Source organism: Nerophis lumbriciformis, linkage group LG02, assembly GCF_033978685.3.
Source record: "Nerophis lumbriciformis linkage group LG02, RoL_Nlum_v2.1, whole genome shotgun sequence".
NCBI lineage: Eukaryota > Metazoa > Chordata > Actinopteri > Syngnathiformes > Syngnathidae > Nerophis > Nerophis lumbriciformis.
This window is the reverse complement of record NC_084549.2, coordinates 36,866,674-37,010,852: the sequence shown is the minus strand read 5'-3', so window position 1 is coordinate 37,010,852 and position 144,179 is coordinate 36,866,674. Positions and strand designations below refer to the sequence as shown.

The 144,179-nt window shown below is 39.3% G+C and overlaps 4 protein-coding genes across 7 annotated transcripts in view; 1 reads left to right on the top strand and 3 right to left on the bottom strand.

Moving 5' to 3' along the window:
- The window catches only part of ret (ret proto-oncogene receptor tyrosine kinase), a 68,801-nt gene extending 62,411 nt beyond the window's left edge, over positions 1 to 6,390 (bottom strand). The window contains exon 1 of the mRNA XM_061961995.1: positions 6,222 to 6,390. Coding sequence (XP_061817979.1) covers positions 6,222 to 6,291 — 70 coding nt within the window. The 5' untranslated portion in view covers positions 6,292 to 6,390. The remainder of the gene's footprint in view (positions 1 to 6,221) is intronic.
- Positions 6,391 to 24,115: 17,725 nt separating this feature from the next.
- LOC133607413 (heparan-alpha-glucosaminide N-acetyltransferase) lies at positions 24,116 to 101,009 on the bottom strand. Of its 4 annotated transcripts, none has more exons than XM_061962035.1 (19): positions 100,791 to 101,009; positions 97,741 to 97,864; positions 96,374 to 96,468; positions 84,780 to 84,901; positions 83,048 to 83,166; positions 79,048 to 79,117; positions 78,929 to 78,989; positions 70,207 to 70,289; positions 63,423 to 63,499; positions 60,121 to 60,151; positions 59,890 to 60,050; positions 54,020 to 54,132; positions 50,823 to 50,944; positions 50,230 to 50,353; positions 50,066 to 50,152; positions 43,452 to 43,529; positions 31,829 to 31,899; positions 25,542 to 25,654; positions 24,116 to 25,449 (listed from the first exon to the last, which is right to left on the bottom strand). In XM_061962035.1, exons 2-19 carry the CDS (start codon positions 97,820 to 97,822, stop codon positions 25,268 to 25,270), a joined length of 1,791 nt encoding a protein of 596 aa, XP_061818019.1. In that variant the 5' UTR covers positions 97,823 to 97,864; positions 100,791 to 101,009; the 3' UTR covers positions 24,116 to 25,267. The 4 variants fall into 4 exon arrangements, with proteins under 4 accessions (XP_061818019.1, XP_061818012.1, XP_061817993.1 ...); XM_061962028.1 differs by lacking the exon at positions 100,791 to 101,009 and adding an exon at positions 100,272 to 100,293; XM_061962009.1 differs by lacking the exon at positions 97,741 to 97,864.
- Positions 100,428 to 106,403, top strand: pcbd1 (pterin-4 alpha-carbinolamine dehydratase/dimerization cofactor of hepatocyte nuclear factor 1 alpha). Its single transcript, XM_061962061.1, has 4 exons — positions 100,428 to 100,574; positions 101,151 to 101,282; positions 101,361 to 101,441; positions 105,609 to 106,403. The coding sequence occupies exons 1-4, from the start codon at positions 100,572 to 100,574 to the stop codon at positions 105,699 to 105,701; spliced, it is 309 nt and encodes a 102-aa protein (XP_061818045.1). The 5' UTR covers positions 100,428 to 100,571; the 3' UTR covers positions 105,702 to 106,403.
- sgpl1 (sphingosine-1-phosphate lyase 1) lies at positions 106,404 to 141,904 on the bottom strand. The gene is made up of 14 exons (XM_061962049.1): positions 141,741 to 141,904; positions 127,665 to 127,830; positions 121,110 to 121,177; positions 120,701 to 120,848; positions 120,548 to 120,627; positions 116,655 to 116,783; positions 116,502 to 116,590; positions 116,060 to 116,168; positions 114,916 to 115,014; positions 114,691 to 114,837; positions 112,160 to 112,398; positions 111,939 to 112,085; positions 111,740 to 111,860; positions 106,404 to 108,086 (listed from the first exon to the last, which is right to left on the bottom strand). Exons 1-14 carry the CDS (start codon positions 141,750 to 141,752, stop codon positions 107,940 to 107,942), a joined length of 1,701 nt encoding a protein of 566 aa, XP_061818033.1. The 5' UTR covers positions 141,753 to 141,904; the 3' UTR covers positions 106,404 to 107,939.
- Between the last annotated feature and the right edge of the window lie 2,275 nt (positions 141,905 to 144,179).

The window sequence follows — 144,179 nt, the reverse complement described above, 5'->3', positions numbered from 1 at the left end:
GTTCAAGACTCAATTAAATTTGAAAATCGAGGTTCCACTGTAGTTACATATGCAGAAAACAATGTAGAATAAAATATCCTGAGACTCTTGAGGGAAGAAGGAGGGAAGGGGAGAGGCACCTTGAACTGTGCGACAAGTTATTTCTTGATTTCAATAGTGTTTCTCACCTTCTTTATCAAAGTGCTACCACTCGTAACTTTCTGTGGGCCCATAGTGGCATTTTTAAAAAAGCTCAACAAGTGAGCCACAAACATGTGGTTTCTGCTGTTTTTAGGCACTCGATTACTAACGGGCTAGTTCAGGGGTGTCCAAACTTTTTCCACTGAAAAATAAATGGATGCGGGGGCCATTATGACATTGAAATTTTTTTAAATATGTAGATTTTTTAAAGAAAAAACAATAGCCTGCATGTCAGCTTTGTAGTATTAGCGTCAACATTTCAATTTTGTCTTGTTACATTACAGCTGTTTGCGCTAATATACCACTTTTTATGTGTGTGGTTATTTTTAGTAATGGTCTTTTTAGAATGTGCTATGGGCCGCAAAATGACCCCTGGGTCGCATTTTGGACACTCCTGGACTAGTTTATTATGTGCATGTGAACATTTTAGTCAGAAACCCAGTGGGGCGTACAAAAACCGAAGTGCACTGTACCAAAAATATGATGCACCATTGCAAACAACACCCACAATAACAAAAGCATGTTGAAATGGTTTGAAACAGAATAAACTTTTAATATCATTTAAAGCAGGGATGTCAAACTCTTTTTCATTCTGCACTATCCTTGGAACAGCGGATAATATATACATTAGACTATGCGTTTCAATATAATATATATTTTTATGTACACTGTAAAAAAATATGTAGCTTTTACAGGAAAAAAACCTCAACTTAGTATATATAATTGTATACACAGTGTATTTTATTATTTTTTTTAAGTACAACATGCTGTATTACGGTGAATGGAAAAAAACGGGGTTTTTTTACGGTAAAAACTGTCAGATTAGTCGCCAGAATTTTACTGTAAAATTTATAGTGTGATTTTTTTTTTTTTTTTTACATCATATTACTGTCAATGGAAAACCAAAACCAGTCTTTTTTTTTTATTCCGGCAATTGAGCTGCCGGACTTGAAACAACACAAACAACAAAAAAATAACCATATATTTTACGGTAAAACTGGCAATTAAGTCGCCAGATGTTTACAGTAATAGAAAGTGGTACGATGCAGTAATATGCTGTATTAAAAACCACCATAAATTTTACCGAAACAATTATTGTAATTTTTACAGTGTACATGGCTAACTTGCTTTACAATCATAAGTCAAGCAGATATTTAAGTATTTGTTTCTTTTTTAAGAAAAATAAATGTTTAGAATGTATGATAACATAATATTTATTTCAATATTGGATACTATTGAAGTTTATATGCAATTTCATGCCGTGCATATATTTTTACTGCCAGAATGGGAAAAAAGTATACATTTAGTAAGAAAGTACTTTATTGAAACAATATTGCCAGGCTTTTGTGGGCCATATAAAATGATGTGGCAGGCCAGTTGTGGCCCCCGGGCCTTGAGTTTAACACAATAATATAAAGGCTGACAGCGCTTTCATAAACCCCCCAAACAACATTTAGGTATATGTGATATGTTGAGGCGCTCCATCAACCTCTTCTTCTCTGTCCTTGTCATTAAAAGGTTGAGCGGACACTAAATTCAATGTGATGTCCTTTTGGCAGCAGATAACAAACATGTGTGCGCTCGTATCGCACACAATATTTTCCTAAAGAAAACAAACAGCCGGTGTTTGTCCGGAGATGTGAGCAGCTGCTGCACACCTGCCCGACCTGCCGCTCGCCTCATCTCCCTCAGATTCCACCTCTTTTGTTGCCACATCAGCCAGGTGAGTGGCTCTCACAAGGAGTCCAGTGCAGCACGCATGGAGTGACGTTCACTTTATTAATCAAAGCAGAGCAACAGGAGCGTGCAGCCAATCAGGAACGTCATGGAGTGCTCTGATGCAAAGCTACATCAATCAGCCTTTGTTTGCCCTGTGAAATGCATAAAGCTGCTGATGTCGACATGACAAATATTCCGAGGACATTACATACGGTCATGTCACCTGGAAAATCATCATGAATCATATTAGCAGCCCTGCAAGAAGAAAAGAAAGCTCCCCTGGGTAGATTACGTCGGTCGGCAGTTTACTGCTCGTAAGTCGACTTTTGCAGAAATAAACGCACACGAGCATGAAGGCCGCGCATGAAGCGAAAGAGCAGCGATATCCAAACTTGGTCCATGGAGGGACGCATGCACCGAGGTTGAACCATGCGGAAGCCATTTTGAACATAAAGACGTTATAAGCCATCTGAACAAGACATCTTGTGCTGCAGGTGACAACGCTAATTGGAAAATTATCTAATAATATATCCCATTAATTATTTTTTCTTTTATATAAAAAAATGCACTTTGTGCACTCTAATGATTATATTCACTACTTTTACTTTATCTATGTCATATTACTTATCAGTGCAAAGTCGGCTAAAAGCAGAACATTTTACAACCTACTCAGTTTTTTGTGTTCTGTGCTGTTTTCTGTGCGAGGTCAGATGTCAAAATGCATGGTTAATTGCAAATGACTAAACTCTTCCACACCAAACTAATCCAAGCGTGCCTTTTTCGTAGCACACTTCATCAGTCATCTTTTCACAAACTGAAAAGATGACATTCAAGTGTTTTTCTGAAGGATAAAAATTGAAATATACATTACAAGCAAAGCATATCCACACTAACCCCTGATAGGATAGTGAGGACAAGGGTATTCAAAGTGTGAGCCAATGGCCATTTTTTTCATTGAAAATTTGATATATTAGACCAGTGGTTCTCTCTCTCTTTTCTTTTCTTTTTTTTTTTATCAAATACCACCTCAGAAAACACTTGGTTCACCAAGTACCACCATAATGACCAACATTAAAAAACAGCTGTGTTGTAGGCCTAAATATTCATTAAAAAACAAGACAGATGTTTTATTTAGCAAGAGTGATTAATATTTTAGGCACTGTAACATTACACACCGTTTGAACAGTAACACTGTGTTTGAATATTTAATTAGGTGATCCTTCAGCGCAGTGGTTCTCAACCTTTTTTCAGTGATGTACCCCTTGTGAACATTTTTTTAATTCAAGTACCCCCTAATCAGAGCAAAGCATTTTTGGTTGAAATAAAAGAGATAAAGAAGTAAAATACAGCACTATGTCATCAGTTTCTGGTTTATTAAATTACCGGTATATAACAGTGCAAAATATTGCTCATTTGTAGTGGTCTTTTTTGAACTATTTGGAAAATAGATATAAAGATATAAAAATAACTAAAAACTTGTTGAAAAATAAACAAGTGATTCAATTATAAATAAATATTTCTACACATAGAAGTAATCATCAACTTAAAGTGCCCTCTTTGGGGATTGTAATAGAGATCCATCTGGATTCATGAACTTAATTCTAAACATTTCTTCACAAAAAAAGAAATCTTTAACATCAATATTTATGGAACATGTCCACAAAAAACCTAGCTGTCAACACTGAATATTGCATTGTTGCATTTCTTTTCACAGTTCTTTTTGACAGACATTTTAGTAAGGGTCAAACCATCATGGCATGGGGGAAACTCTGGGTTTATGGTAATGAATGGAATAGCCTACTTGATTTGATGTTCAGTTTATGAACTTACATTCATATTTTGTTGAAGTATAATTCAATAAATATATTTATAAAGGATTTTTGAATTGTTGTTATTTTTAGAATATTTAAAAAAAAATCTCACGTACCCCTTGGCATACCTTCAAGTACCCCCAGGGGTACGCGTACCCCCATTTGAGAACCACTGCTTTAGCGTACCACTAGACATTGCTTCTCAAATATTTTCTGTTACACCCCCCGTGGGGGGAAAAATAATAATTGGCGACCCCCCCATTGTTCACCGTGACTACAAATAGTATAATTTGTCTATAATATAGTTTGAACTGTACTTCTGCACAGCATTGTAAGCTTATTAACATTAAAGGAAACAACATACCGGTCTGACCTCGTCTCCTACCGTGGTTACAGTGAAGCCAAGTGCTAAAAAAAAGCACTATTTGAGAAGGACTAATCACTCTATCACACATTATACTAATAATAATTATTTGCATCAATGTTTACTTTAAGTAGTTAAGCATATATTGACCTACTCTGGGCTGGTTTACACAAAAGGTGAAGAATATCAAGAAAAAGGTAAAAAGTCATAGTATATCTCACAGGTGTCCAAAGTGCGGCTTAGGGGCCATTTACGGACTGCAGCTGTTTTTTTAATTATACAGTCATAATAAACACGTCCCAGATTAGAGCAGAACACACACACACACACACACACACATACAAAAAATAGAACCGGCCTAAATCCCCCCCAAAATGGGAGCTGACATCCAGAATGGCCGACAACCCGTGCGTCTTACTGTGTATAGCATGGGTGTCAAACGTACGGCCCGTGGGCCGGATCAGGCTCGCGAACAGGTTTTATCCGGCCCGCGGGATGAGTTTGCTAAGTATAAAAATGAGCCGACATTTTTTAATGAAAGAAACAGCTGTTCTAAATGTGTCCACTAGATAGCAATTATTTGTATCATTGTAGATGATGCTACATATGTAAAAAAAATTAAAAAAATCACATGATGTTAGTGCACCAGTCGAGGAAAATGAGCAAACTACATAAATAACATCCTGTAATTTGATTTTGATATTATTTTTTTATCTTGATAGATTGAAATTGAACACCAATGAGTTGACTGATGAACATTATCACATCATTTATTCAGAAAGTGTAAAATAAAGATAGAATACTATGTAAGTGTAAAAAAAACCAATAACATTATGATTTGTACATTTTCAGAATTTGCTTCTTCTACTTTTAAACAAAGAAAACAATCTGAAGTTGTCTTTATTTTTAAGTTATCGTGCCGTGATTTTACCAGTCCGGCCAACTTGGGAGTAGATTTTTCTCCATGTGGCCCCTGATCTAGGATGAATTTGACACCCCTGGTGTATAGTCTATGATGGTTTCTTTGAATCCGGTCATGATGAACATGCTGATGTGATACGTTTGTTGTGCTGAAGCACTCAAAAAGTTATTTTAATTGGTGGGATAAAAATAATACTAGTAAGAAATAATAATAATAAAACTAAAAACAGATATCTCAAGGGGGTTAATTTAGGTATTACACTAATTATATTTGTTTCACTAAACACAAAGCTAAAATGTTTTGTTCAGATAGTTTAGCACAGGGGTAGGGAACCTATGGCTTTGGAGCCAGATGTGGCTCTTTTGATGACTGCATCTGGCTCTCAGATAAATCGTAGCTGACATTGCTTAACACGATAAGTAATGAATAATTCCGCTGGTAATTACAGTGTTAAAAAAACTTATCAACCAGACTACAAAGCCATCAGCAAAACCATGCAGCACCAGAAGTCACATTAATGGTAAGAAGTATTTTATTTATTATTGGCTAGCTTCACAATAACACTGTTATTAAAAATAATAAGAAATTTATTATATTCTAAAAATGTTGGTCTAACTTAAAAATGCACGTATTTTGTTGTATTCAGTGTTAACATTTTTTAAACGGCTCTTACGGAAAAACTTTTTAAAATATTTGGCTTTCATGGCTCTCGACCACTGGTTTAGCATGTAGAAAATGTGTCAAAGTGAACCCCACATCCTTAATTTTTTCTGTAAATCCTTATCTCACTACTTTTGACCTGTACGGAAAATACTTTGCCGCACACAATGATGCCCACGCTCATGAGCCGTGAGCACCACTTTTAAATATAGACTATACACTGTTAGTACAGTTGGGCTGTGGGAGTGTAAAATTATATTATTATGACATACGACCCTTGACACCATCGTGCCATAACAAATACACAAAGTCAGCATTGTTTGGGTTTAGGGGAAAAAAAACAAAATGTTATATTTTGATTTTAAATGATAAGTGCTGTAGTTTGTCCATTTAATGAGCTGTTTACATGATATTGTGTTCAGATGTGGAAGACACAATGAGACTGTATAGGCTATGACGTCACCCCCCCAACCAACAACTAATTCTTTCTTTTTTTTTGTCACAATTTTTTAAGTATTTTTTCCCCCCTCTATTGTTGCAAAGTGCAAGTGATGCTGACTCCTACCTGCCAGCAGCATCCACAGCAGCAGCAGCACGGCGGTGTTTCCCGGGGAGAAACCACAAGTTGCCCGCATCTTCGCCGACCATAAGTGAAAGTTTGCTGCATACAAATGCTCGTCACGCACTGGGACAACACATCCGAAGGCAAAACACAAAAAAAAATATTCTGGAAATCAAGCAGTGCGTGTTTTGTCCGTGGGATCCAGGCAGCGGTGGCCAAACTGGAACGATGCTTGTGCCTTGCTGCGCGGCGTGGAGGGGGCGGGGTGGGGATTGGGGGGTGGATGGTGGGGTGGGGTGTGGGGGTGGGGGGTGTTCACCGCCTCATTGCTTCCGCGACAGCAGGCGGGAAAAAAAGCATCTACAGGAAATTTAAGAGCATAATTTACCAGCAGGTCAGCCATCTCATTAACACTCTGCAGGGGGAATCATCAACTACAAGCTTTATACCTTGTATAGGTGCAGTCCACTTCTGCCAGGCGAGGAATTGATTTCCATCGCTTATTATTGTTATTTAACATCTTTGTGGTTAGGACTTCTCATCTCATTCAAGATTAAAACATGTAAAAAAAAAAAGAAAAAAAAAAGGCTGCGGCTCACCTATGACACGACGGACAAATTCCTTAGTAATTAGGTTGTTATGTGTTTCCAGAGTTGGGCAAAATTGTTAGCTACTAGTTACTAGGGTTGGGTAAATTACTTTTAAAAAGGTAATGTTTGTAGTTACTAGTGGTCAAATGTATTAGTTACTAGGGTTGGGCAAATTACATTTACCAAGTAATTAGTTATATGTGAGTGTGAATGTTGTCTGTCTATCTGTGTTGGCCCAGTGATGAGATGGCGACTTGTCCAGGGTGTACCCCGCCTTCCGCCCGACTGTAGCTGAGATAGGCTCCAGCACCCCCCGCCACCCCAAAAGGGACAAGCGGTAGAGAATGGATGGATGGATAGTTATAGTTACTCGATACCAATGTTGGGGAAACATTAGTTTCCAGTTACTAGTGTTGGCCACATTACTTTTTAAACGTGATTAGTTATAGTTACTAGTTACCAATGTTGGGAAAATGTAGTAGTTACTAGAGTTGGGTAAATTACATTTACCAAGTAATTAGTTATAGTTACTAGATACCAAAGTTGGGGAAACATGTGTTTCTAGTTACTAGTGTTGGCCACATTACTTTTTAGAAGTAATTAGTTACAATTACTAGTTACAAATGTTGGGCAAATGTATTAGTTACTGGAGTTGGGAAAATTACATTTACCAAGTAATTTGTTATAGTTACTCGATACCAATGTTGGAGAAACATTAGTTTCCAGTTACTGGTGTTGGACACATTACTTTTTAAAAGTAATTAGTTGTAGTTACTAGTTATCAATGATGGGCAAATGTATTAGTTACGAGGGTTGGGCAAATTACATTTACCAAGAAATTAGCTATAGTTACTCGATGCCGATGTTGGGGAAACATTAGTTTCAAGTTACTAGTGTTGGCCACATTACTTTTTAAAAGTGATTAGTTATAGTTACTAGTTACCAATGTTGGGCAAATTACATTTACCAAGTAATTAGTTATAGTTACTCGATGTTAAGGAAACATTCGTTTTTAGTTGCTAGTGTTGGCCACATTACTTTTTAAAAGTAACTAGTTATAGTTACTAGTTACCAATGTTGGGAAAATGTATTAGTTACTAGAGTTGGGCAAATTACATTTAGCAACTAATTAGTTATAGTTACTAGATACCAATGTTGGGGAAACATTTGTTTCTAGTTACTAGTGTTGGCCACATTACTTATTAAAATTAATTAGTTATAGTTACTAGTTACCAATGTTGGGAAAATGTATTAGTTACTAGAGTTGGGCAAATTACATTTAGCGACTAATTAGTTATAGTTACTAGATACCAATGTTGGGGAAACAGATTCGTTTATAGTTACTAGTGTTGCCACATTACCTTTTAAAAGTAATTCGTTATAGTTGGGCAAATTACATTTAGCAACTAATTAGTTATAGGCAAATTACATTTAGCAACTAATTAGTTATAGTTACTAGATACCAATGTTGGGGAAACATTTGTTTCTAGTTACTAGTGTTGCCACATTACTTTTTAAAAGTTATTCGTTATAGTTAATTGATACCAATGTTGGGGAAACATTAGTTTGTATTTACTAGTGTTGGCCACATTACTTCTTAAAAGTAATTAGTTGTAGTCACGAGTTTTCAATGATGGGCAAATGTGCTAGTTACTAGAGTTGGGCAAATTACATTTACCAAGTAATTAGTTATAGTTACTAGATACTAATGTTGGGGAAACACATTAGTTTCTAGTGACTCGTGTCGGCCATATTACTTTTTCAATCAATCAATCAATCAACGTTTATTTATATAGCTCTTAATCACAAATGTCTCAAAGGGCTGCACAAGCCACAACGGCTTAGATCCGACATCAGGGCAAGAAAAAACTCAACCCAATGGGTAACAATGAGAAATCAAATCAAATTAGTTTTAAGATGGGACTTAAATGCTTCTACAACTACTTTTTAAAAGTAGTTGTAGTTACTAGTTACCAATGTTGGTTAAATGTATTAGTTACTATAGTTGGGCAAAAGTACATTTAACAAGTAATTAGTTATAGTTACTAGATACCAATGTTGGGTAAGCGTATTGCTTAATAGGGTTGGGCAAATTACATTTACCAAGTAATTAGTTATAGTTACCAGATACCAATTTTGGGGAAACATATTGGTTTGTATTCATTCGTGTTGACCTTTTTACTTTTTAAAAGTAATTAGTTACAGTTACTATTGGGGAAACATATTTGTTTCCAGTTACTAGTGTTGGGCAAATTACTTTTAAAAGCAATTTATTATAGTTACTAGATACCAATGTTAGGGAAACACATTAGTTTCTACGGTATAGTGTTGGGAAAATGACTTTAAACATGTCATTTGCTAGTTACTATAGGTGCCAAAAATATTACTTACTAGTTTTGGGAAAATCCATCCATCCATTTTCTAACGCTTGTCCCTTTCGGGAAAATCACTAAGTAATTAGTGATTAGTAAGTAATTAGGTATTGCTAAAAGTTACCTGGCCAAACAATTTCATTGCTAACATAATTACTAGATAATGAATGTAATACCAGTACAAGTAATTATTGTAGTGAGTAGTGAGTTTTTATTAGATAAGTGTGCATAATGTATTATCTGTCAATTAGTGTGTGTGCCTTTAAAAAGCGGTGCCTTTTGAGTGGCGTGAACTGTCTTCTCTCAGTGTTAGCAATGTCACTGACTCATTTACTGAGCTACGCGTCCGTTTGCGCACGTGCATTTGCAAGACGCATGAGCAAACATAAAATGTTCCTGCCAAAATAACAATTTACGTGCATTCACAGTATTTGGAACAGAGCACATATGGAGCACAATACTAGAGTGAAATGCAAGTTTATTTACTTAAAGAAAATTTGTCAAAGCTAAAATGAAAAGGGCAACCTCAAATTTGAATAATGAACATCCATCCATCCATTTTCTACCGCTTGTCCCGTTCGTGGTCGCGGGGGGTGCTGGAGCCTATCTCAGCTGCATTCGGGCGGAAGGCGGGGTACACCCTGGACAATGTGGATAAATAAAAGTTATACAAAATGTTAAAGTGTAGTCGTCAATTATTGAGGGTTATCAGGAGATACTTTCACAAACCAGCGTTTTAAATAAATAGTAAAATGCCTATATATTCTTTTCAATCAGTCAAGTATAGGGCAGTAGTTGTACTTCCTCAGCCATGCAGTTGCCAGTATCAACAACACTAGATTAAAGTTAAAAAGTACCACTGAGAGTCACACACACACTAGGTGTGGTGAGATTATCCTCTGCATTTGACCATCCCCTTGTTCCAGGGGATTATTTTTGGTGATTTAACCCCCAATTCCAACCCTTGATGCTGAATGCCAAGCAGGGAGGTAATGGGTCCCATTTTTATAGTCTTTGGTATGACTCGGCTGGGGTTTGAACTCACGACCTACTGATCTCTAACCACTAGGCCACTAGATGTGGACCTTCTGCAAACTGGTAAAAGAGCATTTACTTTTTCTGGATGTCACTGTACTGTAAGTTGCTTAGATCAGGGGTGTGTCCAAGGCTTTGAGACTTTTGATAGCTTGCAGCGAGTTAGCCTTGCATACATGCCAGCAATAATTGTGTGAGCTTGAAAGAGGCCAGGGTTCATATGTTTTACATTTGGGAAGCCACCCTTTGTCAATGCACTTGATGGCCGAATCAGGTGGCCAAATATGGCCCGTGTGCGCCACTTTGGGTATTCCTGCCTTCGATGAGGTAAAAATATATATTATTTGTAGTTGATAAGTACAGTGAAACCTCGTTTTACGAACCCCTCTTTGCACGATTTTTTTTGCTTTACGAACCACAGACCTAATAAGAAAACGCTTTGATAAACAAGCCTTGTCTCAGTGTATCAATGTTTCATCCACCCATTGTGTGCCCGTCAGCACATCCGTTGTGTGCGGGCTGATCGATTTCTGGTGCTCATGCGTTCAGCACAGCATTGCGGTCGTGAGCTACTGTTCTAAATTCTACTTTGTGTACTTCTTAAGTGTTTTTTTAACCTTTTATAGCATTTTCTAGTTATGTTAGCTCAATATGGGTCCAAAAAAAGCAATGAACAAGTTTAAAACATTCAGGAGGTATCCACAGCGTTGTCGACACTGCCTCTTTCCACACTCCCTCTCCCTTCCGATGCACACAAAGAAGATTAACCAACAAGGTACAGTGGATTTGATGTTTTATTCCTAATCGTTGTTGCAACATGGCTGTTAAAGTTAAGGAGTTTTGTTACCTCAAACTGTGAGTGCACCACGGGGCTAGTGACAGTATGTGTGCGTGCCCAGACTGGCTCCGAATAAGGATAGTAGTGAAGTGAAGTGAAGTGAATTATATTTATATAGCGCTTTTCTCTAGTGACTCAAAGCGCTTTACATAGTGAAACCCAATATCTAAATTACATTTAAACCAGTGTGGGTGGCACTGGGAGCAGGTGGGTAAAGTGTCTTACCCAAGGACACAACGGCAGTGACTAGGATGGCGGAATCGGGGATCGAACCTGGAACCCTCAAGTTGCTGGCACGGCCACTCTACCAACTGAGCTATGCCGCCCCAGTAAAGCTAGTTGTTTTTGTTTTGGCGTTGTTATTAAACGCAAAGTTGATCCGTCACCCCCCGTGTTATGTTTTTTTGATATACAGTACTGTATATCAACGTTTACAACCCTTTACTAAAACATGGACTTTTCTCCACGCTGGAACCCATTATTCATATTTATATTGTTTTGGAAAAATGTGCTTCAATATACAAACTTTTCGACTTACACGAACCAATTAGGTTCGTAAACGGAGGTTCCACAGTACTAGTTTTTGGACAATTTAGGGAATTACTGGGATAATTTGCTGTGATACATTACAGTGGGGGCAGCACGGTGGAACAGGGGTTAGTGCGTCTGCCTCACAATACGAAGGTCCTGGGTTCGATCCTGCGCTCTGGATTTTTCTGTGTGGAGTTTGCATGTTCTCCCCCTGTGACTGCATGGGTTCCCTCCGGGTACTTCCTCCCACCTCCAAAGACATGCACCTGGGGATAGGTTGATTGGCAACACTAAATTGGCCATAGTGTGTGAATGTTGTCTGTCTATCTGTGTTGGCCCTGCGATGAGGTGGTGACTTATCCAGGGTGTACGCCGCCTACCGCCCGAATGCAGCTGAGATAGGCTCCAGCGACCCCCCACGACCCCGAAAGGGACAAGCGGTAGAAAATGGATGGATGGACATTACAGTGGTTGGGAGTCACACAGATCCAACAAGAACTGTATCAAAATTCTGCCTTTACAAATATTTTTGATTGACATTGACAGTTACATATTCATTTAACATGTTCTTACTATTTAGCGCCACAAGATGAAATTATAGAATACGAAACACACCAGAATACTTAATACTAAATGAATCTTGACCTTTGTGGCCATTTTAAACAATCTATTTATCCGATTAGCTCTCATTGAATAGCAGTAAGTGTATTTTTGTGGGGGAAGACAGCTTGTTAAATCCCACCTTTAGGCTGGGTTACAAACTGTGTGGAACATTTGTGTGTGTGTGTGTGTGTGTGTGAAGGCTCTGTTAAAGTGTGTGACTGGATAGTGTGGAGTGATGCATTGCTGCTGCCTCAGGGCAGGACACCAGTCACTCACACACCAATCGTTTTGCAATCAATGTCTACATGCGGCAAAAACACTGCCTAGATCTCACTTGACTGCATTGGAACTTCTCAGGAGCTTCAGTCGCGTTCACTAACTGTCTGGTTATGCTTTAGTAGAGAGACGTGCACCTGACACAATGGATACAATCCAAATATTTAGGTACATTTGTGCATCATTTCCTGTCGTTACTTCATGTGTGCTCTGTCGAGGGACTTAACAGATCATTATGTGATATAGGAGTCTAAGAAGGCAGCATTAGAACATTGGATCCAGGATAAAGTTTCCACATGACAGACTATAGGTATCTTGAGACGTAAGAAGAATCAATAGGAACAAGGCAGTGTGGCGGTTTGGACATGCTATATGTCAAACCACAATGGTATCAGAAAAGCATCAAATTCAGCATGTATGTAATCAATATTACCCGTAATGCTGCATTAAGAGTGATAAATGCTCAAAACACAAACATATCTCTCGATATTGACCTTGATTTTCTTCCCAGTCAGAACAATTGACATTATAATGCATTCCAAATGCTGGCAGAGTGGTTTTTGCAAGAAGGCTAATGGACCTGAGTCTTATTCAAGAACCTGGCAAGTGTCTACTGGGGATAGAACAACCGCCTCATCGCATTATTCAATGTTATTAAGCTTCTGTGTGTACAGTAATTGGGTTGCTGTGGAAAAAGAAAGGTGCACAGGCTGTGTCATTTTATTAACTAGACCAGTGGTTCTCCAACTTTTTCCACCAAGTACCATCTCAAAAAACACTTGGCTCTCCAAGTGCCACCATAATGACCAATATTGAAATACAGTAGCGTAGTAGGTCTAAGTCAGGGGTGTCCAAAGTGCGGCCCAGGGGCCATTTGCGGCCAGCAGCTAATTGTTTACCGGCCCGCCACACATTCTGCAAAAATTGCAAAATTGATAGTATTGCAAAAATTAAAAAAAACATTAAAAAAAGTGGAATTAGGTGAAATCTAACGAGAAAAAGTTGCAATGTTGACACAAAGCTGCCATGCAGGCTGTTTTTTTTTCTTTTTTCTTTTCTTTATTTTTCTTTTTTTTGCCATTGCTCCAAAAAAAAAAAAAGACAAAAAATCTATGTTATAATGAATTATTGACCTATTCATGACTCCAATTACTTCAAAAATGTCACTTTAAAATGTTTTATGTGGAAAAAATACTGCATATATTGTGTGGTTGCCATATAAAAACCACCAAAGTTTTCTTTGACAAAAGAGTATAAAACAAACAAAATAATAGTTCATACGTAAAATTGACAGATATATCTGAAGTATATCTCGTAACTTAAGTGTTGAAAGTAAAAAAAAAACTAATACTAATACTAATAGAACTGTGTATATGTATGTATATGTGTGTGTATGTATGTATGTATATATATGTGTATGTGTACATATGTGTATGTATATGTATATATGTGTATGTGTGGGTATGTATACATGTATGTGTGTATGTGTATGTATATATGTATGTATGTATGTATGTATATTTCTGGGGGTACGCTCTGGGCCTGCCTGTCAGACGGGGGTCGACGCCTCAGGCTACTGCATCCGAACTGCGTGTCTGGAGCTCCTGGGTCCCGCTGTCCATCCCTTCCGGGTGCCCGTCTTGGTTGGGGCCTGTTGGGCCTAGTCCCTGCGTCTATTGTGGTAGCTTGGTGCTGCAAGGTATTCCGAGGTGCTGCGAGTCGGCCAGTTGCTGGGGTAGTGACCTTGTTTGTCAGCATGTCTGTGATCTTCTTTTAATTCTTTTTTTTTTTTTTTTTTTAATTAATTAATTAATTAATTAATTTATTTATTTATTTTTTAATATATTTTATTAATATTTTTTTTTTTAATTTTTCCCCTCCCTCAGGGGGGGGGCTCGGCGGGGCGGTTGCTGGTTGTTCCATCTCCATCGTTGGGGTCCCTGCGGGTGGGGTGGGTGGTTCCCGTGACCCTGTGCCTGGGTGGTCCTGCGGCGGCCGATTTGGGTGGGGTGGCCGGGGGCTGGCCTCGCCGCGCTCTCCGGGGGTGGGGGGTGGGCTCGTGGGGGCCCGGTCGCCGGTGGGGCGGGGGCGGTCTTCCCGTCCGGTTGCGGGGAGTCTCTGGGTCCCTCGGGCGGGGCGTCTCGCCTTTCTGCCCGTGTGGGGTGTGGTCTCTCGCTGGCTTGGGGTCTGGCTGTCCCCTGCTTTTCTCGTGCCCTGTCCTCTGCCTGGTGCGTCTGTCTGCGGCCTGCTGCTGGCCCTTGTGGGCGGTACGGTGGGTCGGGCTCTGGGGTTCCTGTCGCTGGCCGGCTTGGCTGCGTGGGGGCGGTGGTCCCTGGTTCCCTGGGCACCACGCCTCCTGTTTGTGGGTTGGGCTCTCGGGGGTGATGGGGCCGTGCTCTGGCTCCCACGCACACTGGGAGTCGAATGTATTGTACATGCAAATTCACATATGCTCACATACGTACATAGGTACCTACGCTCCCACATACATACACAAATACAGTACATATTTACCTACCTAATGTTCGTACATCCACACGCACATTCAATATACAAACATACACATACACATACTGTACATATACATTCACTGTACAAACACATATACACATTCTGTACATATACATTCATTGTACAAACACATATACACATTCTGTACATATACAAGTACATATGCATACTTACACTCATGCACATAATCACGTTTCATCAAACATATATTAACGTTGTTGCCCTAGGGTAAACTGGGTGTAACACATGGCACACAAAGCTTAACCTATTGTGACTATAACAATCTACAAGGTTAATGTAGGTTGCTTCTCTTTCTCCCCCTCCATTTTTCTGCATTCTTTCGTATCTCAAGTTATCATAACGTATATGTATTGTTGCATTTAAACAACTGTATTGTTGATAATAAAGGTAAATTATTGGTATTGTTCATTATCAATAGCACTATTTCTATTGGTATTTGTATTGATCCATTTGTAGTGTAATAATGCTCATTGTCATTTCTGTATTATTTTTTATTTTTCGCTAACTGCTTATTTGCTATTACTTTTACCATCATATTTGTACATGTCATATTTGCTGATGTTGCTCTATTGTTGTTGTTGTTGTTGTTGTTTGCTGTTGTTGTTTTTGTCTCTCTGTCTAATCCCCCTCTTGTCCCCACAATTTCCCCCTCTGTCTTCTTTTTTTTTCTCTTTCTATCCCCTCCTGCTCCGGCCCGGCTGCACTAAATGATAATATAAATACATTTAATAAAGTCAAATACAAATAAGGCAACAAGAGAAGTATCCTACTCTTCTCTTTTGTAAAGTAAATCTGAACAGCCGACATGGGCATCTACATCAACTATATGATTTGCCTGAGAAGCTGGACAGGACACACACAAAAAAAAAAAAAAAAAAAAAAAAAAAAAAAACTAATAAAAATGTATCACTTTATGAATGGGGGACCTTTTGGATCCCAAACATATTTAGTGGGATTTTATTAATATTTTCACTGATTTCTCAAAAATATTAAATAATTAAAATCAATGGTGTCCTGCATTATTGATCTTTTAGAGCTCTAATTACTAAATACCGCATATTTCCAGTTTTGCTATAAAAAACAAAGTTGTCTTTGACAGAAAAGGCATAAAACCTTTTTTTTTTTCACTCTTTATCAACCTGAAGTTGATATAGAGATTTACTATAAGCGTTAAATAAAAAAAATAATAATAATAATTTGACTTATTTTTAAAGTTTTAATGACTGAGACCCTTTATGGTCCCCGGGAGCCCTAAATAAATAAATAAATAAATGGGTTGTACTTGTATAGCGCTTTTCTACCTTCAAGGTACTCAAAGCGCTTTGACACTACTTCCACATTTACCCATTCACACACACATTCACATACTGATGGAGGGAGCTGCCATGCAAGGCGCTAACCAGCACCCATCAGGAGCAAGGGTGAAGTGTCTTGCTCAGGACACAACGGACATGACGAGGTTGGTACTAGGTGGGGATTGAACCAGGGACCCTCGGGTCGCGCACGGCCATTCTCCCACTGCGCCACGCCGTCCCTAAAGGTTAAAAAAAAATCCATATATTTTGTTATGGTTTGAAAATGAAAAATATCAAAATGCCCCCCGCATGCTTAAATCTTTCCGTGTGCGGCCCTCAGTGGAAAAAGTTTGGACACCCCTGGCCTGAGTATTCATTAAAAACAATAATGTTTAATATTTTTGGCCACTGTAACATTTGACACACAGTTTGAACAGTAACACTGTGTTTGAATATAGAAAAATAAAACACTACTGAAATAATGAATCAAATCTTTGGCGTACCACTAGATTGGGGCACATACCACAGTTTTTGAGAATTAGGCAGTCATTTCACAAGGCACACACCTGCAGACATGATGCATGGGTTAATATGGAACTAGTGTCAAAGTGCTTTGAGTACCTTGAAGGTAGAAAAGCGCTATACAAGTATAACCCATTTTAACATTTTTTTTACTATTGGGTTGTTCTTTACAGAAACATTTTTTCAGAAAACCGGACGACAAGAAAACATGTGGTCCGGTTTTCTGAAAAAAATTTTCTGTAAAGAACAACCCAATAGTAAAAAAAATGCTAAAATGGGTTATACTTGTATAGCGCTTTTCTACCTTCAAGGTACTCAAAACGCTTTGACACTATTTCCATATTAACCCATTCACACTTGGTAGAAGGTGGGGATCGAACCAGGAACCCTCAGGTTCCCCAATAGTCTGTGTCATGGCCAGGTGCCTCAATACTTTTGTTCATTACATGCAATACAATACATGTCAGGCAGGTGAGTCAAACTCCTTTAATTTAGGGCCACGTCGCAGTTATGACCGCCCTCAGAGGGCTGCTAGTAACAGTAAATAATACATTAATATAAAGGTAGTATCCACCCCATGATATTATTACACAATTATCTATACATTTAATTGTACAATATGTATATATATATATATATATATATTTTTTTTTACATTCAGTGTAAAAAAAAACTGGCATCTCAGTCGACAAAATCTTTGCATGACTTGTACAGTATTTTTACAGTTTATTACTGTAAATCAAAAATCAACACCACTGTTTTTTTAAGGTAAAATTCTGGTGACTCAGCTGTCAGTTTTATTACGGTAAAATCTTCTGTAGTTTTTTACGGTGTATTAGTGTACATGGAAAAACGGCACCCCAGTTTTTTTTTTACGGTAAAAGTCTGGTGACTAATCTGCCAGTTTTCTTCTGTAAAATCTTGGTTGTTGTTTTTACAGTGTTTTACTTGAAATGGAAAAACGGTACCACAGGGTTTTTACGGTAAAATTCTGGTGCCAAACCTACCAGGTTTGTTTTTTCACCTTAAAATCTACGGTTGTTGTTTTTACGGTGTATTATCAGAAATGGAAAACGGTGCCAACAATTTTTTTTTCTTTACCTAAAATTCTGGCTAAAAAGTACCTTTTTTTTACCGTAAAATCTATTGTCATTTTTACAGTGTACAATTTGATACATAACTTGCTTTAACATTACAAGTCAAGGAGATATTTGAATATCATTTTTTATTTCAACAAAAATGTTTGAGTTAACTTTGTGTTTATTTCAAACATACATGCATACAACATGATACTTAGACTTAGACTTAGACAAACAAAGGGAAATTGTTCCACACAGTAGCTCAGTTACAAAGGATGGAAAGTGTAAGGATGGAAAAGATAATGCAGGTATAAAGTAGACTAAAAATGTACCGTAGTAGCAATAAAAATATAACATATATGTAATATTTACATATTATACATACAGTATATGATATATACTATCGAGAGGAGCCAGATGAGGTGGTTCGGGCATCTGGTCACCCGAACGCCTCCCTAGGGAGGTGTTTAGGGCACGTCCGACCAGTAGGAGGCCACGGGGAAGACCCAGGACACGTTGGGAAGACTATGTCTCCCAGCTGGCCTGGGAACGCCTCGGGATCCCCCGGGAAGAGCTGGACAAAGTGGCTGGGGAGAGGGAAGTCTGGGCTTCCCTGCTTAGGCTGCTGCCCCCGCGACCCGACCTCGGATAAGCGGAAGAAGATGGATGGATGGATGGATATATTATATTATTATATTATATTATAATTTTATATAATATAAAGAATATATTACAATTACCATGTACAACATTACAGTATATGTAAGAGCTGCAGCATAAAATAGACAAATAGCTCACATAGAAGCGGTCAGGTAATAGACAGATATCATCTATTGCTGTATGGCGAGTACTGTAATGTATGAAAATGTATACATCACATTTTCCAGTTTCTCTATTCAACATGTTCGAAAAGGAGTAGGGAGAAGCAGAGTTTATTTAATCTTACCCCTTTTCCTTTACATAGCAGTTGCTATAACTTTTGTTCACTTCCTGTTCTCAATTGATTCACAATATACTCCATAAGTAATAACAATAAAAATAAATAAATAATAATTAGTGAAGTAAGTTGTATTTCATATGGTGAGATAAGTAAGATTATCTAGAAAATTAATGTTTGGAATGTCAGATAATAAAATGTTTCTTGCATTATTAGATAATATTAAAGTTTAAAAGATATGCACTTGCATGCAGTATTCTGTCAAAATGCAGAAATGAATACATTTAGTCAAAATATCATTTTTAATATTTACATATTATTTTCAGGCTATATAAAATGATATGGCGGGTCAGATCTGGCCCCGGGCCCTGAATTGTAGGGCGCTCCTAAAGGGTTGCTTGACATTCTCTGATGTATTGGATTTAATTTCCTTGATTCTCCAACAGGATGAGTGCGAGAGGCGTCGCTCCCATTAATGTGAGTTGTGCATCTTGACCCCTGTTAAAGTACTGTCATTCACACAGCAGATGGCTGCCACACAAACACGCGCTAACACACAAAGAAAAAGAGGAGTGGTCATGGCAACAGACTTGTGACCTGGTGTGTTGCGCAATCACTCAATCTAATTTGTTAAGTACCAACTCACTATATTGGATTTAATCACTGTAATTAATTGCAGAAATTGGCATAAATGCCTTGCACATAACTGACGCTTTAATGTTAAATAATCTTTTGCTACTTGGCTATTTTCAGCCGCTTAAAAATAGGTGAAAATGGACCCTTTGCCCAGTGAGGGTTTTAGCTGCGGGGCACAAGGGCATTCTCTTGGGTGAGCGGGAAAAAAAGATTCATTTTTATTTGTGCCGAGCACTCATTGGCTCAGAATATGTGTCAGATGGGCGCCTACTATACCGACATACCTTCAATACTGCTCAGATGAAGTGGATAACACCAAACATCGTCTGAGACTGTTACGGCCGGGTCGCATGTTAATGCGCGGATCGTTTCCCCGGGATGCAGTACGGTAAAGGACAATGATTTATTTACCATAAATCAGTCAGGAAATACAAATCAACAGAAAAGCATGCCGATAGCGTGGGACGCTACGGCGAAGCTTAGTAGAAGAACAGGAATCAGAAAGGTATTCAACGTAACTTGTTGCATGAGCAAACAAGACAGCCAGACCGAGTGAGGCGAAAGGCACACTGCAAAAAGTCAGTGTTCAAAAACTAGAAAAAAACAAACTAAAAATAGGGGTATTTTATTTGAACTAAGCAAAATTATCTGCCAATAGAACAAGAAAATTTGGCTTTCCAAAACAAGTAAAATTAGCTAACCTCAATGAACCCAAAAATACCTTAAAATAAGTATATTCTCACTAATAACAAGTGTACTACTATATGAGTACGTATTTTGTATTGTTTCATTGAAAATAAAACAGCAAAGTCCATTTGGCTGTCATCTGTTTTAATATGAGACACAACTGTGTCAAAGTCAAGATTTTTTATTTCATGCTTGAAATAAATGATTACTTTAAAAATGTAGTTTTATACTTGCGAGTGTTGATGACACAGCTTTGCAACAGTTGATATTCTAGTTTCAAGCATGTTTTATTGAATATAGGTCATCAAATCTTAGCAACAAGCTGAAATATCTTACTGAGATCACTTAGGATCAAAACCCTTAAAACAAGTAAAACACTCTAATATAAAATCTGCTTAGTGAGAAGTAGGGATGTCCGATAATGGCTTTTTGCCGATATCCGATATTCCGATATTGTCCAACTCTTTAATTACCGATACCGATATCAACCGATATATACAGTCATGGAATTAACACATTATTATGCCTAATTTGGACAACCAGGTATAGTGAAGATAAGGTACTTTAAAAATAATAATAATAATAAAATAAAATAAGATAAATAAATTAAAAACATTTTCTTGAATAAAAAACAAAGTAAAACAATATAAAAACAGTTACATAGAAACTAGTAATGAATGAAAATTAGTAAAACTAACTGTTAAAGGTTAGTACTATTAGTGGACCAGCAGCACGCACAATCATGTGTGCTTACGGACTGTATCCCTTGCAGACTGTATTGATATATATTGATATATAATGTAGGAACCAGAATATTAATAACAGAAAGAAAGAACCCTTTTGTGTGAATGAGTGTGAATGAGTGTAAATGGGGGAGGGAGGTTTTTTGGGTTGTAAGTGTATCTTGTGTTTTTTATGTTGATTTAATAAAAAAACAAACAAAAACAAATTTAAAAACAAAACAAAACAAAACCTGATACCGATAATAAAAAAAACGATACCGATCATTTCCGATATTACATTTTAACGCATTTATCGGCCGATAATATCGGCAGGCCGATATTATCGGCAGGCCGATATTATCGGACATCTCTAGTGAGAAGAATTATCTTATCAGACAGAAAATAAGCAAATGTCACCCTTATTTGAGATATTTAATCTTACTTAGATTTCAGTTTTTGCAGTGCAGGAATAAATAGCTCTCTGATTAGTGCCCGGGAACAGGTGAGCGTCCCGAACACTAATCAGAGGCAGGTGAAAATAATCAGCCCCCATGGCAACTAAGAAACACAAACCCAGGTGTGCTGAAAACAGAACTAAGGGATTCAAACTAAAGTAAAACATGATATGTTTCTGTCATGATTCGTTGCCCGGAATCATGACAGAAACATATTGTGAAGAACTGGTGCAGCACAGGAAATGATCAGAGGCAATCGTCAACTTGCTTTAAAGGGGTGATTTTTTTTCTACATTTAAAACACTTCCTTGTGGTCTACATAACATTTAATGGTGGTCAAAATGTTGTATAAATTATGATTTACAGACCATCTCGTCACAATGCATCGTTTTGTGGGCGGGCTTATTTACGTGCCCCCACTTCGACTAGTCTTGAATCAACACCAGTAGTTAATGTTTGTTACAAAAGTAAATGTGGGATATAAATAATAATGGAAGTAAAAGTGTTTGTACATATATAGTATATTATTGCTACAAATGTTTAACCAACACGTGTACAGGGATGTTTCACAACTGTGTGTCTATATCTTTACTGTGTATATATTTGAACAGTGTTCATGTTGTGCACAAGGTGTATTTAAAATATGTTGTGTAAAGGAAATGTCATATTACTATTAAGCTCAAGATCAGAGGCCGATGTCTCCTGGTTTTACTACATCTTGTATTTGAGATTGTTTATAGGGTTAGCCGAAATAAGTGCTCAACTTCAGCCTAAACACTTTCGGTCTATAAAATTGTCAATTTCTCAATGTAAAACTGTTACTTTATTTTGTTGACCACTGACCGAAGAAATAATAAACTAACTAACTAACTACCTAACTAACTAGTCTTTAGCGCTTCCATAGCGAGTCTACTGACAGATATAAGTTAGCACTTTATGCTACTTTGTATTGGAATAGGCAACAGCGGAGGATGCATGTGCATGTACGAGCCATTCTGCCCCACAACAAGAGGATGGACAAACAAAAAGAACTTATTGACTACAGCCTCAAACTTCAATGTCAGACTTGCACAAAGATCTTTGGGTAAATCTCTACCATATATGGAGCTATCTGCAGATGTCACAGGATAGAACAAATTCCAAATGGCTCTTTTGGATGAAGTATGAAGGAAGGCAAGAATATTTGATAAATATCTCTACAAAGTCTCCACAGTTTGATTTAAAATATTCGGGTCTTATGGGGATCACAAATAAATGAAAGCAGGTACCATCAGGTAAGAATAGTTGGTTTTGGAATTGGCTCCCATTCCTGTATCCAGAGAATTTGTAAAAAATAACAAAAGCCACCCCAAAAATATTTTGTAATAATAAGAAAAATATTGATATAATCACTTTAGTATGGTTTATATACTGATAATAAACTAGGTATCCATAGTATCGACATCTGGATCGATCACTCCTACATTACATTAAAGCTTTAGCTGTTAGCTTCTTGTGTCCTCCTGCTTGGTGTGTGTGTTTGTAAAGTAGCACGTTTAGCCATTCCTTTACCTCTAGTCCCCCAGTGATAATAAAAATCAGAAGAAATGTAGTTTATTTTGGTGGTGGTGGGGATGAGTATTTTAGAAGCGGCTTCGATGCGTTCGTTCCAGTATGCTCTCAAATTCGAGCCAGTGTTCTGGCACGACACGCACCACCCTGGAATTTTACACAACCCCTGCATGTGTGCAACACGGAATGAGGAAATGTAATTGTGTCTCCCTGAATGTGCATCCCCTTTTGAAGGAATATTTAGCGTGAGTACAATCTCTAACCCAATGGTTCTTAACCTTGTTGGAGGTACCGAACCCCACCAGTTTCATATGCGCATTCACCGAACCCTTCTTTAGTGAAAAATAAAAACTTTTTTTTTTTCAAATTCAAGACAAAGTTATATGTTTTTGGTAACACTTTAGTATGGGGAACATATTCTAAGTAACAAAGACTTAATTTAGAGTTTTTTGGACACTAGGGGAACATATTCTAAGTAATAAAGACTTAATTTAGAGTTATTTGGTTAGGGTTAGGGTAAGAGGGTTAGGGCCAGGGTTAGAGGGTTGGGGTTATAATAAGGCCATGCCGAATAAGGCATTAATAGGTACTTAATAATGACTAGGTAAGAGCCAATATGTTACTAATTTGCATCTTAATAAGCAACTAATTAATGGTGAATATGTTCCCCATACTAAAGTGTTACCATGTTTTTTTTACTGGTGCACAGAATGAACCGTGCATGAACATCACCTTGTTCAAAGAACAAAACCAACACAGTGCATAAACTCACAACAAATTACACACCTGCAAATCAGTCTGACTTTTGCTGTTGCTGTATCCGTAATACGCAGATAGGGAGAAGTTTTTATTTACACGATGAGTCGGGTGTGTCTTGACCTCCGCCGAACCCCTGAGGCTGACTCACCGAACCCCTAAGGTTCGATCGAACCCAGGTTAAGAACCACTGCTCTAACCAATACAAACACTGACAACTAAAATTTTTAACATTGAAATATTTTACATTTTTTCACAAAACTACTTAATCAAATACGTATGTATAAATGCATGATGAAATCAACTGTAAAAAAAAAACACATTTTTAAGCAAAGTACAGATTGATATCATCAAACTTTATTTCGGACACATACATGTATCATTATAGTAAAAACAAAACAGTACAAACTATACACAAAAACAAAATAATCTAATTGCATATTTAATAAATACAAGTTAAAAATGTATTTGAACTTCTGTACTTTGATTCTAGTAAAATAGCATTTGTATAAAAAAAACAACAAACCTAAAATTAGACTTTAATATGAAATATGTTACAGTACATTAGAAATGGATTTGTTAATATTTATATGAGTGATTTTCCAAATTTTACTTTAGGTTTGTTATCTTTAAAAAACACACACTCAGTCCTGTTACCACAAGTCGCATCATTCAAAATCTCTGCAGACTACGGAAGGCCAGAAGTAAATTATGTCATGTATTTTTCTGTGTATTAGAGTCGATTCAATTTGCGGGGAAAAATCCATCCATCCATCCATCCATCCATCTTCTTCCGCTTATCCGAGGTCGGGTCGCGGGGGCAGCAGCCTAAGCAGGGAAGCCCAGACTTCCCTCTCCCCAGCCACTTCGTCCAGCTCCTCCCGGGGGATCCCGAGGCGTTCCCAGGCCAGCCGGGAGACATAGTCTTCCCAACGTGTCCTGGGTCTTCCCCGTGGCCTCCTACCGGTCGGACGTGCCCTAAACACCTCCCGAGGGAGGCGATCGGGTGGCATCCTGACCAGATGCCCGAACCACCTCATCTGGCTCCTCTCGATGTGGAGGAGCAGCGGCTTTACTTTGAGCTCCCCCCGGATGACAGAGCTTCTCACCCTATCTCTAAGGGAGAGCCCTGCCACCCGGCGGAGGAAACTCATTTCGGCCGCTTGTACCCGTGATCTTGTCCTTTCGGTCATAACCCAAAGCTCATGACCATAGGTGAGGATGGGAACGTAGATCGACCGGTAAATTGAGAGCTTTGCCTTCCGGCTCAGCTCCTTCTTCACCACAACGGATCGATACAGCGTCCGCATTACTGAAGATGCCGCACCGATTCGGCTGTCGATCTCACGATCCACTCTTCCCTCACTCGTGAACAAAAATCCTGTTACCTGAAAAAATCCTGTGATGTTATCAATTTTTGTATAAACTAGTGTGGCTATATTGCATGTATTTTCTAATTGTATGCCAAAAACTCACTCCTGTTACTTTTAGTCCTTTCAGTGCTGTTACTCAAATGAAATCATTTCCAAAAAAGACATTTGTAATAGTTCAAAATGTGTATTATGAGACAGTTATAGTTGAAACAAGCCTAGAATGGTATATAGAATGTAGGGACAGGTCCTGTACACTCGGTCAAATTTTGAGGAAAAACTTCTTCCTGTAGAGGAGGTAAGCAATAATTAGCCACAGTGCCGTTCCCCACAGGCTTTGAAAGAGCCACTCCCAGTGGCTTTCCTGGAAGCGCATCTCCCAGCTGAACGGAAAGTAAAAACCCAGGAGCGAGTGTCCAACATACACGAAGATGGAGTTCATCCCTGAGGACGAAAGCACAAATGGATGAACGGCCTGATTGTGGGATTTAAATGGAAATGTGTCTATTTTTAATGGGGCCATGATCGACCGGTACCTGGATATATGAATGGTTGGCCTCCCCACCATCCCTTTACGTCACTGATAAAGTACACGCCTCCCAGCAACAGGAAGGAGAAACAGCCCATACACGTCACATAGGACAATGACCTGGTGACAGACAAACATTTTACTCCAACAACAATGTACACTTTACATCCATCTATTCATTTTGCAAGCACAATATGGCGTGTTCTTTCATGTTTGTGGGGCCATTTGCATGTGGCCATGTTTAGTTTGGATTAGATTAGTTTAGTTCAAAGGGGACAATGCAATTTCATAAAACACATAGTTAAAAAAGCCAGAATTAGCCAGAAGGCTAGTTTTCATCTGTAGTCCCCTGGCCATGATGTAAAAAAGGCAGTAAAATTACAATTTAAAAGAAAAAGAAAAAAAAGAGAGAGAAAAAAAGAATAAAAGCACACAACACATACACAATATGATAAAAAATAAAATACAACATCACAACATAACATTTATCTTAGCATCAAAACAGGGTCATCTTTTACTGCTGGCAGCTGTAGGCCTTGATAAGCCACATTTTTCATTTTTTTGTGAAGGCCTTGTAAGTTGTGAACAGTTTAACCTCCTCAGGTACTGAGTTCCACACATTTGCGCTCCTTACTGACCAGGCCGACTTACTGAAAGTGCTCCTGCGCAGAGGAATATAACAGTCACCTCTGACAGAGCCTCGACTGACACGCTCACGGCTGTTTCTTTGGCTGATGAACAGAGGATCTGGAGCCAATTCATGCAGTACTTTATAGGTCACTTTTAAGTCTGCAAATGTGTGAAGACTGTCCCAGTTTAAAATATTGTATTTTTTTTAGAATTGCACAGTGAGGATAGTGCATAGGTTTTTTTTTATCCATAACTTTATTGCTTGTTTGTACAAGATTTCCAAAGTTTTTTTTTTAAACTCTGACCAGCCTGAGACCAGCTGGTAAGACAATAGTTGAAGTGGCTAAAAATCATCGAATGCAAATACAATTTTGCAGCTTCAGTTGACATTTGTGAAGTGAAGTGAATTACATTTATATAGCGCTTTTTCTCAAGTGACTCAAAGCGCTTTACATTGTGAAACCCAATATCTAAGTTACATTTAAACCAGTGTGTGTGGCACTGAGAGCAGGTGGGTAAAGTGTCTTGCCCAAGGACAAAACGGCAGTGACTAGGATGGTGGAAGTGGGGATCGAACCTGCAACCCTCAAGTTGCTGGCACGGCCGCTCTACTAACCGAGCTATACCGCCCCATTTCATTTCGAATTGCACGAAAATTTGCGAGATTAAACTTGATTATTTTACACAATTTGTCAATATGGGCTTTAAAGGAAAGCTCTGAATCTATTATTAACCCAAGATATTTATATTGAGTTTGTGTTTATTTCAAACATGCAAGCATACAACATGATACATCACAATTTCCAGTTTCTCTTTTCAACATGTTTGAAAAGGAGTAGGAAGAAGCAGATCTTATTTAATCCTAACCCTTTTCTTTTACATAACAGTTGCTAAAACTTTTGTTCACTTCCTGTTCTCAATTTATTCACAATATACACCATAAGTAATCACAATAAAAATAAATAAATAAAGAAAAAATATTCGGTGAAGTAAGTTATATTTCATATGATGAGATGAGTAAGATTTTTTTTTTAAATGAACGGATGGAAGGATGAAATAAATTCAGAATGTTTATCATGGTTCTTCTTCTTTGTACTTTGTAAACACTTTAAGTTTGAAGAGTTTATTGAAGTGGATCATATTAGTACATTGTTTGATTGCTTTGCTTAATCCATTCTATAATTTAATTCCACATACTGATATACTGAAGGTCTTAAGTGTTGTACGTGCATACACATGTTTTAAATTACATTTTTCTCTAAGATTATATTTCTCCTCTTTTTTTGAGAAGAATTGTTGTATATTCTTGGGTAGCATATTTTAGTTTTTTTGTGTATAATTTTAGCTGTTTGCAAATTCACTATGTCGTGAAATTTCAGTATTTTTGATTCAATAAATAAAGAGTTTGTATGTTCTCTATATTCAACATTATGTATTATTCTAACTGATCTATTTTGTAACACCGTTAAAGAATGAAGTGTACTTTTGCAGTTATTTCCCCATATTTCTGCACAATAACTCAGATATGGTAACACTAGTGAGCAGTAGAGAATATGAAGGGATTTTTGGTCTAGAACATGTTTTGCTTTATTCATTATTGACGTGGGCAGCATGGTGGTAGAGGGGTTAGTGCGTCTGCCTCACAATACGAAGGTCCTGAGTAGTCGTGAGTTCAATCCCGGCCTCGGGATCTTTCTGTGTGGAGTTTGCATGTCCTCCCCGTGACTGCGTGGATTCCCTCCGAGTGCTCCGGCTTCCTCCCACCTCCAAAAACATGCACCTGGGGATAGGTTGATTGGTAACACTAAATTGGCCCTAGTGTGTGAATGTGAGTGTGAATGTTGTCTGTCTATCTGTGTTGGCCCTGCGATGAGGTGGCGACTTGTCCAGGGTGTACCCCGCCTTCCGCCCGATTGTAGCTGAGATAGGCTCCAGCACCCCCCGCGACCCCGAAGGGAATAAGCGGTAGAAAATGGATGGATGGCATTATTGACGTGTTTCTTGTTACTTTATGTTGTACATTTTTTACATGAGATTTCCAGTTCAATTTAATATTGGCTGACAATTTGTATTCTTTCTCCATTAATATGTATGTCGGAGTCAGAGGATATGTTATTTTCTCGCATAAAAGTCCACAAAGCCAAGCCCATGTAAGCAGACTTGGAGGAGTGAGAAAGACCTTGAACTTAATGGGAGATGCTGAGCCTCGCACAGTCTTCCAGAAGAGTGGCGGCTGTTACATAAGCGGTTATTAATTGGCACTCCTTGTGGTCGTCGGGTCCAGTCGTCCCAATACTTTTGTGTGTGTAGTGTATAAAGCATCTGCAGTGAATCCTTGGCGTGTACCCCGTGGCCTCGTGCCATCCGGCCATGTCCCGTCTGTTCCTAAGTGCAAGAATGTTTGATGCAATATCATCTAATGCAAAGTGGCTGCCTCCTGGATGGCTTTTTTTTTCTTTTTATCTCAGCTGAAGTGGGGCCAAAAAGGACTCTTGGCTGGGAGTTAATTACTGCTCGACATCCAGGCAGGGACTCGTACTTAAGAGCTCAATAACCTGTGCATGATGAACTGCCTATAAAAGCCCAGCAGGTAATGGCGAGGGATGAGCGCCGCTTTAGTGAAGGGGGTGTGGTCTTGGGGAACATCATGAGGATATTTGCTTACACATCACAGATGAAATGGCATTCTTCCATTAGAAGATGCCCGTCATATTAAAGGCAATGTGGAGCAAACGCAGTCAGCGTCTGAGCGAGTGTACATTGGCACTACGAAGTGAGCACAGACCAGGTAAAATACCACAATAAAACATTTCAACACTTTTTCAATACATGACAGTCAACACTGAGCCATAGGATCATTTCAGAAAATGATTAAAAAAAATGTCTGCTTTGGCTTTCACTAAAAATCTAATTACAGTGGAACCTCAAATTAGGAACCCCTCATTGTACGAACTTGTCAATTTATATACCACAGATGGAATAAAACTATGATGTGTTGTACGAGACAGTTTGTGCTCCAGCTGGACTAATCACTCTTCGCTGCCTATAAAAACTATTTTTTATATTTTTATATATTTACACATTGTTTTCTTGCATGCACACATCGCACTGTATGGAATGGCCTCAATCTCATTACCCTGCGTAATGACAATAAAGCTGATTCTGATTCTGATTCTGATTCTGCCCATCCAGTCAACAGAACAGTGCTGTCATGAGCTTCTATGCTACTTTGTGAGCTCTTAAGTCTTTTTTGTGACTTTTACAGCATTTTTCTAGTTTTGCTAGCTCTTTATGAATCCAAAAAGAGCATTCAGTAAGTATCCACTGCATTGTCGACTCTATCCCCCGTCCTCTTCTCCTACTCCATTCCGCTTAAGAAGATTCACCAACAAGGTAAAGTGGATTTTATTTGTTAGTCCTAATGTGTCCTTTTTAATTTGTATTCATAATCATTTGAGTTTTAAAGATCATGGTTCCGATTTTGAGTCCTCATTTCGATTCTGATTCCTAACGATTCTGGATTCCGGTTCTTACATAATCAGGGTCATCATAAAAATTGGTAAAAATGAGCGAATGGCAGGGTACACACAGATAAACGGACAACATTCACACTCACATTCACACACTAGGGCCAATTTAGAGTTGCCAGTCAACCTATCCCCAGGTGCATGTCTTTGGAGGTGGAAGGAAGCCAAAATACCCGCAAGGAACCCACGAAGTCACGGGGAGAACATGCAAACTCCACATAGAAAGCCCCTGAGCCCTGGGATTGAACTCAGGACGTTCTTATTGTGAGGGAACAGCACTAAGCCCTGTTCCACCATGCTGCCATATATACAGTCACAATCAAAAGTTTACATACACTTGTAAAGAACATAATGTCATTGCTATCTTGAGTTTCCAATACTTCCTACAACTCTTATTTGTGATAGAGTGATTGGAGCACATACTTGTTGGTCACAAAAAACATTCATGAAGTTTGGTTCTTTTATGAATTTATTATGGGTCTACTGAAAATGTGACCAAATCTGCTGGGTCAAAAGTATAAATACAGCAATGTTAATATTTGGTTACACGTCCCTTAGCAAGTTGGTCAAAAATTCAACCAGAAGCTTGCCAGAAGCTTGTGGATGGCTACCAAAAGCGCCTTATTGCAGTGAAACTTGCCAAGGGACATGTAACAAATATTAACATTGCTGTATGTATACTTTTGACCCAGCAGATTTGGTCACATTTTCAGTAGACCCATAATAAATTCATAAAAGAACCAAATTTGTGCTCCAATCACTATTACAAAAAAAATAAGGGTTATAGAAAGTATTGGAAACTTAAGACAGCTATGACATTATGTTCTTTACAACTGTGTGTAAACTTTTGATTGCGACTGTATATATATGTGTGTGTGTGTGTGTGTATATATATATATATATATATATATATATACACATATAAATGTATATTTACATATATAAATCCTACATATATAAATACATACTGTATACATATATATATATATATATATATATATATATATATATATATATATATATATATATATATATATATATATATATATACCAAACTTTGTGAAATAGTAGTCTAAATTTTAGCTCTTGCTGGCAGCTTATTTAGTTGATCGTAACAAATATAGCTTACATATTCATCATATATACAGTGGTGAAATACCAGACAAATCCCCTTATTAATTAGGATAAAAAAACATGATTGTCTTAAACAGATTTTCTTTTTTGCTAACTGGATGGCTAACAGAATATAGCACAGATTAAAGTTATTAGTACAATAATGTAAAAAACAAATATACTATACTGAAAATAATCAAAATATTAATTATTAGAAACTATTATCAGTATTATTAATAAATATCTAAACTTGCGGATGTGTTGATTAACTAAAATGATATATCTTTTCTTAGCAGTCTAATATGATGATTGTATATCCAAATAACCATGACCTCAAAATCCTCTACTGACATAAATCTTCTTTAAGGAGCAAACTAGGCAAAAACAATTGCCTGATTAATCTGAATTCATACATGACTATTGCGATTTTTTGCATTCGTTATGGCGTTAACTTTGACAGTCGTAATTTAGACATAACCACAAATCTGCTTCATCATGTTAACAGCACTGCAACACGAGTCGACATAAACTGACCAATTTCTCATAGAAATTTTAGCGGTCAAGCTGGCACTTTTTAAAAACTAGAAGATCCCAAAGGACTAAAACTTGATGAATTGGGTTCCACTGTAAATATGTTGTCACAACTCCACAGACATTTAACAAGATGGTGTGCTTTTGTGTTTTTCCAAGAAGTCACATAAAGGTTTCGGAAAAGTCTGCGTTGGGGTTACGTTGATGCTTTTCCCAGATCTTTCTCCCATTCCATCACAGGGAAACTGTGGAGCGCCAAGGCTGCTGGGACCCCTATTTTGCAGCTCGTAAGGAAGAGTGATCATGTTGGAAGGATGGATATAACCACTCTTCCTCACACTTCTGACAACCTGAGTGATTATTTACAGTCCCAGTTGTCGTTAGAGGTAACTAAACGCGTGTTTTAGTAGCTGTGATTTCTGCCAGCCAGAGAAAGCCATCCTTTTCTTTTGTGAGGAAAGTAGCTGGATTTAGAGGGTCAGGAAGCACTTACCAAAGGTTTTTATTGACAGGTATAAATCCTTCGTCTCGCGTGCACTTAGAAAGGATGGCTGCCGAGATTCCCTAAGGGAAGAAATGAAACAGATTTCAAATCGATAAAGGTGAACAAAGCAAGGAGTATTGGGACACTAAAACAAAATCAAGCGAACGGGGCAGATTAGAGGATCAGGACCCATCAAGTCACACAGATCGAACCACGAACACTAATTTGATCACCACGCTGCAGATGTTTCTTCAAAGAGACAACAACAGTGATGGACAGGAGCAGACAACACAGTCGGAATATAGAATCAGATATGTCTGGCATGAATAAAAGTCTAAGCATGTTCAATCTGATCACATTTACATCTGATTTAGAAATGTGAAGAAAGATTTTGCACAAAGCCGGGGCAGAGATCAGAATCAGTGCTTGTTGTGTGGATATCCATCATCCGTGTATAGATGACAGAATCGATGGTGTGGAAATGGCCTAGTCGGGGCTGAATTCAGCCCCCAGGCTCTCCAGGCTACAGGATGTGGGATGAGGCTGGTATGTGGGCCAGTCGTTCAATTTCAATCTCTCACATCTGAGGTCTGATCATTGGGCTTTAATTATTACAGCTTGATTTTTTTTAGCGCTGCTGTCCCCAAGTAATGATCTGCCGTTAAAATCACACCAAGCTGGCCGTGATGGAAAAGCGGTTTGGGATTTTGAGGTTTTGTGGGGAAGTTGCTGTGGTTTGTGTCCTGTAAGACCTGCTAATGTCTAAAACATCTTTGTTTCCTGCTCCACCATTGACAGCTCGTTAAAACTACGTTTACCAATTCACTTTGTATTTTTTTTTATATCGTTTTGTCTACTCTCTTGTTAAAATCTGAAGAGTTAACTACGGTGTTTGATGCCTAATGCGGATTTCTTATTAAATCCAATATTTTTATGTGGTCGTTGATAAATAACAAACAAAAAAATATATGACTTCTATGTGTTTCTGATATTAACAAAATGCGTCCATGAACTGACGCGTATGCGCACAAAATATGGCGTCAGACGCGAGCCCTGTGTTTATGGAAGTAAACATGGCCCGGATTCGTGTTGCTTTCTGGTGTCAGTCGATTTCAAGGAGTTTGTTCAACCGGAGACAACATATATTATTTCAAATAGGAGATTAGGAAAAGGGAAATCATTTTAGTTATAGTAGTTTGTGGAGCTGGAGAATTTTAATCAATCAGATTGCGGGGAACTCACAGCGCCCTCCTACTACAACCAAGCTACCATATTGTCCCACAAACAACAGGTGTGAGCACTGAAGCAGACACTGAAAATCACTAGAATTTCCGTTCATTTAAAGGGGTCATATTATGATTTTTTTCTGTACATTTAAAACACTTCCTTGTGATCTACATAATGTGTAATGGTGGTGCTTTGGTCAAAAGGTCGCATCGAATATGTTTTACAGACCATCTTTAAGTCACTTCTGACTATCCCTTCAGGATATGCTGTTTGGTGGGCGGTCTTATTTACATGCCGAAGTCCTCGTAAAGGCCAAGCCCCCTTCAACTGCATTTCCACCCAATCAGCCATGTTTTAGTTTTTAGTGCTTCCATATCGATTACACTGACAGATATAAGCTAGAACTATACACTACTTTTTTATTAGAAATGCTAACAGTGGAGGATTTTAGCATGTATATGCACGTACGAGCCAGTCTGCCCTACAACAAGAGGATAGAGAAAAAGAAGGAACTTATTGGCTACAATTTTGGACTACAACTGAATAAAATAGGCAAACTCGTGCAAAGCTCTTTGGGTAAACAATTACTAAACATGGAGATGTCTGCGGAATAACTAAGACAAACCAAAGTCACTAAAGTCTCAAATTCCAAACAGCTCATTTAGAGCTAGTTTAGAAGAAGGCAAGATTGTTTTATAAATACCTCTGCCATTCCTCCATAGTTTGAGTTCAGTTTTGTGACTAATGGAAATCACAAATATGCAAAAACAGGTACCGACAGTTCAGAAAAGTCGGTTTTGCGTAAATGGTTTCAAGGTCTACATTGGGCAGTTGTAATGTGGATATACGATATGAGAAATTGGAAGGAGCAAAACTCATCCCAATTCCAAAACCAAAGACAAACCATGAGAAATTACTTTGTTGGATCAAAGCTTTTAGGAGACCACATTTTCAGCTGAACGTGAAGAACATCTTTGTTCAAAGGTTCGTTCAGTAATTAAATGAGAAATTAATGTTCAGGAATTCCCATAGTTCCATCATTACGTCCATAAATACAAGGGATTACACAATGTACTTTCCTACAGTAATTGTTTTGATCTTCAACAAAATATGTGCGTACTGAATAAACGTATTGCTTTTTTATCAATGGTAAAGAGGTAGTTTGTGGTGGAATGTAACACTTTTTACAAAACTTCTCTCCAATAATGTGCTATCTTTCAGGGTGATTACAGTTAGTAACATTGATGGCATGAGGAATCTGTCATCATTTACCGAGAAATTTGAATGAGCAGTTTATGTGGTGGCTGATTTGCATTGACCGCCAGCACTTGGCATCAAAATGATGCAGATCGTAATTTCCGCCTTCCGAAACTCGAATTTCATGAATAAAGTGGTCGCTGCAACAGCATCAGGAAGGAAAGATTTGCTAATTTTGTCTGAAATTCGACCGACTGATTGCTGATCGTCCGCCATCTTAGCCGAAAGCTTGTGGGACATGACAACAGTAACCAAGGAGGTGTGGCTTAGCTGGCAAAGTCGTAAGGATCTGAGGAGGTACTGAGGAGCGGTGGGACATTGACGTAAGCCCTCCAATATTTTAATCACTTCTAAAACGTCATCTTTTTCGCCACTGAGTGTTTTCTGCTCCTTTGTCCAACATTTACTTTTGTCACCTTTTCATGACGATTAGTTCAGATGAACGCGACCTGAAAGTTCAGACTGCAGTCGAATCTGATAAATATCGGATTTAGAGCCACATATGAAAGAACTCTACGGTTCACATCGACATGCAAAAATCTGATGCACGTCACAAAACTCAATATTGAACATAGCCTTATATAATGTATTTCTTTTTTTCATTTTATCCCTTGGATCTGTTGATCATCATTATTTGGAATAGCATCCACATCATTAACTGATCAACCGTGGTGTGAAGGGAATCATAAACGTCTCATGTTTATTAATCTCACTGCGTGTTACTTTATCACTTCTTGCCTCTGGGAGAAACTAAATGGATCAAATTTATTTCACTTCCCTCCAGTCTAACACGCTACAATAATAGGATTCACCAACGGGGGACAAAATGTGTGAATTTGATGACAGAAATTCAACCGATCACACTTTCATGCACCGGTGGAAAGATACTTCCACGATCCGGCGTCACGGTCATCTTGATATTGTCCGCATCTTCAAAAGAGATCCCCTTGATGACCTCTTAGGAAAGAGATAAAAAAAAACAATCACTCTGAACTAGGTCAGGTGAGTACAGGAACTGTTCAATACTCGGGGCATTGTGAGTTGTCATGGTGAATCGGCTACAAGTAGTTTTGTCACAACTCTCGCCTCATAATCATATCAAACGCAGCAGGATCTTTTTGTAGAGGTGTTGATGGATCATGTGTCCCTGTGGCAAGAACTTGCAGTAGATAATGATCCCTCATGTCGAAGAATGCAATAAATAACAGCCCTGGAACTTTCCTGACACAGCTCCTATATGGTCGTACTATATAAGTCGTACAGAATCCTGTTATTTTGTGTACTTAAAAAAAGTGTGTTTGTAAGAAACATTAAGTGAAAAAGAAAGTCACCTGAATTTGTGAATAAAACCTTATAGATTGACGCTTTACTAAAAATAATATTGTTTTTAGCGATGATTTTATCAGTTTGAAAAAAATACCAGCCGGCATTTATAAAATAGCAATGGCCATCACGTATTGATATTTGATAATATTGGTTGTTAAAATAACTTTATTTATTCATTTTTAGGTATTTGTTTTTCTTCTTGGGTCGCAACAACAAGTAATTTGCATGTTTTATTTGGTGTATTTCATATGCATCCCATTTATCCAGGGACCACCACTGGGCGTCTCCAATGGGGGGTCTTGAGGCCCTGGCTGGGAATCGGGGCAGCAGTGTTTACATTTAGATCACAAGAGCGATGACATAATGTTAATAAAACATATCATACCTGTCAACATTTATGTTTAAAAGTAAGGGAAATTCTTCTGGAAAATAAGGCAGAATAAAATGCTGCACCATTAATAAACATAATCAAAGTTAAAATACTGGAAATTTGCATAAAACTATTTGAATGATAGAAAGGGGAGGGTTGAAAGTTATGTAACAATTTACAGCTTTTAACAGTCAGTCACTCACTTCAATACCTATGAAAATAAATAAATGTTTGTAAAATTAGATTCAGTAATTTGAATAATATAGACAGAATGGAAAAATAATTGGGTTAGGCATAAAATTCCATGTTAGATTTTTTGATTTACAGTATAACTAGTGGCCCTTTTTCCTGTCTCCACCCATTTTCTAGTGTGTAGACATATTGTATCAACAAATTGACAAAATAAAAAACATAAGAAGGTAAGAGCAGGGATTGGTAGCAACACTGTTGAATCTAAGGCTACGTTCACACGTCCAATTCAGATTTTCTTGTCAAATTCGATCTCTTTATGGAGTCGTTCCCCTTACAAAAATGACGCCATGATTCCACATGTTCTGCAGTGTTTAAGGAGGTAAACCTGGCTTCAATTCTAGTTGATCTAAGTACTGTTTATTGCAATTTGAAGGATTTTGTGCAATCAAAGTCAACATTTTTTAACTGAATTATTAAGTGGAGAAAATTAAGAAGGACGAAAAGGCAAGTATTAGGACTCTGGCAGTTTGTGGGACATTTGCTTTGATGTCTGCTCTAAAGAGCTTAGTAGCCATAGGAGTGGTGGAACATTGCTGCGAGTTCCCTAAAACATTATTTTCACATGTTTTCTGCTCTTTTGTCAACTATTTATTATGTAACAGTCTATTTTGAAAAATAATTATGACGCTTATTGTTTTTGATGTTGGGGGCATTCACACTGCAGTCGCATCGAATACATATCCGATTTATACCCACATAGGAAAGAGGCCTGGGTCGTATTTGAAAAATACGTAATTGTACCGTTCACATTGACATAAAAAAATCAGATACAGGTCGTGTATGGGCAAAACAATCGGAATTGTGAACTAGTGTGAACTAGGTCTAATGGTCATACAAACGTAATACATGCATATTTAATGCAAATTAGTTACAGATACAAAGGTTCCGAGAGAGAAGCATATTAGAACATTTCCAATTTTATGGATTATGGTGGCCACTAAGTGTCGCCAGAAAAACAAATAACCCAGAGTCGTGTATAAAGAGAGTATGGCCAACTAGTTTCAGGCGATCTCCTTAATGCAGTGGTTCTTAACCTTGTTGGAGGTACTGAACCCTACCAGTTTCATATGCGCATTCACCAAACCCTTCTTTAGTGAAAAATTAAATGTAGTTTTTTTTTCAAATTCAAGACAAAGTTATATGTTTTTGGTAACACTTTAGTATGGGGATCATATTCTAAGTAACAAAGACTTAATTTAGAGTTTTTTGGACACTAGGGGAACATATTCTAAGTAACAAAGACTTCATTTAGAGTTATTTGGTTAGGGTAAGGGTAAGAGGGTTAGGGCCAGGGTTAGAGGGATAGGGTTATAATAAGGCCATGCCGAATAAGGCATTAATAAGTACTTAATAATGACTAGGTAAGAGCCAATATGTTACTAATTTGCATGTTAATAAGCAATTAATTATTGGTGAATATGTTCCCCATACTAAAGTGTTACAATGTTTTTTTACTGGTGCACAAAATGAACTGTGCATGAACATCACCTTGTTCAAAGAACAAAACCAACACAGTGCATAAACTCACAACAAATTACACACCTGCAAATCAGTCTGACTTCTGCTGTTGCCGTATCCGTAATACGCAGATAGGGAGAAGTTTTTATTTACACGATGAGTCGGGTGTGTCTTGACCTCCGCCGAACCCCTAGGGTTCGATCGAACCCAGGTTAAGAACTACTGCCTTAATGATTGGTCTAAAGTCACTCATGTGACTACAGGGTGCCATATGACTGCGTCTGCTACTAACTTTAAGCTGATGCTGTGTTTGTGGCGCTTCCTCGTTAGTTTTTCGACGTGTAAAAATGCCCTGTTGTGCAACACGCCTGTGTTTTGTTCAGGGCAGAACACATAGAAGCTAATACACATAATAACAGAGGAAATATAAATATACTTTTACAAAATAAAAGTTTTATTGTTATGTTTTATTTTAAGTTTATGAGCTGGAGTAAGTTTACAACTATATAAGGAAAAACTAACGCCAAAACGACAGCAATTGCGTGCATCCAGGCAAAGCTGCACACGTGCTTGGTAGCAGTATGGCCTGTTGTTTAGTTGGCCATACTCTCTTTATTCACCACTCGGAAATTAGCACCCCCATTTTACTTTTAAAGACAGCATAAGTTTATCATAAGGTTAGTGTTTTAATACCTAATTTAATTTGATCAAACCTTTTCTAGCATTCTACACGAGATAATTATAAAAGTCTGCATGATTTGTGTTGATCGGATTAATGTCGGTATGAGCCAATACTTAAGCCTCTAATACCTGTAATGTATCGGAAGTTAAAAAGTTGTATCTGGACACCACTACATTTCATGTTTACAACTGTGTATGGAGTAGTGTAATACTGATCACTTCATATAGCTTGTTCAAGCATACACTGTAGAACCTGAGTGTTCAATTTGATTCATCTGTGGTGTTGGATCTCATTAGGTTGATCTTAAAGTTGTGGGATCCATTTTGTCTGTGTTTTCACTGACAGACATTGCGGGCCCCTTCCTTTAAATCCAGCACAGTTTCATTTCAAAGGCAGAGAAGCCTGCAGCCTGTCCACCTCCATCATCACTTCAGGTCACATGACTGCCAGTTGGGGATGTTTCCCTCTGGAGCAAACAGGCTGTTTCTTCTTTTTTTTTAAACAACACTTATCTCTCAAGCAACCCCTTTCATGTGTTTGGAATAATAGTATATATTTTAATAGAATAGTCAAACACATTGCACTGAAAGCAGTGTGTAGTGTAAGCTTCCTACATGGGTGCTTGTCAATCTCGTTAGAGCAGACTAACTTGCCTCCTGTCACATGTTTTGAGATGCAAAAGAGACCATCTCATATAACCCTCACTTCTCCCTGTGGGACGCGTCCCCCTCTCTGAGAAATAGAGGCCAGCTTGGCTCTTTTTGTTCCTTTTTTGTGTTTGGAGACCACCCAGAATGGAGTAAAGCTCCAAAACAACTATGACCTGCGAGTTACTTTTTTAAATGACCTTAATCTGCCTCTGTTATACCGGTTCATCAATGCCACCATTTGCTATTTGATCCTCAAATATTTGCACAGACTTGGCATGCAGGTGTGCAAAGCAACATCGTTCTCTAGCAAACGGGAGCACAATGTAACTCGCCCATAACACTAGGTACACCTCAACTGACTGTCAGCGGGGTCGTAATTTAACAATATTTCATATTGTTGTTGTACCTAAGATATGATACAGTGATTTAGATTATACTATAATACAATATGTAATATTGTATGTAATATTGATACTGTTTGTAATATTAGGAACATCATTGCTAAATATTATTAACTTATCACTTTCCTCTAGTACTGTTCCGCTGGCTTTCAAAAAAGCGGTTATTCATCCTCTGTTTAAAGACCTAACCTCATGGTAAACTATCGGCCGGTGTCCCACATTCCTTTTATCCTGAAAAAAATAGTTGCACAGCAGCTAAATGAACACTTAGCGTCTGAAGATCTCTGTGAACCCTTTCAGTCTGGTTTTAGGGCAAATCCCTCTACTGAGACAGCCCTTGCAAAAATGACTAATGATCTATTGCCAGCTATGGATGCTGATGCGTCATCCATGTTGCTGCTACTTGATCTCAGCTCTGCTTTTGATACCTTCGATCATAACATTTTGTTAGAACGTATCTAAACATGTATTGGTATGTCAGACTTAGCCTTTTCTTGGTTTAACTCCTATCTTACTGACAGGACGCAGTGCGTCTCCCATAACAATGTGACCTCGGACTATGTTAAGGTAACGTGCGGAGTTCCACAGGGTTCGGTTCTTGGCCCTGCACTCTTCAGCATCTACATGCTGCCGCTCGGTGACATCATACGCAAATACGGTGTTAGCTTTCACTGTTATGCTGATGACACCCAACTCTACATGCCCCTAAAGCTGACCAACACGTCAGATTGTAGTCAGCTGGAGGCGTGCCTGAATGAAATTAAACAATGGATGTCCGCTAACTTTTTGCATCTTAACGCTAAAAACGGAAATGTTGATTATTAGTCCTGCCAGACACCGGCACTTATTTATTAATACCACCTTAATGTTTGACAAGAAAAAATTATACAAAGCGACTCGGTAAAGAATCTCGGTATTATCTTTGACCCAACTCTCTCATTTGAGTCACACATTAAGAGTGTTACTAAAACAGCCTTCTTTCATCTCTGTAATATCGCTATAATTCCGTCTCTTTACTGCTCTCTCCTGCACGGAGAGGTTATCAGGTGGCCAAGGATCAGTTTCTATGGAGGATGAGCTAGCTGTTCCAAGTCGGGACCTGGGGTGGACCATTCCTCTTTGCATCAGTTGGTGACGTCTCTGCGCTGCTGACTTGTCTCCATTCAAGAGGATCCCCTGCTGGCCCCACAATGGACTGGACTCTCACGTTATTAACCCTATACACATGGCATCTATTGCACCGATCACCCGGGTTGGTGGGGTTTGGGGTGGGGTACCACATCTGCAGTCCGTTCCAAGGTTTCTCGTTGTTCCCGTTGGGTTGAAATTTTATGTTGTTGTGGTTTGTGCAGCCCTTTGAGACCTTTGTGATTAAGGGTTATATAAATAAACTTTGATTGATTGATTTATTGAATATAGATTAATAAGATTCTCAAAATATTAGAAAAACCTTAGATCACAGGTGTCAAACTCAGGGCCCTGGGGGCAGACTTGGCCCGCCACATCCTTTAACGTGGGTCATATTATGATTTTTTTCAACAAAAGAACAACTAAAACACTTCCTTGTGGTATACCTGTACATCATAGGTTCTTAACCTTTTTGACCTCGGGTCCCAACTTTTCCACTACAGACCCAGAGCCCACTCAAATATGAATACTGAATTAATTAGCAATCTTGCACTTGATTTTAATGACATTCAACAATTATATCTAACCTACTTACAGTTTACAAGCTAGCTAAATGATATGAAACCCTTATTAGTCACAAAGATTATTTACTTAACACATAAACCTTAGGTTTAGGTCAGGCTGATTCGAAAAATAAGTAGCCAAATATACCGCATAAGAAGGGACTCATAAATAATTGATAAAAAATAAATTTACTGACAATTCTGTTGTGCTAAAATAAATACTCTAAATTAATAATAAATATGTTTCTTAGCTGTCAATAAAATTAAAGTGCAAATTAAATCGACTATGATTTTAGCTCCAGGGTTCTTCTGTTTGTTTGAGATTGTCATTACTGCCACAATTGGTGGGAACGTGTATTACAACTGAGTACCGCTGCTGCCCATACGGACCACGGCTGGGAAACAGATATTTTTGGCAGCCCTCTAGGGAGCGCTCGCCACTCGATGGTTAAGAAACACTAATCTACATAACATGTAATGGTGGTTCTTTGGCCAAAATGTTGCATAGATTGTTTTACAGACCGTTTTCAAGCTGCTTTTTGACCGTCTTTTTCACGTGCCTCCACTTCAACTGTGTCTTTTCCCCGTCAGCCCTGTGGTAGTTTTTAGTGCTTCTATAGAGAGTATACTGACAGATAAAAAATCCAACTTTTTGCTGCTTTGTATTAGAAATGGCAACAGTGGAGGATGCATGTGCATGTACTGTCCCACAACAAAAGGACAGAGAAAAAGAAGGAGCTTATTGACTACACCGTTGGACTACAATGGTGGACTCGCGCAAAGCTCTTCAGGTAAAACTTTACCATTAATGGAGACATCCGCTAACGTCACCAATGGGGGAAATGTCACAAATTGGTCAAATTACAAATGGCTTGTTTGGAAGAAGTATGAAGGAAGGCAATACTGTTTTATAAATATCTCCGCCACGCCTCCAGAATTAGAATTTTCGGGACTTATGCAAATCCCAAATACACAAAAACCTGTACCAATAGCTAAGAACAGATGGTTTTGCATAATAGGTCCCCTTTAATGTGGCCCGCCTCACCATTTAAAATTAATTAAAGTGGCCCTCTACATTATTTTATGTGGTCACGTCATTAATGTGGTCTGCGAAAGGCTGCCTGGAAATAACGAAGCACTTTCTGGCCAAATGTATTTGTTATTTGAATTTTGACAGAAACATGTATCGCATGCAATTGCATATATTCTACACCACAGGTGTCAAACTCAAGGCCCAGGGGCCAGATCTGGCCCCCACATCATTTTATGTGATCCGCCACATTATTTGTTGTGGCCCACAATGGCATTTACGTGTCCTGTGAAAGGCTAGGAATAATAAAGCACTATTTGTCTAAATGTTTTTTTTCTTTCAATTTTGACAGAAACATGTATTGCATCCAAATGCTTTTGTTTTACATTTTGATATTATCTTGCAACAAGCGTTTTTTTATGGTGATCAAAATTACTTAAATATCTGCTTGTCGGATGGACTAACGATCCATCCATCCATCCATCCATCTTCTTCCGCTTATCCGAGGTCGGGTCGCGGGGGCAGCAGCTTAAGCAGGGAAGCCCAGACTTCCCTCTCCCCAGCCACTTCGTCCAGCTCCTCCCGGGGGATCCCGAGGCGTTCCCAGGCCAGCCGGGAGAGATAGTCTTCCCAGCGTGTCCTGGGTCTTCCCCGTGGCCTCCTACCGGTCGGACGTGCCCAAAACACCTCCCTAGGGAGGCGTTCGGGTGGCATCCTGACCAGATGCCCGAACCACCTCATCTGGCTCCTCTCGATGTGGAGGAGCAGCGGCTTTACTTTGAGCTCCCCCCGAATGACAGAGCTTCTCACCCTATCTCTAAGGGAGAGCCCCGCCACTCGGCGGAGGAAACTCATTTCGGCCGCTTGTACCCGTGATCTTGTCCTTTCGGTCATGACCCAAAGCTCATGACCATAGGTGACTAACGATTTCAAAGCAAATCCTCCACCAATCTGTCTGTAAAAAAATGTGTAATAATCTAAAATAATTAACTATACAAATGGTGTAATAAAGCAATTATACGTTTATATTCATATATATTAACTGTTACAAACAGCCCTCTGAGGGCAGCCATAATTGCGATGTGGCCCTCAATATAAACAAGTTTGACATCCCTGCGGTTCTCATGAGCTAATGAATAGCTTCAACAGTGATGACTAATATCAAGCAGCTGAAATAAACACAGCAGCATTTACCTGCACGCAAAAATGTTCTCATCCAAATGCGTCATACAAAGTGCTTTGTTGTCTACTCTGCGTGACATTACAGCTTCCAGATGAGGTGACCTACCAGTACGATGGCCCACACCAGGAATCTGCACAGGATCTGAACATTCTTCCCCTTGTAGAAAATGATAATTTTCCCTGCCTGTAAGGAGATAAGGCGTTTAAAACACATTTTAAATGAGAAAAACACCAACAACAAGAATGTTCATTTATTTGGCCTTGGGTAACCAAATAGGCCTGGGAGGTGTCCCTGATGTGGCGCTCACATTTCTCCCATCCCGTGAAGCCAGATGTGGGCTGTAAGTTATCTGCAGTCTCCCTTTAATTTGGTGATGATGAATGCATTTCAGCCAGGGACATTAGCAAGGGCCGACACAGAGCAGGCCGGCGAACACCTGGCATGTCATCTAACACTCACTGACTGATGTGCTCAGTCTCAACAGCCCATCCAGAAATTTGAAATGTCAGATTATGTGTCAAGACGTGGACTATGGTGACGCAAATTACTGCGTGGATTGTTTTCCCGTGGTGCAAATCGACTTGACTGGACAAGGCTTGCAGGTAAAGACATTATTTAATTTCTACTGAAAAAGTGCAAACAAAAGGCGCACAAGGCGGAGAACAAACTTGGCTAAGAAAACAAAAACTAATACTTCGACGTAAACTATGGACATGAAACAAAACTTACTTGGCATGGCATGAAACGAACAATCGCATGAAAATAAGTCAGCACAGAGCATGGTACAGAATATCAGGGGTAACAAGGGTAACAGGGGTAATGTCGCCAGGCCGACTGCCTGGCAACTATAAGCTTAAATAATATGTCATGATTGACAACAGGTGCGTGAGTCAAAACAAATCAGGTGAATGAATCAGGTGAAAACTAATGGGTTGCCATGGTGACAAAAACAATGGAGCGTAAACAGAAACTAAAGGAGTCCAAAAACCAAACAGAACATAGCCAAACAAAACATGATCAAAAGACATGACATTATGAATGGTAAATTCTCAAACTTTTTGAACTACCTGACTATGACGGAAACGTTGCTTCTCAAAATTCAAAGTTCTTCCTGACAATATATTGCTAGTAAAACCAGGCAGTAGCAAAGTGTTTTTCAACCACTGCGCCGCGGCACACTAGTGTGCCGTGACATACAGTCTGGTGCACCTATTTGGGGTAAAAATATGTTTTGCAAACCAGTAATTATAGTCTGAAAATTATGTGTTGTTGTTGAGTGCCGGTGCTGTCTAGAGCTTGGCAGAGTAACCATGTAATACTCTTCCATATCAGTAGGTGGCAGCCGGTAGCTAATTGCTTTGTAGATGTCGGAAAAAGCAGGAGGCAGTGTGCAGGTAAAAAGGAGTCTAATGCTTAAACCAAAAATAAACAAAAGGTGAGTGCCCCTAAGAAAACGCATTGAAGCTTAGGGAAGGCTATGCAGAACAAAACTAAAACTGAACTGGCTACAAAGTAAACAAAAACAGAATGCTGGACGACAGCAAAGACTTACTGTGGAGCAAAGACGGCGTCCACAATGTACATCCGAACATGACATGACAATCAACAATGTCTCCACAGAGAAGGAAAAAAACAACTGAAATATTCTTGATTGCGAAAACAAAGTAGATGCGGGAAATATCGCTCAAAGGAAGACATGAAACTGCTACAGGAAAATACCAAATGAAGAGAAAAAGCCACCAAAATAGGAGCGCAAGACAAGAACTAAAACACTACACACAGGAAAACAGCAAAAAAGTCAAAATAATTCACGGCGTGATGTGACAGGTCGTGACAGTACACCTACTTTGAGATAAGAGCTATATTGACGCATGGTTGGTTATGGTTTAAAGTCATATCCAACAATTGCGACAACAACTTTTTACTGTCAACTGAGTTTTGTTTATTAATGATTTCTGTTGGTGGTGTTTTTCAACGCAAAAAATGTGCCTTGGCTCAAAAAAGGTTGAAAAACACTGCAGTAGCACATAAATTCAGAAAAAGAAGAGAAAAAAAAAATCTGGATATAATGAATTTATTTATTTTATCAAACAGACACATTATTTGTAAGCATTTAACTATAGGAACAGATTAATTCAGGTAAAACGCCATCTTTTCTGGGATACATGTCTTGTTACCTCTATAGCACAGTGGTGTCCAAAGTGCGATCTGGGGGCCAATTCTATCTTTATTCGCCTAAAGCACATTGTAGAAATACGATATAACAGCAAAAAAGCACAATTTAAAGTGAAAAGGCTTTAATGTCAATGCTAATAACTAATAATAACACCAGTCTCTGTCTTTAAATTTAACAGGAAATAATGAAAATAGAACACTCTGTTAAAGTGTTAAACTGTCTGTTGCGTTCGGGTCGCATGTCTGGAATAGTTGTGTCCCCAGGAAGCGGAATAACAGGAAGCGGCAGAAAGCAGCGTGCAGGTTAGAATCTTTTACTTCCAATGGTAAGGCAAAAAGACAAAAACAGCGTGACGCTTGGAGGCGCACGGGAACAAGGCATAGAAAATAAACAAGACGTAGGTTGTAGCGTAAAACTAGCCTGAAAACATAACTGTTGCATGAGGCTCAATTGAATGTAACTGTCGTCAAGGACGAACAAAGTCGTCGCCCCAATTGAGTGGCGAGACCGGGTATAAAGGGGCCGTGATGAGTGTAGACAGCATGTGGGGACACTAATCACTAAACAGAGGCAGGTGTGGAGAACAGGGCTCTATATACCATAAAGTAAACATAGGAAGGAGCGCTGAAAATTAAATATATCCAAACATACAAAAACTATAACAAATACAAAACAAGACATGACTTAAGTTGACAGGTCATGACACTGTAACCATCAATTATATTGATAACATTCTTACCTGTTTAACTGGTGTGAATGGAAAATAACAGGGTGGGTACGAAAGAGTGTTTTCTTTTTTTGCAGGTGAGAGGCATGATTGATTTCCCAGCCACACCTCACATGTCTTACTGTTTTAAATGTGTACTTTTCACACAGTGTAAAAATACATTCCATCTGTGAAATGTCAAACACCAAACTTATTTTATGACAATATTTATCAACTGGAGGCTATTAAAAAGTATGTTACATATGTTAACATTTATTTTTTTGGGAAGGAGACCAGCATGGATTCATTTGATTACAAATAATTTCAATGAAAAATGTTAAAACAAGCATTTTGGGTAATAGCACCAATAAGGAGGTACCACTGTAATTAAAGACCTCAGAACTATTGAGCTGGCATACTAGTGTGTTGTTTGTGGCCCAGGGCGCAGTTTGAAGAGGTCATCACTCTTGCGCTGGTAAAAGTCACATGAGCACACATACAGTACATCTGCTCAGCATTATCCATGCATTTAGGCCAAATAGGCAATACTGTTTTAAAGCCATAGTCAGCAATAAAACCGATTCCGATACCTAATTTTTATGCCAACATCAGCGGATATAATCGGACATCCCTGAACATAACTTCAATAACAACTGGACAAAAAGTGAATGTGCTTTTTGAGGATTGTTCATCTTGAGAATGAGCATTGCCAAAGAAAGAACAACAAATGCCCGTAAATAATCCTTTAATGGTCTGGTATGACATCTCACAATACAATGGTACCTCAACTTAAGAGTGTCCCAACTTAAAGGGGAACTGCACCTTTTTGAAAGTAAAACATATATGAGTTTTTTTTTTTTCATTTTAACTTGTAAATAAACAATAGCAAAAGTCAGCCAACACTGGAGGAAATGGGATTCGCTCTATTCTGCCTCTAAAAACATCCAAAAACCTCCATCAACGTTTTATAAACACACTGTAAGTATATATGTAATGTAGTAATCGGCACATTCATAATAACATGTAATATTTACGTATTTTGTTCATTTTAGGCATACAGCGGCATATTATTTCATAGACGCACCACAACATTCACTGTTTCCTACAACAACAACAACCAACACTAACCATGGCAGACTTCATGACAGACAACGACGACTACTTTGGGACAAATGATGATCCAGAACACTATATTTTTGTGTATGAATATACGGAGGAGGCGCTACAAGTTTCAGAAGCTGAGTGATAAGCAGATCCAACAAGTAGCTAAACAAGAATTACAAATTACGATCATTATAAAACAATCACTTACTGTACAATGTGGGATGTCGACTGATAGGATGTTTATATCTTCCCGTTTAGATGAAGAATTAATCATAATCCTCACAAAGGTAAAACAAATAAAAAAGCGCATCTATTTGAGGTTTTTTTCTCAATCTCCACATCTAAGTTGAATGTCATAGTTGACCAACTTCTCGGTTTATAGCCACATCTTTCTGCTATACAAGTGAGAGGCATTATTTATAGTCTAGAATTAACTTTCACTAATTCAATGGCGATGCAGCAGCTCACTGTCTCAGTATGTCAAAAGCTGCATAAGTTTGTTAGTGCTCTTTGATCACGGCGCTACTAAAAGTAGTTCCTGTGCGTAAGCGCTTATAATAACAATATCGCTAATACTTAGGTAGTGTGCAGGTCACAACATGTAAATGGAGTATTGTTGGCAAATTTGGATGTTTGTTTAGAGTGCTTTATGGGCGCAATAGATGAATCCCATTAGCTGCATTGTTAGGCACCAATCTGAGTAATAAGCATCGCTGCCATTCGTTGGTGTGGCAAATATCACAAAGAACCCTGTGAGAACATCTGGTCTACCTTGTAAGAAATACCTTATAGTTACTTTTTTTCTAACCAATGAAAGGAAGAACGTGACTGTGAAGGACAGTTCTCGAAGAAGTGGATGATTTTCAATGAATTGAAGAAAGAAATCATCAAAACATGACAGCGTGTGTCGACAACTTGACTGAGCTAGTCTGCACCACACTGAAGCAGAATGAGCCTAACGCCAGCCAAGAAAGTTAAAATAATATCTAAACGGCAGACATTTATGCATGAAAATAAGGACAAGGTGCTGATGGTGTGTTTTACATAGAAGCAGCTGGAAGGAGATATCGTAGAAGTCCACTCTCCAATGTAAACACTGATCATTACTACATAAAACTACTATAGTTGTTAGCACGACATTCTATTGTATTGTTTTTGTGCAATATTTCCTTGCTAAAAGTTTTTTTCTTTTAAAATGGCATCATATATCAACTTTCCATTTCTATGCTGAAGATACTGTCATATACTGCACAGCACCCACTCTTACTGAGGCTTTTAAATATCTACAACATGCATTTGACAGAGTACAAGAACAACTTTGCTATCTTCAACTGGTTTTAAATGCGGAGAAAACAAAGTGTATGCTCTTTACCACATCAAAAACTGTAAGATCAGCACTGTGTGAGAACATTTTAACAAGAAATGGGCAACAAATTATGTTAGTATCTGCTTTTAAATATTTAGGATTTTTAATTGATGACCACTTGAGTTTTAAGGAGCACATTCAGTATGTTGTAAAAAAACTGAAACTTTTACTGGGATTTTATTATAGAAACAAGTCTTGCTTTTCTTTTACTGTGAAACAGAAATTGGTGGAAACAACCTTTTTACCTGTTATTGACTATGGAGATGTGTTGTACATGAATGCTACTGCTGGTTGTCTCCACAAGCTGGATAGTGTGTACCACGGGGCACTGAGATTCATCACCAACTGCGCTCCCCTTACTCACCATTGTGTGTTATACTCAATGGTTAACTGGACATCTTTAAGTGCTCGACGCCTCAATCATTGGTATGTTTTCATCTACAAAACCATTCTGGGTATCACTCCATCTTATCTGTCTTGTCTTTTAACAAAGAAACAAGGAAATCACAATCTTCGTTCAATGAATGTTCTGCAATTTGTCGTCCCCAAAGTAAAAACTGAACTGGGCAAGAAAGCATTTAGGTTTTCAGCACCGAAGGCTTGGAATAACCTACAATCGAATATTAAACTTCAAACCCTAGTTACATTGAATGAGTTTAAAGCTTCTGTGAAAGGACTGCAGTCTACCTTGTCTATATGCACATGTGTCATGTGAGCAAGTTTTAATGTTGTAAATGTGATGTTTTATGTATTTGTTTACTGTTTTTAATGTAACCTTGCTGCTGCCCTCTTGGCCAGGTCGCCCTTGGAAAAGAGATCTTTGATCTCAATGGGATTTTACCTGGTTAAATAAAGGCTAGTAATAATAGTATATGTTATGATTGTGCTGTTTTGGGAGGCTAAGCACTTATTAGATTGATTTTGATTCATTTCAATGGAAGACATTGATTTGAGATACACATGTTTTGACTCAGGAGCTATTATATCACAGAGCCAATTAGGTCCTACTGTACTTCCATTCATGACAGCCTTTTCCAATGTTTTGTGCAACGTTTCACTGATTCTGGAAAGTGATTGTGATTAAATTAACTTAAATCATTGATATTGAACCCTCAGGTAGCGTTAGAATGAATGTCTATGTAGTTGCTATTTCTACAGTAAGGCAAGTGCTGAACAAGCGACCTTTGGACAACATGCTGCAGAGTAAGAAAAACACACTTCTTGAAGTCACACAGATAATATATATGGCCAAGACTTATCCATAGTCTTAACCACTGCCTAAAGTCCAGTTTTGGTGCGACAAACCGAAATTGTGCCACACTTATTAAAAATGAGAAGTAAGAAAATAAATAAAAATAGTGTCTTACCTGCATCCCCATAAATCCCATCACAATTGAGTTGATTGTACCGAGAATACCCTCTGGGTCGAATGGTTGTGTGGAGCGGTACATTTCCTGCAGAAGGCGAAAATGGCTATTTTAGGTCCTCCCACTGTAAGAAGACCTGTGCTATTAAGAAAAAAAAGACTTACTTTGCACGTGGGGTACCTATACATGTTGTCACCAAACATCCACTTGTCAATGTACCCTGCCGCCCCTCCAGTGCAGTTTGGGTAAAGGCCATTATCCCCAATTCCACCTGCTCCTAAATAGCCTCTGATAACAAGAGACATCAACACAGCAACAGCAGTAAATGGGTAGGATGAAAAATATTAAACATGCAAGCCTCATTTTGTCTCACACTGTAGAAAATAACAATTAATGAGGTTAAAACACCAAAACACAGTCTGGTTGAAACAGACATAGGTTTATAATTTTGTGTTAGTAGGGACACACAAAAAGCAAGAGGACTCAGAGCGAGGAAGATGGATCCTCGGCCTCCACTCCTCTTACGGAACATGACATATCCAGATAGTCTAATTACGCCCTCTCCAGCATCCAGCGCAGGCCCATAAATCACCTTAGTTCCTAACAGCAGCAGCACAAGGTGCACACTGCACAGTAAAGGCTGCTATACGCCATTATCCAAACTTGGGGATCACGCCATTAAGGAGAGCTGCATGCAATTTACACCCTCTGCATATGGGAAAAGTGAATTATTTAGTGGATACATGAGAGTACATACGTGGGGCAGTTGGGTACAGGCAGGAGGAAGGTGATGCATAGCCACAACGTCTCCAAGAGAATGATGATGAGCCATTGGGACCTGTAGAGCACCACATCCTGGACTGGGGACCACCAGTGACCCTGTGGCACAAACCCCATTAAATTAAAGTTGAATTGTTGACAATTTATATAATTTTGGTCCTGAGCTTCAAGATACGTTTGCTGGTGTTGTGATCTGATTTGTTAATATAAACATGAACTCGAAGAAGCAAATTTGGTAAATTCGAATGTGTTCAAAAGAGACCTTATACAGAATGAATTGATTTTGTCACAAAAATAATTATGAACATGTCAAAATGAAATATAAAAATGCTATATTGCTTTACTTGTTAGCACTAAATGTATTAATAGCTTGTAAACTATTTATTAAACAAAATTGATTGCTATTTATTTATTACAAATGATAATAATGATTATACCCATAATTACTTCTAAATTACAAATTATAAAATTACAATTACACAGTACTATAGAATGTCCATTAGGAAAGATTGTTTGCAGTTGTTGAAGTGGTTTGAATTTCAAAATATTCAATAGCCTTTTAAATAAAGATTCCACTTGAGGTGGTTGTATCAATCTAAATATTGTTAGTACTGACACCATCGTAGTACCATTATGGAATTGGATCAACACTATGTTTACACTGCAGGCCAAACAGGCCTCCATCAGATTTTTTTGAAATCTCATTTTTTTCCAGCTGCCTGTTTACACTGCAAGTAAAATTTAATTTTTATCAGACTCCAGTGTAAACGCGCACAAGCCCCAATGTGTCCCCAATGTGGTACCAATGTGGCCTTGACGTCACTTGCATGCACACTTTGATGAAGTGAAAACAAAGGAAGTTGACCAGAAGGAAGTCGCTACTACTACAAAATTAAATAAAAGTCGCAACACCTTAAAATGAGTGGGGTTTTTTTTTATGTCAAAGTAAATTAAAGTAATATCATGTCTGAATGTATGTGTATAGTGTAATATATTTGGGAGGGTTGTAATATTTTTTATTTATGGCAGACATCAGCGTGGAGCTTTGCGAGTTTTATTTTTAAACTCACATGTAAGCAAATGCGCCACAGCGTCAATTCCGGACCTTCTACAATCGTTATTTCTTTGGAATCAAAATATGCATATTCATATATTACATATAGTCTAGTATTTGCACACTATTGACAAGTAATGCATGGAATATTTGGTCGCCTTAAATCGACTTTGCTCACCGAAACTGGATAATGTGAGGAAAAATCCACTTCCGCTGGCGACTCTGTCTTTCCCAGCGCACATGAGTAACGTAGCTCGCCCAAAGCTGACAAAAAAGTCACATTCAGGTCGCATTGCATTTACACTGAAGTTACCTTTGAAAAGATCAGATTCCAATCGGATTCAGGACTATCTCTGGATGTGGCCTGAATCTGATGCCAAAAGATCACATTAGAAGCACTTTGGAGCATTTAGACTGGCAACATTTTTTTATGTGTGTCACTTGAGAGAAAATAAATCCGATTTGGTGTGCAGTGTAAAGGGGGCCCTATACTAGTGTGATGAGAACAATGTTTTGCAGTTCTCTTGTATGTTTATTTTCAAAAATATATGTGTTGTTTAAATAAAATGTATATATTATTATATTGTTTATAAACTCAGAGAATAGTAGTTTTTATTTTTGTTTACTTTTTTTGTATATGTTATTGTATTAAATATTGTTAAATTGTCCACAAATAAGTATATTTGTCTTGTGTTTTATACTACTAATAATCATGATCAGCAAGTTAAAAGCAAAAAAACACAACATCATTCAACTAATTTAAAAATGTTTTATGTAAATCGGTACCGAACAATACCAACATTTGTTGTATAGATTCTTCCATAACAGTAGCCTACAGATGGAATTTACTGGCCTAAAGAAAAGGGATGCGATAACATCAGCACCAGTGTCTGATGTGTGTGGCGTATAAACTATTTTTTGTCCTACAACGATTGGAAAAGGCAACATGAAAACAGGGTGGGAGAGGTGCGACTCGGGTGTTAAAATTAGTCATTGCAGGATTTCCTTTAACAAAGACACAGTCCCCTCTGTTACAGTGATATGTTGACAGTGTCCCAACTCTGGCTTTTACAGGCCATGTGAATGCAGGAAGCCTCAGTGAACCACTGAAACTTGAGTCTTTTTTTAATCACCTGTGTGTCTGTGAAACTTGGGTATTCTTTAAGCAACCGTGAGTCAGTGAAACTTAAGTCGTTGTCAAGTGCCCGTGAGTCAGTAAAAAATGGGGGTTCATTAGGGCACTCAGGAGTCATTGAAACTCGAGTCTTAATCAGGCACCCACAGGCCAGTGACACTTGAGTTTTTCTCGGGCATCCATGATCACTGAAACTCGGGTCTCCATTAGGGTACCCGTGATTCAGTAAACTTGAGTCTGTCAAACATTCAGGTTTTAGCAAAAACACAATTCTTCGTCGAGCACCTGCGAGTCAGTGAAACTCAAGTCTTCGTCAGGGACCTGCTAGTCAGTGAAACCTGGGTTTTTGTTGGGCACCCATGAGTCAGTGAAACTTGAGTCTTTATTAGTGCATCCAAAAGTCAGTGAAACTTGAGTCTTTGTTGAGCATCCGTGAGTCAGTGAAACCAGAGTGTTCGTCAAGCCCCAGCGAGTTTGTGAAACGTAAATCTTCGTCAAGCATCCGTGAGTCAGTGAAACTTGAGTCTTCGTCAAGCCCCAGCGAGTCTGTGAAATGTAAATCTTCGCCAAGCACCCATGAGTCACTGAAACTTGAATCTTCGTTGAGCACCCGTGAGTCGGTAAAACTTGGGCCTTCGTCGAGCTCTCACAATTCAGTTAACCTCGAGTCAACTTGACTCTTTGTCAAGCATCCGTGAGTCAGTGAAATTTGAGTGAACTTGACTTATTGTCGACTACCCATCAGTCAGTGAAATTCGAGTCTTCATCAAGCATCCGTGAATCAGTGAAATCCTTGGGATTAGCGATTGAATCTTTCGTTTTGTCCAGCCTGTGATGCAGCTCGAGCACGAAGGGGAAAGAAGAGTTGATTTGAGGCAAAGATCAACTCTGTTAGGAGGAGCTAATACAAATTCAGTTAGAGTATCATCTGTTTTGATTCACTAAAAAACTTTCCAGTTTGACTGACTCGATCATGACTGCTTACTTCACTTTGTCCATTCTCTTTGTTTCCCCATAGGGTCTGCAGCAGAGCCAAGAAAAAGTAGGTGAAAGCCAGACGCTGTAGCACACCAGGGATCCTGAGCCAGGACCAGGACACTGCAAAACATGAAGCAAGTATAAGTGATGCATTCATGAACACAGACGTACATAACTCAGTGGAGTGAGGGTGTTCCTGCTGATCTGAGCATATTATAAATCAGCAAAGTGATAATATTGGTAATGGGAGCTTCTCAACCGTCCGACCAATACAACTGCTACGTTTGGAAGAAGACTGATGGACAGAACGAGTTGTGCCGGATATGGACGTCAGAGGGAGCGGATCAAAGGTTCGCAGTTATCTCTTGGTCAGGACAAATTGAGGGGGATAAGATTGACTCTTGGTTGGGAGATTGATGGTAATCTACACATTAGTTAATTGAAAAGCTCTTTGCTGCAAAATGTGCCGTAAAAACAATGAAATCCCAATCATTGATCAGGTCAAATCCACTAGGGGAAGGAAATGTCAGAAGGAGGACGCTTACTGATGTCACATTTGTTAATGTGCAGGTTACACCCCAGCATGATTTACTCCTTACACTTCTAACTTAACGTCAAACTAAGTATTTCACAATAATGTATGTTTGATTCCTGTATTTATCATAACTTTTATATTTATTCCACAGAGGTTTTGAATTACCCAACACTACCTGCTGTCATGCAGTGTAGTAAGGACAAATTTACAGCGATAATATAGTTGTAGTTTTTATTTTGTTTTTTTAAGTAATTTTGTGTCTATCGGTCTGACTTCTTCCACATTTCATGGGGTCTCTCTGCCCATGGTTACGACAAAGCCCATAGTATCGGATTCAATCAAGTGGGCATGATTAAAATATGCACATTTATTGGTCTTTGGTTATATTCAGCCTAGCAACAAATGATGTTAGTTGTTGTTATAAATTGGGCACATCTGTACATATGGGGCAATAAAAGCAAATCACAAACTGTCCTGCCTAGTTTTGGTATCTCTGAAGGTAGCGTCTTGCATCTCAAATCTACAAATCAAGCAGTCCTACAGCGCGTTTACTTTTGCAAACAAACAGTTAACATCTAAATGTCCTCCAATAAGCACAGAAGTTTGATCTTTTCCTGTACTTTAGTGAACTCATTTACAAAAGGTAAACATGGTAGGCTATAGGCTACTAGAAGCTAGCAGCTACACCACAGTTAAGCACAAAAGCTAAATGTAATAAATGTCCTTAATTGAACAATATTGCAGTCTAAAACATGTTTATATCGACTTTTGTCAATAGAAACAATTATCATATAATTATAGTTGCATATTACTTACAGATACAAAGTCTCCAAGCCAGAAATGTATTAAACAAACACGTCAGCATCATTTAACTTCCGACTTAAAAAAAAAATTTAAAAAAAATTGCACTCCACTTCAGAAGCATGCATCTGTCATAAGGTTGTTGTTTTTCATTCCTATCGTTATTCTGCAATTTCACTCGCTCAAACATTTTCTAACATTCCACACTATGAAATAATAATAGTCTGTACTATGATTCATGCTGATATCATATCGGTTTATATCGGTATTGGCCAATACTCAAAGCTACTATATCGGTATTGTATCGGAAGTAAAACTTGGGACAACCCTAACAAAAACATCCATCAATAAATATCTATTAGGTTATCAGACCATAATGCAAGTGATTAATCATACATACCCAATAATGAAACATACTGAAATGTGTATAGATGTGACACTATAATCACTATAATCACTCGCCATACAACAATAGATGATATCTGTCTATTACATGACCGCTTCTATGTTAGCTACATCTCTTTGTTTATAATGATTATTTTCTGCTGGATCTACCCCCTAGTTTATGCTGCCCTTTTTTTTGCTGCAGCTGTTACATATACTGTAATATTGTACATGGTAATTGGGATTTGTTATATATTGTATATATTAAATAAAAATATAATATAATATAATAATATAATATATTAGTATATATTATATACTGTATATATATAATGTGTAAATATTACATATATGGTAAATTTTTTGTCTACTTTATACCTACGTTATCCTCTCCATCCTTGGTACCTGAGCTACTGTGTGGAACAATTTCCCTTGTGGATCAATACAGTTTGTCTAAGTCTAAAACTCAACAGTGAAGTGTCCTGGCTGGTCCAGGGTTATTTTAGACAACTAAAAGTCAGGGTCAATGTCAATAACAGAGATGTTCTTTGTAGAAAGTCGGTGTACAAAATTGACACGATTGATAGTTGTTACATTATGGATAAATTACTTCTTACTGTTGCTTTACTTTTCCTAGCAATCAAGCTTAAAGAATACCCAAAGCAAGTAAAATATTGACAAAATATAGGACAGTATGTTTTACCCTGGGTTCTGTGTCTAGCGGTTTATATATGCAAAAACAACAAACTCGGGAGATAATTTTACACATTTTCTCTTGTGCATTTTAATGCTGGTCGGTATCTTTGGTCCTTGTATCACCTTTAGCACAGCGCACTGCAGCTGCAAGGTTTTTCAGAATATTATAGAAGCTTTTTGTGAAATCAGAGCTGGTTAAAAACTGCAGAATAAATAAACAACCAATGTAAAATCACTTTCATCCTTCTCTCCCTGCTTCCGTCTGCTCCATTGTCTCACTCTTTCTTCGGGCTGGCTTCTATAAGCACCAGTATATTTAGCTTCAAAAGTATAAGGTTGCAAATCCTCATTTGTCCAAAAATAGTCGTCTTTGTTGTCTGTTACCAAGTCTGCCATGATTAGAACACATCACTCGTGTTTGATTCCGGAAGTAGGAACACACATGTTGCCAGAAGTCAGACGTGCGCTGCTATAGTCATGGTTAAAAGTACATACACTTGTAAAGAACATAATGTCATAGCTGTCTTGAGTTTCTAATCATTTTTACAACTGCTATTTTTTTTTTATAGTGATTGGAGCACATACATATTTGTCACAAAAAACATTCATGAAGTTTGGTTCTTTTATGAATTTATTATGGGTCTACTGAAAATGTGACCCAATCTACTGGGTCAAAAGTATACATACAGCAATGTAAATATTTGGTTACATGTCCCTTGGCAAGTTTCACTGCAATAAGGCACTTTTGGTAGCCATCCACAAGCTTCTGGCAAGCTTCTGGTTGAATTTTTGACCACTCCTCTTGACAAAATTGGTGCAGTTCAGCTAAATTTGTTGGTTTTCTGACATGGACTTGTTTCTTCAGCATTGTCCACACGTTTAAGTCAGGAGTTTGGGAAGGCCATTCTAAAACCTTAATTCTAGCCTGATTCAGCCATTTCTTTACCACTTTTGACGTGTGTTTGGGGTCATTGTCCTGTTGGAACACCCAACTGCGCCCAAGACTCAACCTCCGGGCTGATAATTTTAGGTTGTCCTGAAGAATTTGGAGGTAATCCTCTTTTTATTGTCCCATATGTCTCTGAAAAGCACCAGTTCCATTGGCAGCAAAACAGGCCCAGAGCATAATACTACCACCACCATGCTTGACTGTTGGAATGGTGTTCCTGGGATTATAGGCCTCACCTTTTCTCCTCCAAACATATTGCTGGGTATTGTGGCCAAACAGCTCAAATTTTGTTTCATCTGACATCACATGGACAAAGATAAGACCTTCTGGAGGGAAGGCTAAATCAGGCTTGAATTAAGGTTTTAGAATGGCCTTCCCAAAGTCCTGACTTAAACTTGTGGACAATGCTGAATAAACAAATCCATGTCAGAAAACCAACTAATTTAGCTGAACCGCACCAATTTTGTCAAGAGGAGTGGTCAAAAATTCAACCAGAAGTTTGCCAGAAGCTTGTGGATGGCAACCAAAAGCGCCTCCTTGCAGCGAAACTTGCCAAGGGACATGTAACCAAATATTAACATTGCTGTATGTATACTTTTGACCCAGCAGATTTGGTCACATTTTCAGTAGACCCATAATAAATTCATAAAAGAACCAAACTTCATAAATGTTTTTTGTGACCAACAAGTATGTGCTCCAATCACTCTATCAGAAAAAAATAAGAGTTGTAGAAATGATTGGAAACTCAAGACAGCCATGACATTATGTTCTTTACAAGTGTATGTCAACTTTTGACCACGACTGTATGTAAACAGAAATCAATGCGCTGAAGAAATCAGTCCGGGAAATTATTAAAATCATTAAAATACGGTAAATATTGAACATATTACATATTGTTAATAAACGTTCCTGTTACTACATTATACAGGACTGTCTCAGAAAATTAGAATATTGTGATAAAGTTCTTTATTTTCTGTAATGCAATTAAAAAAACAAAAATGGCATACATTCTGGATTCATTACACATCAACTGAAATATTGCAAGCCTTTTATTGTTTTAATATTGCTGATTATGGCATACAGCTTAAGAAAACTCAAAATCCTGGGCATCCATAACACCTCAGCAATGCCACAGGCTGATTGCCTCCATGCCACGCCGCATTGATGCAGTAATCCGTGCAAAAGGATTCCCAACCAAGTACTGAGTGCATTAATTGACATTTTCAAATGTTTGATTTTGTTTTGCTGTTATAAATCATAAGCGGTAGAAAATGGATGGATGGATGGGTCTGAGGAAATATTCTAATTTTTTGAGATAGGATTTTTGAGTTTTCTTAAGCTGTATGCCATAATCAGCAATATTAAAATAATAAAAGGCTTGCAATATTTCAGTTGATGTGTAATGATAATATATCATAATGATTGTGAACGACAGGCAAAATTCCCCAAAAAAGTGCAGTTGCCCTTTAAGGTAACAGAGATCAGAGTATCAGAGTCATCAAAAAAGTGTAAAGCAGCTACGAAATGTGATTCAAAAAAGTGGATTTAACTGACATAATAAAAAAGACTATTTCAATTCAATATTTTTCTGAAAATGGGTGTTGAAATAGAGGGGTCGTCCTATATTTGCTTTGTAAGGTTTTCACGAGTTTGACCCGAGGTTGTGTCAAAGGTGATCACTATTTTCCCTGCCTTATCTTGACATTGAAGCCTATTCAGATAATGTGACTTCATTCTCTTATTAGATCAAACCTCCCCACAATGTAGCTGACGGCGCCCTTGGAGAGCGTGGTCCGAGCAGCAGTTTATGGTAAAAGTGGTCTTGTTGTGAGAAGCCAGAGGAGCAGCTGCAAGGGGCTGAGACCTGTAATTCTATCTGTTTGTAATCGTCCATTACTGCGCTGCTTGTTTTTGCTCAGTCTTTCCCTGTTAAACGTCCCTTGGTGCTGGATTGGGAATACACACACGCGCACACACACACACACACACACACACACACACACACACACACACACACACACACACACACACACACACACACACACAATAACAATATTTTTGTTAAACGGGTTACAAAGACATGCACCCAGGAAAAAAAAAACCCATTAGCATCTGGCTAATGTGTGAAAGGCGCCCTGTGCATCCCCAGGTGGAAGATGAATTGAGGAGTCAGACAACCCTGACACTCCTCTGCAGCTTTTAGCACAAATCTGGAGCACAATCTGAATATTGTACTGCTTTTAGTGTCCTATATCTAAATGAGACCTGATATAAAAATGTTAGTTTGGAAACAATATGTTAAAGAACCAGAGAGGACTTCAGCAGCTCCTCAGTCCTGCTTCAGTTTGTCTAAGATTGTGTTTGAAATGAACGGGTACATTATTTATGTGGCGAGTGGACCGGCTATTATGCTTTAATGATGTTCCCAGCACAGAACTGAAGTAAATAACAAACCTGTCCGCAAACAGGATGTTCTTGTTCCATTAGCAGTGCACGCTAATTTTGCACCTACGTGGTCCATCTCGCGGGGAGTAGTTGAGGAAGCAGAAGCCGAGCATCAGCAGGACCAGAGTTCTCCACGTGACCTTGTGCAGCAGCTGCAGGCGGCCCACGCCTCTCCTCTGCATGGATCGGATCGCCAACACCACCGAAGTCCCGATGGCAAAGACAAACCTTGACGACAGAAAATGATGGTGATAAGGTTGTTTTTTTGATAAGTGTGCTAAGAAACAAGTACACCTACCATGGCATGACGAGATCTGCCACTGTCAGACCTGCAGGAAATAGTCAATTGTTATTTTCTATTCTTCACAATCAGGTCATGAAGAACATGTTGTCCCAAAGAGGACAGCCTCTGTTATCAATATGATTAATAATAAGGTATAGTTATGTGACAGTAGAAGCCCTTCAGCACAGAAAAGATTCATCATATCATCTCTAAAATCAATATAGAGTTATAGATCTGGCAAAAAGGCTATTATGGAACTTTAAGTGAGCAGACCTCTAGGCAAAAAAAGAAAACAAAAAAATATATTTTATTATTATGGTGTATGTTTTCTACTTAATCGTTTTTATACTTTCCTACACAGTTCCATCCACCCTTCAGTGGTACTTTTCCTTGTTATTTTTTGTTCACAAAATACACACTGATATTTTACCTTTGATGGGGTGATCAATTATGTGAACATTCCTAACAAAATGTCAGAAAGGGTTGCAGATGAGTGAGAGGAACTTGAGGCTAGGTTATTTCATATTTTCTTTTAAAGAAAGTACACAAACAAAATAGAGCAATACACAAATATTTAAATTAAACCAGAAAAATACAATAGAACAACGTGTATAATGATTATTGCCACCAAATGTTAAAAATATCACAACATACAGTAGATCTGCACTTTGAAATGGGTTACGTTCCAAACCATTCACAAATAGCAAACAAATGCAAGTAAATGACACTCAGCCAGGGCTATTATGTTGCTTCACCGAGGTGCCAAGGTAAGCAACGCCGGCTCGCTTCTCCCACTCTAAACCCTCCTACTTGCTTGCGTTTCTCAGATTTGGTATCAACAATTTCAATACAAGAGACTGTTGTAATTATTAGAGTAAATTCAGATACGATAACCCTCCCCATTTCTCTTCAACTACTCTACTGTATGGTGTGCTGTTATGCTATCAATTTTTTGTATTATTTCACTATTTTCATGATCACAGATCTCTAAATAATACTGTTAATGCTAAATTAAAAACCCCTGCCCATTTTTCTGGAAAAAAATAAAAATAAATAAGAATACATAAATTGACAAATACTAAAAAAAATATCACATATCTGCGGGGACGCGAAGACTAAATTGTTCAAATGTAAGGATCCATGGTATTTCAAATTTGATGAAACATGCCATTACTTCGACTCTAGTCTTTTTAAGACCAAATGTATTTATTATTATTTATTTTAATTGCCTTTGACCATGTTTCAATATCGAAAATTAAAGGATGCAGCGTGTTTCATGTTTAGTCCCACTGTTGGAACTGTTGGGAGCGTTCTATACCAGGGATTTTTGTTGGTAAATGAGAGAGGATGAGAGATTATCATCATAAATCCACATCTCTGTCAACATAAACAAGGAAGTCAGCATTAGATGGGCAATGCAAGGACACATTTGATTGGTCAGACAGTTAACGTGTGCTTTGAGCGCCACTCATGGACAAATTCGATAATTGGCCAAAATGTAGTTGCATGGGATTAGACACAGATGCAAGGCAGGGATTGGTTAAATTTGCGTGACTGCAACATTGTCAAATTCTAGTGCATACTGGCCCCCGAGTTCAGTTCATAACTTGGGAGACGAACATTTTTGCAGAAAATTCCCCAAAACATTAGAGCGCTCCGGTTGTATAGAAGAACTTGGACCACGGTAAACACATTGGCAGATCCTTGCATTGACATTTTAACCTTGTTAGCAAACATAGAACACTGGGCTCCAAACATAACTGAGGCATTCCTTAAGTACTCAACTTTTTGACAGTTACAATTTATTTTCGTAATGTGATTTGTGTCACTAAGGTGTTGTTGTAACTTGTTTACTTCGGATGCAGTCAGTAGTCATGTGTTTAATTTCTTTAGTTGTACTGGTGATGCTCCTCTAGGTTCCATTTTAGGTCCTCTCTTTTTCATGATTTGGGCTATTTAACTTGTGGCCTGGTGCCTGTGGGTTCAGTTAAAAAAAACTTGTGAAAGACTCACATTTTTGCAGCAGTTTCTTTAAAACTCTAGAGTGCTGACAAAGAGATGATCATTGGCTATCTTTTTTGCAGAAGGTCGTTAAAAATAGCAGAGTACCCCTGTAACTCTGACAAAACTGTAGATCAAATTTAATTGTCTATTTTAGAGGAAGCTGGTTCTTCGTAATGTACAAAATACAACAAAGACTATGTTTAACACTGCTGGCCAAAGTGGACCAAAAAAATAGATATTTTCAAATTAAAATTTTGCAGCTGACTGTTTAGAGTACAAGAAAAATGGGATCTTTATCAGACTCCAGTATGAACGTGCAGAGGCCCCAATTTGGCCCCAATGTGGCCTCAACGTTACTTGCATGCGCAGTTCGATAAAGTGAAAACAAAGTAAGTTGACCGGATTCCGTAAATGAACAAGTCGCTACTAATGCTACGAAATAAAATAAAAGTTACCACACCTTAAAAATGAGTGGGTTTTTTCAACGTGAAAATAAATTAAAATAATATCATGTATGACTAGGTATATATTTATATATATATAGTGTAATTAATTTGGGAAGGTTTTAATCTTTTTATGGCTGTTAAGTAGCAGAGACATATACATCAGCACGGATCTACGTTAGTTTTATTTTTTTTAATTTAACTTACAGCCACCGAAAAAATACTTTGCTCATCAAAACCGGATGTTGTGATGACGTATCCACTTCTGATGGTGGGCCGCATCTGTTCCTGCGCACACGAAAGATGTAGCTCACTCAAAAATGACGTAAAAGTCGCAATCAAGTCGCATTCCTTACACAATTCAGTTTAGACTGAAGTCACATTTGATACGATCAGATTCCAATCTGATTCGGACTACCTCTTGATGTGTCCCAAAACTGATGGGAAAGGATCAGCTTTGAAGCATTTTGGAGCGTTTGGACTGGCAAAAAATATCTGATCTGTGTCACCTGAGGACAAAAAAAAAGTTTTGATTTGGTGTGCAGTGTAAACGGGGCTTAATAGTAAGGGAGAAGTTAGATCACCCTGGTCCTTAAATTCTGGAAATGTGGCCCTGTCTGCTTATTGATTTGATATCCAAACACAAGTAGCTCACAATAGCAATGGATTTGTAAGGGATTATGATTTTATCACTAATCAAGATCACTTTCTTTCTAAGCAGCTGCAGCTTTTGTAAATACTTTCTTCACTCTATCAGTGATGACTTCAAGGGCACTGCCACCATTTTCAGTTGTGAGGCGATGCCACAAATTGACTGATTATTTTAGTCTCTTCTGCTTGAACAAAACAGCATATTGAGTTTTACTTCACCGTTCCATGGTGCGTGCTGAAAGAACCAGTAGCCTCCTCCACCGTAGTTGACAAACACCATCACTGTGAGGGCAAACCTACAAAGACAGAACAAGTCTGTTGACCAATCAGTTTGGTCTTTTTCTGTCATTTTCTCTGCTTTTTTTTTTTGTAAATTCCTGTCCAGCACTAAATGCATGACCTTTACCCCTGTTAGAGGTATCTGTGGAGCATACCTGTCTGTAATTGTAACTACGGTTCTATTTAGTTCAGCTGTGGCTTCAGCTAGTTGCTGGTTCAATGTTTTTTCTCGGTCTCTTGTACCTGTGTGCCTGGCGTTCCAAATATACAAAGAATAACAAACAGATATTTCTTAACTAACTTTGACTTTTTGAATTTTGCTACCTTCTGTATGGAGGGTAATGCAACCTGAGCATTATAAATCACTCAGGAAATGAACGCTTGTCCTCTGGATCTCCTCAAGCAGGACTGCTGACTATAGACTTTGCGTCGAATATATGATACACTTTATGCTTTGCACTGGCCAAGGCTGATGAAACACTGCCCACGTGATGGAGTGCTTCCATTGAACGGCGGGAAAAAAGGTGTTGCGTGAGAGAAATTTGAGGCGTCTTGCATTAGGGGAAGAGTGGGTTAGCTGTAAATCAGCATTGGCCATTATTTAAAACATGTCTGGAAAACTTAAAATCAACATACAATCAAACAATATTGGGAAATATAGACCGCCTTACTGTGTGACAGGAACTTTACATAATAAATTGATTGAAACATATGAAGTACCTTGTGATTGGAAATTTACTTATGGTAAAAGAAAAGGTTTTCATGTGTCTTCCTTACACTTGTTTAACAACAAATGGAAGTTGTGTACCGAATTCAAACACCACATGAAGGGCTTTGTGTGACCCTAAACAACATTTTGTTTGTGGCCTAATTTTGGTTCAGCTTCAACTGTCTTTAAAAGCTAGTGACACCTTTGTTTCGAATTTTCATCATCGTTCCAGGAATGTGCTATGAGATTACTTTCTTCTATCATCTCATCCTGGTTTCCAAATATGTTGGTGGTATGTGTGAATGCATACAGCAAAGGTACATGTTGAATGTTGGGTTTGCTGCAACCAGGACGAATGACCCATTTTGCATTTTATGCAACAGAGTGTCGGTAGTGTTACAATACTAATTAGATTAAAACAAACAAATTATTTGACAGAAAATTTGATTTCATTTTCATACCTGATGGATTTAAATGAAAGGAAAAAAAAGTCTTAAAGTCTTTACGAAAGCCCATGCTACGATCATGTGACCCCCATAGTAGTTGTGGTCCTCATCAACCGCAGTGTTAATGTGACTAGCTGGCCCGGACCACCCGTCAGGAATCTCACTGCAAAAACTGTACAGGTCGACAGGGTGAACTCTTTCACAACATACACGACTGAGGAGATATTGAGATGGGATTCTGCTGCTGCTGCTGCCTCTGGGGCCTTTCACCATCTAATACACTGATTTGCGTTGTATTCAATAACATAAAAGACGGTCCTCAAGGGTCATAATGACATCAGTAAAAGTTCCCATCTGATAAGATGCCCCCACGTTTGATTAAGCAAAGCATTGAGCCATTACTGCTCTTTTAGCTCCAAACTGCAGATACAAGATTTTAATCAGCCACTGTCTTCTCCGAAGGGTTGTCAAAGTGGAGTATGTGCACGTGATCGTCTACTCTATCTGATGCTTGCATATATCATTGAAGTTTTGATCGACGCATGCATTAGTCGCCATAGCGACAAAGACAAAGGTTTAACAAGTGACCAGACAAGTCCTGGTCAAAGAAATCACTGAGACGTGTGCGTTTATTGGCCATCTCTCTAATTAAATACTTAACTTCGAGCGCCATCAGATTAAACCGTCATTCACATGACGCATGTTTTTTTACTTTGTTTTATTTTCTGACAAATTAATTCAGGTGATATTATTTTCAGGTTGATGCAGGCTATTTCATGATTTCTAATTAGGTTCAGCTGTAAACATGCCTTCCTCTGAATTTTTATTACACCATGAATTGATTGATCGGTGGGAGCCAAATGGTATCAATGATTTATTGCAAACAGATTACTTATAGAAGGAGCTTGCCTGCAGCAGAGAGTGGTTATGACTCGCTTACAGACCTCTTTGATGTGAATTATAGGGCATGCATTTGCATTACAGGCTCACCTTCATACTTTTCTCCAATGAATGTTGCATTCTGTCACAACCGATCAAATGTCGAAGGGCCATTAACCCACATATAGGCATAAGACAACCCTGAATATAAGACGACGCATCATTTTTAAGATCTGTTTTTCGATATCAGTTCAATCATATTTTTTCACCGCATTTCTTAGCTGTTCTTCTTCCTCGATCAACATAATCTCGTGTCATCAAAGAGTAAAAATGCATTTCTTTCAATATGCATCATAACAAAAAGGGTAATATTAAAAAAATGGATAGATGTTGATAGTCCAGCTCATACTGACTGGTATACACAAGCTATAGAAATGATATCAGTAGAAGAAACTGCATTTAGTTTAGATAATAAGGAGTCATATATTGGAATATGGGATCCATTATTTAAATTTGTTTTAACTATTAAATGAACCAAAAATATGACTTATTTTATCTTTTTGGAAAATATTGGACACAATGTGTTGTCAAGCTTATGAGATGTGATGCAAGTGTAAGCCACTGTGACACTATTGTTCATTTTTTTTAAATGTTTTTATTTTATTTTTTATAAATGGCTGTAATGATAATGTCTGCTGTGTTCTAATCACTGCTATGTTGGAATTGTTATTAATATTGATACTGTTGTTGATAATATACATTTTTGTTTAACTGCTTTTGGATTGTTTTGTGTCATGTTTGTGTGTCTTCTCTATTGCTCTGTTTATTGCTATTCTGAATGTTGCTGGGTCGGGTTTGGTTTTGGAATTGGAATTGCATTATTATGGTATAGTTGTGTATTGTTTTTTGGATTGACTAAATAAAATACAAATAAAATAAAATAAAATAAAATAAAATAAAATAAATCAACAAAATCTCTAAATAAACACCATAACTCCTCCACTGTTATTTACTCAGGCTGTGTTCACACTAGTGGTTTGGTACTCTAGTCTAAACTAATTCGGATAAATATGAATGAAAAGATTGTCATAGGACCAAGGCTGCTCAGTAAAAATGTATGGACACAAAATAAAGACCTATGGTCGGGCATCTATTGTGATTTATTACATGAAGAAACTCAAATGTTCCAAAGCTGCTATTTGTGTTACTGGTGGTTATTCTAATAGTCTGCTATTTTTTACCATACAGGGTTTCATGAAACATTTTCAAAATATACATTTAAAGCGCACGTGCCTTTGAACGACTCAATCTAGAGCCCTACACAGACCAAAGACACAGGACCATCATGTCAACTTACATGAAAGTACAAATACATTCAATAAAATCAGAATCAGAATCAGATTTATTGGCTAACTATGTTTAACACAAAAGGAATGTGACTTGCTAGAATGTGCTTTTTTTGTTCAATGCAAATATGCTGTCCTACACAGGCTACCATCGCTTTGTGCACACTGGCAACCTGTTAGTTTGCGTGTTACTAACAATGATGGGCAAACACGCAGCAAAATCCAAACTCTCCAAATACAGAAATGATCAAAACAGACCAAAACCAAGAACACACAAACAACATAAAACAAAAGCAGCGCAAGTGCTGTTGATAAAAAGAAAATGCTGCAAACATGTTAACGATGCAGAATCAAAAAGAACAGCAACAATGCTGCAAATGCAATGCAAACGCAAACACAAACCACAAAAACAACTTCATGAGAGAAAATGCTGCAATTTCACAAAAGGGAGCCAAATGACCAGGAAGTTAGTCTGGCAAACAAGATCACCATACCATACCTGTCAGCATATGTACTTAGAAAAAAAGGACATTTTCCTGGAAAAATTTGGGAAAATAAGAAAAAAACTAATTGGTAAAAAAAAACCGACTGTCTACTATTGCGCAACCGTAACATTTTCTAAGAATTTTATTTTGAAGGGCTGACTTTTTAGGCTACAAGGTATGTTGCTGAGTATTGCTGAACGAACTGTGCTGCTCTGCAACACAGGAGTGGATAAAAAATGTTTTTTTAATTTTAATTAGTTGGAATATGGGTAAAACACAGGAACAAAAAGAGCAAAAAGTTTCCAGGAAAAAACAGGAGGTTTGACAGGCATCTACAAGACCTGAGGGACATCGGTCTTTAAAGACAAGAGCAGGATGCCCAGAAAAAAGTTGGCAGAATGTAAAGATACATTTTCTTTAAGTCTTTGTTAAACACTTGGCCCTAAAAATTGTTGGCTATAGAATACCGTAAAACAGTACATCATACATTTTTAAAGACGGACATCCCTTTGGTCACCTGGATAACTTCCTGGTAGCATTGATAATGGTGCGTTCCATTAATGTCGGGAGTTAGAAGTTGGAGCTCGGAATGACGTCACAACCGAAATATGAACGTACCAGTCATGAGGTCGGAAATCAAGATGGTCACATCCACGAAAGCTATTGTTTATGATAAATGTATTTATTATTTTTTAGTTTAGCTTTCTTACATTTTTCTGTGGCACATTTTGAATTGCATTGGGTACGAACTGTGCTATATAAATAAACTTGCCTTTCCTATTCATGTGCCAGTTGCCTTATCTGAATACAAATAATTTATGGAAAATAAGCACTCAAACTTCCAATACGATGGATGAAGAGGAAACACAGACGCAATTGCTAGCGATGTAGAGCGCATAGAACACAAGAAAAATAAGTATTTACTGTATATTACAGTAACATAACCATATATAAACATCCTACATAAAAATTTGAGGGCAGTCAAAACCGCCCTGTCAACCAGTACATACACTTTTCATTTACGTGGCTGTCAGAAATCATAGTATTCATAGATTTATAGTTATCGATGTAGCACACTTACAGTTGCAGTCATGAAGTGGAAATTCCTTTTTTTTTCAAATTAAATCATGACACTTTAGCATATAGTCTTATTTTGGTTACATGATGTCAAAATTATGAAAACCCATTCACTTACATAAAGTTACTTAAAGTTAATTTCTTATATTTGAGTTGTTCCAATAATTAAACCTTAGACCTCACAAATGGTCTTGTTGATAAATGCACAAAATAATCCCACAAATACACAACGTATTGTAGAAAATCTACCTGTAAATCTATGAAACGATTTAGTTTTTTTTCCCTATTTTAGGCGTTGTAATGCCAAGTATCCTGATACTTGAGTCCACATATAGCATATAGACAGACCACAGGGTGTTAATAAAGAGGTATTTATTGCTCTGTGCCAAACATTAGGACATTTCTGAGACCCAATCAGAGAAAAACCTGGAGCTCAGTCAAAAAGTGTACAGAATGAGTCAGGCAGAGCTGACAATCAACCAGTCAACTTTATTACTTGTTCCTACAAAAAATACTGACGGTGCGATTTCTACCATGCAAAAAAAAACCCTAACAAACGACGACAAGCTTTTAGCTGTGCAGCGCGAGATTAAAATACGAATCCTTTTAGAAAAATTAACATGCAACTGTCACTTCCTCACACGTATCTGTATATCATGAGAGTGCAGCAATTATTAGAAAACCTTTGCTTAAGATAAATGCCTTCAAGAATGAATCAGCATTTATGCCAGATGACTGATGTTCTCCTAAGCAAGGAGTTGTTACTTATCAGATCATAAGTCAAGTGGCTGAGGCTGAGTCGCACCTTGATTAAAAATCTTTGCCAGGTATTTGAAACCATTACTAGTCTGGCTCGTATATGTACGCTACAAATATTGGGACAACTGACCACACATGAATTTGAAATAGAAATACATTTGTAGCTTCTATTGTCTTGTGCACTGGAAAGTTTTGGAACAAAATAGGACTTTCCCCAAACTGTTTCTACTCAGATAGAAGCACAGAAGTCTCTTGGCAAGGAGAACATTTAAGATACCGGTGCTCATGAGCAGCCATTTATTTGTCAAATCATAAAAAAGTTCAGTCATTTATCAGGAGTCTAAATGACAGTGCAGCTAATATGAACAAGCAGGTGAGTGGAAATGCAGAGATATGAAATATCATTCATCCTTTCCTTGAACTTTTGCAAACACTTGTGTGAATGCAGTTAACCAGCTGAACTCCCAAAATAAATAAACCTAAGTAGTGTTTCTGGATCGCATGAATATGCACTGTGGTTTCCAGAGAATTTAGTATCCTAATGGAAGCCACAGATGGAGAAGATGTTAGTCATCTGTTGGCTTTCGCTTCTCTCTCTCTCTCCATTTTGGCAAGAGATCTATGGCCGCGTGCATGTGTGCTGATATGTCTACTGTATTATTACATCAATTATTTGGCATGGGGGAGGTCAGAGCCACACCAGCATCCTGTTGCCAGAGAGGCGTGCTTTGTGTCTCCCCCCAGGCCACAATTAAGCCGAGCAGAGAGTCCAGATTCAATCACACACATCCATCCTGCCCAATAGAAACACACAATTTCAGGCCGAGACACGCCGATATCAGACATACTGCCCAAAGCTACACCGCCTGATAACAAAAGCTTGAGGGAGCATGTGACCAGACTGTGACCTCTGTAATTAGTCATTACGCTGGGTCTGCAGATTTTCATCATAGGGCTGCCAAAAAAAAAAGCTGAATGTGGCGATAGATTGACAAACAGTATGGTTGACCGAGGCGCACGTACCCTCGAAATGTGTCCAGTGAACGCAGACGGGTTGGTTTCACTTTGCTGGCACTGCTCTCGTCGTTCCCAGCATGCACTTCATCCTGTAGACACAATAAGAAAAGGGGGAGAAAATAATGTCAACACTGAAGTCCTAAGTGGATTATATTGTGAGTAGTCGCATTTGTCATCTCAACATGCATGCTTTTTCCATGATTTTTAGGTTGGGACGAATGCTCAAGTCTACCTCACTATAGGGTCATTACCATTCTGAACGTTCTGTCCAACATTTTTTTTTATTTAACGTTTTCATGAGTGATGCTTTTTCAGAAAGTTTCGGCAAAAGTCACAATGTTTTGAGGCATTTTTTTATTTATTTTTTAAACAACATCAAATCAACCTGTGATTTTATGAATTGGTTATCAATGTTTTAGGTCTTCCTTGACACATTAACCTCAAAAAGCACAGGATTAAAAAAGAAAAATTAAAATACTGATGTTTTACTCGTTTTATACCACACAGCCTAAAATATGGCAGTAAAAGCACATGAGCTTATTGTCAAACTACTGTTAATTATATTTAATAGTTTGCATGTTCTCCCCGTGACTGTGTGGGTTCCCTCCCAGTAGTCTGGCTTCTTCCCACCTCCTAAGACATGCACTTGGGAATAGTGAATTAGTGAAAGGGACAAGTGGTAGAAAATGGATGGATGAAAAAAAGAAACACCACCAAAGGCTTCCCTTTTGTCTGTTCTGTTATCCACAAGTTACAGACATTCTATTTGAAAGTTTAATGCATGAACATTTTTTATCCATCTTAAACAATCATTAATGTTCTAAAAGTTTCCCCCCCGCACATTAAAAACATTTGTGATCTGTTGAGAGCGATCTCTGGCGCTTATTTTTGTTTGTTGGTTAAGTGAGAGACGATGAGAGATTGTTATCGCACTTCAACATCTCTGACATGTAAATGTTGCATCTTTGATAGGCTGTAGCTCACCCGTGACCGTATTGAGGACAAGCGGTATAGAAAAAGGTTGTATGAATGTTTTTAATTATACAGTAGCAGCACAATTGAACAAAAAATAGAAAAATATAATCATTATATTTAAAAAAACAGGTTTTCGTTCAAGTGGAGTTGCACAATATCGACAATATTGTAGCAGTTGCTTTAAGGACATAATTCACCACACCTGTTTACTTGACTTTGTCGTCGTTATTCACCGCCATTGTTCTATTGTGAACATAACAATGTTGTTCTTGTTTACCATTCATATATGCAGTTAAGAGTGAGTAATTCGGTGCGGCCCCTTTAAGTGACCGTCAAGAGTTTTACCCAAAGGTGGAGGTTTGTTGTGACCGCCATTTTGAGTCGCTTCATGTAAAAAGATTATTCTGCTCTTTGGTGGAATAAACGGCACACATGCTTGTGTGTCAAAGATATTTCAAGTTGTCTTGCTTTCGCGTTACAAGCGCAACACTGGTGACCCCGACGCTTCACTGAACGCATTCAGTGAATAATATCGACCGTGGTGGCGAATGCAGTTTCACTGAAGCTGCCTGAGTTCTGGGAATCTTCCGCGACTGCATGGTTTTCCCAGGCCGAAGCACAGTTCGCACTGCGTGGTATCACCGAAGATGACACAAAGTTTTATTATGTCGTTTCCTGTCTCGGGAGTGCAACGGCGACCAGAGTGGTTAGCGCCCTTACGCGTCCACCGGAGAGGAACAAGTATCTTGCGTTAAAGGCTCACCTCTTAAAAATATTCAAACTTTCCGACGCGGACAGAGCTAGCCGCCTTTTTGCGTTGCGGAGGCTTGGTGATTGCAAGCCCTCTGAACTTTATGGACAAAATGCTAGATCTCTTAGGTGAGTAGAGGCCTGGTTTCCTCGTCGTGCAGCTTTTCCTGAGACTCCTGCCTTCTCAGGTGCGGGCTGCTTTAGCCAACACTGCCATTTCGGACTGCTGCAAACTTGTTGCTGAAGCAGACAAGTTATTTTTAGCCTCCCAATCAACCAATGTGTAGGGATGATGTTCGTTAAAAAATTATCGATGTCGATGCCATTGTCGAATCCTCTTATCGAACCGTTCCTTATCGACTCTCTTATCGAATCCAGATAGGTTGTTGTGTGTGCACCTTAAGTGTGCAGTGAGTTCCAAAAGCCATAGAGGTTATGTGACTGGGCCGGCACGCTGTTTATATGAAGGAAAGGCGGACGTGACTGAGGACATCATGCGGACCTTAAAGGGTGAAGGTTTCAGGTGAGAGAGGACGCTAAAGGCACACCCCCAGTGAGCATATAGTGCTGCTATGTGCGTTGTAAACATAAAAAAAAATGCAGACAAACACATCACCAACATGGACGAGGTGCCGCTCACTTTCGACATTCCGATGAAGCATACTGTGGAGAAGAAGGGGACCAGCAAAGGAAGAGAATCGATACGCACAACGGGGTAAGAGAAGTCGGCTTTTACTGTTGTGCTAGCTTGCTATGCTAATGGACAGAAACTGCCACCTATGGTGATATTCAAGGGGAAGACGCCGAAAGAAAAGTTTCCACCTGGAGTCGTCATTAAGGTATGTGAAGTGAAGTGAATTATATTTATATAGCGCTTTTCTCTAGTGACTCCAAGCGCTTTACATAGTGAAAACCCAATATCTAAGTTACATTTAAACCAGTGTGGGTGGCACTGGGAGCAGGTGGGTAAAGTGTATTGCCCAAGGACACAACGGCAGTGATTAGGATGGCGGAAGCGGGGATCGAACTTGCAACCCTCAGGTTGATGGCACGGCCACTCTACCAACCGAGCTATACCGCCCCACGAAGGAACTCCAACCGCTGGACATGGGTGTAAACAGGACGTTCAAAGTGAAGTTGTAAGCGTCATGGGAGGGATGGATGACAGACGAACACAGCTTCACGAAAAATGGGACGCAGCGTCTGGCGAGTTACGCCACAATGAGTGAATGCATCGTGGATGCTTGAGCTAACGTGTCTACTTGCACTGTTGTTCGAGTTTTCGCAAAAGCTGGCATATTTTCCGAGGAGCCCCACGGCAACGAGACTGACTTTGAAAATGATGAGAGGGAATCTGGCGTGTTGAGTTGAGTTTGAGTTTGAGTTTGAGTTTGAGTTTGAGTTTATTTCGAACATGCAAGCATACAACATGATGTATCACAATTTCCAGTTTCTCTTTTCAACATGTTTGAAAAGGAGTAGTGTTTGATGGAGAACTTGCCTAGCTGTTCATTTCGGACACAGAAGATGAGGACTTTTATGGATTTGTGGATGAGTTTTGATCAAAAAATAATGTGAGTACATTGATAAATGCTTGAATAAAGTACAACCAAACTCAGCTTTGCTCCTGCTGCCTTTTTAAAACAGCGTCCATGCATGCTAACGTATGTTTTAAGCTAGCGTATGTTTTAAGCTAGCGTATGTTTAACCTTGCCTGCGCCCTAAAATATGCTGTGCCTTATTTATTCGTTAAATACAGAAAGAGCACCCGTAACTGACACGGCGCCTTTTAATACGGTGCGCCCTATGGTCGCGAAAATACGGTATAGTGGCTTCGATAACGGGAACCGTTTCTCAAAAAGGGATTCGGATCCATGGAATCGGTTCTTTTCTTATCGAAGCATCGGGAAAGCGGTTTTCGAACATCATCCCTACCTATGTGGCTGCATTCTTTCTGGCTGGGACAGAAAGGCCCATGGCAGATTCTTCCACTCTCACTGCTGCTGCTGCTGCTGCACCCCCAGGTGGAAACTGGATTCTGGACTTACGGTATACGGTACGTGGAGCTGTGTTTTGGTGGACAGCGTTTCAGTTGGAACTTTGTGACTGTCAAAGTGAAGGTGCCGCTCATCGGTGCAGATTTTCTCTGTGCTTTCGGGCTTTTTTTGGATGTGAAAAACAGGCGGTTGGTGGATGCGATTACGCTCTCCTCGTACATGTGCAGTCTCAGCGCGACAGACTCCATCAGACTTTCCAACATGCTACCCACCGCGGACATCTTTCCTCGCTGAGTTCCCCACCCTGGCGCAGCCCACGTTTTCGTCAGCTACCGCTAAGCATGGTGTGGAACACCACATTTCCACCACAGGCCCCCCTGTGCACACACAAGCCCGGCGTCTGGACCCTGCAAAGCTCTCCATCGCTAGAGCTGAATTCGAGACCATGGAATGCCTCGGGATCATTCGCCGCTCAGACAGCCCGTGAGCATCGCCCCTCCACATGGTGGAGAAGCCTGGAGGTGGTTGGCGGCCATGCGGTGATTACCGCAGGCTCAACGATGCCACTACCCCGGACCGTTATCCAGTCCCCCACATACAGAATTTTTCCGCCAACCTGGCTGGGAAAACATTTTTTTCGAAGGTAGATCTCGTCCGGGGCTATCACCAGGTGCCGGTCCACCCCTCTGATATCCCAAAGACAGCGGTCATCACCCCATTAGGCCTTTTACCGATGCCTTTTGGCCTTAAGAGCGCCGCACAGACTTCCCAGCGGCTGATGGACTCTGTTTTACGTGACTTGCTGTTTCTGTTTGTCTACTTGGACACCATCCTGGTAGCGAGCACCTCTCAGGCCGAGCATATAACCCCCTCAGGACCCTTTTACAGCGCCTTAGTCAACATGGGCTCATTGTTAACCCGGCTAAGTGCCAGTTCTTGTTGTCTATAATCGACTTCCTTGGACATCGCGTCACGAAGTGCGGGGCATTCCCCTTCCAGCGAAGGTTGCTGCCATCGCAAACTTCCTCCACCCGCTCACGGTTAAGGCGCTTCAGGAGTTCCTTGGCATGGTAAATTTTTACCATTGTTTCATCGCCCGGGAAGCTGACCTCATGCAGCCGCTGTATGATGCTCTTAAAGGGGCTGCTCCCAAGCACATGGAGGACTGGACTGACGCACGGCACAGTGCTTTTGTGGGGGTCAAGTCAGCTCTAGCTAACACTACACTGCTGGCGCACCCATTACCTGATGCTCCAATTGCAATAACCACGAACGCTTCAGACTATGCTGCAGGTGCAGTGCATGAGCAGTGGGTGGGTGGCACTTGGCAACCTATGGCTTTCTTTAGCAGGCAGTTGTGCCCCTGCGAGTGTAAATATAGTTTGATCATGAGCTCCTCGGCCTCTATCTGGCCATAAGTCATTTCCGTTCGCTGCTTGAAGAAAGGTATTTCACAGCTTTTGTGGACCACAAGCCCCTCACTTTCGCGATGGCCAAGACGGCCAAACCGTGGTCGGCTTGGTAACAGAAGCACCTCTCCTACGTCTCCGGGTTTACGACGGACATCCATCATCTTGCTGGTAAGAACAATGTTGTTGCTGACTGCCTCTCCCGAGCCGTCACAGGCGCTGTCCATGTGGGGCTCGATTTTGCACAAATGGCAGTTGACCAAGCCAACGACCCGGACATCCGAGCCCTGAAGGCTGCAGCCACAAGGCTACAGTTGTCTGAGGTTCCATTTGAGGGCACAGGTGTTACGCTCCTTTGTGACATCGCTACGGGTCGGACACGGCCCCTCGTGCCCGCCATTTGGAGGCGGTGGGTGTTTGACTCGATCCACGGCCTTTCCCACCCCGGGAGGAAACCATCCCAGCGACTGGTAGCTGCAAAATTTGTCAGACCTGGACTGAAGAAGGACGTAAGGGACTGGGCTGCCACATGCGTGGTATGCCAATGCTTAAAAGTGCACTGCCACACCAGGGCTCCACTGGCACCGTCAACGTGGACTTGGTCGGGCCTCTCCCAACTTTGCGCAGCTGCACAAAGCTCCTCACGATAGTCGACAGGACCACCCGCTGGCTGGAGGCAGTACCTCTGACGTTAGCCACCTCCGCAGAGGTGATGCTGGGGTTTCGGACTGCCCCCGAGGAAGACAGTTGGTGTATGGCCAGCCTTTGCAAGTGCCAGGTGACTTTATTCCTAACACTACGGCACCCTGGTCCGCCAGTGAGCAGCGAGCTGCTCTCCTCTATGCCGCCAAGGTTTTTGCCCCATCCCAACTTCCCAATACGGCCTTATGGCGTCTCATTTTCCCGCTCTTTTACGAAGGGCAGCATTTGTTTTTGTTCGCCACGACGCCCACTGCGGGCCCCTTCAACCTCCTTACGATGGGCCATTTCGCGTCCTGGAGAGCGGAAACAAGCATTTCCTGTTGGATGTCAGGGGTCGGTCTGAACGAATCACGGTGGACCGGCTTAAAGCGGCCTGCTTGGATCTTAGTCAGCCGGTTACCACGGCCATACCCCCGCGCTGGGGTCGTCCACCTGCTCTGCCTGGGCCCCATAATAATTTGTTGCATCCTTCTCCGCTGGCCCCTAGGAATTTCAAAAAAAGTGCAGTTCCCCTTTAACACTGGAGGATGAGAAATAGCTAAACATGCTACACTACACACTGTAAGATACAAGAAGTAATGCTAACCGCTAAGCGAGAACTCTAGAATGTAAAAATAATAGACGGACCGATGTAAAAATATTGACAGTAATGATACAAAGTACAGTATCAATATATGGTCGGTATTTTTCATTAAACAAACAAAAACAAAAAAAAGTTCTTTTTTTTGTCATTTTTGTTATTGTGTACAAACTCAAGAAATAAGACCCAATAATTGTTAATTATTTTAGTTAAAAAATTTTCAACAGATCTGACTTCATTATGAATATTGTAGGTAATGAAATGACATACCGTAAAGAAATAACTTTAATATTCAATTAATATTGTTACACCGCCCGTGTTTTTGTCTGATTATAATAGTGATGATTATAATGTAATCATTCAATGATCTTGCATATTTTAGGTGTTAGTATCAGCATTGAAATAGCCAAGACTGCTCCTGTAACTACTTGGTATTGAATCGATACCCAAATTTGTAGTTTCACCCCAAACACGTTGAATAACAGAAGAAAAGTGTTCATTACATTTTAACAGAAGTGTAGATAGAACCATTTTAAAACAGAAAGTAACCAAATATCAACAGTAGATTAACAAGTACTTTAACTATCAACTATTAACAAGTAACTCAACAAGTAGATTAATAACATTTCAGACAAAATAATACATCCGTAAATGATGCAGTAATGCAATATGTTACTGCATCTCTTCAGGGCAGATGGCAGACAGTGTGTGTGGCGTTGTGTGGTAGAGCTGTTGCTGATGTCAATGTTGTGAATTGAGTGGCCCATGGTGGTGGTGGGATTACGGTATGGGCAGGCGTATGTTATGGACAACGAACACAAGTGCATTTTATTGATGGTATTTTGAATGCACAGAGAGGAGATCCCGAGGCCCATTGTTGTGCCATTCACCTGAGACCATCACCTCATGTTGCAGCATGGAAATGCACGGCCCCATGTTGCAAGGATCTGTATACAATTCCTGGAAGCTGAAAACGTGGCCAGCATGCTCACCAGACATGTTACCCATTGAGCATGTTTGGGATGCAGTGGATCGGCATATACGACAGCATGTTCCAGTTCCTGCCAATATCCAGAAACTTGGCACAGCCATTGAAGAGTGGACCAACATTCCATAGGCCACAACCAGCAACCTGATCAACTCTATGAGACGGAGATGTGTTGCACTGCGTGACGCAAATGGTGGTCACACCAGATACTGACTGCTTTTTTGACCTCCCTAAACCCTAATAAAACAAAACTGCACATTTCTGGGTGGCTTTTTATCGTGGCCAGCCTAAAGCACAACCTGTGCAATAATCATGCGTTTATATTTTTGTTCAGTATACCAACGATATAAAACTACAGAATTTGGTTACCCATATCTCGAGGTTTCTTGTCTATTAAAAGTTAAAATGTTTATATTACCCTTTTTCCCAAGACAGTGCATGACACAGCAGATAACAGAGACATGAGAACTCTGCTAAATGTACATCTCTCGAGACTTTTAAATCTTCTTTATTTTTACATCACTCGAGACTTTTGAATCTTCTTTAAAAACACTTTTGCGCTGGCGTTTAACACGAGCTGAGCTGGACATATTTATGGACATTTTATACTGTTATTTATAAAAAATGTTTACTATTTTAATGGATATTCTTTATCTTATTTTATTTATAGTGCTTATTTTGTTGTGTACAGTTGTTAGTTTTTACTGCATACTGTATGTGAGTGGCCAAATTAGGAGCCTTTGTGACCTGTTTTGAAATAGTTGTATTATCATTCATACACAAAAAAATTATATAATTATCATTATCGCAATATTCATTTTAGGCCATATCTCCCCTCCCTTTCTTCAAGTAACGTTAATATTTTATCTCCAAAGTCTATGTATGAGAGCAGCACTCTCTTATGTTGCCCTTAAGTTGGAGTCGTCGGCCTCCATACAGCACTTTAAAGCACCAGAGCAGGAAGACAGCAACACTAATAAGTCAGTGATGGATCTACACGCCATCCACACACCATGTGCAAGACTGGGACCTCTTACTTGCCAGAATGAGAGGAGCCATTCATGCTTACCCAGAAATGCATAACAGCTCTCGCCATAAACCATGATGATTGTCTGAATGCCTACATGTCAACCTGCTGGACAATTGGCTCTGCTAACATTTGTATCAATTTTCCTATTAGTGTCTATTAGCAGCTTGATGACTGCAGGCCCTGGGAAATTTAACCATGCACCATTTGGTCAAACCAAACAACGCAGTGTGAATGTTGGAAGGAGATCTAACTTTTTGTGCTCAAAATATAATATTACGATGAAAATATTTTACTCACAAGCGAGTACTGGGGTATTTTGCAGCAAATGGTCTTCACAAACTTCGATGTACGCCATTTTCTGTGACAATAAGAGACGATCACTTCAGGGGAAAAAAACATGAAAATGACGTACATACCTGTATGCATATGGTGTCACAACAAATAGGAGAGCGGTTATAGACAGGGAGAGAGCAGCAACCAGGATAGCTGCATAACACAATCAAAAAGACAAAAGTTTACTACATTGGTGTGAGCAACAATAATACTGATCTGACATTGTTGCTCATACAGTACTTTATAAATGTTCATGTCACATACTTGACATGTCCAAAATGATAACAAAACAGTCCTGACTCCCAAGCATCCTGTCAATCAGTGTCAAAAGTATGTGACAAACAAGAACCTAAACGTTCATTATTGTCATTCACAAATAAAACACTATCTATGTATCTATAAACATATTGGTAGTAGAGGATCCACCACCTTCACACTGCCCAGGGATCTAACCAGGGTCCGCAGATTAGAGCCTTGGGGCGTTCAATTTGATTAGTATCTTATGTGTCATAAAAGTGTTTAGGGCCACAAAAACCTTTCACATTTGAACCAGTACGGTACCAATTACTCAACGGTTCCAAATGTTGGTACTTTTGTGTGTGTATATGTGGTAATAAATGTTAATTTGTTTAATAATAAAATCTTACTTTGTATTTAACATTTAACACTGAGCTGATAATAAAACCTGTGCTGTCCAGTTGTTGTATCTTCTTTTCTAAGACTTCGGAGTCTCATTTGCAAGTGTGCGATCATTTACCGTAAGTTTGTGCAAGGTGTGTTGCCTTCGACAGGGACAGGAAGTAGTCTCTATCTTTAGGTTTAATATGCTAGTCTTTTGTTGCGCCCCACAAAGTGTTTATACTCTAAGTAGTGTATCTATTACACACCAGTTGTTTGACTGTAACGTGCATCTTAGTTGTAGTTTTCTTTACCAATTTGGAGGCGTTGAAATCACCATGTAAAATCTCCAATACTAATCAGTAGCATGTACTGGTACATCCAATGTAAATTAGCATCGAGCTCGAGCATTTTAAAAAGCGGAATCTTACTTTCGCGCACTTTCTATGAGGCATTCTGGCTTTGTTGGCATGGTAAATTGCAATATTATCTTGTCTAGAAGAGGCAGTCCGCTATGCATATGTCTGTTTGCCTACCAAGTATTGAGCTGGTGCCGAGTCTGCAACCAGATGAGTTGCACATGCAAAAGTATTGAAGTATGGTGTCGTTTGATTTAACATGAATAGGTATTGGGCAGTACACAGAACAAAAATATAAACACAACACTTTTGTTTTTGCTCCCATTTTTCATTAATTGAACTCAAAGACTCTAAAACTTTTACTATATACACACAATACCTATATCAGTTGTTGGATAACAAATCTGTCTAAACCTGCGTTAGTGAGCATTTCTTCTTTGCCAAGATAATCCATCCCTCCCAGGTGTGGCATATCAAGATGCTGATTAAACAGCATGATTATTGCACAGGTGTACCTTAGGCTGCCCACAAAAAAGGCCACTCTGAAATTTAGCACAATGCCACAGATGTCGCAAGTTTTGATAGATAGTGCAGTCGGCATGCTGACTGCAGGAATGTCCACCAGAGCTGTTGCCCGTGAATTGAATGTTCATTTATCTACCATAAACCATCTCCAAAGGCGTTTCAGAGAACAACACCAGCCCAGGATCTCCACATCCAGCAGGTGCACCTGCATGATCGTCTGAGATCAGCCACCCGGACAGCTGCTGCAACAATTGGTTTGCATAAACAAATCATTTCAGCACAAACTATGAGAAACCGTCTCAGAGAGGCTCATCTGCATGCTCGTCGTCCTCATCGGGGTCTCGACCTGACTGCAGTTTGTCGTCGTAACTGACCTGAGTGGGCAAATGCTCACAATGGATTGCGTCTGGCACGTTGGAGAGGTGTTCTCTTCGCGGATTAATGCCGGTTTACACTGTTCAGGGCAGACGGCAGTGTGTGTTGCGTTGTGTGGGAGAGGTGTTGCTGATGTCAACGTTGTGAATTGAGTGGCCCATGGTGGGGGTGGGATTATGGTATGGGCAGGCATATGTTATGGACAACAAACACAAGTGCATTTTATTGATGGCATTTTGAATACACAGAGATACTGTGAGGAGATCCTGAGGCCCATTGTTGCGCCATTCACCTGAGACCATCACCTCATGTTGCAGCATGACAATGCACGGCCCCATGTTGCAAGGATCTGTACACAATTCCTGGAAGCTGAAAACGTCCCAGTTCTTGCATGGACAGCATGCTCACCGGACATATGCGAAAGAGATGTGTTACACTGCGTGAGGCAAATGGTGGTCAAGCCAGATACTGACTGCTTTTCTGACACCCCTACACCCCAGTAAAACAAAACTGCACATTTCTGGTTGGCCTTTTATTGTGGGCAGCCTAAGGAACACCTGTGCAATAATTATGCGTTTATATTTTTGTTCAGTATACCGATATAAAAGTACAGAATTTGGTTACCCATACCTCAAGGTTTCTTGTTTATTAAAGGTTAAAATGTTTCTATTACCCTTTATCCCAAGCCAGTGCATGACACAGCAGTTAACAGAGACATGAGAACTTTGCTAAATGTACATCTCTCGAGACTTTTAAATCTTCTTTATTTTTACATCACTCGAGACTTCTAAATCTTCTTTAAAAACACTGTTGCGCTGGCGTTTAACACGAGCTGAGCTGGACATATTGACATTTTTATACTGTTATTTATAAAAAAAAATTTTTTTAATATTTTAATGGATATTCCTTATCTTATTTTATTCATAGTGCTTATTTTGTTGTGTACAGTATGTGTTGTGCTTATTTAGTTGTTATCATTTTATTTATTGGTTTGTTTAGCTGTGTTTTATAAATAGAATGTTCTGTACAACATTTGGATTTTTTAAATTATTATTTAATGTTTTTTTTACTTTTACCTTTGTTTTCTTAATCAGTACAGGACTTTGGGGCAGTAGTGGCTTCTTTAACATTGTGCTATTTTAGCAAATAAACATTACCCTTAACTTTACTTAATCCTATAATAAAAATCATCATCTGCAGCATTCAAATGTCAGTGATGTATTTTACAGCTGCAAATGACGCTATAAAAGCCTACCAAACAGGCTCAGCAGATATGAGAGTGCGTCAAAGCGAGGCAGAGGGCGCCGTGTTTGCCTTTGCTGGAAAAACAAACAAAAAGAAGCCATTTGAAGCCGCTCTGACATCCACTCTGAACTCAAGAGTGGTCACTTCATCACCTAGTCTGGAAAGTCATCTAAAAAACGATCATAAAGCCCTCAGCGCACGAAAGTGAAAGGCATCTTTGCAGTAGGCGCTGTCAGGATGAATGCAGGATAAATAGAAGCACTTCAAAGCAACTTGATTAAGTTCATCAATACCTGAGTCAGACACTTAATAGGAGTCGGTATTTAACTCCAAGTTGTGGTTTGGATGCACAATGAAGTACAGTACTAACATTAGGTCAGTAGAAGCTTGACCACACCTAACAAATGACCTCACACACTTGGCCAATCAATGCCAGATGCGGAAGTAAACCTGTAAATTCCCGAGCATGGCTTCAGCTGCTGACCAGACCTTTACTTAAGCTGAGCGTGTCCTGTGGGGAGTTTCTGTAATCACCAGTGTGTGAAGCTAATGGAAGCTCATCATACCGTGAGGGGTTGCAGTCCCACTGACCGTATATCTGCTAGGATAATGGCTCCTCGGCCTTAAATATCCAATCCACAACATAATCTGCAATATTGTTAAGTAGGTTGTGCATTATGGACAGAGACGCTTTCAAAATCCCATTATGTCCTCTACCTTCCACAGTCCCTAATGTATTAGCCAGAGTCTTGCCTTCAAAACAAGCAAACACATTTCTTTCATCCCTTTTTACGTAAGCATGTCTTATGTGATCAATACATCGAATATCCCAGGAGATGGAGGAGACCTATTTGAAAGTAAATCAGGTTCAGACTGGAGGTGGGGTTTGGTTGTTTAAAATCCTAGAACCAGCTACAGTTTTGACAATATTCAACAGGAAACATTTGTGTGGGACACTTACGCATGTAGGAATTGTTTGGTCTTTTATCCACAAAGTGAATGCAGGAGACATTGTTGCCATTAACTGACTTTCCGATCCAAATGCAGTAGTGACCGCCCTCCTCATATGTCTCACTCCATCTGCATGCAAACAAGTGAAATATTGAAAGAAGAGCACGTCAAACTACAAGATGTAACTGCAGTACTTTAAAGGGCCCATCTAATACAGACAACATTGGCACTTATTTCACAGTTCTGGACCTAAAAATTATGTCTACAGGTCCCCCTTAGATAGACACGGTAGTGATTTTAGGCTTGTTCTCTAATGAGTTTCAGCATATTTTGGAACACCAACTTCAGCTCAAAAATGTGGATGGACCTGCACCAGCCTGCTGACGTCACCGGAAGAAGACTGGAGGCAATTTCATATTGCGTACTCAGGGCCTGATCTACTAAGATCCACATAACACACGTTAAACATCGTGTGCAAACAATCAAATTGTGTGTACTATTAGTGAGCGTGTTCCATGTGATATGCCAAGACTATTGATAACTAGTGCAGAACTATTTAACATCCTATTTAAATTAGTTTTTTGCGTGTGCTACGCGGCTTTCACCATGAAGACACTTATTTACTGCACATTCATGTTATCCTGCTTCTACCTGGCGTGTTTTGGAAGGAAGGAAAGAAAGGATTTTCATTGTCATTGCGCAAGTATGACAACATTTTAGTTTTAGCACAAACCCATTCAAGAGCAGACACACATTGTACAGGGTAACAACACAGGAATGCTGATGGGTCGCCACTTACGTGGCCCCGTAAAATGTGGGAAAAAGGTGGACGCGTGGGTAGTATGAGTTAAAATAAAGTCTATCTCAGACTGCTATGTTTTGAAAAGCGCAGCAGACATGTACCACTTTTTCTGGGCATCTTAGAAGTAGTCCTGCAGTGCATCATCTACAAGGGAACCCACTTTTTTAGCGCGCTAAAGGTGCGCTCATGAGAGATTAACTCATGCGAATAAAAAGTACATAAAGAAAACTTGTTAGTGAAATTGGGGTCATCTGGACCTTATGGGTACTGATAGTTGGTGACATATGTGGAAAATAGGCTTTATATAAATACAACTGTTTGCCTCTTTTAACATGTCACCCACTGTGTTTGTTTGTGTGAAGTGCACGACTGCCACCTGGTGCCCATCAACCATCAGTGCAACTAATTATTCTCTCCCCAAAACATGCATTACATGCTCACATACATTGATCCAGTATTGGGATGACATGTTGGCTACCACACGGAATCTTTTTTGTAAAGGGTAAAAGGAATCAATAGCAGTATAGACTGGTTAGAGACCTCTATATTGATCAAGGAAGCCCAAGTCCATACCTCTAAGAGGGCTTACTTATTATGCGACACCTGATCTCCCTGCCACCATGTTTATGGGTGACCCCCAAATGATGGGTCTTCTTATCCGCCAGGACAGTTTCTTTGTGACAACTGTCCTGTCCTGCGAGGTTTGATTTGGACATGACAGTTTAATAATCTATTTCATCAATATTAGAATGTCAGTTGTGATTAACCCCAAAAAGCTTCTGGTCAAAATCCCTTTAAAAAGGCCATCACTCAGCTTCAGTAAGCCAGAAGGACTCCCCCGGTCCTGTAAATAACCTAACACTCCAGGCAGAGTTCATTTGGAACTATGCAAACAAATAAGCTGGTTTAGAATGGAGTTGTGGTATTTAAACATATTTACCTGCAAAGAGTTTTGATGCCCTTGTGCGATTCTACTCGCATGCTCAGAGTGAACTTGGTGCTGATGACTGCAGATACGTTTTTGTGGTTGGCTTTCACTTGGATCAGACGCTGGTACACACACTGAAAAGTGAAATTAGGGATATTATGCCAAAATTGCACATGATGATGATGATGATGGTGAGATATAACATCATCAAACTTGTTTTCGTCGAGGGCCTCATTGCATTTATGGCTGCCCTCAGAGAGCCGCTTGTAACAATAAATGCATTTGAATAGAAATGTATAATAGGCCCCATGATGATGTTACACAATAACAATAATATAATTATATTACATTTTTTAATATACAAATTGATGAATAACTTGCTTTGATTTCATAAGTCAACTGATCAGCAGATATTTAAGTAATTATATTCATTCTAACAAATAAATGTGTCAGGTACTCGCATGGCTGTGGTAGTTGTGACTCCAAAATACAGGAGTCGTACAGGTAAGAGTTTTTTAATTTTCACAAGGAGGTGCAGCAGGAAAATGCAAGAAAACATAAGCAGCCTACAGCAAACTGAGTTAGTAACATTTAACAATCCTCGAGCCCTGACTGGAGGGCGAGGCAGGCATAAAAAGCAGCCTGATTGACAATCACGACTAGGTGTGGCCAGGCTGCCAGTCAGCAGCAGGTGAGGGTAGAGAGCGCTCAGGGAGACAAGCAGGAAAAGGAACTAAAAATAAGAGCGCGTCACAGGAAATAAACAAGCTAAGGAAGCATAACGAGAACGTGATGTGAAAGATCGTCACAAAATGTTTGGAATATATGATCGTACAAAAATTGTTGCATGATCAGATAATAAAACAAATTGAAAATATATGTAATTGCATGCAGTACATGCAATTGTTCTGTCAAAAGTGAAAGACCAAATACATGTAGTAAGAAAGATGAAGTACTTTATTGACACAGATTATTCCCAGGCTTTCACGGGCCACACAAAATGATGCGGCAAGCCAGATCCAGCACCTGTGTTCTAAAGGATCCAGGTAATTTCTAGCATAATTTAAAGCACAGTAATCAACTGTACATTAAAAAATAAAAAACCTAAGTTTTAAAGTATAAGCTTATCAATACCTCAGCCATTTTGGAGGTAATGTCGCTCCTTAAATTCACATCATACACATATTTTTTGGCGGAGTGCAAAAGTGAAATGATTCGGGGAAGAAGCACACTCAGTTATGTCCAAAGTGCTGAGATATATTGTAATATTCCAATGACATGTGTGACTATGTATATGAGACACATAAGGTCTGATATACTAAAGGTTTCTGTGTACTAAAACACATCCAAAATTGATAGCACAAGCAAAGCCGATCTACTAAACTTGTGCACAGAAGATTGCGTCTCTGAAGTGAGGAATACATTTCGCGTGTCTGTCTTCATGCATATGCAGAATATATGCTGATTATTAGAACGCCAACAAAACTGGAAGAAGATGCAAATATGATCACTCTGCACTAGGGTTGCAAAATTCCGGGAATATTCAAAGTTGGAAACTTTCCATGGGAATTAACAGGAATATATAGGAATTAACGGGAATTAACGGGAATTAATGGGAATAAACATTGAATGCAACATGCTAGATCTTGCAGCATGATTATTAGCTAAAACAACCTGATTTAATGCAAATTCAGTTGAATTTCAACCCTCCGCTGTGCATTCCTCCATCACATGTGCAGTGCATTCTTCCATCTCATGCACAGATAATTGCCAGCATGCTACACACTACAGCAGGGCTATTGAGGCAACACTAGTATTTGAGCCCAAGGACTTCATCCAGTCAGGTAAGTTTTGATGATATTACTGGGATAAATATATTTGATCTATGGTATTTAAGTTTAATAGAGGTGTAATTGCTTGTTACTGTATGACTGTAGACTACTCCAGCAGACTTCCACTCAAGCTAGCTAGCTGTTCCTGCTCTTGTTAAATAATTTTGGGGCCAATATCTCTAGCTAGCTAGGTTTATGTACCACCACAGTCTCATAATGAACCCAAAATATTTCTCCGTTAGCCGTGATGCTAATTTTCTCTATGTTAAATCACATTCATTTATGCTAACAACGTTAGCGATCCGAATTTACCTTTTTTGTAATCTGTAAAGTTCAACTAGCAAATACTAAATCAAAATTTGTAGTTTCCTCTGCCTTCTTTTCTGCTATAGTCATTCTGTTGTCATACAAGAATGTAGGTTATAGTTTGATTTAGCATGCTGATTGAGTGTTCATTTATTCATCTAGCCTATTTCTATTCAATTGTCCATCAGTATAATATTTTTAAAGACCACTCCAATTGTTTAGCTGACTATTTATATCTGTGTGTGGCATTGCATTAGTGTTTTACAAGCTTCTCGTCTTATTCTACAGAATAAGATGGACGTTGTCCAACTTTGAATAATCAAAAAATTGTCAAAATTTCCAAACTTCCCGAACTTAACTTTCTGTGGTAAATTTCCGGAAATTTACCGGAAACTTTCCGGCGGTAACCCTTTTTAAAACCTTTGCAACCCTACTTAGCACACCCATTGTGACTTATCAAGGCTGAAACTGCTTTGCAGGCACTTTTTTGGGTCTTTTAGTACATCTGAAAAGTACGTGCAAACTGCCGCAGTTACACACGCGACTGTAAGAAAGGAGGTGATCGCGCTTGAAAGACAGATGATGGACAGGGAATTCGTCATCCTATGTTTATGTGTCAACAGTTATAAAAAAAGAAAAAGTATCAGACATATCGCAATATCATTTAATAATTTTATAGCCGCTGGATGACTTAAGGGGATATCCATCCATACATCCATCTTCTTCCGCTTAACCAAAGTCGGGTCGCGGGGGCAGCAGCCTAAGCAGAGAAGCCCAGACTTCCCTGTCCCCAGCTACTTTGTCCAGCTCTTCCTGGGGAATACCGAGGCGTTCCCAGGCCAGCTGGCAGACATAGTCTCTCAACCATGTCCTGGGTTTTTCCCGTGGTCTCCTACCGGTCGGACGCACCCTAAATACCTCCCCAGGGAGATGTCTATGAATGTTCTCATTCATCCAGGTCATTGTCCTCTCAGGGCATTCAACTGTTTGCAACTGGACTGTTTGGTTTGTCTTAGAAGACATTTCGCCGCTCATCCGAGTAGGCTTCGTCAGTTTGTGCTCATAGACTTAGATTGGTCAAATCTAGTCCCCATGGGGGCGTTCAGGGGGCATTCTGACCATTCGCCTGAACCACCTCACCTGGCTCCTCTTGATGTGGAGGAGCAGCGGCTTTACTTTGAGGTCCTCCTTAATGACAGAGCTTCTCACCCTCTGTAAAGGAGAGCCCCGCCACCAGACGGAGGAAACTCATTTCGGCTGCTAGTACCTGTGATTTTGTCTTTTCGGTCATAACCCAAACCTCATGACCATAGGTGAGCATAGGGATGGTAAATTGAGAGATTTGCCTTTCGACTTAGCTCCTTCTTCACCACGACAGATCGATACAGGGTCCGAATCACTGCATACGCTGCACCGATTCGCCTGTCGATCTCATGATCCACTCTTCCCTCACTTGTGAACAAGACCTTGTGGTACTTGAACTACTCCACTTGGGGCAGAGAAAATGACTCATATATTACATTTGAGGGAAGCAGTTAATGGGAGTACTCCATTGCACCCATGAAGCCCTCTAAAAAACATCCAAAAACCGTCAACAATACTCCATTTACGTCTCATGACCTGCATTTTAACCAAGTATTAGCAATATTATTATTATAAGCGCTAACGTCGATGAACTACTTTTAGTGGCACCTGTAGTGATATGTGCTGAGAACGGATATGATGCGGCGGATGCACGACGGACCTTTTATGATGTAACACCACTACTAGCATGCCGGCCATGTAAACAACCGGGTTGAAATAAAACATGTTCCAGTCATAACTACCCAGTGTATTATTTATATACATACAATAATACTTCATGGTGGCAGCGGTGACTAAAGTGATCACCCACGGAGCAGAACGAGAGGGGGAGTTGTCCGAGGATAATTCTGTCGTCGCCCGCACCACACGTGAGGAGCCGAGCTAACTGATAGCAGCGGTCTGCACGTCGGGAGCAACCCAAACGAGAGTGCGCCATGGCTACACACCTACCGACCATGAACTGGACCGACCCGGACCTGAGTGAGGCCATATCACTGTTTAAACAGAAAATTATTCTTTACCTAGAGGATGAAGAAATAACAGATGCTGCTAAGCAAGCGAGGAAAATATGCCGTGGCATTGGAGATGAAGGACTGAAACGGCTGAATGCAAGTGGTCTCAGTGAGGATGACAAGAAGAAGCCTGCTAAACTATGGGAATTCTATGAAGGTCAGTTGAAACTGAATGTGAATTTTAGGATCCATAGACTCCACCTAATGCAGTACAGGCAAAAGCCAAATGAGAGCATTGACGACTTTGTTACCAGAGCCAGAACGTTAGCTCAAAAATGCCAGTTTACTGATGAAGAGCTCAACGAACGTCTAATTGAACTCATCATTGCTAGTACACCTCATGATGCTCTGAGAAATGACCTATATAGCAAACCCAAAGGCCACTCTCTGGCGGATGTACTAACAGAAGGGCGGAAATACGAAGCCCTATCAGCAGGTAATGAACAGTTACAGCAACTTGGCATGTCACACAGTGAGAAAATCCACGCTGTGGACAGAGGGCGGACGTGCCCAAATTGTGGTAGGAGCCATAAACCCCGTCAATGTCCCGCATATAATGACGAATGCTCTGCCTGTGGTGCAAGAGGCCATTGGGCGAAGTGCTGTAGGAAAAGCAAGCAGCTGAGACAGCAACGCTCCGGGCGGGGTGGGGGCCAAAGGAGTAAGTCCCCCCCACCACAACAGAGACGTGACAGACAACAAGCCTCCAGGGGCCACAACAGGCAACGTGGTGAGTCTCATATCAACACCATAGATGGCTCGGAGGCCGATGAGGAATGTGAGTACCAATCACAATTTCATTCAATCACCATCAGCGAAAAATGTATGTACAGCATAGAGAGCAGGGCACCCAGAGAAGAGGCATACACAACATTGAAGGTGAGGCCGCCTGACTTACGGGGTTACGGATACACACTCCGCCTAAAAATAGACACAGGAGCATCTGGCAACACACTCCCACTACGCACCTTCAAGCAGATGTATGGCAAGGATGCGTGTGCACAGAAAAAGCTGAAGAAAAACTACAGGAGGCTATCAGCATACAGTGGTCATCAGATCCCCTGCCTGGGTACCATTGACATTCCGTGTCAATACAAAGAGTCCAAATGGGTCAACACCAAGTTCTACGTAGTGGATGTACCAGGCCCGGCTGTAGTTGGACTGCCGACGAGCGAAATGTTGAACCTGGTAACTGTCAATGTTGACACAGTGAAGGAGAGGGACAGTGCCAGAGACAGAGGGACAGGGCCACTGAAGAGGATAACAACCATCGCAAAACTTAAGTCAGCTTATCCAGACCAGTTTGACAAGATAGGCAACTTCAGTGGAACCGCCAGACTCTATTTAAAAAAGGATGCTGAACCATTCATCGACCCCCCACGGAAATGCAGTATCCACATAAAGGACAAGTTGCAAGCAGAGCTGAATAAAATGGTAGAGCAAGATGTGATACGGAAGGTGGAAGAGCATACAGACTGGTGCTCCAGTCTGACATACAGCACCAAAAAAGACGGGTCACTTAGGATATGCTTGGACCCTAAAAAGCTGAATGCCGGCCTTCGGCGGTGCCCACACAAAATCCCAACTGTGGAGGAACTTAACCCAGAGTTTGCAAGGGCAAAAATATTCAGCAAACTTGACGCAAAAGCAGGGTATTGGTCTATTCGCCTTGATGAAGAATCACAACCCCTGACAACATTCCGAACTCCATTCGGCAGGTACTGCTGGAAGCGCTTGCCATTCGTCCTGAGTGTCTCTCAGGACCTCTTCCAGGCCAAGATGGACCAGATCCTGGAGGGGCTCCGGGGTGTGGTCAGCATAGCCGACGACATAGCGGTGTGTGGTGAAACTGAGGAAGAGCATGACAGGAACCTAATCAACCTGATGGAACGAGCCGTTGAGGCAGGTGTTGTGTTCAACAGTGAAAAATGCACAATAAAACAAGACAACATTACATTCTTTGGCAACATGTACACAGCAAAAGGCATCAGGCCAGACCCAGCCAAGATTAAGGACATACAGAAAATGCCAACACCCCAAAGCAAAGAGGATCTGCACAGGTTCATAGGGATGCTGACTTACCTGTCCCCATATATACCAAAGTTTGCGGATAAAGCTCACACCCTGAGGGGGCTGCTAAAAAACGAAGCACCATGGATATGGGACACTGACCACCAGGAGTGCTTCGAAAATCTGAAGTCAACAGTCACCGAGCATGCCTGCCTGAAATACTATGACCCAAACACTCCTTTAACCCTCGAGGTTGACGCGTCACAGAAAGGATTGGGCATGGCCCTTGTACAGAACGACAGACCCATCGCTTTTGGCTCCAAGACACTGACTGACTGCCAGTCGAGGTACAGTAACATAGAGCGAGAGATGCTAGCCATAGTGTATGGGATGCAACGATACCACACATACCTTTATGGGAAATCGTTTATCGTGGTAACGGACCACAAACCACTAGTCACCATATGTGCGAAGCCATTGCATGCTGCACCACCACGACTCCAGCGCATGCTGATAAAGACACAGGGATACAACTATGATGTCATATACCGACCAGGACCCCAAATGATTCTGGCGGACACCCTGAGCCGGCTGCCAAACCCTGAAAACCACGGTGACATAGAGCTGGATGAACGCATTGATGGTGTTGATGCAGAGATCGAAGACCCACAGCAACACACTGTCGCAATAATAAACTTTTCCCCTGAGAAGCAGGATGCTCTCCGCACTGAGACTGCCAAGGATCACAGACTCAACGCACTCAAAGATGTAATCCACCAAGGCTGGCCAGAGAACATCAAGGACATGCCGAAAGATCTGCGTGCCTACTGGTCCTTCAGAGATGAGCTTGCAATGGAATCAGGAGTCATATTCAAAGGCAGACAGATACTCATTCCAGAATCTATGACTGATGACATACTGACACAGCTACATGTTGGCCACCAAGGCATCGAGAAAACACGTCGCCTTGCAAGAGAGAGTGTATACTGGATTAAAATGAATGATGACATTGAGAGTGTGTGCAGGTCATGCAGGGTGTGTGTGGAACATCAGGATGCAAACCCAAAACAACCCCTTCACCCACACCACTTACCGTCAAAACCATGGCAGTCTGTGGCCTCTGACCTATTCGAGGTCAAAGGTCGCCTGTTCCTTCTAACTGTAGACAGGTACTCCAAATACCCATTAGTAGATGAGATGCCCGTGCCGGCGTCTAGCCATGCGGTCGCACAAAAGCTGCGATTATACATGTCGCTATTCGGACGGGTGGACGAAATCCTAACAGACAACGGGCCTCAGTACACAGGGCAGGCCTTCAAGATATGTTTAACAGACTGGGGGATCAAGCACATTACAAGCTCGCCCCACTACCCAAAGAGCAACGGGTTCATTGAAAGGCATGTGAGACACATCAAATCGATTGTAACAAAAACCCTGGTACATGGAGGCGACCTTCAGATGGCATTACTGCCAGTCAGAGCAACACCCATCGATAGCAAACTACCATCACCTGCAGAGCTGATGTTTGGAAGACCTATTGCTACCCTGCTACCAAGCAGAGCAGATCCAGGGAAGGAGGAACATAGGCTACACCTGGAACAAAGAACAGAGGACATGAAGGAGCACCACGACCGTGGATGCCGCAGAGAACTGCCCCCACTCTGTCCCGGACAGCATGTGACGGTGGTGAACAAGGACAGAGGAACATGGCATCCAGCTATTGTTGTACAAAAGTGCAATGAGCCAAGAAGCTATGTTGTACAAACACCAAATGGCAACCGGATCAGACGGTGCAGGAGCCACCTGCGTGAGCTATACAACCCACAAATGCAGAGAAGCGTAAACCAGGCCCACATTGCTGAGCCACAGCACCAAGAGGAGGACACTCACCAGGGTCACCATGGGCCACCGGACACGGCCACAACGCCACCATGTGACACACAGTCTCCCAATAGCCCAGATCCTAAACACACCAGATCACAGGCACCCAATAGCCCAGGACAGAGGCACACAAGAGGTGGTAGGGCTATACACAGGCCCTCTCACTACAAGGACTATGTGTAGTCCATGTTACGTTGGTTCTTATTGAATCATTGACGTTATTGTTTTTGCAGACTAGGTGTTTACCAAAAAAAAAACAGGAACAAGGGAATTGATGGACATTACACTACTTACTGATGTTTGCACTAATGTTTGAAAGTGATATCGCTCATGTTGGTTACCTGAGGAATGTTATGTTTTTGTGTTTCTTGCAGAGAATTTATTATAACTAAATTTACAGGGGAGGTGTTAGAACTAAACAGTGATATGTGCTGAGAACGGATATGACGCGGCGGATGCACGACGGACCTTTTATGATGTAACACCACTACTAGCATGCCGGCCATGTAAACAACCGGGTTGAAATAAAACATGTTCCAGTCATAATTACCCAGTGTATTATTTATATACATACAATAATACTTCAGCACCGTGATTACAGAGAGCAAACTAGCTCATACAGCTATTGACATATTGAGCCGATGAGCTGCTGCAGCGCCTCTGAGTTAGTAAAAGTTAATTCTAGATTATTAATCATGCCTCTCACCAGGATAGTAGAAGGTTGTTGCCATGAACTGAGTAGTTGGTCAACTTTGACATTCAAGTTGGACCCGGAGATCGCGAGAAAGACACAAAAAGACGTTTGTTTTGGTTTTATTTTTTTTATCTACGGGAGGAATATGATTAATTATTCATCTAAGCAGGAAGATATACACACTCCATCAGTCGGCATCCCAGTGAGAGCAGACATTGTACAGTAAGTGGTTGTTTCTAAGCAGGAAGATATACACATTCCATCAGTCGGCATCCCAGTGCGAGCAGACATTGTACAGTAAGTGGTTGTTTTCTTATAGTGGTAGTTGTATTTCTTGTTTAACACTTAGCAATTGTAGTGTTTCACTAAAGCTGTATATGCTAATCACACATCTTCTAAAAATTGTAGCTCATCTTCCTTATATTTAGGCTAAAAAATATCAGTTTCTGGATCATCATTTGTCCCAAAGTAGTCATCATTGTCTCCAATGAAATCTGTTATGATAGTTGTAGTCGTTGTTGTAGGATATAGCGGACGTTGTGAGGCGTCTGTGAAATTAATGCCGCTTAAAATTAGTGAAATACGTAAATATTACATGTTATTGATAATGTGCCTGTTACTAAATGACATACCGGTATATAGTATGTATAAAACGTTGATGGAGGTTTTCAAGAAGTATTTAGAGCCCTTTATAGACGTAATAGAGTGAGTCCCTTTACCGCCATTGTTAACTGACTTTTGCTAGCGTTATTTACAAGTTAGAATGCATATATAAGAAAAACATATGTGCGCTTTTCTCATATAAAGATTGTGAACAATAAGCAAAATTCCCCCCAAAAAAGTGCAGTTCCCCTTTCAGTATTGCACTATTTCACCTCAGGTATATTTAGTCTTATCTAGTCTATGTACATTACCCTCTACAACTCCAATAAAAACCAAGTAAAAAACTACAACACAAATATTGAGACAGTGTGAATGGTTTTGAACAAAAATGCAACAAAAAAACAACAACCCTGAAAATGCCCTCAGATCAGTTATGTTACTTTTAGACCCACAAATGATTCCTGAATCACAGAGTCTCTTTCATTCAAACATCTCCACCATCATTATAGGCATGACCAAAGGGTTGTCAAAGGACCTCAAGGACACGATTGTAAACCTGCACAAGTCGAGTTTGCATAATTGGCCATGACGCATGTGCATGTATATTTCAACACAAATCTTTGTAGTATCAATATTTTAGCCCTGTTTCATTACATTAGGCTTTTTTGTTCTGTTTTTGCTGTTTTTTTTAACCACTGGCCGCTTATGTCCCCCAGGGAGCACTTTAGACATCCTTTGTTTTCGTATTCTAACCAAACGACGGAAAATAGTCTCCTTGCTTTGTCTGTCTTCTTAGCGCAAATGCTAGTCATGACTCCCGTGGGCCGGTACACTTGTGGAGGTGTTCTGCACGCTTCCACACTTCGCCTTTCATGGCGGCGGTAAGGCACACTCCCCGGGCCGGTGCATCTTCTTTATAAATACAATTTTTTTTATTTACTTACTTACTTCTCTCTAGAGGCAAATATTTCTCCTTTCGTGACCGCTTGTGTTTGATTAATGAGTGTATCATTTGGTTTGTGTAATTTGCTTGTTTGGTGTGCTATGTTTCACTTGACTACTTCCTGTCTTTCACTTTTAATGGAATTTGCCGCGGAATTAAGAACACAACAACAGTTAGTAGCAATAAATCTGTTCTTTGTCGTTTTCTTCTACTGCTGCCTTATTTTTTTTTACGCGTACGCCTCGCTGAGCATGTACTGCATGAATGAGCACTTCTCTTGTGAGAATGAATGGATTATTGGGGGTGATTGTTTGACAGACCAAATTAAAAGCTATTGAGCAACTTTCTCTTTAAGTGGGTATTAGTATCATCTTATTATCTAACATGTCATCATCACACATGATCATGTATTACAGGAGTTCTTATCCTTTTTTGCCTCTGGGCCAAACTTTTCCACTACAGAGAGGTCCGGGACCACTCAAACATTAACACTGAATTAGTAATCTTACTCTTGATTTTATTCATATTCATTAATTATATCTAACATACTTACAGTTTACAACTTTGTCAAAGGATATGCAACTGGCTGATAACAAAAATAATTACTAATCAAATATACTGCAAAAGAAGGGACTCATAAAAAATTATAATGAATAAACAATAGGGACAAGCGGTAGAAAATGGATGAATGGAAATAATAAATAGATAACTATACATATAATTACGCAGTGCGAAAAAAAATACATTACGAGTAAATAACAAATATAATTTATATAGATGTGTTGTTTAAATAAGCTGTCAATTAAATTTAAGTGCAAAAATACATCTTCACCGATTTTTGTGCTTAAGAAACTTCTCTATGACTTTAACTCCAGACTTCTTCTGTTTGTTTAACATTGTCATTACTGCCACAAGTAATGGAAAAGTTTATTACAACTAAGTACTGCTGCAGCCCTTCTTGACCAAAGCTGAAAAACAGATATTTTTGTCCGGCCCTCCAACAATGGTTAAGAAACACTGATGTATGATACCAACAACTTATTGTATTTAAAATAAACAAAAAAGTAATACATTTTGAGACATCAAGAGCAGGATGGATTGATAAAAATACATGTTAAAAACCTCATCAGCTGAGTTCAGAGACAATGAAAAGATATGACAGAGTAAAATTATGTATTCATTATTTGTTTTTGTTTTTTAAATGAAATGTTTGTGCATCAATGATAGGAGACATTGTTTACCTTGTAGCAATAATCTGAAGTGTACAAGACCTCCACGTCGTGGGGCAGCTGGTTATAAAACATTAAGAGAGCTTGGTCCATTTTCAGCGTGTGCCCTGCATGGAGTCAAATGACATAAACAACTTTATGTACATCATTAAAACAAGATATCAAATCTTCCTCAAGATCACAATCGCCTTAGCACTTGATGAGTCCTTAAAAAGCAGAACTACTGGTGCGTTGTTTAAAATAGAACACTTTTTAACGATAGCTGTGAGAAGAATGTGAGCGTATTTAGACAGTTTAAAACACAGGTGTCGAACTCAAGGCCCAGGGGCCAGATCTGGCCTGCCACATTATTTGGAAATAATATGTATCTTTAAAGTACTTAGTTTTTTCCATTTTGACAGACAAATATATACAGTATGTACTGCATGAAATTGCACACCTTTTTAAACTCTAATAGTATCCAATATTGCACCAAGTATTACTTTATCATACTTTCTAAGCAATTATTTTGTCAAAAATAAAAATAAATACTTAAATATCTGATTAACTTATAATTTCAAAGCAAGTTATCCATCAAATTTTACACTGTAAAAATGAAAATAGAGTTTGTGGTAAAATGTAAGTTTTTTGTTTGTTTGTTTTTTACAGCATATTAGTGAAAATTAGAAAAATAACTCTTTTTTTACGGTAAAATTCTATTGACTGAACGACCAGTTTTTTACCATCAAATCGAGGGTTGTTTTTACAGTGTATTAATGGAAATGGAAAAACAGTGTCACATTTTTTTTGCACGGTAAAAAACTGGCAGCTTAGTTGCCAGAATAGAAATAACAGTGGTACTGTTTTGCTATTTGCAGTAATATGTTGTAAAAAAAACACCCTAAATACTACAGTAAAAAAAATAATCTAGTGACCGTGTTTGCCAGTTGTTTTTTTATCGTAAAATCTTCGGTCATTTTTACATTGAATGGGAAAAAGGTACCTCTGCAATGTTCACGGTAAAATTCCAGTGACTAAGCTGCCAGTTGTTTTCCCATAAAATCTAACAATACACATTTTAGTTTTACAGTACATTTCTATTTTATTATAAAAATACCTATTTTTACTGTCAAATCTACATATATATATATTTTTTTTACAGCGTACGTAAAAAATATATGCAATAATCAAATGCATAGGCAAAATTGTGTATTATTTGCTGTTACAGGTAGCCGTCTGATGACAGCCATAACTGTGACGTGGCCCTCAATGAAAAGGAGTTTGACATCCCTGATTTAAAAACATATTCAGGTTTTAGTGGAAGCTTTTCTGTGCACAATTCAAACCAAGAAATACCCCAACGGATTTAATCCACTGCTGAACACATTGTGTGCACTCACCTGCTGCGACGTTGGCGCCACAAAGACTGGTGAAAATAACAACTAAAGTCAAAACAGCTCGCACAAGTCGCACCGGCTCCATGTTGCACCTTGAAAACCCTTCCACTGCTCATCTTTATAACTCCTGTATAAAGAAGGGTCAAAGGGCGACATGAGGGTGAGGTTTGTGGTTTCTGTCATATGGTTTGTCAAGTTTGGAATTCCTTTTTATGGCACACTGAGTCTGCAATTTAGTGGAGGAGGTCACTGACACAATTACACACAGCATTTTAGGAACGCCTGCAAAAGCTAATGGAATTCAACATAACAAGTCAGCTTTTAACGCTTTCCTGCAAAGTTGACACTACAGCAGGCAGCTATTCAAAAGCTGTTTCTGTATATCCTAGTTGTGAATCAGTGAACACTACTAGTGTGTCATGCCATACACCATGGGTGTCAAACTCTGGCCCGCGGGCCAAATTTGGCCCGCCATGTAATTTCACTTGGCCCGTGAGGTGATATCAAATTAACACTAGAGCTCGCCCGCCGATTATATACAGCGGCGGTGCTGCAGTACACCGCTAATTCTCATACTTGCCAAACCTCCCGGAAGACTCCCAAATTTCAGTACCCCTCCCGAGAATTGTAACTCCCCTTTTAGTCCAGTCCAAGAAGTGCTGGACAAGTTATATAATATGTGCGGCTGTGGCACTCACACACGAGTGAATGCAACGCATACTTGATCTTCAGGGATACAGGTTATACTGAGGGTGCTAGTATAAAAACCTTTAACATTGTTAGAAATATACGCCACACTGTGAATCCACACCAAACAAGAATGACAAACACATTTTGGGAGAACATCCGCACAGTAACACAACATAAACACAACAGAACAAATACCCAGAACCCTTTGCAGCACTAACTCTTCCGGGACGCTACAATATACACCCCCGCTACCTCCAAACCCCCATTCACTGTACAAACATACATATACACATACTGTACATATACAACTACATATACATACATACACTCATGCTCATAATCACATTCCATCAAACATAAATTAACTAGGGTAAACTGGGTATAACACATGGCACACTGACCAAGCTTAACCTATTCTTACTATAACAATCTACAAGGTTAATATAGGTTGCTTCTCTTTCTTCCCCTCCATTTTTCTGCTTTCTTTTGTATCTCTAATTATCATTACGTATATGTATTGTTGCATTTGAACAACTGTATTGTTGATAATAGAGGTAAATTATTGGTATTGTTCATTATCAATAGCGCTATTTATATTGGTATTTGTATTACTCTAGTGTAATAATGCTCATTGTCATTTCTGTATTATTTTTTATTTTCGCTAACTGCTTATTTGCTATCACTTTTACCATCATATTTGTACATATCGTATTTGCTGATGTTGCTCTATTGTTATTTTTGTGTTTGTTTTTGTCTCTGTGTCTTATCCCCCTCTTGTCCCCACGTATTTCCCCCTCTGTCTTCCTTTTGTTTCTCTTTCTATCCCCTCCTGCACCAAATGATAATATAAATACATTTAATAAAGTCAAATACAAATAAGGCAACAAGAGAAGTATCCCACACTTCTCTTTTGTAAAGTAAATCTGTACAGCATAAACTATATGATTTGCCTAAAAGCTGGACAGAACAAAAAAAACAAAAAAAAACAATAACAACAAAACAACATGCCAACTTCATTGGTTTTGGGTTTTGTAGTTCCATCCATCCATCCATTTTTAACCGCTTGTCCCATTTGGGGTCGTGGGGGGTCGCTGGAGCCTATCTCAGCTACAATCGGGCGGAAGGCGGGGTACACTCTGGACAAGTCGCCACCTCATCGCAGGGCCAACACAGATAGACAGACAACATTCACACTCACATTCACACATTAGGGACCATTTAGTGTTGCCAATCAACCTATGCCCAGGTGCATGTTTTTGGAGGTGGGAGGAAGCCGGAGTACCCGGAGGGAACCCACGCAGTCACGGGGATAACATGCAAACTCCACACAGAAAGATCCCAAGGCCGGGATTGAACTCAGGACTACTCAGGACCTTTGTATTGTGAGGCAGATGCACTAACCCCTCGCCCACCGTGCTGCCCGGGTTTTGTAGTTGTCATCTATTTATGCTATTTGTACTAACTAAAGGAACTTTACAATTTACATTTTAGCTATTTGTGTTCCATGCCTAAAATTGATGTTTTTGGCCTGAGGCCCATTGGCACATTCAATAGTTTCAGATGTTTATGCACCCACGGTATAGAGATGCAGAACAATTCAAAGTTCTCCCACTAGATGGCAGAAAGTACAAAAATAACCTGTTTATCCACTTTTGTCACTCATGTAACAGAAGAAGTCATAGCACACTTTTTAAATGTAAATTATGAATCTTGGCTCGATAAAGCTTTCTTTAACGGTAAAGCAGTCTCATTCCCCCATGCGGTGAAGTGTTAAACCCTTCATGTCCCTCCTCTCATTTCATTACGCGCTTCATTCCCCCGAGTTCACGGGGGCAGCCGCTGACCTTTGACAGGGACTCCACTCACTCGGTCACGGGAGAAACAAGTTTGACGCGATATTCTCAACGGAGCGCCGTATGAAAGTTTAAGGTCTTTAATTATGTCAAACACGAGCATTATAACAAGTGTGTTTGACTTTAGCGTCTTGCCTGAAGCCTGCGCTGCCTTCAGATTAAACCTGTGTTGACCGACGCATTTGTGCTCAGGCGTCAGCACGGGCAGCTAAAAGGAGGACCTTCAGAGCTGCTCATGTGTTGATTCATTCCAGTGTGTCACAGCACAGTGCATGCAAACACTCTGCAAACATGGTGAGTACACACACACACACACACACACACACACACACCCTTTTGTCTGATGTGTTAGTTGCTAAATGCAGTACTTTAGTTTCAAGATGTGTTCTTTTTGCTCTTAAAATGTTATTGTGCAAATGTATGATGTTATAGTGTTGTTTATAAAAAAAAGAGGCTTGTTTGCTGTTTGCTGCTGCCAATGATCAGCAGATTAGAGCGTTGCTAGGTTACCTGTTGATGTCATCGCTCTCTTGTACTGTAGGTCTCTCACATCTGCTTGCTGTCTTTGTCCCCCTGCAAAGAAAGATTGGGCAATAAAGTCACACATTTTTAATGGAGTTTGAGTCATGGTCATGAGGAAATCAGCAAAAGTGACTTGAAATGCATGTGACCCTGCATCATGTGGCAAAATGGCAAATGAAATAATCCACCCGCCCCCTTCCTCTCATGTCTGCCATACTTTTGAACAAGCTTGTTTTTTTAAGCCAAAAAAGGCAGCTTGTCATTGTTTCCAGATGGGTTTCCGTGCAACCAATCACAGTTTGAGCTGCTGCAACTGCCCCTCTCTCTCTCTCTCTCTCTCTCTTTCAGGCCACCAAAATCCAGAGACTGACCGAGGAGGAGAGAGCTCATCTTCTCCCGCTGCTGCAGAACGCCCAATGGGTGGAGGTGGTGGGACGGGACGCCATCTACAAGGAGTTTGTCTTTAAAGATTTTAATCAGGTTCATGACAAGCAAACACACAAGCAACACGCACATTGACCGGCCGGCTGATTGATCGATTGATCATGTAATCTTCAGGCTTTTGGGTTCATGTCCAGAGTGGCACTGCAAGCGGAGAAGATGGACCATCATCCTGAGTGGTTCAACGTTTACAATAAGGTAAATTGTTGCAAAAAGTTGCAAAGGAGATAAAAAAAACTTTTTTCATGGTTACTTTGATGCAGGGTTCGGCAACCCAAAACGTTGAAAGAGCCATATTGGACCAAAAAATACAAAAAACAAATCTGTCTGGAGCCGCGCAAAAATGAAAAGCTGTGTTATAATGAAGGCAACACATGATGTATGTGTCTAAATGAGCTATACTAGCCTACTATCAAAATGACTATGGAATGTTGAAATGTAACTATTTATTGTACACATTTTTACAACATTAGAAACCATTAGTAAATCGGAGGCTATTCAGAAGGTGAGATAACTCCTGGAAATTACTGGCTTTCCATGGCCAAAGGTACAGATGTGTGTGTCCAAGTTGAAGGAAACGGCTAATAGCTTTATTACAATCTTTGGCAAGCTGGGTAACGTTTGCTGTGGTCTGGAACAACATGGCACACAAACAACTATCTGAAATGCCGCCAACACAACATTACATACAGATAACGTGTCATGAGACATGCAGAACTAAATTATATACAAAGAGGATAAAAGTAAAGGATATTAAATGAGCTCAAATATAACTACAAACGAGGCATAATGATGCAATATGTACATACAGCTAGCCTAAATAGCATGTTAGCATCAATTAGCTTGCAGTCATGCACCGACCACATATGTCTGATTAGCACTCCAACAAGTCAATAACATCAACAAAGCGCACCTTTGTGCATTCAGGCACAGCATAAAACTTTGGTGGACAAAATGAGACAAAGAAAGAGTGGAAGATGTTATATGTAAACAAACTGTTGCATCACAGTTCACACTGGTGAGTTCAAGAACTGCCAAAATTAGTAGGACAAAACAATGTTCACCAAATACTCTCATCAGTGAAGCTAACACACAAACATATTAAACAGTGGGCTTTCTTCAAATGGGGAAGGTTTGTGTCATGTTTGTCCTCAAACAAAAAACATACTAAAACTAAAAAAATATTCCCCCCATCTTTTTCCATTTTCAATCTTTTTTAAAATGCTCCAGGGAGCCACTTCGAGCCGCGGGTTGCTGACCCCCGCTTTAGTGAAATAATTGTGGAAATAATTTAATTGAGCACATAAAATTGGGTCAACTGTGTTTAAATTATTTGTAAATCTATAATTTATGTAACTTTTATAATTTGTGAATATACAATATATACGCATATTATTTAACTAATAAGTTCTACCATTATTATAATGTATGATTAATTTATAAATAATGTATAAGTTAATTGATGTATCATTTAGTTATTCCATCAATCCATTTTCTACCATTTGTCCCTCTCTGGGTCACGGGTATGGCTGGAACCTATCCCAGCTGCACTCGGGCGGAAGGCGGGGTACACACTGGACAAGTCGCCACCTCATCACAGGGCCAACACAGACAGAGAGACAACATTCACACTCACATTCACACACTAGGGCCAATTTAGTGTTGCATCCATCCAATTTCTACCGCTTGTCCCTTTCGGGGTTGCGGGGGGTGCTGGAGCTTATCTCAGCCGCATTTGGGCGGAAGGCAGGGTACACCCTGGACAAGTCGCCACCTCATCGCAGGGCCAACACAGATAGACGGACAACATTCACACTCACATTCACACACTAGGGCCAATTTAGTGTTGCCAATTATTATAATTGGTAAACAATGGATATATTATTTATTTATAAATTATATAATACTTATTTACCATGAATTGATTAACGTGGACCCCGACTTAAACAAGTTGAAAAACTTATTTGGGTGTTACCATTTAGTGGTCAATTGTACGGAATATGTACTGTACTGTGCAATCTACTAATACAAGTTTCAATCAATCAATACTAATGTATAAATTATGAATGAATTAATGTATTAAAACAAATAAAACATGTAATTATTATGGTTTATCATACATAACTTATAGATTAATTAATGTATACTTTATACAATTATTATAATTTATTAATCATTTTGTTTTAAAACAAACTGCAACATTGTACACACATTGTAATTCACCATCATGCATTCTATTTGTGGCGCCCTGTTCACCCTTGAGCATAAACACATTATAACGGGACTGTCTGTAAACGCAGCATGTCATTACAACTCCGTACAGCAGATGTCGTTGTGGTTTGTGCAGCCCTTGGAGGCATTTGTGATTAAGGGCTGTATAAATAAACTTTGATTGATGAACAGTAAATATATATTTTTACAAAATGTACAATCCTTTTTAAAGACAAAGCAACAATTTTGCACATTTCAACTCCTACATATTTGCAAAGTTTCCATCCTTGAACATTCCTGGTATTTTTGCACACCTTGCTGCAATTAGTGATCACTTCATCCATCCATCCATTTTCTACCGCTTGTCCCTTTTGGGGTCGCGGGGGGTGCTGGAGCCTATCTCCGCTGCATTTGGGCGGAAGGCGGGGTACACCCTGGACAAGTCGCCACCTCATCACATAGTGATCACTTCATGATCTTTTTAATTATTTAGTGAAGTTTATATTATATAGTGAATTATATTTACCGTATTTTTCGGAGTATAAGTCGCACCGGAGTATAAGTCGCACCTGCCGAAAATGCATAATAAAGAAGGAAAAAAAACATATATAAGTTGCACTGGAGCCCGGCCAAACTATGAAAAAAACTGCGACTTATAGTCCGAAAAATACGGTATATAGCGCTTTTCTCTAGTGACTCAAAGCGCTTTACATAGTGAAACCCAATATCTAAGTTACATTTAAACCAGTGTGGGTGGCACTGGGAGCAGGTGGGTAGAGTGTCTTGCCCAAGGACACAACGGCAGCGACTAGGATGGCGGAAGCGGGGATTGAACCTGCAACCCTCAAGTTGCTGGCACGGTCGCTCTACCAACCGAGCTATACCGCCCCATTTACAATATAAGAACGGCCTACTCCAGTCCATGGAGTAGGCCATACATTCAACAATTGAGTTTTTGAAGCATCTATTCATCCGTCCATTTTTTACCGCTTGTTCCTTTCGGGGCAGTGTTTTGGAATTGTTCCAGAGATGTCTTTTAAGTATTTATTTGAGATCTCAAATAACATCAGCAAGTATACGCTGCTTACAAAAGAAGGAAGAGAGAGCCAGAGAAAGACAAAGAAAAACTTCCAGATTTTCATATCTGGAAGACAGAGGAGGAGGGGTTGGGGCAAAGTGGCCCGTTTTAGGGGGGTGAGGAAGGAGGATTAGAAAAATACGGACATACATCTGATTGTGAACAGGAATGTTTTGGTTAAACATTGGGAAAGGCAGTAATACAGCATCAATCACAAAAGAAACCCATTTGGAGAGTAACCTTTGACAAAAAAGACAAATACAATATACATGATGTGATCATTTGCATCACAACAGTTCTTGTCTCATGTTCTTGGGATGTGTGGGGGATAGGGTGTAAGAAGAACCAAACAGAGCGATCTCTGCAGGTCCAGGGGAATCTAGGAGGGGCCTATATAAGTGTCTTATCTTTAGACAAAAACAGATCATTGCAGCGAAGAGAAGCAAAACAACATAAATCACATGATGACTGTTACTTAGACTGAAATTGTTGTTAGACAAGAGAGTACTGAAATATTAATTTTGCCACAACAGCAGTCAGGTGGCTATTTTGTAACTTAATAGATGGTTGTAGACATCCTTCATTAGCACGTTGCCCTAATTCCTGAAACTGTTGTCACATGACTTGTCAAGTATTTTACTGGATTAAGGTTAACTTTCTGATATTGTTTTTAAAAGTGCTTTAGGAATCAATACAGCCCAAAGGACTGAGCAAAACCCATCACATGTAAATAAATAAATGATAAATGGGTTGTACTTGTATAGCGCTTTTCTACCTTCAAGGTACTCAAAGCGCTTTGACACTACTTCCACATTTACCCATTCACACACACATTCACACACTGATGGAGGGAGCTGCCATGCAAGGCGCTAACCAGCACCCATCAGGAGCAAGGGTGAAGTGTCTTGCTCAGGACACAACGGACATGACGAGGTTGGTACTAGGTGGGGATTGAACCAGGGACCCTCGGGTTGCGCACGGCCACTCTTCCACTGCGCCACGCCGTCCCCTTGTAATGCTATTATGTGACCTGCATGTACTTTGGTGACACGATTGTCCCTACATTGTGACCCCAGGTCCAGATCACCCTGAGCACACACGACTGTGGAGGTTTGTCCCAGCGTGACATCACGTTGGCCACTTTCATCGACCAAGCCTCTCTGATGTGACAAGATGGAGCATCGCGACACAGTCCACGGATATCACAATAATGTGTCTCACAGATTATCAAAGATCACTTACTGCCGGTCTAGAGAAGGTCAAATGTACATTTGAAATGTTTGTTGATGAGGTTTTTTTTTAATTAGAAATCCACTATTTTTTAACGTCCTACAATATATATGTCAAAATAGTTGAGTTTAAATTTAGCATGTACAGATTTAGTTTTAGCACATTTAATGTACAGATAGTATTAAAGTGGCCACCTGCATTCTGCCATACTATTTACCCCTGGTATATGGCATATCTTCTAATGCAGTTTTACCCATAAGTAAAGTAACAGAACTGTTGGAAAACAACTGTCACCGGCAGAACAGCGCCATCATCTGACTGTAAAGTCATGTGAGAGTATGCACATCATCAGGTGCATTATATGATGTGTCCTGTTTGTGTTTGCCAATAACCATGGATTGAAGTGGTTCAATTATCCTACCAATTTTGAAATCATTGATCGCACTGAGGCTGAAACTTACGGACAAATAATTATCGTATGTTCGGTAACGCTGGATTGCTTTCTCATCTGGTTATGTTGCATAGATATTTACACATTGATGGCTTAGAAAAATGCCATCAATACCATTTTGTGTTGGATTTTATTGCAAAATGTTGGTCATCAAATAAATAAATGTTTGAACTGAAACATGAGCCCAAAATCAGAGTGTATGTATTTTATTAAAAACAGAACACTATAGATTTCAATATGAGTAAACTTTCAAACCATAAATGTCAAATTGTTAAATTGGACTAGTTGACAGTATAGAAACCATATTGGATCATGCACTTAGATGTCCATATAGACATTTCATAAAACTCTAATAAGCACATTTATGGACCTCAATGATGTTTTCTACACGTCTGAATCCCTGAGGATGTTAGGATAAAATAAAAGTAGCACGACAACAAACCTCTGAAGGCACAGAGGTGAACACTCGTTATTGCTACAAGAACCTTATCAAACTACAAATCTCCATTGTCGCCATTAGTCTTCTAGCCATTAGTCTTCTAGCCATTAGTCTTCTAACCAGGCACACACTGCATAAACCCTGACTTGGAAGAACATTTATACATTCTGGATTAAATAATAACTACTCAACATACAGTATAAGTAATGACACCCAAAGACACACAAACAAGATAAGTGGCCCATATCAGCATCCTATAGGGGGCGCCGCGCCGCAAGGCTGAGGGGGAGAAATATTCTTATTTGTGGTCAGATCAGCTTCTCATTAGCCCTAATTGTTGTTAACCATTATTAGCAGATGACTTCATATTAATAAACAGGCATTGCACTACGAGACAAATAATGCCATTAGTACAATTAAGTTGTCAATAAACTTGAAAATTGCAGATCGCAAACTTTTCTCCCCCCTACATGAAAAGATAACATAAATGCCCTGACAGTGTTAAAGTTTCACAAGAGTCGACTTTTAGAGATAAAAGTTGCTATGTCGTGTTGCACAAGTAGAACGTGAGGTAGATTGAAAAAAGATAAATAATGGGTGGCTCCACACAGGAAGTCATTGATGTCAATCGCTTCAATTATTTTTAAATATGATTTAGTCTCACGGTTGTTTTAATTGGGATAAATAATTGATACAGCAGATAAGCTTTGGCTAACACTAGCTGTTTTTTTAAAAAGTGTTTTGTCTGACATGTGATTAAAAAAAAACCTCCCATGTTTGTACAAGTCCTAACTAGAAATGGACCCCAAAGGCAGATTAATTGAAAAGTAATTACAGTAAGTGCGAAAAGAAGGACCTAAGTGTCCAGAATGAGAGTGGTTTAAACAAGAACATTACCATTGTAGTGCTTTTACATAAAAAACAAAAACAATGCTGGATTTCCAGAACCAGTCTTGAGCAGTTTGATCCGGTTCCAAGAGCACAGCAGAGCAGCAAACTCTCAGTGGTCTGTTGTTGGTTTTTTTCAGCTGAGTCATCAGAGATTGTGAAACTGAAATGTTCCGACTTTTAAAAACAAAACGTAAGCTAAACTTGAAATGATTTTAACGACACACACATTTACAATATTATTTCAGTCAAAGACCAGAACCAGTCTTTGCCTCTGTGACGATCCAAATGGAGGTCTTGTGCTTTAAAAAACATTTGCAGGTGTTTTCCACACGATGATGCAGGATAAGGCAACCACTGAGCTATGAACTCGGAGGTGAGCGAGCTTCCCAGGCTCTACTATTGGTGGGCTTTGCCGTTACCATTCATGTGGTTTGTGTTTGATTTGGACACCTCTGTGCTGTAGAGACAGTCCAGGAAGCCTCGGGAGATCTCTGTTACCATGGATCTGTCTGGGATGGACTGGGCCATACCATAGATCGCTCCCTGGAAGAATACAGTATCATGAGTCCCCTGATCATTTATTATATCAACAACTGTTTTTTTACAGTGTTGGTAGCTAAACACACACAATTTATCCACAGAGACAATAATAAAATATTCTACTTGCACAATACTATAACCTGCGGGTAGAAAGCTGTCAAATGCAGCTTTTTGGCTCGTCAGTATTCTGAGGTAGTTATCAAATGACTGCACAAATGGTACACCATTATAACTGAGCGTCATGCTACTAATTAAATGAAACTATTTATTTAAACATACAATAAAATAAATTAAAGTGAAATCAATTCTTGTCAACACCCAAAGAGTAAATTAGCGAATGGTGTAACCCATTTAATACACAGTACAGTACATTGGTGCCCCAGTTTTTGTTTGTAATCTGTTCCAAAAGTTCAGACAAAGTCCGAAAGACATTTCCCCATAAGAAATTACGCATTATCCGTTCCAAACACACAAAAACACATTTTAAAGAGATTATAGTTTTACATACAGAAAACAATGCAAAATACATACAAAAAAATATATTAACATCACTTTTACCTTCATTGAAGACTTTTTTTGACCACACTTCAGTACTTTGCAACAATTTCTTTCTTGAAATCAAGAATGTTTGGTCCCATGGTGGGTTATTTTGCAGTTATAGTCAATATCCCATAGGGGTGATGAATGGATGGTCAGCGCCTGAGAGCTGCGACCCACCATCATGACCTCGCACTCCCTTCCCTCTGTTGCTAGATATCTCGAGATGTACGTTGTAATATGTATATGTGCTTTGCTTTGGAGGTTTTTTTCCCACTCCAGACTGGGCCCCCTTAGGAGCCCAGTCTAGATTGTATTTTTTACTCATCCTTCCCCAGCATTTTACCTTTTTCCCATCTTTTACGGGGCGCCTTGTGGCGACCCATCAGCGTTCCTGCTCTGTAACCCTGTACACTGTTTGTTTTTGTCTAATCTTGAACGGGTTTGTGCTGAAAACAAAGTTTCGTTGTACTTGTGCAATGACAATAAAGACCTATCTCTCTATCTATCTATCTATCTATCTAAAAAAGCATGGAGACAGATGTGGCAACTGTGTTAGTTAGCAAATACCTACCACAATTTCTGGACTCTAAGCCGCTACATTTTCCCTATGCTTTGCGTTTTAGAATGCTGTTGCTAATTTATGGAATTTTCCAAGTTCACAAGTTTCACATGGCACCAATAAATTAAATATACTCTTAAATCACGTAGCTTGCGTCCCCTCTTACGGCGTCTTGTTTGATTTATAGCTCTTCCGTGGGGGGTGGCGCCAGACATTTAATTATCTTCCAAAACACTAAGGGGCACTGTGTCCAGAAGGAGCAAATGCAGCTGTTGTCGACTAGATATTTACGTTCTTGTAAAGAGTGATGACAACCACAACATTGACATCTTTGTCGACACTGGAACTAATAGTTCAGAATAATCAGTTTACTTTTAATGGACGTTTTACCTAAAAACTAGAGGAAAACAGGTTTGTAAAGATGGACTGTGCAACTCCTGAGTCACGGCAGAGGACGCTTTTATTATTTGCTGTGCTATTCAGCCCTTACGGACACGGGACAAGAGAGGGGTATGTAGCAGTAATTGAAAATAAACAAAACCGTTAAATAACTATTGTAATGACATGCTGGTGGTAATGTGTATGGTCATGTGTTATTGATGTTTGGCAATTAAAGTTAAAAAGAGTGTCGTACTTTGTGACTTCTTCTGGATGCAACAACACAATAAGCTAAAAAACGACACATTCAGTAATTATATTTTAGAGTGCACCGAGAAATAAAGTACAAAATATCCGTTTTAATGCAAATTTTACAAGTTGTGTATTTTCAAATAATATTATATCTTTCTAAAAAAAACCAACAGCAACAATGTAAGAAGAGCAAACAATCAGAACGTAATGAGAAAAACCTGAACATTATAAACAAATAATAATAATAAACTTAGTCACCTATAAACACAAAGTTTAGTCTTTAAATATATATATCTGTTTTTAGCATTTAAAAAAATAATAAAACAATGCCCAATACTTGACTTTTCAATATGCGGCCCTTGGTGAAAAAAAAATAGACACCTCTGATCTAAAATATTAGAAGCTTTCAAAATAAAAAATTAAATATACTTAAAATATAAACAATGTTTACTTGGTTAATAAGAAAAAATAAAATATTACCAACTAATGAATTTTAAAAATATTAGAAGCTCTCAAACAGAACAAAAATATATACTTTAAATAAAAACACATTTTACTTAATTAGGGAAATAAAATGATACACACTTATGAATTAGAAACATTAGCAGCTCTCAAACCAAAAATAAAACATACCGTAGTTAAAATATAAACAAAGTTTAGTTAGTTGGTTAATTAAAAAATAAAATAATACTAACTTATGAATTAATTTGAAAAATTACAACAAACCTTGATAAACACGGTTAAATCTGTAAACTGAACATTTTTGTACAGGCATCATTTTTTACACAGGAGGTTATGCAGTTACACAATTGTATGATTATTTGTATTTTAGACTTACATTGGAAAAAAAACAACAGTAAAAAAAATTAAGAAAAAACACAAAAAAAATCGTCATGAGAAAAAGCTAAAATGTTCTAAATAATAATTAATTATATGCTTAATCACCTTATGACATTATATAGACGTGACACAATATCTGTTTTCAAACAAAAAAGTATCAATATGGTCCCCGCATACTTTGACTTTTCAGTATGTGGCCATTGGTGAAAAAAGTCTAAAATGACAAAAAATATCGATATTTTAATTTGAGAATTGATATTAGAGGATAAAGATCTGGTATCAGCGGTATCTATATTTCAGTATCGATCCGCACATCCCTATCCAATCCACATTATAATATAGCACATTTCAAAAAACAATAAAAGTTTCACAAAGTGCTACACAGAAGTTGAGACATACATACTAGGAGAGTCAATAATATAAAACATTTAACTATAAAATAATAAATATATAAAGTACATCAAAGAAAAGAAAATAGACTAAAATCACACAACTCTTACGCTGGTTTAAAAGCCAAAGAGTAAAAATATGTTTTAAGAAGTGATTTAAAACTCATTAAAGAGGTAGCCGTCCGAATAGCTAGAGGGATATTGTTCCAAAGTTTTGGGGCCACAGCAGAAAATGCACGATCACCTTTGGATTTTATCCAACTAACATTTCATGTTTAAATATGTACACCTGCGGCTAATAGACTCGTGCAGCCAATATATAAACAAAACAAATCTGTGTGCTGCTTATATTTAGATGGGCTCTATAGTTTGGAATTTACGTTTGAAAGTCAACCAGTGATGATGTCATAGAATGGCGACGGAGCTGGGAGAGAATGGTTTAGAATAGGAAAACAAAGGCACATTTTGGAATAGAGACTAACACAATATGACTGAGTCACCAATGCACAGAATTATTTGTTTTGGCACTAAATTCTACGGGAACTGCCAAGTTTATTACACGCAGTGTTTTGTCAATCGAACAACCGACACACTTTAAAAATACTGGGGCAAACTATTGGCGGACATTTTCATCAAAAACCGATATAAACCCCTATAATTGTTTAGATAAGCTGTAAGTGTAAGACGTTCCATCTCACCATTCCTGTGGTTTTCTCTTTAGGGTTCTTCATGATGATGGCCACCTGCTCTCTGACATCGCTAATAAAGCGTTCAACAACACCGGGCTGGGTGTGTAGAAGTGTGCAACAAATGTGGATGCTGTGAAGAGATTGTGACATTGTCACACCGACACACTTGTGTTATTGTGCGACAATTGATTGGGGTGCTACTACTGACCTGGATGGGTACTGCAGCGTGTTCAGATTCCAGCCCTTTGACGTCAGCGCGTTAGACAGACGGAAAATATCGAAAACATCCGAGCCTATTGCCACCACTGAAATCTCTGGATCCCCAAACACAAACACACCTTTCATCTTTCTGACTCTGTCAATAAAGAAACAGACGTGTTAAATGTTGCAAGTGGTTAAAGCATTAAGCAAAGATATAGCATAGCGTACTCTGTTTTGATTTTGCGTGCCACGCTGATGATCTTCCGAGTGGCGTCCACGTAGCCGTTCTCTCCCATGTGCATCATGGTGGCCCAGCAGGCTGCGACGATTCCTCCGGGCCTGGAGCCAGCTATCGAGGGCGAGGCATAGATTCCCCCCTGCCAGTCTGGAGCCACAAAGTACTGATAGTGACGGTACTTTGTATCACTGTAAAGGATCACTGAGGAGCCTTTGGGGGCGTAGCCGTACTGCAGACACATACAAGGACAATCTGCATGAATTCGGAAATAACTAAATCGTTCATGGAAAAATTTAACATTACTCTTATTCTGAAGGGTTACACAGGACATCCCATGAAGCGCCAACATACAGTACACACAATAATTACAACTTGTTCTTAGTATTTGAACATTTTATAAAGCAAAGAACTGCGAGCAATTAAGATGCCCATTCCAATAAATCCTGGTTTATGCTGCCTCGAGGCACCCTCGGGCTATTGCTGGGATGTTACTGACGTCACGGTCGGCTCACGTCCCACCCAATTAATACGCCTGGTGTTCAAGCTAGCTTTGTTTTCAATGGGTTCTAGGTGCCATTTAGCCTTTCTCTGAGAAAAAATGGCCTGTACCTGTTATTTTCGGCTGTACGAATTGTTCAAATCACGAAAAGGATAAACGTTTCTTCAGAGTTCCTCGAGAGGTAATTAAAAAGGGAGGAAGAGTACAAGATTTTACGAAACAATGAGAAAAGCAGCACACACTCCAGTTCAACAATTCATGAGTTTGAAGTGATCACTTTGTTGAAGGTTTGTTTGCTATATATACTTTTAACGTTTATTATTTCCTATGTAAGTATTGATTTTTAGTTGATTTTATTTTATCTTATTTGCGGCGAGTCTAAAAAAAAAAAGAAAGAGCTAAAAGAGTTAAGCTTTTACCAAAGACAACAATCATAAATGAAGCTGTCAGCACATACACAATATTGACATCTTTTGTTATATTTTGATAAAGACGGGAGTAAAAAACACGCAACTCGGAGATGGCGCGTGCAACAGCAACAAACATGGCCATAGACGTGAAGTTAAATTATGAAATGCAACCTTATCCAAACAAAAACAATGTATATTTATCCGGGAGAGTCTTGATACCAATTTACTTGTCCCAGCCACAAAAAGAAGTTGTAGACCTCCATGCTTTTCCATGTTTCTATTTGTTTTGTCGTGTCGAATATGGCGTCTGGAGCACAATCGTTTGATATGTCTGGGAACGCGACAGACATATATTTCTTGATATCACTCGACAAATATTTTTTTGATAAAAGTATAGGGTTCTATGTCACTGCTTTTTGCAAGAAGATTTAAGCCTATTTTGTACTCAGATTGTTTGCGAGCTGCTTGCTGTACAACAGCAATCTTAGCTTCGCTGACCACCACTGGTTTTCACTTTCGGGAAGAAGTCACATGTCGGAATATATACGCTGGCTCGCTCCTGCCCCTCCAAACCCTCCTGCTAGCTTGACAGTGATGTTCACCTCCAATTTTGGATCAAAATTTACTGTACAACAAAAGTGTTGTAAAGACTATATGTTGGCTTCCCGATGGACTGGACTCCCACATTAACTATTAATTTAACAAGTCAATAATTATACCCACTTGACATCCATTGCAGCCGATCACCCCGGAAGGGGGGTCCCTACATCTGTGGTACCTTTTCAAAGCTTCTTCTTTTCCCTAGCTGGGGTCTTTTGAGTTTTTCCTTGCCCAGATGTGGGTTTAAATCAAGGGATGTCATTGTGAGTTTGTGAAGCCCTTTTAGACACTTGTCATTAGGGGTATAAATACATTTTGATTGATTGATTGTAATTAGGAAATTATTTCACATAACAAGAATCCTCCCAGTCTCTCTTTTATTGCCATTGTTTTGCTAACAAGCTAAATCATAGAAGCACAACTGATGAACAACAGAACTGATGGAATCAGAGTGACAGTCTAGCTTTTAACCTGATTGTCAGGTTAGCGCTACAACTGAGCTTCTGTTTGCTGTGCTGTCACATTCATCTCCCTGTAAAGCACGCACAAAATGGCTGCGCCACAAGAATAGGTGCATTATACGTTCGTACACTGACAAAAGAGTCGTACACCAAAGCATATTTTTATCCGGTCTGGGGTTCATAAATTGAAAAGTTTGTACAATGAGGGGTCCGTCAATTAGGGTTACACTATATAAAACATTTGAACAAAAAAAAATTGCGGGGACGTGAATGCTGTAACAAAAATATGTGGGAATCAATGTACCAATGTAATAATTTTCATGAAAGAGTCTTTAGAACAAAAATCTGCAAATTTGCAGGGTCGCGTATGCTGAATATGCAGAGATTTCCTGCAAATATATCCAAATAGACATGCAAAAAACTGCAGACAGGAGGTTCCCTCTCACAACTAAACTTACTGCATGGTGGAAAACGCAATATCTTTTGGCAGAGCCAGAAGTAAATTAGATTTAAAGGAGCGTGAAGGAAAAAAGGTGCAACCTCTCCCTAACCTTGTGTGTGTCTGCAGATATGCTGGTGACACCTTTTACCCTGAAGTCGAAAGGTGCAAGGGTGTAGCCAGCCTTGGCCATGAAGACGATCAGAAAACCACCCAGACAAGCATCCACATGCATTGGGAGGTTGTAGCGTACAGCAAGCTGAAAAACAGTGGGAGAGAGTAAAACAGGAAGTTCCATACTTCCAAGAGAAAAATATTGGTGAAATGTATTCCTGACCTTTGCTACTTCCTCAATGGGGTCCATGGTCCCGTGTGGAAACTGGGGGGCAGAGCACACAAGCATGGCTGTGTTCTTGTTGATGGCTCTCTTCATAGCCTTGTAGACGAGAAATAGGAGAAAAGCAAAAATGACAACTCACGTCATCTATACTGATTATATAATTTTTTGAAGATATAGCAGTGAGGAGAAAAACATTTAATGTGAGAGAGTAGTTTATTGTTGTAATCAATATGAGGATGTATCCTATAACTATACTGTATCCTAAATAATGTGGTTATTATGTATTTTCTATGAATTAAAATTAGGGCTGTCAAAAATAACGAGGTAGCTCATGAATTTAATCACAAAACATTGCATTAATCAGGTATATACGCCGATCACTATGTAAAGCTCTTTGAATCACTAGAGAAAAGTACTACATAAATGTAATTCACTTCACAGATTAATCACAATTTATTTTGACCACATATTTACTTTGTATATCATTATTTATGGTTATCTGAAGACCGAGCAGGTTGATATACGATTAGTGATCATACATACATACATATACAATACAGGCCAAAAGTTTGGACACACCTTCTCAATCAATGTGTTTTCAATGTAGATTGTCACTGAAGGCATCAAAACTATGAATGAACACATGTGGAGTTATGTACTTGACAAAAAAAGGTGAAATAACTGAAAACACGTTTTATATTCTAGTTTCTTCAAAATAGCCACCCTTTGCTCTGATTACTGCTGTGCACACTTTTGGCATTCTCTCGATGAGCTTCAAGCACACCTGTGAAGTGAAAACCATTTCAGGTGACTACCTCTTGAAGCTCATTGAGAGAATGCCAAGAGTGTGCAAAGTAGTAATCAGAGCAAAGGGTGGCTATTTTGAAGAAACTAGAATATAAAACATGTTTTCAGTTATTTCACCTTTTTTGTTAAGTATATAACTCCACATGTGTTCATTCATTGTTTTGATGCCTTCAGTGAAAAATCTACAATGTAAATAGTCATGAAAATAAAGAAAACGCAATGAATGAAAAGGTGTGTCCAAGAGAGAGAGAGAGAGAGAGAGAGAGAGAGAGAGAGAGAGAGAGAGAGAGAGAGAGAGAGAGAGAGAGAGAGTCAAACAAAGGATTTTTCCCACCTTGACATCCACTTGCATTGTTTTCATATTGAGTGGAATGTGAACCAGCTTCATCCCAAAGTAATGGGCCGCTTTGTCGAAGGCTGCATGGACACTGATTGGTGCTAGACTTCAGAAATGAAAACAAAAGACAACATTAGCTAGGAAAAAAGGTGGGAAATACATAGACAAAATCAAATTGACACATTTTTTTGTTATTTTCATCTTTGGATTTAGTTTTTCAGTCAAAACTGAATGACATTTACTACTGCTAGAGAAAAAGTATAATTTACCTTGCCAATGTACTGCATAAAGTAGTAAAGATGCATTCGTGAACACAACATTTTTGACAGCATTATGAAATGCAGTCAAAGTAGCATCAAACTACATGTCCACATTGCTACTTTACAAAGGAGAAGATGAATTACAGCAAATAAATCACTGAAAAATGCAACTCACTTACATTTCTGGGTATTTGACACCTCGTTCATACGCCATGTCTCTGTACGCCTTGCATGCCATTAGTATGCTCTCCGTACCTCCTGAAGTCACCTAAGCAAAAGAACAAGAGCTAAAACAAAGTCCTGTACTTTGCATGAGAAATGGACTAGCTTACCGTTCCACACGAGTTGGGTCCACCGTGGAAAAGTGTACAAGCCATTCTGACGACCTCGGCCTCCATCTTCCTTACACCAGGAAAGATGTCTGGGTGAAGTGGGTTGCTCCAAGCAAAATCCCCATACACCTTTGAGCAAAAACAAAAAAAAAGGAAATGAATACATTCAAACAAAATTAGTAATAAGTAATATAAATATATGCTTCTTAAATAAACTTTGAAAGCAAATAAAAATACAGCTTTACCACTTTAGTCATAATTTCTGGGCTTAAGAAACTTCTCTATGAACTTTAGCTCGAGACTTCTTCCGTTTGCTATTGTCATTACTGCCACATGTGGTTAACAAGTTTTTTTGGCGGTCCTCTAGGCCAGTGTTTTTCAACCACTGTGCCGTGGCAAACTAGTGTGCCGTGAGATACAGTCTGGTGTGCCGTGGGAGATCTAATTTGACATATTTGGGTTAAAAAATGTTTTTGCAAACCAGTAATTATAGTCTGCAAATGATGTGTTGTTGTTGAGTGTCGAGAGCTCGGCAGTGTAACCATGTAATACTCTTCCATATCAGTAGGTGGCAGCCGGTAGCTAATTGCTTTGTAAATGCAGGTAAAAAGGTGTCTTATGCTTAAACCAAAGATAAACAAAAGGTGTGTGTCCCTAAGAAAAGGCATTGAACCTTAGGGAAGGCTATGCAGAACGAAAGTAAAACTGAACTGGCTACAAAGTAAGCAAAAACAGAATGCTGGACGACAGCAAAGACTTACTGTGGAGCAAAGACGGCGTCCACAATGTACATTCGAACATGACATGACAATCAACAACGTCCCCACAAAGAAGGATAAAAACAATTGAAATATTCTTGATTGCTATAACAAAGTAGATGTGGGAAATATAAGATATGAAACTGCTACAGGAAAATACCAACAAAAGAGAAAAAGCCACCAAAATAGGACCGCAAGACAAGAACTAAAACACTACACACAGGAAAACAGCAAAAAACTCAATAAGTCAGGGTGTGATGTGACAGGCTGTGACAGTACACCTACTTTGAGACAAGAGCTATAGTGATGCATGCTTGGTTATGCTTTAAAATCATATCCAACAATTGCGACAATGACTTTTAACTGTCAACTGAGTTTATGATTTCTGCTGGTGGTGTGCCTCCGGATTTTTTCAAGGCAAAAATGTGCCTTGGCTCAAAAAAGGTTGAAAAACACTGCTCTAGGCGGTACGTGCAGCCCAACAATGGGTGCCTGCCCTACATTAACACTGCTCTAAAAGTTGATATTCTCAAAAGGGGGGGTTGATCTCAAAACTGGGTCGCAGTAAGTCAAAGATTACATTAAAATATATAAAATACAACCATTGCCTGTGTTTTTAGGTAAAATTAAGCAATATTTTTGAACATATTTCTGCTTGGTATATACAATATTTACTGCAATGTGCTATTTTGATATTTTACTTTCAATGCAAGCAATTTTTGTATTCATACAGTTATCATGTTCCTTCTCATTTCTTTAATTTGATGTCTTAATAAATTCCTCTACAATGCACTTTGAGCAACTAATAAATATTTAGAAAGATTACATATGGGGAAAAAACGGATTAAATTTACTTCGCTTGACTTCAATAAAAGTGTGGTGTGACTTAAATGTCGATCCTAGGATGGGACCCTTTGGGGGAACCCCTGCTCAAAAGTCTAATGCTGCCAAAGTCTAAGAATTCAGAACTCACAAAAAAAAGTCAGTGATCAAACCACTGTCCTGAAGTCTATTCTATTTAAATCATCATGTAAATACTAGCGTTCTTGTGGCACTCACTGTTTTAAATCTGGAACTTTGGGACATTTTGTGCCATTTCATGTGTCTCATGTGTGCTGGTATAACAGTAAGGAACATTGAGTCCTTGAACATGAGATGTCAGAATAGCGTGCAACACCACAGTTCAGATAGCTTCGAACGAATATGGCCAACACTCACATGTTTTGCTTTCTCTTTGGCTTCTTGGTGGCCTTTCTCTTTTAAAAAAAATAAAGACCAGCCTTAACAAAGGGGGGTTAAAACAACATAAGAAAAAAAATTAAGAATAAACCCTAAAAGGTCATTGTAGGTATTATGGTGCATATCGTAGTGCAACATAAAAATGCATACTGTACGATGTAATTCTCTATTGTTTAACGTCTGCGTTGCAGCTAATATAACGGCAGAAATGTTGCTGCTTTACGTCATCCGGAAAAAACTTTATGGCGCTGATGAATCCATGAGCGCGAGAGCCGGCAGGAGCATGTATGTCAACAATGTAGCAGAGACGGATGAAAATCACAATGGAAGCTAAACAATCAAAACCTGAGGAGGAATTGGTTGCAAAATGTGGGAGCCTTGTCAACCAAACAACGATAAACAGCAAAACATGCTGTCAACAAGTTGTTGCTAGCATCTGGGACACTGCTATTCTTTTTGGTCACTTGGAGACACGACATGCAGAACAGTGGAGAGACATTGTTAAAAGGTGACAAAGTACTAACTTTACCTCAAAACCACAATGTGATGAAAATAAAAAAAACACTAAACAAGACTAAAGAGTCATTGTCAAAATGCAGGGTCTATGACAAGAAGTCCCACAGACACGAAGAAACTACAGATGCCATCTCTAAATTCATATTGGTAGACATGACCCCAGTACGTTGAAAAAAAGGGCTGTTAATAAAATACTTTATATTCTTTTTTTACATATAAAGTATATGTTTTCTTGAGTAAAAAGGAGAAAAGATTAGAAAAATATGTGCATTAATATGTAGTTTTAAGAGAAAATACTATATTGTGATATATGCCATTATCAGGATATAAAATTACATATATCAGGATATGTAGTATATATCTATTTTTTGTTCATATCTTACTACACGAATAGGTGGTGTTTTCTGAGTTAAGATAAAGGGTAACTGCAATTTTTTGTGGAACTTTGTCTTTTTTTTTTTTCTTAGGATTTTAAAGATGATAAAAAAACGCAAAGCCCTCTAAAACAACTTTAAAACCCTCCATCAATGTTTTATATACACACTGCAAGTGTATATATAATGTAGTAACAGACATGTTCATAACAATATGTAATACCGGTATGTTAAATATTAACCGTATTTTGATCATTTTAATCAAAGCTGGGACTGATTTCTTCAGCGCATCAATCAATCAATCATCAATCAATGTTTATTTATATAGCCCTAAATCACAATGTCTCAAAGGGCTGCACAAGCCACAACGACATCCTCGGTACAAAGCCCACATAAGGGCAAGGAAAAACTCACCCCAGTGGGACGTCGATGTGAATGACTATGAGAAACCTTGGAGAGGACCGCATATGTGGCATCATGTTCTGTTTCCATTGCAGCACACATCCGACTTTTGGCAACAAATCTGTATTCCTACTTCAGGAAACAAACGCGTATGCGTGTTCTAATGACAAAGGAAGATTCACAACCATATATTTTTCAAGCTGAATATACAGAGGATGAACTACTGGCTATAGAAGCGAGCACGAAAGAAGGGTGAGACGCTGAAACAGACGGAAGCCGAGAGAGTGCGGTGGAAGTGACTTTGACGCTATAAATGTGGAACTTGGAGCCATTTCATTTGTGCTTACCCAAATAAACCAGAAAAAAACATCCCCGGCCAGCTGGACCAAACGCACAACTGTCCATCAAGTGAGTCACACTTTAATATCGATCATGATACACGCAGCACGTCATGCGTGTTATTACAACTATAGTACATAAAATGTCTGTTTTTTTTTTTTCAAACTGGTTTGACATGTCTGTTGCCCTTGATGGAGATGATGTGGGAGTTACACCTCACGCCCCAGAGGCCATAAGATGTGCCATAAGTGTGTGTGATGCATACCTTCACCAGGAGTTTAGTTAAGTTTTCATCACCCCAGTAAACTGCACCCGAAACACAGCCTTTCTCCCACTGGACCTCGTCTGCAACAACACATCATCTCTTCAGGAATGCAGTCCATAAACACAATAGATCGCTCATTTAGTAAACACTTACTCAGAGTTTGGTACTCGCTGATTTTATCCAACACTTCGCTCTGTGTGAGGCCCTTCGAGGGCAACTTTTTCGTGTAGTACATCCCATTCTTTAGAGTGCACAAGCTTGCAGACATGTCGTCTAAAGCTTTGTTCAGCTGGCTCTGAATCTGTGGTTAGAGCACAGGGTTGTTTTTAAGGACATCACATCTTACGGACATTATTTAATTGAAAAGACCAACTGTGTTATCATGTTCACTGCAACAGATTGCTGTAAGATGGCAATGACAAGACGTTTCTGAATGTTATCTCCACTGCACTGTCAATAACTGTGCCAAAGGTCCCCCCCGCCCCCTCCTCCTCCATTCGGCACTCATCATCAGCCATGACTCACAAGCGGCTTAGACAACACAGTCAGTCAGTGCTCTTACCGCGCCGCCAACAAAGGGTATTTTTCTGATGAGTCGAAAGCACTGCTTCTTCATTCTGGATAGGAGACCTAACCAAAAAGAACCAGACAATCACTTAGTTGAAATACTGACAACAACCCCCCCCCACCCCTCATCCCACCCCCACTCCCTCCTGTCCTCCACCTAATAATGACTCATTTCTGACAGTTCTGTAATGCATAATCACATGTCAGGGGAAACAAGTACTTAACCAGTACAACACCTTCCTCTGAGCAGCTTTCACTCAAAAGAACAATGGGCGGAGTTGACCTTATTACACTTACTTTATAGGCAGTTGATTGACAGCAAATGCTAAAAAATATTTGTTCAGAGAAAAAAAGTAGACCGTTCAAAGAGCTCTTGTGCTCGTGGCTTAGACGGCATATATAATAGAGGTGGGAATCTTTGGGCACCTTACGATTCGATTATGATTCAGGAGGTACGATATGCATATGATACATCTTTATTATTCTATTGTATAATTTTGAAATTGAAATTTTGAAAATGAGTGGATGGATATTATAATTGTCATATAATTAGTTATTAATGATATGTATAAAAGGCTCCTTTGTGCTGTTGAAATATGCAGTATTGCGTCATTCCTGCTTTTTGAATAGGAGTGCTCACATGATATATATATGTCACACATACACACACACACACACACACACACACACACACACACACACACACACACACACACACACACATACACATTTATACACACACACATATACATACATATACATACACATATATATATATATATATATATACACATACATATATACACATACATTATATATATATATATATATATATATATATATATATATATATATATATATGTATATATATATATACACATACATACATTAGGGGTGTAACGGTACGTGTATTTGTATTGAACCGTTTCAGTACGGGGGTTTCGGTTCGGTTTGCAGGTGTACCGAACGAGTTTCTAAGCTAAAGTCTTAACAAGCTGCTTTGTTTTTTCTGCCTCTGTCTCAGCACCCAGCATTGTCCTACCCACACAACCATCTGATTGGTTACAACAGAGCGGTAACAGCCAATCGGCAGTGCGTATTCAGAGCGGTAACAGCCAATCAGCAGTGTGTTTTCAGAGCGCATGTCGTCAGTGCTTCAGCGTCGAGCAGAGAGGTGTTTAGCAGGTGAGCATAAGGCAGCGGACTCTTCCCAAATGATAATAAACACCTCCCAGTCAACTACTAGTAACATCACTATGAGCCCGTTGACCTTCTAGAAACTTAAACTTCAGCTCAGCTCGCTCGCAGTCCTGGCTTGAGGTGAAGGCTAATTAGCTTTTAGCGTAACATTAGCTCATTTTGCGGTGTGTGTGTGTGTGTTACGGACAGCAAAACCCTGTCTGTCTGTTATTTCACTTTACCTTTTTATGTGTTGATTGAGCTGTGTTGAAGCAGCAAAAAAGGACATTATGTTAAATGAAGAGTTTCTGTCTCTGATAGTTGATATAATAATGTAACTGCATCATTAAGCCTACATGAACTCCATGGTGTTCAGGGATGAATAGTCTCTCCTATTACTATTGTACTATTTTTTCAGCTATAGTTACATTAATCATTGGTAATGTAGCAGCCTAGTTTTGAATGGCAGGGTCCCTGCTATCACATGTTGATAAAAATATAACATTTACATAATAAAAATCAACTACAGGCTTCCCAAATGCTGTAATAAATTAAGCATGATGAATTGACTTGAAACTGTTTAATGTTGCACTTTTTATATGTAGAAGAAAAGTTTTGTCATTTTATTTAATATGAGCAACAACTTGAGGCAGTTTAATGTTGATTAACGTGGGCAGAATTATTATAGTGTTCCCAATGTTAAAAGGATAAAGCCATTGTTTACAAATTTGGTAAATAAATAACCAAAAAATGTATATTTTGTTGTTTTCTTACTGTACTGAAAATGAACCGAACCGTGACCTCTAAACCGAGGTTGGTACCGAACCGAAATTTTTGTGTACCGTTACACCCCTAACATACATACATACATACATACATACATATTAGTGTTTCCCCCAGAAAATGTGTTCGTTAAGGTGGTGTCTCTCCGGCGGACAGACCGGGGAAGGCGGTGGGTGGGTGTAAGGATCGGTGTAACTTGGCCTGTTGCCATCACGTCTCCACCTCGTCGCTGCCACCACAGCCTGGGGGGCAATAGACTACAGACTGCGGTGAAGTAGGCCGGCTTCGACGCTTAAAGAAGCCTACAATTTTTGGTTGTGTTTTCCGCTCCATTTGCTGAATGGCGATATACGTTATATATCTCGATATTTTTTCCGTAAAGTAAAAACAAAACAGTCCTAGTTACCTGAGATACTAAGTATGTCATTATTATGAGTTAGTAAGTCAATACTTTGACTTAGTAATTTACTAAGTCAAAATAATGACTTACTAAGTCAAATCAATGACTTACCGTATTTTCCGCACTATAAGGCGCACCTAAAAACCACACATTTTCTCAAAAGCTAACAGTGCGCCTTATAACCCGGTGCGCTTTATTACGATTAATTTTCATAAAGTTTCGATCTCGCAACTTCGGTAAACAGCCGCCATCTTTTTTCCCGGTAGAACAGGAAGCGCTTCTTCTTCTACGCAAGCAACCGCCAAGGAAAGCACCCGCCCCCATAGAACAGGAAGCGCTTCACCCGCCCCCATAGAACAGGAAGCGCTTCACCCGCCCCCGGAAGAAGAAGAAAAAACGCGCGGATATCACCGTACGTTTCATTTCCTGTTTACATCTGTAAAGACCACAAAATGGCTCCTACTAAACGATCCGGTTCATAAAAAGACGCAATCTCTCCATCCGCACACGGATTACTACCGTATTTCACAGCAACTGAACCGCACTGTGGAACGGGAGCACGTACGGTGAATATTAGCTCCACAGGGAATGAGAAGTCATCCTTCACTGTGGTTCTAGCTTGCCATGCTAACTTCCACTCATGGTGATATTCAAAAGGAAGACCTTGCCAAAAGAGACCTTTCCAGCCGGCGTCATCATAAAAGCTAACTCGAAGGGATGGATGGATGAAGAAAAGATGAGCGAGTGGTTAAGGGAAGTTTACGCGAAGAGGCCGGGTGGCTTTTTTCACACAGCTCCGAAGGCGAACACACCTTCACTAAGACGGGCAGACAGCCTCGGACGACATACGCCAACATTTGCCAGTGGATCGTAAATGCTTGGGCAGATATTTCGGTCACAACTGTGGTCCGAGCTTTCCGGAAGGCAGGATTCACAGAACAACAGCGACACTGACTCCCGATGACTTCTACGAGACGGAACCGGCCATTTTGGATACCACGCTTGCGCAACTTTTCAATTCGGACACCGAAGACGAAGAATTCGAAGGATTTACGAATGAAGAATAACTTCAGAAGGTGAGCGCTATGTTTATTTTGTGTGTTGTGACATTAACGTTCGAGCAACATTATGTTGCTATTTATTGCTCTACACCATTTTGAATTTTACTATGTTTGTGATTGCACATTTGCGTACATTTTGGGACAGAGTTGTTAGAACGCTGGTTTTCAATATATTATTAAAGTTTGACTGAACTATCTGACTGTTTTTTTGACATTCACTTTAGCGCAGCGTTTTTTTGACATTCACTTTAGCGCAGCGTAGGCGCGGCTTTTAGTCCGGGGCGGCTTATTGGTGGACAAAATTATGAAATATGTAATTCATAGAAGGTGCGGCTAATAATCCGGTGCGCCTTATAGTGCGGAAAATACGGTACTGTAAGCTTTTGAAAAAAGGAGTTAAAAGTGGGGCCACATGCTGACATATGTTCAACTCATCATGCTTAATTTATTTCAGCATTTGGGAAGCCTGCAGTTGATTTTTATTATGTAAATGTTATATTTTTATCAACATGTGATAGCAGGGACCCTGCCATTCAAAACTAGGCTGCTACATTACTAATGATTAATGTAACTATAGCTGAAAAATAGTACAATAGCAATAGTAGAGAATATTCATCCCTGAACACCATGGAGTTCATGTAGGCTTTATGATGCAGTTACATTATTACATCAACTATCAGAGACAGCTTCAGGAAACTCTTCATTTAACATAATGTCGTTTTTTGCTGCTTCAACACAGCTCAATCAACACAGAAAAAGATAAAGTGAAATAACTCAGTTGTTAACTGTAGGTCAATAATGCTTGTCTTTCTCTCAGACAGACAGGGCTTTGCTGTCCGTAACACACGCATGCACGCACACACACACACACACACACCCCGCAAAAGCTAACGTTACACTAAAAGCTAATTAGCCTTCACCTCAAGGACTGCGAGCGAGCAGAGCTGCCGCTTATGTTTCTAGAACGTCAACGGGCTCATAGTGATGTTACTAGTAGTTGACTGGGAGGTGTTTATTATAATTTGGGGAAAGTCCGCTGCCTTATGCTCACCTGCTAAGCACCTTTCTGCTCACCCCACTGCAGGAGCACAGACTCCATGCGCTCTGAATACGCACTGTTACATGTGCTCTGAATACGCACTGCTGATTGGCTGTTACATGCGGTCTAATACGCACTGCTGATTGGCTGTTACCGCTCTGCGTGTAACCAATCAGATGGTTTTGTGGGTGGGACAATGCTGGGTGCTGCAGAGACATACTGACAGAGGCAGATGCAGAACTAAGCGGAGCAGCTTGTTAAGACTTTAGTTTAGGCGGTGGCTCTCGGGAAACCCTGTACACATATATATATATATATATATATATATATATATATATATATATATATATATATATACACACATACATACATATATATACATACATATACATCTATATATATATATACACATATATACATATCTATATATATATATATACACATATATACATACATACATACATACATACATATACATATATATATATATATATATATATATATATATATATATATATATCCATCCATTCTCTACCGCTTGTCCCTTTCAGGGTCGCGGGGGGTGCTGGAGCCTATCTCAGCTGCATTCGGGCAGAAGGCGGTGTACACCCTGGACAAGTTACGCACTCACGCACGCACGCACGCAGTATATAAATATATACTTCCTTTGTTTTCACTTTATCCAAGTGCATATGCAAGTGAGGTGGAGGCCACATTGGGGCCACATTGGGGCCTGTAGGCGTTTATATTGGAGTCTGATGAAAATCTGATTTTACTTGCAGTGTCAACAGTAAGCTGGAAAAAAATCAGATCTAAAAATAAATCTGATTTGGGCCACTTTTGCCTGCAGTGTAAACGTAGTCTTGGTGAGCAGGAACCCTGTGTTGTTTCAATTTTCGTCCCTTCTAAAACAACGAAATGCCCAATGCATCACACTTTCTCCCAGTTGCGGTAAACTTGCAGCTTAAAGAGATGTGTCATATCTACCATCTACTCATTCATATATATGGCTGACAGACATGTATGTATATTATTCTCTCTTTGGACTTATTAATATACTTGCTAATTTTCTCTTCTAAACTAAGTTAAATTAAGTTAAGTTAAAGTACCAATGATTGTCACACACACACTAGATGTGGTGAAATGTGTCCTCTGCATTTGACCCATCCCCTTGTTCACCCCCTGGGAGGTGAGGGGAGCAGTGGGCAGCAGCGGTGCCGCGCCCGGGAATAATTTTTGGTGATTTAACCCCCAATTCCAACCCTTGATATTGAGTGCCAAGCAGGGAGGTAATGGGTCTCATTTTTATAGTCTTTGGTATGACTCGGCCGGGGTTTGAACTCACAACCTACCGATCTCAGGGCGGACACTCTAACTAGGTTACTTAGCTGGTTACTTACTCACTGCTGTAATATACAATTAGACTTTTGCGAAAAATGTACAACGCATTTCTTATTTTTTTGTTTCACCCACTTCACATTCAAGCTCGCTTAGCGCCACAGCTTGCGTAGCGTGTCCTAACCTACTCTATCAATTTGTGTCTGCACTAGATCTGCATTTTAGAACTGTCTGTCCTACTTTATTCAACATACATAAATAATAAATGTTTGCCAGAATCATCCACATTCCAATCAAAATGTATCAAAATGTATTATTTTTCCCAATCGCTAATATATGGATAAGTGTTTTCCATAGGACTGCAATCTATCAATGGCACTGGGTAGCTGGGTGGGGTGCAGTTAGCCATAATAACCAATTTATTTAGCAGTTAGATGTTATTTACTAAATAAACAGGGCTGACATTCTGAATAAAGATGCTATAAAATGTCAATAAAACATCACACACACTTAAAGGAGAAGTAGGTACTGCTTCAATACATCTTTTATATCAGTAGTAACTCTTGCACTGAGAGAAAGCCACATCATACTATAAACTATAACGTCTCAAAGTAAATTGTTTTACAAAAAGAATCTCCCCATAAACATGGAGATGTCTTAACAGGTAGTGCCGAATCTCCAAATTTGTCTGTGGAAAGCCACCACAAAAAAATAAATATATAGAAACACTTTGTGTTATGCTGTGCTTACTTTCTTGCTGGAATAGAAACCCTTTCAGCCAGATGGCACCCAGTGTGGTGATAACTGTCACTCCGATGATTTGCCATGGCTCCGAATCCCCGCAGTGTAAGTTTACCTGCCGCCTGCCCTCCTCCACGTAGAGGAGTACCATCTCCTTGTACACCTCCAAGGCACTCTGGGGAAGTCACATATATACAGACAGGAGTGTCAATAATATGGCTTCATATTACAAATAATTGTAGTGTTTCCCACAGGACTGCTATCTGTCCGTTGCTGCGAGTGAGGAGACTCAACTTGACCAAAAAATGAGAAGATCAATACGTGTTTTCCTGTTAAGACTCTCCAAAAGGGTCCCAAAAGACCAGGTTCTACAAACCCCGTTTCGGAAATTGTGTTAGATGTAAATATAAACGGAATACAATGATTTGCAAATCATTTTTAACCCATATTCAGTTGAATATGCTACAAAGACAACATATTTGGTGTTCAAACTGATAAACTTTTTTTTTTTTTGCAAATAATCATTAACTTTAGAATTTGATGCCAGCAACACGTGAATAAGAAGTTGGGAAAGGTGGCAATAAATACTGATAAAGTTGAGGAATGCTCATCAAACACTTATTTGGAACATCCCACAGGTGTGCAGGCTAATTGGGAACAGGTGGGTGCCATGATTGGGTATAAAAACAGCTTCCCAAAAAATGCTCAGTCTTTCACACTTTCACAAGAAAGGATGGGGCGAGGTACACCCCTTTGTCCACAACTGTGTGAGCAAATAGTCAAACAGTTTAAGAACAATGTTTCTCAAAGTGCAATTGCAAGAAATTTAGGGATTTCAACATCTACGGTCCATAATATCAAAAGGTTCAGAGAATCTGGAGAAGTCACTCCACGTAAGCGGCATGGCCGGAAACCAACATTGAATGACCGTGACCTTCGATCCCTCAAACGGCACTGTATCAAAAACCGACATTAATCTCTAAAGGATATCACCACATGGGCTCAGGAACACTTCAGAAAACCACTGTCACTAAATACAGTTTGTCGCTACATCTGTAAGTGCAAGTTAAAGCTCTACTATGCAAAGCGAAAGCCATTTATCAACAACATCCAGAAACGCCGCCGGCTTCTCTGGGCCCGAGCTCATCTAAGATGGACTCATGCAAAGTGGAAAAGTGTTCTGTGGTCTGACGAGTCCACATTTCAAATTTTTTTTGGAAATATTCGACATCGTGTCATCCGGACCAAAGGGGAAGCGAACCATCCAGACTGTTATCGACGCAAAGTTCAAAAGCCAGCATCTGTGATGGTATGGGGGTGCATTAGTGCCCAAGGCATGGGTAACTTACACATCTGTGAAGGCACCATTAATGCTGAAAGGTACATACAGGTTTTGGAACAACATATGCTGCCATCTAAGCGCCGTCTTTTTCATGGACGCCCCTGCTTATTTCAGCAAGACAATGCCAAGCCCCATTCAGCACGTGTTACAACATCGTTGCTTCGTAAAAAAAGAGTGCGGGTACTTTCCTGACCTGCTTGCAGTCCAGACCTGTCTCCCATCGAAAATGTGTGGTGCATAATGAAGCGTAAAATATGACAGCGCAGACCCCGGACTGTTGAACGACTGAAGCTCTACATAAAACAAGAATGGGAAAGAATTCCACTTTCAAAGCTTCAACAATTAGTTTCCTCAGTTACCAATCGTTTATTGAGTGTTGTTAAAAGAAAAGGTGATGCAACACAGTGGTGAATATGCCCTTTCCCAACTACTATGGCACGTGTTGCAGCCATGAAATTCTAAGCTAATTATTATTTGCAAAAAAAAAAAATGTTTATGAGTTTGAACATCAAATATCTTGTATTTGTAGTGCATTCAATTGAATATGGGTTGAAAAGGATTTGCAAATCATTGTATTCCGTTTATATTGACATCTAACACAATTTCGCAACTCATATGGAAACAGGGTTTGTAAATTTGCCGCAAGATGCTTTTTTAAAGACAATCTAGAGGGCTATGAATATAAGATAAAAGTTGTTAAATTGTTATTTGATGTTTCCCTCTTGTTTTTATGTGTTTTAGCCTCTTTTTTTTTGCTTTTTGTGACTATTGGGTCTGCTTAAAAGGCTTCTTTTCACCATTGCTTGGTTGTTTGCACCGGAGACCAGTCTCCTCACCAGAGTCCGCATGGAGATAAAGATGAGGGAACGGGGCAGCGCAGCTGGCGTTGAGCGTCGGGCCGTGTTTGCCGGAGGTTGGCATAGGGGAAGTTTGCTCTCTCTCTAGGTAGGAAGAATGGGCTTCGCAGAGAATGAGCATGTGTCGGACACTTTGGTCTCCCTGGATGGACTTTTCTCATGGTGGGCCTCTTGTTCGCCTAGTTGGGTCTGTAACTGTCCCAGGCAGCTCAGTGGAGGATGGTGTGGAACAGTGTATTTGGGTGTTTTTGTTTTGTCGTTCGTTCATACATGGTGCAGTCAGTCGTATATGGGTAATATGTAGAATTTATTATTATTTTTGGGTTTTCGTTGCGTTTTACTTCTGTAGCTGTAGGGAGAAATGGCACCACTGATTTGGCAGCAGGTTACATAAGCTCTGTGCTCCTTTAATATCTTTGTGTTCTTAACTGTTTCTCTCTGTTTTATCAAATGGTTTTGCCTCGTTCTTTGTGGACTTTTTGAGTCTGCACTGCAACCACGTGGTTTTGATGTGCGCCTGAAAGAGTGGCAGCAGATCACAGTAGTTTTATCATTTTACAATTGAGCTACTGTGTGTCAAACAATTTCCCTTGTAGATCAATAAAGTCAGTCTAAGTCTAAGATCAGATGCTTAATATGTCTGTCCTATTTGCGGCAAAAGACCGGGCGCCCAGGTTTCTTTTCTAACACCAAAAATATACATTCCTAAGCTCATAAGGTCAGCGGAAAATACGTTTTGAGGGCACCACCCCAGTGGTTTCCTTTTGTGTGAATGCGCACCCAAGCTGGGAATCAGTCATCACACTTTGCTTTTCAATAAGTGTAATAAGGAGGTGAAAAGTGTACATAACAAAGGCCTGTGTTTGTGCAACACCGGTTGTACCCAAGGGGGGTTGTTTTGAAATAACACTCGTTATTGATTAGTGTGTCAGTATATTTTTTTACTGTACACAAACACACAGACAAAATGTATTCAACAAGTCTCCCAAAAGCCATTATATATTGCAATGCAGGGCAGCATAAATGTCAATAAAAGTCAATGCGTTAACAGCCAGGATTAAAAGAGGCTGTATCAGGCATGTATTTTTCAGGGTCATTTCTTCAATAAGTAGCACAAGATTTCTAAGGTAAAATATCCTATGCTCATAAAATAACAAATTTGGCCAAAATGTTAAAGAAATATAAACTCTTCTTTTGGCTTTCCAAAATGCATCAAACATGAGTGACATCAGACTACTTCAAGAAAGCTTTATTCTTTGTCTTTTATAAATTTTACATTTTTATGACTGTTAAAATGTTGAACTTACTACATTGCCTGCAGAGTTAAGAACGGTTTTATGACAAAAACATAAAACATTCATATTTCCATCTTCCAGTGTTTTGCACATATTCATAAATTTTTGGCAAACTGACCCTACCCTTGCTCATAAACACATTATAGCACACTTGGTCTGGCAGAGCATAAGAAGACCTAGAAGAAATGATCGTTGTTGCCAAAATAGCAACTTTGGTTGCTATATTTAGAGAATAATCAGACCAATCTAAAAGTTTTTTGTTTTTTTTAAAGCACTGAAGACAAAATTTAGTTAAGAGACTTTTGGCCACTCTGACATTAAAGCAGTGGTTCTTAACCTTGTTGGAGGTACCGAACCCCACCAGTTTCATATGCGCATTCACCGAACCCTTCTTTAGTGAAAAATAAAATGTAGGTTTTTTTTCAAATTCAAGACAAAGTTATATGTTTTTGGTAACACTTTAGTATGGGTAAGCTAAGTAACAAAGGCTTAATTTAGAGTTTTTTGGACACTAGGGGAACATATTCTAAGTAACAAAGACTTAATTTAGAGTTATTTGGTTAGGGTTAGGGTTAGAGGGTTAGGGCCAGGGTTAGAGGGTTAGGGTTACAATAAAGCCATGCCGAATAAGGCATTAATAAGTACTTAATAATGACTAGTTAAGAGCCACTATGTTACTAATTTGCATGTTAATAAGCAACTAATTAATGGTGAATATGTTCCCCATACTAAAGTGTTACCATGTTTTTTTACTGGTGCACAAAATGAACCGTGCATGAACATCACTTTGTTCAAAGAACAAAACCAACACAGTGCATAAACTCACAACAAATTACACACCTGCAAATCAGTCTGACTTCAGCTGTTGCCGTATCCGTAATACGCAGATAGGGAGAAGATTTTATTTACACGATGAGTCGGGTGTGTCTTGACCTCCGCCAAACCACTGAGCCCGACTCACCGAACCCCTAGGGTTCGATCGAACCCAGGTTAAGAACCACTGCATTAAAGTATGTATTGCTCTTCTCAAAAAGCAGTGAGTGTTGCTGTGAGCAACCCCATCTAAAAGCACTCTGTCGGGTCCATCTTTGTGGCATTGAAAATAAAACGACAAAAGGAGCATCATTAGTAGTTCAAAGCAAATTGGTTTGCTTTTCAAATAGATTGCAGTATTGTGGAAAACTGTCTTCTATAGGAAAAAGTGTAGAGAGGTTCCACTGTAACTAATATTTCACAGTGAAGTAGCCTGGCATGTATAATATTTAAATGCTTTCAGTAGACCACTCACATAACAATCATCAGAAATTCAATAAAAGGAATCAACATCCAAAATTATGCATGCACTTGAACTTATAGACATGTTCCTTCAGAATAAGAGTTTGTTACCATCCAAATACATTCAGCCGGGAGACATGTTCTCTACTCACACACATAAATAAACAATGACATGACCTACTATCATAATGGACTGCCGAGGATGTACTTACATTTGTAGGCATTGTTGGCTCGACGGAGATCAGTTTTCCGACTCACACAAACACTGTCAGCAGTTTTGTGATTGATGCTTCTCTTTCTCCAGACAGGAGAGTGAATAAACTTTGTCAGCTGACTCAATGACTATCACCAGACTCCTCCCGGTAGCCGGATTGTCAATCAACATGTGGAGTTTTGCAATCTAAGTCTATGAATGTCAATGTCTTTAAACATATATAACCGCACCGAAAATCAGTCATAAATCAGAAAATCAGTCTATAAGTCGATATGCCCACACCCTTTTGGTTTGAAGTGTTTAGTGGAAATTTTATGACAGTAGGTTTGATAGCATGAGCACTTGTCCTGCCACCTCAGCTACAATCTGATAGAGGAAAGCTTAAGGTTCACACGATAACATCTTAACCTAGCACAATTTGCTCACGTACCAGTACGCTCCACAATGGTGCACTTTGGGCAGGTTGTGAAATAAGTTTTGGCATAACAAGAGGATGTTTGCATGGAGTGAATAAAAAGTGGAGGGATGTCACTGAACAAAGAACGCACCCACAATGGTGCTGTCACACCTGCCTGATAGGAAATCAGGTTTGGCAAGATCAGCCCCACAAAGCGAAGTGGGAAGATGGACCACACATGTTGACTAGTGTTTGCATTAATTGTGCATTGAGATAGAGGTGCACTTGCCAATCGTCCGATCTTCTTCTGCCATAAAGGAGATTATACAATGTTATCTTACATCAGTTCAAAAGTCGGAGAACTCTGGTATCTGACGCTGTTACACAAATTCTCTTGCGGTCCACCCACTACATAAGTGATGTAGAGGCTATATGAAATCTGTTTTCTTTTTTTTCCAAAAGTCTGTTATATTTTTTCAAAAACACTCTTAAATGTTTTTGACTTTCGTTTTTTACTTTTTACAATTATTTCAACACAACTGAGTGTACCAATTAGTGCTTTAAAGTACAAAGTACATAGTACATAAGTAGGATACTTTTAAAAAACCTTTGTGCACAGATGTTGCGTACAACACTGTTATTGTAAAGCAGGGGTGTCAAACTCAAATACAGAGTGGGACAAAATTTAAAACTGAACAAAGCCGCGGGCCAAGGTTGAACAAATTAACCTTTTAATAAGGACCCAAACAAGTTTTGCATTGAATATTGAACAAGCAAGGCTTATGTAACTTTATAGTGACATGCAAAATCGAGTTTCAAATAATAATAATAATAATTAAAAAATATCAACGGCATATCAAATACAATTTAAATAAAAATGTAATGCCTCTTTTCTATTTGCAGCCTTCTGAGGTAAATATCAACATTACATTTTTCCACAGGCTAATAAATTATAAAATAAAATAATGAATAAACCAACCATTCAGGACTTTAAACTGCTCAGTTTGCAACACACTGATCTAATCTGATGTGCCCGAGCCAGATACCTGCCATCTTTTCTTGGATGCTAGTTCATTAATGTCGGGGCTCAGGCTTTGAGCTGAAGCAACCCTCATTATCGAACGAAGTTGTTCATCAGTCATTATATCTCGTAGTCCACCCGGACCACAGTCTTGGGGGCGTGTTTTAAAGGCACTGCGTTTATCGTCCTCCACGAGCTGTCGTCACGTCTGCTTTTCATCCATTCTAACAACGTGCCGGCCCGATCACGTAAAATGTGCGACTTCAACACGCACACATACGTAAATGCCTTGCATACTTGGCCAACAGCGATACAGGTTACACTGAGGGTGCCCGTATAAATAACTTTAACGCTGTTAGAAATATGCGCCACACTGTGAATCCACACCAAACAAGAATGACAAACACATTTTGGGAGAACATCCGCACCGTAACACAACATAAACACAACAAAAACACAACAAAACAAATACCCAGAATCCCATGCAGCCCTAACTCTTCCAGGCTGCAATATACACCCCCGCTACCAGCAACCCCCACACCCCCTCCCCCCTCCGTGCGTCGGTTGAGGTGGGCGGGGTTGGGGGGGGCGGGGTTTGGTGGTAGCGGCGGTGTATATTGCAGCCCAGAAGAGTTAGGGCTGCATGGGATTCTGGGTATTTGTTTTGTTGTGTTTATGTTGTGTTACGGTGCGGATGTTCTCCCGAAATGTGTTTGTCATTCTTGTTTGGTGTGGATTCACAATGTGGCGCATATTACTAACGGTGTTAAAGTTATTTATACGGGCACCGTCTGTGTAACATGTATCGCTGTTGGCCAAGTATGCTTTGCATTCACGTGTGTGTGCGTGCTGAAGCCGCACATATTATGTGATTGGGCCAGCATTCACTGGACTGGGTGAAAATTGGACGAGGCGATTTTTGGGAGGGGCACTGAAACTTCAGAGTCTCCCGGGAGGGTTGGCAAGTATGAGAATTAGCGGTGAATGCGGTGTTACCGCGGCACCGTCCTTGAATATAATCGGCGGGCCAGCTCTAGTGTTAATTTGATATCGCCTCAAGGGCCAAGTGAAATTACAAGGCGGGCCAAATTTGGCCCACGGGCCAGAGTTTGACACCCATGTTGTAAAGGCTATAAGTGTGCTGCTGCTCTTCAGGGCACTTGACTGTTGCTATGTTTTTCAGTGAAGACGACTTTGGGCTGTGTTGAAAAACATATTTTTACTTTGATTACGGTGATCGGCTATGAGCATATTAACTCCATCAAACATGGCGTAATGTCGGAAGTAAACAGAAAAAATAAGTACAACCTTTTTATAAAATAAAAATACAATTTAAAAACAAACAAAAAAAACATAGTAATAAACAGAATGAAATATACATACTGTATGTTCCGTACTATAAGGCGCACCGGATTATAAAGCGCACCTTCAATGAATGGCATATTTTAAAACTTTGTTCATATATAAGGTGCACCGCATTATAAGGCGCATAGAATAGACGCTACAGTAGAGGCTGGGGTTACGTTATTCATCCATTAGATGGAGCTGCGCTAAAGGGAATATCAACAAAACAGTCAGATAGGTCAGTCAAACTTTATTAATAGATTACAAACCAGCGTTCTGACAACTCTGTTCACTCCCAAAATGAATAAACAGCTCTTTTATTATTTTCCCAGAGGTAAAGTCAGTGACGTGGTGTTTTGTTTAACTTTTAACAACAGCAAGGTATAACATGTAGTGCAACATTTATATCACATAGTTGAGGGGAACTTTTCCCTGATTCAATAAACACGTAAAAAAACAGTGATACTGTTACAGTAAATCAAACGTTAGTGCAATCACAATATAGTAACACTCAAAATAGTGCAGAGCAATAACAATATATCAATAACAACGTTGCTCAAACGTTAATGTCACACAACACAACACACAAAATAAACATGTAAAGCTCACTTTATGAAGTTATTCCTCATCCACGAAACCCTCGAATTCTTCTTCTTCAGTGTCCGAATTAAACAGTTGGGCGAATACGGCATCCAACATGCCCGTCTCGTCGAAGTCGTCATTAATCGAGTCAGTGTCGCTGCTGCTGTACTCCCATGTTCTACTGCGTGACTGATCGTCTTAAGTTTAAACTCTGCGTCGTAAGCGTGTCTCTTATTATGAGCCATTTTGGGGTCTTTACATAAACAAACAAATGGAAATGAAACGGCACGCCTTGCGCAGTCATATATCCCAGCATGCACCTCGCGCTTCTTCTTCTACGGGGGAAAACGAAGACGGGGGAAAATGAAGTTGGCGGCTCCTTACCGTAGTTGCGATTGATTGATTGATTGAAACTTTTACCTGTTGGAGGCTCAATATTGGTCCATATATAAGGCGCACCGGAATATAAGGCGCACTGTCAGCTTTTGACAAAATTGGAGGTTTTTAGGTGCACCTTATAGTGCGGAAAATACGGTACATACAGATACAGATATATATATATATATATTTGTTTTTGTTGTTTTTAATACAAATTTTAAAATGAAAAAAGAAGTAAACAGAATGACCAAACTTGGTGCTAATAAATATCAGCCTTGACTTAGAGTTATCCTCAGAGGACGAGGCTATTGTTGAGAAAAAAGCTAACTCAGCATCGGTTGTGTGGCAGTGGTGTGGGTCGCCAAAATTATGTCAAGGAAATCAAGCTATTGCATAAGGAATTAACAACACAACCAACAACACAACAAATTTGTTTAACCTTTTGAAAAAGTACTACCCAAGAGATTATTCGGAAAGTGTGAAAATGCGAGCTAAGTCTGCAGAAATTGCAGCGTGGCATTAGTAGTTGCTAACCAACCCCATGACTGACATTTTAACTTGAAACTATCCATCCATTTTTTACCGCTTGTCCCTACCGGGGTCGCGGGGGGTGCTGGAGCCTATCTCAGCTGCAATCGGGCGGAAGGCAGCGTACACCCTGGACACGTCGCCACCTCATCGCAGAACTTGAAAGTAGCTCATCTGTATTGTTATGAAATATGATGCAGATTTGCAAGTAGCACTGATGTTTACAGTGTATGTAGAATCATAAATTGAAAATGGGAATGTAAAAAAATGCAATTATTCCCAATGGCGCAATTTGGGATTTTTGGGTCAAACACTGAGATCTGAAAAATAGCTCACTATTATTTTAAATTTTTCAACATGTGTTTCACACTTGAGTAATAATGTAAAATCCATTTATCAAACTTATTTAATTTGGTTTGTTATTTACTTAGTAAATATGTTGTTAAATGTTTACTAATCTCTATAGTTTCTACAGTTTTTACTGCTTTTAGTACAAATGCTTTAAAATAGCAGGTTAAAAAATATTACAAAAATCATGATGTTTATTGAGATTGGATGATAAGATAAAAGGTATTGGGGTATGTATTTTTATTTGCCATATCGCCCAGCGCTACTCTCAAGGTACGGCTGCCGTCATGTCTCTACATTGATCCTGCATCGGTGGTCTCGTCCACAACAACACAATCAGATAAGATTTATTGCGGGTGTATGACTTGTTCTGGCTAGCCTTAGCTCGGTAGTTTGTTTGCAGACTTAACCCATGTTTCATTTCGACAATGATTAGTTCAGAAGGGGGCAGTTGAGAGTTTCGGGGAAGAATGAAAAGTGCCTGACACATGATTTCCCAGGACAAACATTTGTTTATCCTCACAATTACCATATTTCAGTCACATTTATGTAAATGTCTGTGACATTCCGCCTGTAACAGTATATTCCGTTTTATTAAATAAATCTGTGATTCTGTCCATGTGGTAATCAAAAGGGCCCTACAGTTCATCTTAGTGGTGAAAGTTTGGAGACCCTTGCACAATATAATTCGGTTCTAAAGCCTTGTAAATGTATACCCAAGACTTTTAAGCCACTATTGTCTCACTTCTCTTCCCGCCCTAACCCAACAGTGTATACAGCCTTTATTGTCTTAAAAGTGTGTGTGTGAGTGTGTGTGTGGGAGAGGATCATGTTCTCATGGAAATATATTGGGTGTAAAACATGGGTGTCCAAACTCGTTCCACAGAGGGCAGCACACTGAAAAATTAAAGCAGGTGGCATTTTGATCATTTTAACTTTCAAAACTAATAAATATATAGATTTATTTGACTTTTAAGGCCCCTCAAGTTTGGTCCCCGGTCTAAGTCATAAAAAGTTTTAAAAAATAAGTCAAATACATATATACAGTACATATACTGTATATATATATATATATATATATATATATATATATATATATATATATATATATATATATTTTTTTTTTTTTTTTTTTTTTTTTTATTTACTACTTAAAACTCCAGTTTAACTTCATATACATCTGTTTATATAGTTTTTTTATGTTTATGTTTGATTCCTCTTTTTCCCCCAAAACCGTGTTGTTAAGGCAAAAACACAAAGTATGCAGTATTTCCCCAAAAAGATGTTTGCAGTGGAATATCTGATGTGATGTAATTAGTGCCTTAAATAGGTAAATAATTCATTACGCCATTGATTTCATTTCATTATTAATTTTTGAGCAATGGCAGTTTAAAAAACAAAAAATCCCACTGAAATTGTTGGGGATTCAAAAGGGCCCAAGACTTTTAAGCCACTATTGTCTCACTTCTCTTCCCGCCCTAACCCAACAGTGTATACAGTCTTTATTGTCTTAAAAGTGTGTGTGTGTGTGTGTGTGTGTGTGTGTGTGTGTGTGTGTGTGTGTGTGTGTGTGTGTGTGTGTGTGTGTGTGTGTGTGTGTGTGTGTGTGTGTGTGTGTGTGTGTGTGTGTGTGTGTGAGGAGAGGATCATGTTCTCATGGAAATATATTGGGTGTAAAGCATGGGTGTCCAAACTCGTTCCACTGAGGGCAGCACACTGAAAAATTAAAGCATGTGGTGGGCCATTTTGATAATTTTAATTTTCAAAACTAATAAGATGTATACATTTATTTTTTACTTTTAGGGCCCATCAAGTTTGGTCCCGGGTCTCAGTCATAAAAAGTTTAAAAAAATAAGTCAAATATATTATTTATTTTTTATTTACTATTTAAAACTCCAGATCAACTTCATATACATCTGTTTATATAGTTTTTTTAAATGTTTATGTTTGATGCCCTTTTCCCCCCAAAAACTGTGTTGTTAAGGCAAAAACACAACATATGCAGTATTTTCCCAAAAAGATGTTTGTAGTGGAATATCTGATGTGATGTAATTAGTGCCTTAAATAGGTAAATTATTCATTACGCCATTGATTTCATTTCATTATTATTTTTTGAGCAATGGCAGTTTAAAAAACAAAAAATCCCACTGAAATTGTTGGGGATCCAAAAGGGCCCCAACTCCTTAAAGTGTTTTAAAAAAAAAAGTCATACAATTGTTGTTTTTTTTTACTTTCAACGCTTAAGTCTTTAGATCAACTTGAGATCAATCTGTTGATTGTACATTTTTAATATTTAAGTTTTTGTTTTATGCCCTTTTTGTCAAAATATGTTTTATGTCAAAACACAAAATATGCACTATTTCCCTCCCAAAAAAAACATTTCAACGTTGATAATAATTTGTAACATTGATTTTGACTACTTTTTTTAATTTGTTATTATGAAATCAACATAAACAACACAAGATACACTTACAATTAGTGTAACCCTCCCGCCTCCCCACTAATTTCCTTCTGTTATTAATATTCTGGTTCCTAAAGTATATATATATATATATATATATATATATATATATATATATATATATATATATATATATGTGTGTGTGTGTGTGTGTATATCAATGTAGTCTGCAAGGGATACAGTCCGTGAAGCACACAGGATTGTGTGTGCTGCTGGTCCACTAATAGTACTAACCTTTAACAGTTAATTTTACTCATTTTCATTTATCACAAGTTTCTATGTAACTGTTTTTATTTTATTTAAGTTTATTTTTTGTTCAACAAAATGTTTTTTGTTTTGTTTTTGTTTTTGTTTTTTAAATAAAAGGACATTATCTTCACCAGACCAGGTTGCCAATGAAATTAGATTGTTTAAAAGGGGTTTTAAAACCAGTCCAGATTATGTCCGAGCTCAGCAACACACACCTTCATTTATGTACACTCAAATCAGGGAACACAACAACAGATTGCATATAATCTATAAACAAAATTACATTTTCAAAATAAATGATTTTGACTATTAATGTTTGAGCAATGACAGTTTTAAATAATAAAGCTTTGTGCTACTAGGGTCAACATTGCAACTTTTTCTCATTACATTTCATCTGTATGCTTATTCAACTTTTTTTTTAAATAGTATCACAATACGAAGGTCCTGAGTAGTCCTGAGTTCAATCCCGGGCTCGGGATCTTTCTGTGTGGAGTTTGCATGTTCTCCCCGTGACTGCGTGGGTTCCCTTCGGGTACTCCGGCTTCCTCCCACCTCCAAAGACATGCACTTGGGGATAGGTTGATTGGCAACACTAAATTGGCCCTCGTGTGTGAATGTGAGTGTGAATGTTGTCTGTCTATCTGTGTTGGCCCTGTGATGAGGTGGCGACTTGTCTATGGTGTACAGCGCCTTCTGCCCGAATGCAGCTGAGATAACCTCCAGCACCCCCCGCAACCCCAAAAAGGACAAGCGGTAGAAAATGGATGGATGGTGTTGTGATTAGCTATATAACCCGGATGTATTGCACTTCACTAACCGGAAGTGGAGGAGATGCCGGTGTTCGACCAAGAGGTAAAATAAATAAAGAGCTCCCGGGCTAAACTGAGAATTAAGTGTCCAGTTAATATCAAGATTAGCCTATAATACTTATCGTATATAGCTAATCACAACATGGTGTCAGAAGTGGGATACATCCGGGTTACAGCAGTAAGGATCAGACTTTCACAATAAAGGTTTCAGCCGTAAACATTACAGATGGATGGAGTACTTTTAAAATGTGTGTTAAAAAAAAAGAAGCTGCGGCCAGCAAATGGCCCCCGGGCCGCACTTGGACACCCCTGGTGTGGCGTTGATCACACAGCTTTTTAGTAGTCAAGGGACAAGCGGTAAAAAATGGATGGATGGAAATGCTCACACACACATTCGTGTCCTTTGATGCACATAATGGCAAATCTGTGTCATAGAAACGCCTCTCCTGCCCACTTCATTCTGTCTCCGTGCTTTGTGTTTGTTGTCATGACTTCACTCTGCTCCTGTATTTATCTCCACGCCGATCTTGTGACCAAAGGCTTTGTTTAAACTTCCTCCAGGCTCACAGTTGAACAGGATCTCTAATTTTAATAAACAATGCGACAATCTATAACGTTTTTACACAGGAAAAGTGTTGTCAGTGTATGGAGCAGCGCGTTTAAAAGGACATTGCAGTTGTTTTGGGGAAATATCAGTCCGGGTGTTACCATCAGCAGTTTCGCAACCGGCCATAAATCGAAGCGTACGGAGTTTACATCACAGGCCACGGCTTAACACTTCCACTGTAAATAACAAAGAGGGTCAGACTTCAAAGCTGTTAAACAAATGTGGCCATTACGTCTTGTAGCAACACCGTCACCGTGCATGTGTAACACTACGGTGGCCGAGAAAGCTCAGCGGAATGTAAAAAGCGCGAGCAAAAAAACACCGCATCACAAAGTGCCTCTTGTACACAATAACATTGAGTAAATAAGCGCTACTTACCCAGTAATCCATGTTGTCAAGGGCAAATAGTCACGGACAACCTTGGTTTTGTTTTTTGGTGTTAGACGCAGGAAAGTCACCTCCAAGCGTCTGCTTGAAGTCTTCGCTCTCATCTACATGCTAGCTAGTAGCTACTTTTAAAACACAACAGTCGCGGAAGCTAAGTCGGATGCAGGAAGTAACAGCCAGCGCACACTCTGCGCATGTGCAGATATATCAACGTACTGGCTGGTTATGGGTATCCATCCATCCATTTCCTACCGTTTATCCCTTTCGGGGTCGCGGGGGGTGCTGGAGCCTATCTCAGCTACTATCAACTTCTATTCCAACTTTTTTGGATGTCTGGCATTCAAAACACATTAGCGCTTATTCTCCATTCGCTGTCTACATTCTGTTAAAGACACTAACTCACTATAGTTAGAATGCTAACTGAGGCTGCGAGTTTATCCATCCATCCATCCATTTTCTACCGCTTGTTTATGTTTCTCTTAAATTGATTGTATACTTTTTATAATAAGTTACTATCAAGAGAACGATTACTGGCAAAAATAATCAGTCAATAGCACTATTTTGACGCGTTGTTTTGGAGGGAAACAGCACCACACAGCGGGAAAATACCGTCACTGCATCCATATAATGGCTGTGTTTCCTTCCATCCATTTCAAAGTTAAAGTACTAGGTGTGGTGAGATTATCATCTGCATTTGACCCATCACCCTCACCCCCTGGGAGGTGAGGGGAGCAGTGAGCAGCAGTGGTGGCCGGACCTGAAAACGATTTTTGGTGATATAACCCCTAATTCCAACCCTTGATGCTGAGTGCCAACCAGGGAGGTAATGGGTCCCATTTTTATAGTCTTTGGTATGACTCGGCCGGGGTTTGAACTCAAGACCTACCGATCTCAGGGCGGACACTCTAATCGCTAGGCCACTGAGCGGTTTCTACCGCATGTCCCTTTCGGGGTCACGGGGGGTGCTGGAGCCTATCTCAGCTGCATTCGGGCGGTAGGCGGGGTACACCCTGGACAAGTCGCCACCTCATCGCAGGGCCAACACAGATAGACAGACAACAATCACACTCACATTTACACACTGGGGCCAATTTAGTGTTGCCAATCAACCTATCCCCAGGTGCATGTCTTTGGAGGTGGGAGTGAAGAATTTTGTATTTTTCTTTCAAAAATGGAAGCGCTTTAGGTATTTTTTTTTGCTGGGTGGTGGCTTGGTCTTTCAGCATGACAATGACCATAAATATGCTGCCAAGGCAACAAAGGAGTGACCCAAGAAGAGAATTATGTCATTTAAACGTTGAGAGTGGTTCAGCCAGTCTCCACACCAAACTCTCACAGAAAATCAGTGAATGGATGAAAAACTTTGAGTTGCCAAACAGCAGCATCGAAACCAGAGATGTACACAATCAGGGGACCAACAAAGGGAGCCCAGTCTGGAGTGGGAAAAAAACCTCCATAGCAAAGCACATATACATATTACAAGATACATCTCAAGACTTGCAACAGACAGGAGGGAGTGGGGGCTATGGTGGTATAGATAGATAGATAGATAGATAGATAGATAGATAGATAGATAGATAGATAGTGAAGTGAATTAATTAACTCATATTTTGTATGTGGTGAATGTTTATATGCATCTTAACAAGTTTAATTAAATAGTAGTATTTCAGTTTGAGCACATAATAAGATAAGGCCCCTTAGTTGGACATTCGTATGTGGAATGGATTATAACTCTTTCACAAGAAGAGGCAATAAATTCAGACTTCGGAATGCAAAAGTGATAACCATATCCTTAATAAGAGACTACCTGTCTAGCTCAATGCCAACAATTAATTTATGACTTAAAGCAGTTGTTTTCCAGACACTTGCCCACAAGCATCTTCTTTTTTTGGTCATGATGCGCTCTCCTGACTTAGCACACACACCCAGAGACAGAAAGGAGGAATATAAAAACTGATGGTTTGGCTTCTCCAGTTAGGAGTCCTTCATTTTTTGGAGGGAAACTGCAGACCTGTTTAATGACACTCGCTTGTAATAAAGCAACTTTTTGTTCAGCAAAGCTTCATGCCTTTTAACACTAAATGAGTAAGGAACACAAACAGGAAACATATTTTTAATGTGACATATGGGACAATACATGACAATCAATCAAATTGTATTCATAAATCACTTTTTGAACATTAAAATGCAACACGAAGTGCTTTACAAACTTAAAAACAATGCCCCTCTCTTCATTCACCCCATTAACAGACACATCAATTCTGACTCAGAGATAGAAATAGAAAACTTTTCAGTTATCAGAAAGGACAGGAATAAACACGGTGGGGGCGTTTGTATGTATATTCACCAAGATATTAAATACATAACTTGCACTGATCTTAACCACAATGACCTGGAATCTGTGTGGGCGGAAATCAAATTTAAAAACGC

What these genes read in the sequence shown, in the direction of transcription:
- pcbd1 (XM_061962061.1), top strand. An exon ending in TCTTTAAAGATTTTAATCAG is followed by an intron (nt 101,283 to 101,360) that starts GTTCATGACAAG and finishes TGTAATCTTCAG; the next exon opens with GCTTTTGGGTTCATGTCCAG. An exon ending in GGTTCAACGTTTACAATAAG is followed by an intron (nt 101,442 to 105,608) that starts GTAAATTGTTGC and finishes TTGTGACCCCAG; the next exon opens with GTCCAGATCACCCTGAGCAC.
- LOC133607413 (XM_061962009.1), bottom strand. Translation starts at nt 100,914, where the DNA reads ATGACCATGACTCAAACTCCATTAAAAATGTGTGACTTTATTGCCCAA. An exon ending in TCAGCACGCACCATGGAACG is followed by an intron (nt 60,152 to 63,422) that starts GTGAAGTAAAAC and finishes TATTTCCTGCAG; the next exon opens with GTCTGACAGTGGCAGATCTC. An exon ending in ATAGGTACCCCACGTGCAAA is followed by an intron (nt 50,153 to 50,229) that starts GTAAGTCTTTTT and finishes CGCCTTCTGCAG; the next exon opens with GAAATGTACCGCTCCACACA.
- sgpl1 (XM_061962049.1), bottom strand. An exon ending in TACCCTTTGTTGGCGGCGCG is followed by an intron (nt 120,849 to 121,109) that starts GTAAGAGCACTG and finishes CTCTAACCACAG; the next exon opens with ATTCAGAGCCAGCTGAACAA. An exon ending in ACGCTGCAGTACCCATCCAG is followed by an intron (nt 111,861 to 111,938) that starts GTCAGTAGTAGC and finishes ATCTCTTCACAG; the next exon opens with CATCCACATTTGTTGCACAC.